Source organism: Phacochoerus africanus, chromosome 7 (assembly GCF_016906955.1).
Source record: "Phacochoerus africanus isolate WHEZ1 chromosome 7, ROS_Pafr_v1, whole genome shotgun sequence".
NCBI classification, from domain to species: domain Eukaryota; kingdom Metazoa; phylum Chordata; class Mammalia; order Artiodactyla; family Suidae; genus Phacochoerus; species Phacochoerus africanus.
Window position 1 is genome coordinate 24980444 of NC_062550.1, and position 136370 is coordinate 25116813.

Here is a 136370-nt window from a genome sequence, read left to right on the forward strand (position 1 = left end):
CCCAAAGGTTCTCCCTCCCCCTCTCTTTTCGGCAAATCTCGTTCCTTCTGGGCCAAGTCCTGCTGAACTCGTTTCCCCTGCAGCTTGGGAGGGGCCGTCTACAGGTTCCTCTCCTCAGGTGTCTGCCCTGCCCCCTTCTCCCCTCATGTTGCTTTTTCCTTATTCACTCGTTTATTTTCCTCCAAATCCCCCGCTTTGGTTTAGGTTGATATCCAACAGAAGGACTTACTGGCCACCTCTTACACCAGTCTGCATTTCCCACTTAAAGAACAACAACAGCAGTGGCTGACCAGGAACTTGCTACAGCTTTGAAATGAAACTTGAGAAGTTTTCTAGGGTCACGGCTTGCCTTCCCTCCCATACTTCACTTTTCCGAGTCCCACCAGAGATCCAATTCAGAAGATCTCAAAAAGACTCATTTAAAAACTGACTTGCATTCAATACAAAGTCATTGCAAGTGTTGTAACACTGCCATCTTTAACCCCTGCTCTTTCAACAAAGGTGCTTCAGCCCTGCTGGGTTTAGTATCCTGTCCGTAGCCTTGTTACTAATGATTAAAGGTAGGAGTAAGATGAAGCTTATAAAAACTAGTGGGATGCATTGGTCCTTACTGTACTGAGAAGTACTGAGAAGTTCTAGGACTAGTACTAGTGGGCTAATCTATGGACCTTTCTGCAAGAAGCAGTCCTAAAGTGGCTCCTGTTGACCACCCAATCCTAGGCCCCCTATATGCCCTCAGTCATCCTGCCTCAGTTCTGGGGTTGACAGGAAATGAAACTCAATTGTCTGCCTAGTAGACCTGCCTGGGACCCAACCCTGAACCCCGGATGTGCCCCCCCCCCCAACACACCACCCTGAGGAGGAAGAGGGGAACGAAGAGGCTGGGGAGAACAAGGCTGTTGTTTTTTCCTTTCCCTTTGTTCATTGTGGTTTCTTTCTTTCTGATTTTTATGATGTGGTTGATTAAAGAAATGAGCACCTGGAACTGTAGGCATTAGACGCCTCCTCCTTAGATGTTTCTTGGCCTTTCTTCCTCCCACCCCAACCAATAACTGGGGTATGATGGAGCCCAGACCCTAAAGAAGACACATGTCTAGAGTATGACTGATTCCAGCTTATTCCATACTAAATCACCTCATGACCCACTTTGAAGTCTAAAAAAATATCTTAAAAGGAGCATCTTTAAACTTCATGCAGGCACACAGCTGAGAATGATGGAGTAAGAAACACAAGTCATACATAGGGTGATAGCACTGCAAGTGTTATTTGCAAGGAAAGCTGAGTAACTTAAGGCTTAGTATCATTCCAGGATTTCTATGTGAGGGGCTCAGTGGCAGAAAACTGATTGGAAGAGGGGCTAGGGGATCTGTTCTTACTTCTACTGTATGTTTGTTTAGGATGGATTACAGTGGGAAGGCCTTACACGTACAGCCACACACAGCAAGCCACTCTTTGGTGCGGTCCCTAAGCTGGGCTATGTCTTTGGATGTCCTGCAGAACTAAGTACAGACCTGGTGCATAATAAGCCTTCAAAAGTACTTATGATTCTATGACTAAGGAGGTCATATAAGAAGGGGAGAGGAAGGATGGGGAGTGGCAGGATCCTGGTCCTTTTTAGAGGGAATGTCCTTGTCTTTTTAAGATTAGAGGGAAGACAGGAGCAGAGGCCCTCTCCAACCCCTGCCTCAGACTCCAGTTCAGATGCAACAACAATACTTCCAAACCCTATTACTCAGCAGCTGTATTTCTGATAAAAATGGAGGATTCTCTTCCAACAAGTCTATCTTGAAACAGTCAAGAACTGCTTAGATCCCTCTGTTTCCACTAGAGGGCCTCCTGTATTCATTCCTTCTCGCCATCCCCCACCAAAAGTATGTATATATTATATGTGTGTTTGTATGTGTGTACATACACACACAACAGGCAACAGGCAACAGTCACACACACCCTTCCAATCAGAGCTCTCCCCTCCCCCTCTCTTCCACTAACAGGAGTAAGAGGGAAGATTCCAGGAGCTCAAGCTTTTGTTACTTATGTTACTTCATTGAAGGGTAGGAGGGGGTTAGACAAGGTTGGGGCGGGGCCAGGGAACAGGATGCCTAGGTCCTCAGTTCCTACCAGTAAGTCCCTAGGCCTCTGTCTGTCTCCCTTGCTCTACCAGCCTTACCAGTATCCATGCTGTTCCAAGTGCTTTAACTCCAGAACAGATACCAGACGGGAGGAGCCGAAAGGATCTCTTCACCCCGACTTCTGGCCAGGGCTTTCTACACCACCTGCCAAGACTAGCAGGTAAAGTGGGTTGCCTGGAGGGTTGGGGCACTGGAGAAAGGGTCGACACAGACCAGCATGCTTTTAGCATTCTCGATCCCAGAATTAAGGGAAGAATCTGAGTCTTGAGAGAAGGAGGTGTCCTTGGCTTGGAAAACAAATATGACACATCTGAAGTTTGGGTTTAACGGAGGTGAGGAACCTGGAGGCAAAGGTGGGCAGATTCTCTCAAGTCGTGTCAAGCTCTGTGGAGCCCATGGTGGCAGGGAGGTGTTTGGTCTTAGAATGTGCAGTCTGGAACTCTGGCCTTGCTGCTGCCCGATCTCCTGAGTATGAATTCAATCCATGGTGGATGCAGAGGAAGTCCCCTGATGGCAGCAGTTAGGAAGAAGGTGAATCGTTGGGTGGGTGGGCAACTGCCAAGGTGTGTCATCAGCGGGCCCGCCCCCTATCTTGGCCTCCCAGGTTTGGGATGCGGGGAGAGGCTATGAATGACTGGGGGGGGGGGAAGGGGATCGGAAAGATACAAGCAGAGCTGCTACGGGGTCGGGAAGCTGAGTAGCGCAGGAATGTGGAGAAAGTGGCACAGACCAGAGCCCTGGAGATATTCGGGGAAGGGGGAATCGGGTCTAGTGAAATAGAAGTTCACGGAGTTGGGGGCGCCCGGCACCGGCGCGGGCGGGCGGGCGGGCCGGCCGGGATGGGGGGCGGGCGGCTGTGTCGTCAGGAGCGGGGCGGCCCCGCGGCGGCCGCGTCTGCCTGGCCCGTCCCCTCCAGCCCAGCTCGGGCTCCAGCTCCCGCGCCGGCGCTCCAGCTCCGACCGCGCGCCCTCCGCAGGCAAGGTAGAGACCCCCGCGAGCCCCCCGCTGCCTCCCGCCCTTCCGCACCGGAGCAGGCGGGGGCAGGGGCCGCGGGAGGGGACGCCCCACGGGTTGGGGTAGGGCTGCTGGGCCGAGAAGGAGGAAGCGTGACAGCTGGAGTAGGTAGCTAGAAGGGTTTGCGCCAGGAGCGGGGGGCAGCGGGAGGGCTGGCCCAGAACCCGGTAGGCAGCTTTCCCCCGCCCCAGACCTTCCCCTCCATCTCTCCCAGTCGAACGGACGGATGCTGAAGCTGGCTCCTAGGGACCCGAGTCGGAGGAAAGTCCGTTCTGGAACCTCCGCAGCGCTGCACGGGTGAAGAAGGGCTCTTGTTTGGCCTCCTGGTCCCCAACTTCCCACCCCTCTCCTTTCCACACCTGTCACGGGGAAGTTTCTGAAACTACCTGGGTCTCAATCCCACTTTTCACCTTTAAATGGAGGAAATGAGGTTTACTGAGGAAGAAATGCAAATATTGCTGGGCATCTCCTCAACCTCATAACGTTCGAGCCCACATCCCCCAACCATGCCAACATCGTAACTTCCTCCTGTACTGCACAATGACACCCCTACACACACACACAAACACCACCACCTTTATCAGGCAACACTACCATCTGCGATGCTTGTGGAGGCTTAACAGATTTTAAGGCTTCAAGCCAAATGATTCCTTCTCAGGGGCCAATGACTAGTAGCAGGGATGGGCAGGAAAAAAAGACCCTCCCCCAATCCTCAGGAAGAGGAGGATTGCAAACCCTGGGGTAGTGAAGGGATTCAGAAGTCCAGGTAATCAGGCCTGGACCCCCAAAGGGGAGGCCCTGCCCCTTGGGGTTCCTCGCTGGGTCAGTCTGAGTGTCTGGGGGTATAGCTGATTCTTAGAGTAATGTTAAACCTACATGACTAGGAATGTGAGCAATGAATCTTGAAGTGAAAGAAGAAACTTTAAATGCTAGCACTGGCTGTGGAAATCATATTTATCTCTTGGTTACCAGCAATTTTAGCATTTAATGTTTAAAATAAGATCTAGAAGACCAGAGGCACTGAGATATAATGGATTGGACTAAGGACAGAATATCTAGAGTTTGGGTGTGACCCTGAGAAAGAGGCTGTCTCTCTGGGCCTCAGTTTCCTCCTCTGCTAAAATAAGAGAGTTGGCGCCTCCCATCTCTGAGGATGTTCTAGGATTCTCTGCCTCCAAGTCAGCTTCTTACTGTCTCATCCCAAGTTGGTAGGGGCGGGCAGGGAGAGGAGGGAAGGGTGAGTCACAAATAGCTGGCGGGCGGGCCACAGACCTCACCCTCCCAGACCTAGCATTGCCTGGACTAGTCCAGGTTATCGCTACAGGGCTGGGATGGAGCAGGACAAAATTGGACTTGTTCCAGGTTTTTAAGGCCCTGGACTACTAAAAGAACCCCCAGGAGCCTTTATATCCAAAGTCCCAGCCCAGGGATGTCCTTGGACCCTGACAGTCTAGTTTCTGTAGCCGCCTTCTTACCCTCCTAGAGGCAAAGTACAGGATCCTGATATTACATGTCTTCGCCTGAGATATGACACAACGGGGGAGGCATGCAACTGGGCTTCACTGCTGCTGGGGGTCTCTAGAATTTATGCCTTCCTGGTCAAAGGCACCATTTTTCCTGGTCACCAGATGTGTTTCTCTGGGTATCACCCTTGTATAATAATAATAAGCTAATGTTTATAACTTTCTCTGTGCCATACAGTTTGCTAAGTATATTGCATCTATTACCTTATTTAATCCCCACATTGTGTCTGATTTCTCCAGTACCCATTTTACCGATGAGGAAACAGGTTCAGGGAGATGAAATAACTCATCTACGAAACAGAATTCTAATCCATGGCTATCTAATTCAAAAGTCCATTCTCTTAACCTCTACTGTATACTCCATTTAAGGGGGGCTAGGAAGGGTTATTGTGAAAAGAGAGGCAAGAGAGAAATATTGTGTCCTCTCTCTGGTTCGTCCCTTGTTTGCACTCTTCCTGGCACTTTCTCCCTCAGGTTCCACTTCCTAGAACTTTGGAGCCATCTAAGAATCCCCAGAGATAATCAGAGAGGCTAATTAAGCCATACAGGCCCCATTAGCCATAAGACTATTATGTATTCATTAGATCTGTTGGCAGTAGAAGCTGGATTATAGAAAAGGGCCAGATGGGTGGAGTCCTTCCTCCAGATATCAGTGTCCCAGAACCCCCTTCTAAGTGTTCCCAGGGAGTTCCCTTTGTGGCGCAGCAGAAACGAATCCGACCAGTATCCATGGGGATATGGGTTCAATCCCCGGGCTCGCTCAGTGGGTCGGGGATCTGGCGTTGCTCTGAGCTGTGGTGTAGATCGCTGATGTTGCTCAGATCCCGGGTAGCTGTGGCTATGGCTGTGGTGTAGGCTGGCAGCTGTAGCTCTGATTAAACCCCTAGCCTAGGAACTTCTATGTGCAGCACGTGCGGCCCTAAAAAGCAAAAAAATTAAAAAGTGTTCCTCAGAAAGCCTCCAGAACAGGAATGGTATACTGCACAGAGGTGAGCAGCAGAGATGGCCCAGGGGCAGAGGCTACACACGTTCTTGCACCATCAGAAAGGAAATTCTAGTAGGCCCCAACTGCCTCCTTAAGTCTGACCCAACAACCCTCAATAAGTGGGCGGATGGGCAGAGGGGAGAGAAAAGGTCAGAGCCTTGAATGGAGTACCACAATAAGTCCTTCTTAGAATAATTCATTCACTTAACAAATATTTATTTCGCACCTACTGTATGTGTTCCAAACTGTCTCACATTCCCCTGACTGTCAGGATGGATACTCTGGCATTCCATTTAACCATAGTTGGATTAATAGTCCCCAAATATGACTCCCTAATTTTACACAGTTGTAACTCTGTACAGTCAATATGGAGCACTTCCAACATGAAGGACTCTAGGTATTGGGGATACAGCGGTGAACAAAATTGACAAGCTCCTGCCCTGTGAAACGTAACATTTTGGTAGAAGACAAACAGTAAACAAAGAAGCAAATAAATTGGCAAGAAAATTTCCATTAGTGATCAGTCCCGATGCAGGAAACAAAGGAGGGTGCTGTGCAAAGGAGGGGGCTCCTTTAGGACAGAATAATCAGGGGAGGTCTCTTGGAGGACCTGACATTTCAGTTTAGGCAAGTCAGCTCTGCCAAGAGTAAGGAAGGGTGTTCCAGGCAGACAGAACAGTGAGTCTCACGGCCCTGAGCAGGGAAGAACTTGGCGTGCCTGAGGAACAGAAAGGAAGGCCAAGTGTGTGAAAGGGGGAGGCAGGTGTGGCCCCTGCCATGCAGTTCTTGGGTTGGAGCCTTAGCTCCTCTACTTACCACCCGCCTTGGGAAGCCCCAACCTCTTTAAGCTCCAGTTCCTTCATCTGTAGAATGGCTATACCAATGATTTCTTGTCTCATAGAATTTGATTTTACTTGTTAATACAATAATAACCACCATTCCTTGTCGGCCTCCTGTTTGCCAGGTGTTATACTAGGCACTTTATATATATCCTTTGACTTAATCCTTACAATTATGAAAGATAGGTATCATTCGCCTCATTGTATAACTGTAATTTGCCCAAGTCGGGCAGTGGTACCAGAGCTAAGAATGGAACCCAGCTATGACTAATCCCAGTTCTGTTTGACTCCAAATTGTTGCTGCACTTATGCTAATGTACGGTATTATTGTCATTGCTGTTCTTGAATCCTCAAGGCAAGTTGCCTTCTGCACCTTGGTCCCTGGGTTAGTGATCCACGTGATGGCTCCTCTTTGGTCCCTGTATCTCCTAACTGGAAGTTGAGGCTCCCTAAACACTGCTAACCTAGCAGGGTGGAAGAAAGGTCCCTGCACTCACACAACCCTCCTGGAACGGAGAAGCCAGGCAGATGCTCGGAGCCTTCTTCCCTACCTCCTCCCGCTCTCTCTCTGCCCGGTTCCCCGCCCTTCCCTAATGGAACTTTGCAGGACGCAGGCGAGGCGGGGCGGGGCTGGGGACCCGGCTAGAGCTGGTTCTGTGTCGCGCGCGGCAGAAGCGCTAGAGGTCGTTGCGGGGTGTGGGTGGCGCTGGGAGTGGGTGCCAGAGCGGGGGCCGGGGACCGCGGCTGGAGGCGGAGCAAGATGGGATCGTGCCCCTGGTGGCGTGCCGCCATCTCAGTGAGAACCACCGGAGGGCTGGGACTGCGGGATCCGAAGGGAGATGGGACAGAGCGCAGGCCCGGCAGAGACTGCAGAGATTGGGGTGGAGGGAGAAAAGGTGGAAGCAGACGAGAGGCAGCACTCACAGAGACACATATAGCCTGCGAAAGCGGGGGTGGGGGCGGAGGTGAGGGTGATCAGAGATGAATCAAGACAGACTGAGAGAGAAATCAGAGAGTTGGAGAAGGAACCAGAAATGTTGGAGAGAAAGTCAGAGATGAGTCAGAAAAACAAGAGACATAGGACAGACACTGGCAAGGAGAGAGAGAGAGAGAGACAGGGGAGAGGAACACTTGGAAAGGAAGAAACTTAGGGAGGGACTCAGAGAGGAAAGAACAGAAATAATGGTAGGAGTGGAAAATGAACAGTGTAAACAGAAGCAAAGAGGTAGAGGCACTGGCTAGTCCTGCCACATGCTCTTGTCATCTTCCTGCAGGCCCACCCCTGGAAGCAGAGGTCCCGGCAACGGCTCCGGGAGCGCTACTACCAGGCTGTCTTTCTGGTCATCCTTAAGAGAAAAAAAAAGATGTCCAAGGAGAGGGGGCTGATAAGCCCCAGTGATTTTGCCCAGCTGCAAAAATACATGGAATGTGAGTCTTCCACTCAGTTGTTCAGTTCTGGAGACGTTACACTTAGATAGTCCCTCCTCCTCCTCCTCAGCCCCCACAGCTCCTCCTATTTCCCCCAGTGGCCTTGAGGATCCTCCCAAGAGATGGCTGGCAGGGAATGAAACCCGAGGGAAATGAGGAGATGCTTGGGATCTTAGCTCTCTACCCATCTTTCTCTGAACCCTGACTGCATGCTCCAAATCTCAGAGAAGAGGAGTAAAAAGGGCAACGGCTTTGGAGGATATGAAATGTTTCTCTCTCTGTATTTCTGTGTTTCTTCTTGGAATTTCTCCTTTTTTCATCTCACCAGACTCTTCTTTCCTATTGGAGGTCTGGGTGGGACTCTCAGAGAGGGCAGGGAGAGCTGAACCCAACTAATGCTCTGCTTCCCCTCTCGTCTCACCCTAGACTCTACCAAAAAGGTCAGTGATGTCCTAAAGCTCTTTGAGGATGGTGAAATGGCTGAATATCTCCAAGGAGATGTGAGTGGCAGCTGGGAAATCCTTTCCTTCACCAACTCCTCCCATCTTTGTTTTTGCTACTCCATTGGGATGCCCAACTTCCAGGGATTATTCTTGGGCCCAACCCTTGCTATCCTCTCTCTGGATACCCCAGCATCCATTGTTACTGCAGCTACCGCTTTAGGACAAAACCAGAGATTCTGTTAACTCAGGACTCAGCCCAAGAAACCATACTCCTGCCTTGGATGCTTCTCAAGGCTGCACTTACTGTCACTGACCCCACCACTCCCAATTCTTCAGTCCCCAACTCTCTCATCCTTCAGACCCCCCCAGGGTAATGCCTGCTCTCATCATAGGCCATTGGGTACGAGGGATTCCAGCAATTCCTGAAAATCTATCTGGAAGTGGATAGTGTTCCTAGTCTCCTAAGCCTGGCACTGTTTCAATCCTTCCAGACTAGTTACTGCTTAGAAGAGACTGTAAAAAGAGGTATGGTCACATAGGTGGGACTGGGCTGGGCCTCTGGCAGAAAAGTCAAATGAAGTGTGGATTGGGGGGAGGAGTTGAATTGAGTCATATGTTGGGGAGCAGGGTCGGCAGGGAGTTGTAGAGGGTAGCCAGGCTGCTGTAGGAGCTGGAGGGAGGAAGCTTAAAGGGAAGAGTTAGAACAAACAAAGGACAAGAGAAGAGCCAGACTGGAGGGAGCACCAACTTCAGATCTGATACTTTTCTGTAACCAGATGTGGTGTGTCTCAGTGATGTCTCCTGCTACTTTTCCCTTCTGGAGGGCGGCCGGCCAGAAGACAAGCTAGAGTGTGAGTTGCCATTCTGGACTGGGAGAGGGGAGGAAAGATGAAAGGAGAGAGGGTATTCCCCCAGCCTTCCTTCCCTCATTTTTTCAGGATTCCTAAAGGCTGACAGGGCCAGACAAAGGTGGGGCCAGAGAATGGACCCATTTCCTCTGTTTCCCCAGGCTCCTTATACCTAATGCCATCTGCCTTAGTCACCCCTGTTCCCATGTCTTGTGTATTGTCATGTGGGTGGCCGGGGATGTTCTTGGGAGGTACGGATCGTCTGCCCTATCAGGTGCAGTGAGGGTGGAATCCAGGCTTGTTTCCCCTCCCTTTTTGTCTGCTGTCTCAGTCTCAGCCCCAAGTCCTGGGCTCTTCATCCAAAAGGTCTCTCCTTATCTCTTTGTTTCCCCTGTATTCTGTTATGAGTTCTCTGGATATCCCTCACAAACTGACCCTGGCCCCCTAAAACACCCCACAGTCACCTTCAAGCTGTACGACACGGACAGAAATGGGATCCTGGACAGCTCAGTGAGTTGGGGGACCTGTATGCTGGGCAAGGGAGTATGTGTCCATTTGTCTGTGCTCTCCTGTCCCAACTCTTCCAGGATCTTAAGAAAGAGAGGAAGCTAGAGGGAGAAGTTGAGTCTAGTAGGACTAAATTTGGGAGCAGGCCCCAAGCTCTTGACCCTTAGAAGAGGATGCTGGAGTCATGAATTGGGGGCTGCCTTGCAAACCTACGAACACACATAGACATTCATTTACTTGGCAGAGGCACCTGAGAATGAGAGGGGGTCTGCGGGTGGAATTCAGGGACCCTGATTTCTAGAGGAGAGTTTGGGTGATGGTAGTGAGGTGGGATATGGCTGTGGTTCTTATCCTCTTGGCCCCCAGGAAGTGGACAGAATCATCATACAGATGATGAGAATGGCTGAATACCTGGATTGGGATGTGTCTGAGCTGAGGCCGGTAAGGCGATTTTTCCTGCATGTTTCTTCTTATACCTTCTCCCTGGTGCATCCCTCATCAGCCTTACCCCATCTCTGACAGGCAGTCTGGTGCCCTTGTCTAGGCTGGCTAGGCTGGCTAGGCTGGCTGGAGAGGTGTCAGATCTGAAGGGCTACTCACACCCAAAGTCCACCCCCCCCCCATTCTCTGCTCAGATTCTACAGGAGATGATGAAAGAGATTGACTATGATGGAAGTGGCTCTGTCTCCCTAGCTGAGTGGCTCCGGGCTGGGGCCACCACCGTGCCATTGCTCGTGTTGCTGGGTCTGGAGATGGTGAGTAGGAGAGATGGTGAGGATGGGTAAAACAGTTGCCTTGGGTTGTGCTTGCCAGAGGTTGGCCCTCTAAGGGCTTAGACACTCCCCAGCATCTGCTGTGCCCTCCCAGACCTTGAAGGACAATGGGCAGCACATGTGGAGACCCAAGAGGTTCCCCCGACCAGTCTACTGCAACCTGTGCGAGTCGAGCATTGGTCTTGGCAAACAGGGGCTGAGCTGTAACCGTGAGTGATGGGGCCTGGGAGCGTGGGAGCAGAAGGGCAGCCGGGCTATCTGGGGGAACACGGCACTCAGAACTTAGAGACACCTGGGTTTGGATCCTGGGCTCTGCCACTGACTAGTTATGTGACCTTGAGGAAAGCCACATACCTTCTTTAAGTCATAGTTTGTTCAGTTGAAAATGAAGTAACTGTGAGCATTAAATAAGTTGATGCAAGAAAGGTGCTTCATGCAGTGCATGTATATATACTCTTAAGTCTGCAATAAAAGTTAGCTATTATTATTATCTTGTCGTCATCGTTCTTGTTATATCTGAACCTTCTTTACATCGTCCAGCTCAGTTCCTGTCATATGAATGGAGTGGGGTTGGGCGTTTGGTAGAGATTGCTCTTTTAGGGGGAAGAGTGAGCAAAAGGCACAAGTCTCCGAGGTGAGCTCCCACCCTAAATTTTAACTCTTTACCACACCCTCACAGCCAGGGGTTGGAGGTCTCATTTCAGTAAGTGATTCTGCCTTAGCCGCAGGTAAGGAGGAAATAGGGGGAGGGGCTGCACCTAAGGCTCTGACCTTCTTCCCTCTTGCCCAGTATGTAAATACACTGTTCATGACCAGTGTGCCATGAAGGCCCTGCCCTGTGAAGTCAGCACCTATGCCAAGTCTCGGAAGGACATTGGTGTGAGTGACCCCATGCCCATTCCATCACCACCCACATCCTGGCCTTGGCCCTTAGCCCACTGCTGCCCTCAGCCCTTCCCTAAGTCTCTGTTTAGACCCTCTCAGACAAGGGACTGCCATTCTCCCTAAGGTCCAAACACATGTGTGGGTCCGAGGAGGCTGTGAATCTGGGCGATGCGACCGCTGTCAGAAAAAGATCCGGATCTACCACAGTCTGGTTGGGCTGCATTGTGTGTGGTGCCACCTAGAGGTCAGCTCTGGAGCTATCCTTCCAGCCTTGCTTTGGGGACCTCCCTAAACTGCCCACTTTCCCCGGCCTCCTCCAGCACATCTCTCTTACATCACAGTTGCCCTGCTCCCGACACCGCTTTTGAGTACCAGACCCCAAGTTAAGAGGTGATGGGGTTCCCTCCATGATCCCTCCGTGCCTGCCTTGTCTTTCAGATCCACGATGACTGCCTACCAGCCATGGGCCATGAGTGTGACTGTGGGCTGCTCCGTGATCACATCCTGCCTCCATCTTCCATCTATCCCAGTGTCCTGGTGAGACCCTTGGGCAGCAGCTGGGGACAGGAGTGTTTCCTCAATTTACACATGCACCCACAATGTCATTTAGAGCCGAAAGCCTATATTTTTAGGATTCAAGTCTGAACTGTTTATAGAGTCACACAATGCAGTTTCCCTTCTCTCTGCTCTCCTCCCTTCCCAGGCCTCTGGACAGGAACGTAAAGTTAGCAAAACAAGCCAGAAGACCACAGACGATTTAAATTTGAGCACCTCTGAGGCTCTGCGGGTACAGGGCTAAGAGGCTCGGGCTTTGTGGTGGGGACCTCATGGGAGGGAATAAAGTGGGAAACTTGGGGAATGGGGCCTGCTCTCCAGAAGCCCCTCCCTGGTAGAGGAAGGGAGAACCTCATGGGGGGAATGCCAGCCCTCTGCCCCTGTCTTCAGGGCCCCTCTTCACTCTGGCAAAATCTTGCTTTCCTTATTTTCTTCCCTCAATGCAGATTGACCCCGTTTCTAACACGCACCCACTTCTGGTCTTTGTCAACCCCAAGAGTGGCGGGAAGCAAGGGGAGAGGTACGAAGCCATGTCCAGGGTCTTCAGAGTTTGGGAATCTGTGTGTAATGGAGGGGACATGCCCTGAGGAGGACGTCAAGAGAGTGGGGTACAGAATATCCATTCCCTGCCATGAGCTCTCCTTTGTCCCCACGTAGGGTGCTTTGGAAATTCCAGTATCTACTAAACCCTCGACAAGTGTTCAACCTCCTCAAGGATGGTCCTGAGCCAGGGTAAGTAGAGGTTAGGGACTCTATCTCAGTGTTTTTGTGCCCCTGCCTATCTGCATAAGGTGGAAGAGAGCAGGAGAGAGTGCATGTTTGGAGGGGAGGACTATGGCAGCCCAAGAAACGACTTTAGAGGGCTGCTTTTACTGCATATCCCCATCTCTGAATACTCTGGCTCATCTTTGTTCTGCTCTCAAAGGATGGAAAGATGAGTTTCTCCCTCCCCACTGAGTGGCTATAGCTTTCCCCATTGTATTTTTTTCTCTACCCTTAATAGAAACAAGCCTTTTGACAAAAGGAAAAGGGGTTTTAAGAGTTCCCTTCATGGCTCAGTGGTTAACAAACCCAACTAGGACCCATGAGGATTCGGGTTCAATCCCTGGCCTCACTCAGTGGGTTAAGGATCCGTGAGCTGTGGTGTAGATTGCAGACGCAGCTTGGATCCCATGTTGCTCTGGCCTTGGTGTAGGGGGGTGGCTGTATCTGATTGGACCCCTAGCCTGGAAACTTACATAAGCTGCAGGTTCGACCCTAAAAAACAAAAAGAAGCGGGTGTGGGGGGATAGGGGTTGTAAGAAATGAGAGACAGGAAGCACTCTGCCTGTGCAGGAGTTGGGCAGCCTCAGTCCTGTTATCCTTCCTCATCTTCTCTCTCACCTTTTGTCTCAGGCTCAGATTCTTCAGAGAGGTTCCTGATTACCGGATTTTGGTGTGTGGTGGAGATGGCACAGTAGGCTGGATCCTAGAGACCATCGGTCAGTGCAGGGAGAGGTTCTGGGCAGGGCACAGGGGCAGTGGCCTTCCAGAGCTAATTTCCTCCATCCATCTCATCACCTGCCTCCTCAGACAAAGCCAACTTGCCTTTTGTGCCTCCTGTTGCCGTGTTGCCCCTGGGCACTGGAAATGATCTAGCTCGTTGCCTAAGATGGGGAGGAGGTAAGTGTTTAGAAATTGTTTTCCTGGGGAATGGGGAAGTTGGGCAGGAAGGAACAGGCACATAGAGAAGACATCTAGGCATCTGGTGTAGAAAGAGGGTCAGTGGAGAAGAGAGACGAAGACACGTGGATTGTCCCAAAGGAAAAGAGCTTTGGAAAAAGCAAGGACCACCGTCTGAACCTGGAAGGGTCAAGGGTGACAGTCCTCTTCCCCATAAACCTAAAAATATCCTTCTGTTTCTTCCTGAGTCTTAAGGCTCGGAGAATCAAAGAATATAGGGGTGGAGAGGACAATGTGAGAATAAGGAAGGTTTTATAAGAGCGAAGCCAGATGCTGAGTGATGGAGCTAGCAGGGAGCTTGGCCATCATTCATTCATTTATTCAACCAATCACAGTTGATCCTTGAACAACATGGGCTTGAACTGAGCTAGTCTACTCATATGTGGGTATTTTTCAGTGGTAAATACCACAGGGCTACACGGTCCATGGTTGGCTGGGTCCGTGCATGCAGAGGAACAATGGCTACAGAGGGCCTACTCTAAGTTAAACATGAATTAACCCACTGCATTACTCAAGAGTCAACTGTAATCAAGGGTCATTCATTCATTCATCATAATTTTTCCCAAGTCTGTTGTGACAGACTCCTAACTGAGCTCCCATTTCTAGTCTCTTTCCTTTCAAAGAGGAAGGTCGAGGGATGGTATCATTAGATAAAGAAGTCATAAAAACAAACAAACAAACAAAAATAAAAACCCTTCTCTAAAAGCAAAAAAAAAAAAAAAGTCATTTTGTGGAGTTCTCATCGTGGCTCAGTGGTTAATGAATCCGACTAGGAACTCATGAGGTTGCAGGTTCGGTCCCTGGCTTTGCTCAGTGGGTTAAGGATCTGGCGTTGCCATGAGCTGTGGTGTAGGTCGCAGACACAGCTTGGATCCTGAGTTGCTGTAGCTGTGGCATAGGCCGGCAACTGCAGCTCCGATTCCACCCATACCCTGGGAACCTCCATATGCCGCGGGATCGGCCCAAGAAATGACAAAAAAAAAAAAAGAAGTCATTGTGGGGGAGATTGAAATGGTCTTAGAATTGAGGCTTTTGGTTCAGAGTTCAGCTCTGAGATCTTGCAGGAGATTGTGGAAGAGAGGTCTGCTAAGGAGCATGAAAGGTATTCCAGGTTGAAGAATTTTTGTGAGGCTACAGGAACCACCAAACAACATGTACACTAAGGAAAGTGTGTCATTCATTAGGGCTGGGACGCACAGCTGGATGCACCCTGGGCAATGGGAAGAAGGAGGACTGGGTTGCACAGGGTTCAGATTATGGAGGTTGTGAATGCTGTGCTGAGGAGCTTCCAAGTCTATCCTGCCAGAGGTCAAAAGCCGACAACCTACAGAAATAATTTGTGTGCTTCTGTATAGTTCGCCTTGCAGTGTTTTACATTTTTGTTTACCTTGGCGATTTCTAGGAAATGAGTCAAGTATTCTTCAATTTACCACAATCCCCTCAGCTTCCATTTACTCATTCAGGTTACCTTTCTAGCCACTGAGGCATTCGAATGTGTAATCATGAAGCACAGCAAACTGTTGAATTCATGAAAGATGTCACTAAAAGAAAAAAATTGGGGAGTTCCCATCATGGCGTGGTGGAAATGAATCTGACTAGTATCCATTAGGATGCAGGTTCGATGCTTGGCCTTGCTCAGTGGGTCAGAAATCCTGCATTGCCGGTGAGCTGTGGTATAGGCGGCAGATGCAGCTTGGATCTGGCATCGCTGTGGCTGTGGCAAAGGCCGGCAGGTGTAGCTCTGATTCAACCCCTAGCCTGGGAACCTCCATATGCTGAGGGTGCGGCCCTAAAAAGCAAAAGAAAAAAAAAAGAAAAAAAATTTATTGTACTTTGTATATAATATAAATTACTCTTTATTTAAAATATTATTTCAGGAGTTCCCGTCATGGCTCAGTGGTTAACGAATCCGACTAAGAACCATAAGGTTGCGGGTTTGATCCTGGCCTTGCTCCGTGGGTTAGGGATCCGGTGTTGCCGTGAGCTGTGGTGTAAGTCACAGACTTGGCTCAGATCAGAAGTTGCTGTGGCTGTGGCGTAGGCCAGGCGGCTACAGCTCTGATTCGACCTGTAGCCTGGGAACCTCCGTATGCCACGGGAACGGCCCTAAAAAAGACCAAAAAAAGAAAAAAATTTCAGAAAGTAGAAATATTTCTGCATGTTACAGTTTAAATCTTGCATGTAAACATATGATCCCTTTTTTGGCCTTTTTTTTTTAATTATTATTTTATTTTTTAAGATTTTTCTTTTCTTTCTTTTTTTTTGTCTTTTTTTTGCCATTTCTTGGGCTGATCCTGCAGCATATGGAGGTTCCCAGGCTAGGGTCAAATCAGAGCTGTAGCCACCGGCCTATGCCACAGCCACAGCAACACGGGATCCGAGCTGCATCTGCAACCTACACCACAGCTCTCGGCAATGCTGGATCCTTAACCCACTGAGCAAGGCCAGGGACTGAACTTGCAACCCCATGGTTCCTAGTCGGATTCGTTAACCACTGAGCCACGACGGGAACTCCAAGATTTTTATTTTCTATTATAGTTCATTTACAATGTTCTGTCAATTTCTGCTGTACAGCAAAGTGACCCAGTCATACACACACACACACACACACACACACATATATATATATATATATATATATATATATATATACATTCTTTTTTGGGTTTAATTTTTTAATTTTTTTTTTTTTGGTCATTTTGTCTTTTCTGGGGCCATACCTGCAGCATATGGAGGTTCCCAGGCTAGGGGTCTAATCAGAGCTGTAGCTGCCAGCCTGCACCAGAGCCATAGCAACTCAGGATCCGAGCCGCGTCTGCAACCTATACCACAGCTCATGGCAATGCCAGATCCTTAACCCACTGAGCAAGGCCAGGGATCACACCTGCATCCTCATGGATGCTGGTCAGATTCATTAACTGCTTAGCCATGACGAGAACTTCTATTTTTTTCTTATTTTTAAAATGATTTTTATTTTTTCCATTATAGCTGGTTTACAGTGTTCTGTCAGTTTTCTACCACACAGCAAGGTGACCCAGTCACACATACATATATGCATTCTTTTTCTCACATTATCATCCATCATGCTCCATCATAAGTGACTAGATACAGTTCCCAGTGCTATACAGCAGGCTGCCATTCCAAAGGCGCATCTATTAACCCAAATTCCCAGTCCATCCCACTCCCTTCCTCTCCCTCTTGGCAACCACAAGTCTGTTCTCCATGTCCATGATTTTCTTGTCTGTGGGAAGGTTCATTTGTGCCATAAATTAGTTTCCAAATATAAGTGATATCATATGGTATTTGTCTTTCTCCTTCTGATTTATTTCACTTAGTATGAGTCTCTAGTTCCATCTGTGTGGCTGCAAATGACATTATTTTGTTCTTTTTTATGGCTGAGTAGTATTCCATTGTGTATATATACCACATCTTCTTAATCCATTCATCTGTCAATGGACATTTAGGTTGTTTCCATGTCTTGGCTATTGTGAAGTGTGCTGCAATGAACATATGGGTGCATGTGTCTATTTCAAGGAGAGTTTTGTCTGGATGTATTTTGGCTGGTTTTTAAATTCTCAGTATCTGACTTTGTTTTAATTTAAAGTATTAGACTTTGAAATCATGAATTTTGAGTCCTGACTTTGTGTTTTGCAAATGAGACTCTCATATCTGTTTCTGCTAATTCTCTCTGAAACAAGAAAATAATGATATCAATATAGCACTAATGAAAATTTGTGTTGATATTGAAAAAAATCATAAGATTTGAAGAGGGGTCACTGAAAGGAATACTGCTGTGGAAGTTCTAGAAGGATGGATTGGAGGAAGGAGGCAGGACCTCGATTGTGGTAGCCTAGTAAAGAGATGATGAGCACATTGGGAGTTCCTGTCATGATTTAGCAGAAACAAATCTGACTAGTAACCATGAGGATGCAGGTTCCATCCCTGGCCTCGCTCAGTGGGTTAAGGATCCAGCAATGCCATGAGCTGTGGTATGGGTCACAGACATGACTTGGATCTGGCATTGCTGTGGTTGTGGTGTAGGCTGGAAGCTGCAGCTCTGATCCGACCCCTCGCCTGGGAACTTTATATGCTGGGGGTGTGGCCCTCAAAAGACAAAAAAAAAAAAAAAAAAAAGAGAGAGAGGGAGAGAGATGATGAGCACAAAAGCAAAGGCAGTACCAGTGGAGTCATGAGGTGGAAGCCACAATACTAGGTAACTAATGGACTGTGGAGGAGGAGGTAAAGACAAGTCTAGGATATTTTCTAGGTCTGTGGACTGAGCAGATGGGGGTGCTATGAATTAAAATAAGCAATACAGGAGGAGGACCGGTTTAAGGAAGAAAGGTAGATTCAGTTGTGGACATATTGAGTTGAGGTATTAGTGGAGCACCCAGATGGGGATGTGTGGTGGATAGTTAGAAATTGATGTTAGGAAGTGAGGAGAGAAATCAAAGCTGAAAATACGTGTTTGAAACTCATCTGCTCCTGGGAGGTAACTGACATCCTAAAGTAGATGAGTTCCCCAGGGAAAGAGGTAAGAAGAGGGAGTTCCTGTCTTGGTGCAGCAGAAATTAATCCGACTAGGAACCATGAGGTTTCAGGTTCCATCCCTGGCCTGGCTCAGTGGGTTGAGGCTCCGGCATAGCCATGAGCTGTGGTGTAGTTTGCAAATGCAGTTTGGATCCTACATTGATGTGGCTGTGGCATAGGCCGGCAGCTGTAGCTCTGATTGGACCCCTGGCCTGAGAACCTCCATATGCTGCAGATGCGGCCCTAAAAAAGCAAAAAAAAAAAAAAGAGAGAGAAGGTGGATAAAGACAGCCAGATCCTGGTAAACACTCTATTTAAGTATTGAACAGAAGATGATGAATTACTAAGGGGCTCTGTATTAGTGTCCTGTTGCTGCGGTAACAAGTCACCACAATTAAAACAGCATGAATTTTTTTCTCATACAGTTCTGGAGGGCACTACTGCAAAATAAGTTTCCACCGTGCTAAATCAAGGTGTTGGCAGGGCTGTATTTTTTCTAGAGGATCTAGAAGAGAGTCCTTTGCTTTTATTTTTTCCAATTACTAGAGGCTGCCTGGATTCCTTGGCTCATGGCCCCCCTTCCATTCCAAACTCTGTTTCCATTGTTACATCTCCTTCCATGGCTCTTCTCTCCTGCATCCTTCTTTCACCGATAAGGAGCCTTGTGATTACATAGAGCCAAGCCAGATAATCCAGGATGATCTCCCCATCTTAAACATCCTTAATTTAATAACATCTGCAAAATGTCTTTTGGCATTTAAGGTACCATATTTACAGACTGTGGATATTAGGATGTGGATCTTTATCCCTTTCTTGCTTTCTTGCTTGCTTTCTTTCTTCTTTAGGGCCGCAACTGCAGCATATGAAAGTTCCAGGCTAGGGGTCGAATCAGAGCTACAGCTGAGGGCCTACGCCATAGCCACAGCAAAGGGAGATCCAAGCCGCATCTGCAGCCTACACCACAGCCTGCAGCACACCAGATCCTTAACCCACTGAGTAAGGCCAGGGGTGGAACCCGAATTCTTACGGATACTAATCTGGTTTGTGTCTGCTGAGCCACAATGGGAACTCCCAATATGTGGACGTTTCTGAGGGGCCATTGTTCTGCTTCCCACAGAGACTAGGAAGAAACAGAGTGGGTCCTCTGTAACTTAGTGATATTTTAGAGGCCAAGCGAGAAACTTGAGTTAAAATGAAAAGCTAAAGATATACTACTGGTTTTGGCAGGAATTATCGACAGTCTTTGCCAAGAGAGTTTCAGCAGGGTGGTATGGAGAAAGGCAAATTACACTGATGGAATGTGAGGAAGTGAAGACTTTTTAAAAATCTTTTCTACCCCCGATTGCAAAAGTAATAATGCTTGTGTTAAAAAAATAATAATAACAATACTAATTCAATCATTCTAGACATACATGCCTAGTAAGTAAACATTCCCTGTAATCTACTCCCTAAAGTTTTGGAGTCTATTCCTCCATGTTTTTCTCTCTAGACACATACTGATATGTCTTTAAGCACTGAGAGCATCTCATTGATGTTTTTCTTCTTTATTTTAACTAAACAGTTCATCTTGGTTATCAGTATATTTCAGTACAATTAAGATTTGCCTCATTCTGGTTATTACTAAACAGCATTCCATTGTGTGACTATGTCATGATTTATTTAACTAGTCCCATATTGATAGACATTTGGGTAGCAGTTTTTGTTACAAACCATGGGGCAGTCTATCTCTACACACAGATGTGAGAATTTCTCTAGGAGAGGAGTTCCCTTCATGGCGCAGCAGAAACGAATCCAACTAGGAACCATGAGGTTGCAGGTTTGATCCCTGGCCTCGATTAGTGGCTTAAGGATCCAGCGTTGCCATGAGCTGTGGTGTAGGTTGCAGATGCGTTGTTGCAATGGCTATATCTCCGATTAGACCCCTAGCCTGGGAATTACCATATGCTGAGGGTGCAGGCCTAAAAAGCTTAAAAAAAAGAGAGAGAGAGAGAGAGAGAATTTCTCTAGGGGAGATTTCTAGAAGTGGAATTGCTGGCTCAGAGAGTATGTACATTTTACTAGTTATTTTATTTTTTAAAAAAAATCACACAAGTAGGGAGTTCCTGTTGTGGCTCAGCGGTATCCACAAGGATGCAGGTTTGATCCCTAGCCTTGATCAGTGGGTTAAGGATCTGCCGTTGCCCTGAACTGTGGTGTAGGTCGCAGATGCAGCTCGGATCCTGTGCTGCTGTGGCTCTGGTACGCTGCCAGCCCCACATCCAATTTGACCCCTAGCCTGGGAACTTACATATGCCTCGGGTGCAGTCCTAAAAAAAGAAAAAAAAAAGTCATAGGAATAGGACTTCACTGGTGGCTCAGCAGGTTAAGAATCTAGCATTGGAGTTCCCGTCGTGGCGCAGTGGTTAACGAATCCGACTAGGAACCATGAGGTTGCGGGTTTGGTCCCTGCCCTCGCTCAGTGGGTTAACGATCCGGCGTTGCGGTGAGCTGTGCTGTAGGCTGCAGACGCGGCTCGGATCCCGCGTTGCTGTGGCTCTGGCGTAGGCCGGTGGCTACAGCTCCGATTCAACCCCTAGCCTGGGAACCTCCATATGCCTCGGGAGCGGCCCAAGAAATAGCAACAACAACAACAACAACAACAAAGAATCTAGCATTGTCACTACTGCGGTGCATATTCACTTCCCGGCCCAGGAACAAGGGCATGTGCAAACAAAACAAAACAAGAAAAACACAAATAATGCATCAGTGCATTTTCACTTTGAAAGATTTTTTTTTTTTTGTCTTTTTGCTATTTCCAGGGCCACTCCCGTGTGGCATATGGAGGTTCCCAGGCCAGGGGTCCAATCGGAGCTGTAGCCGCCAGCCTACGCCAGAGCCACAGCAACGCGGGATCCGAGCCGCGTCTGCAACCTACACCACAGCTCACCGCAACGCCGGATCCTTAACCCACTGAGCAAGGGCAGGGACCGAACCCGCAACCTCACGGTTCCCAGTCGGACTCGCCAACCACTGCACCACAACGGGAACTCCCACTTTGAAAGATTTTAATAAGTAAAATGGGAGTTCCCCTCATGGCGCAGCAGAAATGAATCCAACTAGGAACCATGAGGTTTCAGGTTTGATCCCTGGCCTCACTCAGTGGGTTAAGGATCTGGCATTGCCATGAGCTATGGTGTAGGTTGCAGACACAGCTCAGATCTGGCATTGCTGTGGCACTGGTGTATGCCAGCAGCTGTAGTGCCAATTAGACCCCTAGCCTGGGAACCTCTATATGTTGCGGGTGCAGGCCTAAAAAGCAAAAAAAAAAAAAAAAAAAAAGTAGAATGTATAAATCTTCACATACAGGGCACATCTTCCCTATCCCCCCACCAAATTCCATGTTCCTCCTTAGAAATAACCATTGTTTCTTATTTGCACCCATTCTTCAGTTTTCAGATGCACACACCCCCCCTTCTAAACAAACATAAATAGAATCATACCACACACATTGTCCTGGGACCTCTGTTTTCATTGAACATGTCTTGGAGAAATTTCCATGTTAATACATAGAGATTTCATTCTGATTTCTATAGCTTCGTGGCATGGGTTTGGCATGATTCATGTAAACTCCCCCTCCTAATGGGAATTTCGATTGTTTCCAAATTTTCCAATTTTCCAATTTTAGTGTTTTAGTGAGTATCTCTGCAAATATCCTTGTTCGTCTATCTCTGTGCATGTATGTTTTTGTAGGAGAAATTCCTAAAAGTGGAATTGCTGCATCAAAGGATATGTTTTGATAAAATTTGATAACATTTTGATAAAAGTTGCCAAGTTGCCTTCTAAAAATGAAATACCAATTTATGCTCCAACTAACAGCAAATGAAAGTGCCAGTTTACTCGTAATCCTGTTAACACTTGGTTTTCTCTGTCTCTTTAGTTTGTCAATCTGATAGGCAACAAAAGTTAATTTACAGCTGTAATTTACAATTCTTGTAATTATTAGTAATATCGAGCATCTTTAATATGTATATTGGCCATTTATATTTCTTCTTCTGTGATTAGCTTATTTGCCCATTTTTCTATTGACTTTTTTTTTTTTTTTTTTTTTGCTGCACCTGAGGCTTACAAAAATTCCCAGGCCAGGGATCAAACTTGCACCATAGCTGCACCAGAGCCACATCAGTGACAATGCCAGATCCTTAACCTGCTGAGCCACTAGGGAACTTCTAATTCTGTTTGGGGAATTTTTTTTTTTTTTACACTTTTTAAATATAAGATTTGTAAGCATTTTTTTTCTTTTTTCTTTTTTTTTTAGGGGCACATTTGTAGCATATGGACGTTCCCAGGCTTGGGGTCAAATCGGAGCTGCAGCTGCCAGCCTACGCCATAGCCACAGCAATGCTAGATCCAAGTTGCATCTGTGACCTATACCACAGCTTGCGGTAACGCTGGATCCTTAACCCACTGAACAGGCCAGGGATTGAACCCACATCCTCATGGATACTAGTTGAGTTCTTAACCCGCTGAGTCACAACAGAAACTCATTCCCTGGCTATTTTCTTTACTCTTCTGTATGAACTTTAGCATTATTGTTAGAGGTGCACACATATTGGAAATATTCACCCTCCGTGATGGTTACAGTGTGGAGAAAAAGATCAGCAAGAGTCTGGCCTTAAGATTGGTCCATGGTGGAATTCCTGTTGTGGCTCAGTGGGTTAAGAACCCAACTAGTATCCATGAGAATGCAGGTTCAATACCTGGCCTCACTCAGTGTTTAAGGATCCGGTGTTGCAAAAGCTGTGGTATAAGTCTCAGATGTGCCTTGGATCTGGTGTTGCTGTGGCTGTAGAGTAGGCCAGCAGCTGCAGCTCTGATTTGACCCCTAGCCTGGGAACTTCCACTAAAAAAAAATAAAGAAAGATTGGTCCATAGGAGCCATGACTGAGCAGCCTGGCCTTTCACTACTTAGAGTTGGAAGGGTCTGCAGAACCAGGACAAAGGATTCCTGGGAATTTGTGAAACTGTTAGCTGAGAGGAAGTCCATCTGAGACCCGCGGCTCAGTGCTAACCTGTCTTCTCCCCCATCCTTAGGTTATGAGGGACAGAATTTGGGGAAGATCCTCAAGGATTTAGAGGCAAGTAAGGTGGTACACATGGATCGATGGTCCGTGGAGGTGATACCCCAACAAACTGAAGAAAAGAGCGACCCAGTCCCCTTTCAGATCATCAATAACTACTTTTCCATCGGTGTGGTCAGTGGCGTGGGACATGGGGGTGAAGGGAGGAAGTGGGAGTTAAGCAGGCGGAGGTCAGAAAGGAAGAGGAGAGGAGAAGGGGAGGGGAAGGGAGCTGTGACACAGGGAAATCAGGAGTGAGGTACAGTGGTGTGAGTTGCAAGAAAAGAATGTTGCTCCCAAACTGGAGAGTAAGAGAGAGGGTTCTGTGCTGAGAGACGAGGCAGCTTCTGATCTCACATGCCCTAAACTCCCCAGGATGCCTCTATCGCTCACCGATTCCACATCATGCGAGAGAAATATCCTGAGAAGTTCAACAGCAGGTGAGGGGCAGGGGGTGGGTGCCGGTGTACACCGTGGCAGGAAGCAGGTTGTGACCAAGTTTGACTCAGTGCTTAGATGGGCAGTGACACTTCTAGGAAGCCACTCAACCAAGCTTCCCATTCCCCATGGGACTGCGGTTGGGAGGTTGACACCCTTCCCTGTCACTTAGCCCACCTCTGCCAGCCCTGTGTAACTTGTCCCCTCCCTACTGGGCCTGGTGTTGGGGCCGACACAGAATGAAGAACAAGCTATGGTACTTCGAATTTGCCACTTCTGAATCCATCTTTTCAACATGCAAAAAACTGGAGGAATCTTTGACAGTTGAGGTGGGTATGATGAGACCCAATCCCATATCCTTTTTAACTTTTTTTTTTAGTTTATTTTTTGCTTTTTAGGGCTGTACATTCGGTGTATGGAGGTTCCCAGGCTAGGGGTCGAATCGGAGCTACAGCTGCTGGCCTACACCACAGCCACAGCAATGCCAAATCCAAGCTGAGTCTGCGGGCTACACCACAGCTCACGGCAACACCGGATCCTTAACCCACTGAGCGAGGCCAGGGATTGAACCCGCAACCTCATGGTTCCTAGTCAGATTCTTTTCCACCGAGCCATGATGGGAACTCCCCATTTTAACTTCTAATTTCTTAGTTTCTCCATCGACAGGTGCCCTCCAGAACTTCCCTTATTCATGAACCTATGCTTTGACCTCCCAGCTTCCCAATCCTGATTCCCAAGTTCTCAAGACTCACCAGTCCCTGTTTTTCTCCATCCCTTACAAACCTCCAAATCCTAGCTTACCCAGTTTCTTATCTGGTGGAGGGAGGGGTCATACCCTTAACGATGCTGTGGGGTAAGGGCCTGTGCTCTCATCCCCTCAGATCTGTGGGAAACCATTGGATCTGAGCAACCTGTCCCTAGAAGGTATCGCAGTGCTGAACATCCCAAGCACTCATGGTGGCTCCAATCTGTGGGGTGATACCAAGAGACCGCATGGCGATATCCACGGGATCAACCAGGCCTTAGGCGCCACGGCCAAAGTCATCACCGACCCCGATATCCTGAAAACCTGTGTACCAGGTAAGAGGAGCAGCCTTGGGAGCCGAGTGGGTGGGACTAAGGGGAAGGTACAAGTCTCTTTGGAGGCACCCTGCTTCTATGAAACCTGTCTCCTTCCTTCCCACCTCCAGACCTAAGTGACAAGCGCCTGGAAGTAGTAGGGCTGGAAGGTGCAATTGAGATGGGCCAGATCTATACCAAGCTCAAGAATGCTGGACATCGGCTGGCCAAGTGCTCTGAGATCACCTTCCAGTAAGGAAAACTCCAGCCAGGGGCTCTGAGGGAAGGAGTGGGGCCAGAAAAGCAGAGGGTCCTGAAAATGTGAGGAGGGACTCTACTAGGTCTTCCTCAGTCACAAAGGGTCTCAAAGCCAACCCGAGAAGAGAGTGTTGGTAGTCAGTTGGTAAGGAAATTGACACCCATCTGCCTTGACCTCACACAGCACCACAAAAACCCTCCCCATGCAAATCGATGGAGAACCGTGGATGCAGACCCCCTGTACGGTGAGTATTGCCGGTGCTTGCCAAAACCCAACCCTCAGGGTCCATGGATCCTAATTTCCATTCCACAGCTTCTTGACTTCCTCCTGAGGCCTGAAGTTCCCCTGTGTCCCCTTCCTCTCAAATCCTGGTTTCTCAGCCAGAGCCGTCCTACCATGGCCTCTCCAGGACCGTGGAAATCCACTCTGAACTCCACAGATTTCCTCCCAGATCCCTGCTTTGGGCCAGCGCAAAGCACCAGGCCCTGCCTCTGAATGTGCCCCCTTCCCTTCCAGATCAAGATCACCCACAGGAACCAGATGCCCATGCTCGTGGGCCCGCCCCCCCGCTCTTCCAATTTCTTTGGCTTCTTGTGCTGAGGGGGGACACCTCAGCCTCCAAGCTGGCCTTGAACCCACCTCATTGTCCCTGGACTCTACTCCCTAGGCTCTGTACATTGCTGCCACACCCTCCTGCCAGCTCAGGGGAGTGTAATACCCTCACAGTATTTATTATCCTGCACAACCTCCACTATTCCCCATGAACCCATGCACACACACACACACATACACACACACACCACAGAAAATATATTGAAGTGCCTCTCTGAATAAAATAACTTTTTTTTCCCACTGGGATAAATGTTAAGTAAGTGGTACACCTCCTTCCTTTATACCTCCACTCCTTAAATGACACAGATTCTCCCAGAAACAAGGAAAAAACAGCACAAGGTTCTGAGTATTTATTTCAGGCAATAGTAATCCCCATGGGAAGATGGGAGAAAAGATGGACATTGCTGTCCACCTGGGTAAAGCATGACAGCACATGAGCCTACTCAGACCTGCTGCGCACTGAGGAGGGGGCTGTTCTCACCAACGGGGCAAGAGCGGAAGCCCCAGGGCAGACGCAGCCAGGGTGATCTACCATGCGGCAGCTGGGGGAGGGGGAGGGCCGAGTCCTGCTTCATAAGTCTGCGCCTGATATTGGGAGCAGAAGGGGGATACTGGTTAGCAATGGTCAAGGGCAGCCTGTTTGTGCTTCTCCAAAGAGGATAAACCATATCCCAGGTTTACTTAGCCTAGATCCTGAGTTCCTCCCCTTCTTCTCACCAACAGGATTCACCCTCTCTTGTTTTTATGGGATCCTCTGTCCATTCCCCTCTTACCCTACACGCTTCCCTGCCTTGAGGACCTTGGCACGTCAGGCCTGGGGACCGGCCCTTTTTATAGGTAGAGAACTCAGTTCGCCCAACCACCTCTACTCTTAATATCCTTAATAACAACAGTCATCTAAATCATCATTTATTGCATCTTTGCTTCAGAACTGGGTGCTTTATTCACATTGTCTAGATTCCTGACAACAGGATTACACAGGGCAGGTATTAGTTTTCCTACTTTTCAGAGGCTCAGAAGGGTTAAGCTACTTTCCTGAGGTTTCACCAGCAAGACTGCAGCCCACACCTGTTTAACTTCCAAGACTAGGCTCTTTCCTGGACACTATGCTTTGAAGAGGGTGGTGGTCCTTCTTCCCTTAAGGAAAAGTGAGTGGTGGTAATAAGGAATAAGGGGGTTGAGTGGGATGGGGCTCTTACCTGTATATCAGAGATGCAAGTAGCAGAGCTATCAATACCAACAAGATGCCCACGAACAGGGGAGCCTGCCCAAGGCCTGATTCTTGACCTACATAAGCAGAATCCCAGGCACAGCTGGTGTCAGTATCTGCTTCCTGTCAAATAGCCTCTGCCACTCTGCTTCATCATCCTACCTCTTGTCGGATACCTACCAGGCATGACAAGCTGGGTGCTGACCATTGCCAAGCTGTTGGTGTCAGCCAGAGACACATTGAGGCAGTAGGTCCCTGAGCCGCCCTTCAGCACCTGGTGCAGAACCAGCTGACAGGTTGGGCTGGGTGACACGGGCTGACACAGCCGCTGGGCGGGGGGCTGGCACCCTGGTGATGAGATGTCCATACAGGCTTCCTTGGGTAGTCTGAGAGAGATGTCAGCTCATGTCAGGGAGTCTGGGAAGGAATATTGGACACCAGAGAGCAGGGCAACAGTCAACCCAAGAGGTCTCAGGGCAGCCAGTGGACACTCACCCGCCTTGGCAAGACACGGTCAGCTCGAATGCATCCCCTTCACTGGATGGCACAGCCTGCAGGATCTCAGCACTCTCAATACCCTCTGCAAAGTTGCAAGATTTAAGTCTGAGATTCCTCTCCATTTTCCCAAAGGCCCACAGACAGGAATGTCCTAGGGCTGCCTCCCCATCCTCATGCCATCAAATGAAAGCCCTGATATTTGGTATTCTTCTTGTCCAGGTGAGTAACTCCTTCCAAGGTGTGCTTCCACTGGGCAACCATAGGTAGCTCATGCCTCCCTCCACCAGCCCCTAAAGACAGCAAGACTCACGGACAATGTCCAGGGTGAGAGAAAAGGAGCCGTAGCGATACAGAACACAATCCAGGGGGGCTTGTCGCTTCACCAGGATTAAGGTGGCTGTGCCATCCAGCAGGGGGCTCTGGGAGCCTGGCAGGGTGGATAAAAGAGGCAAAGTCAAGTGACTCGCCTGGAAACAGAAGCAAGATGGCATTTTTCCAGGTAGAGCCAGAGCTACTGGATCCAGGCTTGGCATCAGATAAGACCTAGGATATCTTTTATAGATAAGGAAACGGAGGCTCCAAAGGAGAAATGACTGCCTCAGAGTCACACAGGGGGAGAGCTGGAGTTTTAAAAATACCTAATGTGGAGTTCCCATCGTGGCTCAGTGGTAAACAAATCTAACTAGGAGCCATGAGGTTGTGGGTTCCATCCCTCGCCTCACTCAGTGGGTTAAGGATCCAGCGTTGCCATGAGCTGTAGTGAGGTCGAAGACAGGGCTCAGATCTAGCGTTGCTGGGGCTGTGGCATGGGGCAGCTGCTACAGCTGTGATTCAACCCCTAGCCTAAGAACCTCCATATGCCATGGGTGCAGCCCTAAAAAAGAGCAAAAAAACAAACAAAAAAAAAACCCCACAACCCTAATGTTTAGCACACCCCACACTGTGCCAGGTCCTGGGCTACACACTTGACATATGTTAATTCATCATAGTGTTACTATCTCATTCCTCCCTTTTCAGTGTACCTACCACAATTGCAGGTAGACCTACTTTGGGATGGGAATCCAAGGGTGGGAAGTGGAGTGGTGTCAGAACCTGGGAAAGATTTCTATGCATTCACAATCAGAAAATGAGATATAAATATTATGCAAACTATCACAGACTGCTCCCTGACCTTCCTTTCAGGGAACAACTCTTCATGGGCAGTGAAGCAACAACCTCTTTCCTCATGGCCTAGGAGAAGACCCTGGGTTTCTGAACTCTAGATCTAGTCTGTGTCATTAAGAGGGACTTGAGGAGTTTTAAAGCCAGTGATGATTCTGAAGGGACCTGATTGCTAAGCTAAGGATTAGGTGACATCTGGGTCCTGAATAAGTCTTTCGGCTCTTTAGAGTGCTGACAAATGTCCCACCTCAATGGGCTTCATTCACACTGGCTCTCTTACCTGTCAGACCTTCTGTAGGCATGAATGGGCTGACATCTGGACTCTCAGGCTCAGGGGTTGGTACCTCTCCAGCTGTGGTCTCCACCAACTCTGTAGTTGTTACCTGTGCAACTGTGGTTCCAGAGGGCTCTACAGTTGGCATTACTGCAGGTGTGGTACCCCTGACTTCTGAGGTTGGTGCCTGATCAGGTGTAGTACCCATGCCCTCTGCAGTTGGCACTTGCACAGCTGTGGTTCCAGAGGGCTCTGCAGTTGGCCTCTGACCAGGTGTAGTACCTACAACTTCTGTGGTAGGCACTTGCTTGGCTGTGGTGCCAGGGGTCTCTACAGTTGGCGCAGGCCCATCTGTGGTGCCTGGAACTGGGGAGGAGCCACAGGAGGTGAGGGGAATGGCAGCCTGCAGCACCACTTGGGCAGTGACAGGGCCAGACTCTAGGTAAGTGTGAGTGACCACAAGTGCCCGAGAGATCAAGGTCCCAGTGTTGTCTCCAAAGTCCCAGGTGTAGGAGAGGTCAGCCCCAGCCAAATAGCCACTGGGGTCATGGAGCTGGAGGGCAAAGGTCAGAGGCTGCTTTCTCAGGAAGCGCTTGTTCCCTCGGTCCAAGGCCTGCAGCTGAGACACACTCACGGAGAAGGGCACCTGGTCTGGGATTGGAGCCAGAAAAGGTGAGAACAAGGCCTGGGCCGCAGCTTCTCCTTTCGTAGCCACACCCTCTAATCCCAAGCCGCCTGGCCCTTCAATGGCTTTGAAGCCCCACATTCCTCTGCCCAGGTCTTCCTGGCTTTGTCCCCAAAGCTTACACACCATTTCCTCTTTCCCTTTTTCTGTCCAATGAAGCCTCCCACCTTCTCCTGCCCTGCAACTGGCCTTGTCCCTTCCCAAATCCTTACCAGTAACGGTGAAGGCTGAGCGAGAGTGAGCCAGGGGCACGTAGCTCTGGGACCCCCGGCGGTGGTAGACAGTCACTTCCATGGTGTGTGTGCCCAGCACTGCCTTGCCTGTCCCAATGCTCAGTCCAGACACAGGGCCCCCCAGAACTTGCCAGTACTGGCCTGAGGTTTTTGGAGAGGAGAGTAAGGAAGGGGATTACTGGTCACAGGGGACCGGCACAAGATTAGAGACAGGACACCAGAGAAGGGAGGTTGGGAGTTGTATCGAGGATGGTTATTTCAGAGGGTGTTTGGAAGCTCACAGATCAGGGGACAGAAAGGCATTCTAATAAGGGGTTCTGTTGGCTGGGGACTATAATCAGAGAAAGGTTCCCAGAAGTATCATAGATTGGCTAAGTGCTGTGGAAGAGGAAGGAGCCGGGGAGAAGTGAAGATTGGGGAAACTCACGGAGTTAAGAGGTGGAACCAAAAGGAAGGGGATGAGGTGGGAAGAGGGGAATCCAGGTGTGGATGATATGGCAGAGGAGGTGTCTCTCACCCCAGGCCTTCCAGACGTAAACGAAGCTCCTCCTCTGAGACGAAGGGCCAGGTGGGCAGGCCGCCCCATCAGGGAAGATGCAGGTAGCATTGGGTTCCTGAGGATACACCGGCTGTCCTCCCCACACCTGGCTCCCTGAAAGGAAGATACTAAGTCACCCTCAAGCCCTAGCATTCCTTACCATACATTGAAACCTTTAACATGGCTCCCAGAGAGGGCTCTGGGAATATTGCCTAGCTACAAAATATATACCCCTTGGTATAACCCATGGGGAGTGGGAGTGGGGAAAATGGAAACTATAATTAAAGATTCCTGGGAGTTCCCATTGTGGTTTAGTGGAAATGAATCCGACCAGTATCCATGAGGATGCTAGTTCAATACAGGGCCTTGCTTAGTGGGTCCGGGATCTGGTGTTGCCATGAGCTGTGGTGGAGGTCACAGAGGCAGCTTGGATCTGGCGTTGCTGTGGCTGTGGTGTAGGCTGGCAGCTGTAGTTCCGATTCAACCCCTAGCCTGGGAACTCCCATATGCCGCATGTGTGGCCCTAAAAAGACAAAAAAGGAAAAGGAAAAAAAAAAACAACACAAAGATTCCCATGTGTATGCTTACATAGGAAAGAGATTGATTGGAAGGCCATGTAGCAAATGTTTAGAATGATTTGCTCTAGCTAGTGGGATAAAAATTAAAACAACAAGAGTTCTCTTGTGGCACAGCAGGTTAAGGGTCCTGCATTGTCACTGCAGTGGCTTGGGTCACTGCTGTGGCGTAAGTTTGATCTCTGGTCCAAGAACTTCCATATGCTGTGGGTATGGCCAAAAAAAATTGTAAAAAAAAGTGAAAATAACAGCACCAGCTTACATTTATTGAGCCTGTACTATAGGCTAGGGCAGGCATGATGCTAATTTTTTTTCTTTTTTATGGCCGCATCTATGGAATACAGAAATTTCTGGGCCAGGGATTGAATCTGAGCTGACACTGAAGCTGCAGCATCACCAGATCCTTTAACCCACTGCACCAGGCCTCCACCACCACCCGAGCAACTGCAGTTGGATTCTTAACCCACTGTGCCACAGCAGGAACTCCTAAATTCTTTATGTGTCATCACATTTTAATCCTTACACCAAGCTTTTAAAGTAGGTGTCATCTCCATTCTACAGATAAGGGAATAAAAGCACAAAGCTATAAAGTGACTCTCCCAGGGTCACATACTACTAACAAGTTTAAATCCAAGTCTGTCCAACTTCTATGTCCACTGGGTCTTCGGTCTCATTTAGGGGACTATTAATTTTTTTTTCTTTTTTCTTTACCTGTGTTTTCTAATTTTTCTGCAATGAATATATATTACATATATAATTTATTAAAAAAAAAAAAAGCAGAAGGGGCACTCCTTGAGCTCATTGGGGATACCAGGGATTCTGAGCCCTAGGAATGAAGCCTAGAGTCGAAAAGTACTCACCATTGATGATAGTGTTGTTGGCCCAGATGACCTGCCCATCTGGCAGCACCTTTTGGCTTTTAGGAAAGTGCAGGGCAATAGAGAAAGAGGCATTTGCCCCAATCAGTGTAGGCCCATCATTGCTGACCTTCAGCGATACCCGGCCACCTGGAAAGGGCAGCTGCATTAGCTGAGACTTCTTGGCTTCCCCTCTTCATATGCCTTTCCCCTCTCTATCCTCCCAAGCCACATTCAATCCATTCCTGCCCCTCTCCCCACCCCATTGCCATTGTACCCTCCTCAGAAATTGCCCAGTTCCCACCTCTCCAGCAGTCAGGTGCCCGGATTTCTGTCCACTCTGGATATAGCTGACTGTTCCATGCTTTAGTTCTGAGCTGCCTTGAGACACCAAGCCAGTCCCTGCCTCTGGGCCCTAAAGAGAAGGTACCATGAGGGTCTAAGGTCATCACTCACTCCCTTCTCAGGGGATAACACTGTCCCATGTCATACACTCACTCTCAGATTCAAAGTGCATTGTAATTTATGGAATACCCACCACATACCAGGCACTGTGCTAGGTGCAAAGAACTTCAGAAATGGAAAAACAAACAAACAAACAAACAAAAAAGTCCCAAAGGGATTCAAGTTAAAGAAGATGAAGCAGACATATATTGTAGTAAATACCCTATAAATTACCCAAATTCAAGGCACTGTTTAATATGAGCCATAACAGACATGCATGAAGTACAACAAAATGACAGACTAAAACAGATTAATTCCATTCTGGTGGATTTGGAAAGACTCAGCAGGGAGTTGGCCTGTGGGATAAAGCATTCCAGGCAGAAGGCCCAGCATGAGCAGATGCACGGAGGCATGGAAGCACATGGCATGATATGGGACCACTAGCAATGTGGTTGATGTACACTGATAGAGATAAGGCCAAGATAGGGTGGGGGCTTTGAGTAACAGGCAAAGAAGTTTGGCCTTTAGCCTGTAGACAAGGTTATCTCAGAAGATCTTGTTTCTTTGTTTTATTGAGATATAATTAAAATACCATAGGAGTTCCCGTTGAAGGTGCAGAGGAAACAAATCCGACTAGGAACCATGACGTTGCAAGTTCGATCCCTGGCCTCACTCAGTGGGTTAAGGATCCAGTGCTGCCGTGAGCTGTGGTGTAGGTCGCAGATGTGGCTCGGGTCTGACATTGCTATGGCTGTGGTGTAGGCCCACAGCTATAGCTCCAATTAGACCCCTAGCCTGGGATGTTCCATATGCCACGGGTGTGGCCCTAAAAATAAATAAATAAATAAATAAAAATACCATAAAATTCACCCTGCAAAAGCTTTTTGATCATGATCAGATTTGTAGATTTGTGTTTTAGAAGGATCACTATGGCAAACAGAAAGGTGGATCAGAGGGAGGTGGAAATTGGGGATGGGGGCAAATGAATTATTACAACTGATTGATTGATTGGTCTGAAAAAAAGGGATATGATGGATCTCCATATGCCTCACCCAGATCCAACAACAATCAGCATTTTGCCACATTTGCTTTATCAGTCCTTTGTTGTGTTTTGCTTTTGTTTGTTTGTTTTGGTTTTGTCTTTTTGTCTTTTCTAGGACCACACCTTCGGCATATGGAGAGTCCCAGGCTGGGGGTCTGATTGGAGCTGTAGCCACTGGCCTACCCCACAGCCACAGCAACGCGGGATCCGAGCCGTGTCTTCGACCTACACCACAGCTCATGGCAACGCCAGATCCTTAACCCACTGAGCGAGGCCAGGGATCGAACCCACAACCTCATGGTTCCTGGTTGGATTCATTAACCACTGAGCCAAGACAGAAACTCCCTGTTTTGTTTTGTTTTTTTGTTTCGGGCTAAAGTACTTAAAAGCAAATCCCACACATGATGTTATTTTTTCTTTCTTTCTAGGACTGCATCTGCAGCATATGCAAGTTCCCAGGCTAGGGGTCAAATGGGAGCTGCAGCTGCCTGCCTATGCCACAGCCACAGCAATCCGAGCTGCATCTGCAACTTACACCAGAGCTGAGTGAGGCCAGGGATAGAACCTGCATCCTCATGGTAACTAGTTGGGTTAGTTACCGCTGAGCCACAATGGGAACTCCCAACATCATGTTATTTTAAACCCTACAAATTCAGTATGTATCTGCAAAAAGATTTTTTTTTTTGCTTCTTAGGGCCACACCCACAGCATATGAAAGTTCCCAGGCTAGGGGTAGAATCAGAGTTGCAGTTGCCACAGCAACACTGGATCTGAGCTGCGTCTGACCTACACGAGAGCTCATGCCAATGCCGAATACTTAACCCACTGAGCAAGGCCAAGGATCAAACCCGAATTTTCATGGATACTGGTCCAGTTCATAACCGCTGAGCCACAATAGGAACACCTGAATGTTTTCTTGAGGAAACACAATGTTAATTCATAACAAAGTTACCAAACCCATCCATTTGAAATTTCATGAATATCTAGAAATGTCTTCTTATGACTTAAAAAAAAAATTAGGGGATCAGGTGTTGCTGTGAGCTGTGGTGTAGGTTGCAAATGTGGCTTGGATTCTGAATAGCTATGGCTGTGGTGTAGGCCAGCAGCTACAGCTCCGATTCAACCCATAGCCTGGGAACCTCCATATGCTGCTGACGCAGCCCTAAAGAGACACATACACACACACAAAAAAAAAGTTTCCAAAAAGCACAATATTTTTAAGAACCTCAGGTGGACATTTACAAACAGAATGTGTCTAGAGTACAATAAGGAACATAGTAAAAGAAAAGACTTGAAACTGCACCAGGAATGAAGTCAGATCAAGAAGAAGTTCCTAGAAGTCTATGAGACCAGGGGTCTAGAGAAAGTGGTAGACTAGGATTCGATGTAGATATTTCAGCATACCAGAAACTATCCTAACTCCATTTCTAACATGTACCAGAAATCTGGTCGATTCTGCTGGGGGAGACCTGGAATCATCCCACTGAGCATCCCACAACTAGAGCAAGAGAATCATAAGATGCCCCATTCTTTGTCCACTTCCAACCCTCCCTTCCTCAGAGCAGCACGGGACATTCCAGACCCTCTCACCACTCCCACCCCCACCCCTCGCTGCTGTCACGAGGCCACAATCCCCCAGAGCCCTTTCATGTGATGCTCAGCTGAGACCCCTCTGCCTGACTTCCAGCCCCAGAACAAAAGCCTGTGTTTGCCCATGCCCATCCCAAAGATGAAATGTGGTACCTCTTTACCCTCTATTCAATACCACATTCTCTTGTTACTCATTGGAAATACTCTATCCCAAGTGCCTGAGACATTGCCTAAAAGAGTCTCCCTCTCATTTTATCCCCTTGGATCCCCTCCTCCAGCTCACTGTCCACGGGTCTCAGAATTAGGGCCACAAAGACCCACTCTTCTCTTGCCCTTCCAAGCGGATGGGATTATTTTTAGGCTCAGTCCCAAATCTCCATGTGGAGAGAGAGTTCATGTGCCCATGTCCTCACTAAATCAAATGGGAGGGAGAAGTCTGAGGCATTGCTGGTATTTCCCATTAGGGAGGGGAAAAGCAGAGCAGGTGTGCAACCCCAAATTCACACTTGCTCATGTCCACACTCCCCATACTCACCTTCTGTGGCCCCCACAGCCAGAAAGACACCCATCACAGCCACATGGAGAAGGCATTTTCTGAGCACCAGATCCATGGTATTCTTCCTTCCAGCAACCAAAGGCACTGGGGCAAAGGACAAGCCCCTATATAAGAAAGGGGTGCTCATTTGCATAGCCCTTCCCCCTTTCCCTCCAGAGGAGGCCTGGGAGGAGGAGGAGGACCTGAGAAAGGCAGAACTGGGGAGGGATCCTGGTCCCTGGACATCTTGCTACGCAGTGACAGTTTCCGGCTTCACAGGGTCACTCTCAACACTCCCCCGCCCAAAGAATTGACTGAAGAGCAGCAACATAGCATAACACGTACCCTACACACACAATCCATCATGGGAGAGTGGATCAATCTATTGTGAGTCAAACCAGGAACCTGTCAAAAAGACTGTAGAAACAGCAACCCTGCATCCAAAAACAGAGATTGTGTAGGATAGGCTGACAGAGGCAATGACTCCTCCGAGGTCCAGGAAGCCCTTACAAGGAGCTTCCCAGCGTCCTGCTTTTCAGAGAAGGTTCCCTGGGCTAGGTGGAATTTAATCTTAGATCAGTGCACATTTTCCTAAGGGTGGTGAAAACCCGGTTTAGATATTAGGAAATCCCGGAGTTCCCATCGTGGCGCAGTGGTTAACGAATCCGACTAGGAACCATGAGGTTGAGGGTTCGATCCCTGCCCTTGCTCAGTGGGTTAACGATCCGGCGTTGCCGTGAGCTGTGGTGTAGGTTGCAGACGCGGCTCGGATCCTGCGTTGCTGTGGCTCTGGCGTAGGCTGGCAGCTACAGCTCCGATTAGACCCCTAGCCTGGGAACCTCCATATGCTGCGGGAGCGGCCCAAGAAATGGCAAAAAGACAAAAAAAAAAAAAGATATTAGGAAATCCCTACAGACTCAAAGTACAAGTAGAAAACTCGAGCCCAAATCAAATACTAGGAACACGATATTTCACCTTCCCACCTAGGTTAAAACTTGACTTAATACACCTCAGAAACTTGAGCTGGGAAGGGTCGTTTGGGGCGTGGCGGAGCGCAGGACGGGCCCTTCCCACTCTGACGTTAACCAATAGGAAGATCCGGGGGCGGAGCCAGGGAAACGCGGGAAGGAGGGGCGGGGCTTCTGGTGGCGGTAGGGAACTGGCGGGGGGAGGCGGCAACATTGTTTCAAGTTGGACAAATTGACAAGAGCGAGAGATACGCTGCGTTCCATCCCGACCTGGGGCCGCGGTGCAGGGCCCTGTTTCCCCCTCCTCGGCCCCCGAGAGCTGGGTGCCGCTTTCTGCTGGGTTCCCAGGCCCCCGCTCCAGGGCCGGGCTGATTCGACTCGCTAGCGCTTCATGGAGAACTTCCAAAAAGTGGAAAAGATCGGAGAGGGCACGTACGGAGTTGTGTACAAAGCCAAAAACAAGGTGACGGGAGAAGTGGTGGCGCTTAAAAAAATCCGCCTGGACACGTGAGTGGCCTCTGTACCTGGGACTCCTCTAACTCCGGAGCTCCTTGAGTGCCCCCCACCCCCACCCCAACAGGCGGGTAGCCATCCAGGGACCGGAAGGTAGTAGGGAGGGACTTCTTTTGAAGTGGAGAGGTAGGTTGAAGGACAGTACAGGGTTTCCTTGTGGAGAATATAGGGTAGTGTAGAGTCCATGGGAAATTTCCTTTCCAAAGGCGGGTGATGCCCGAAAATGTACAGTCAGAAAGACTCGGGAAGAGGAAGGAGGCCTCTGATTTGGGGTCCAGGACTCCCCGTGGAGTTGGGTTTTGTAGAAAGCGGTAAAGAGCAACTTTTTGAATACGAACTTTCCTCGCTGTCTCAACCCCACCCTCATCTTAGAATTCTCTCCCTCTTTCAAAAGAATGGCAGTTGAAACTCACTGGCCCCTCTCGGAGGCTGGGTGCTGCTACTCCCCCCACCCCCACCTTTTTTTTCCCCAGTTAACCTTCTTCACTTTCACCAGGAGGCTTTGCTAATCTACCCCTGGGAAAAGAAGAAATAATGACCTTAATGTGTCCAAAAGCCCTTCCTGTCCACCCATGAATTAATCCCTGACACCCCTTTTCTCTCATTTCCCTAGAGGATGCTGGGGTGGTGTCTCTGGGGGGTCATGACTGGGCTGGGGAAAAAGGAATATTTGTAACCACATTCCCATCTGCTTCCCCAACTTCTCCAAGTGAGACGGAGGGTGTACCCAGTACTGCCATTCGAGAGATCTCTCTGCTTAAGGAGCTTAACCACCCTAATATTGTCAAGTAAGTATGCATCCGGGAGGTGCTCTGACAGTAAAGGAAGATGTGTTCTGTTTGTGTTGTCTGGACATTTCTCTCCCTCACCTCTGTTCCTGGACACCCCCCTTCCCTAGGTTGCTGGATGTCATTCACACAGAAAACAAACTCTACCTGGTTTTTGAGTTTCTGCACCAGGATCTCAAGAAATTCATGGATGCCTCTGCTCTCACTGGCATTCCACTTCCCCTCATAAAGGTAATCCTTCTCATCAGTTCCTCCCCAACATGAGCATGTCTTGGGGGCACTTAAGACAGATAATTAAGACTGAGTGATGATTTGTGATCTTGGCTTCATTCCCAGCCGTCATCCCCCTATCACGCAAACACAATCACACACACCTTTTGTGTGTGTGTGTGTGTCTCTTTCACCGCTCATTATGCTTATTAACCCTAGGGCTGGGCAGAAGAATCAAAGTTGAAACTCTTGTGAGTCAATTTAGCAGCTCAGGTGGAAGGTGAGATGAAACTCAGATAAAAGGTGGAGTTCCCACCGTGGCTCAGTGGTTAACGAATCCAACTAGGAACCATGAGGTTTCGGGTTCGATCCCTGCCCTTGCTCAGTGGGTTAAGGATCCGGCATTGCCGTGAGCTGTGGTGTAGGCCGCAGACGAGGCTTGGATCCCATGTTGCTGTGGCTCTGGCATAGGCCCATGGCTACAGCTCTGATTAGACCCTTAGCCTGGGAACCTCCATGTGCCTCGGGAGCGGCCCTAGAAAAGGCAAAAAGACAAAACAAAAAACAACAAAACTCAGATAAATGGGACTGGAGAGCACTTGGTAAATTCTTCAAAAAAAAAAAAAAATTGGTGGGAGAAATAGCCAGTGAGTCTCTATTGTCTGTTTTGCTGGGTTCTTTACTCCTGGAGCTACTTTTAATCTATCAATAAACATTTATCCAACACATTTATTGAAGACCCTCAATGTGCTAGACACAGAATATGGAAAAGAGATGCAAAACTGAATAAGACAGGGAGTTTCCGTCATGGCTCAGCAGTTAATGAATCTGATAGCATCCATGAGGATGCAGGTTCAATCCCTGGCCTCGTTCAGTGGGTTAAGGATCTGGCGTTGTCGTGAGCTATGGTGTAAGTCGAAGATGTGGCTCGGATCCTGTGTTACTGTGCTATGGCATAGTCTGGGAGCTACAGCTCCAATTTGACCCCTAGCCTGAGAACCTCCATATGCCGAGGGTGCAGCCCTAAAAAGCAACAAAACAAAACAAAAAACTGAATAAGACCTGATCCTTATCCTCACTGGGCTGATAGTCCAATGGGAGAAAGCTTGTAAATGTTTAATTACAATCTAACATAATAAAGGCTTTAGTAGAAACTCTGGAGGCACAGAGCAGACCCTAATTTGCTCACTTTGGTGGAAAAACACAGTCCCTTCTCTCCCCTTGTCAGAGTTATCTGTTCCAGCTGCTTCAGGGGCTAGCTTTTTGCCATTCTCATCGGGTCTTGCACCGAGACCTTAAACCTCAGAATCTGCTTATCAACGCAGAAGGATCTATCAAGTTAGCAGACTTTGGACTGGCCAGAGCCTTTGGAGTCCCTGTTCGTACATACACCCATGAGGTGAGCTCCTCTCTGCATGTCTTCTCTGAATTTCTTGGGAGGTGTTAACAGGGACATTCACAAAGTTACTAAAAATATCTGGCTAGCAGTTTCTCTCTCACTAGATGGAAAGTTATCTCTGATGCCCCAAGAAGTCTTAGAGTATGCACAGACTTCATATTTTGATAGATAATAAGCTAGGAGAGCTGGATGGTACACCATCAAAATTATGACTGCTTGCCTCAAGTCTTCCAAGAAAGTTGCAAATTGAGGATTCAGAAAATTTGGGGTTCCAAGGACCATGGACTAGGCTACTATAGGATAAGAGGCTGTCCCAGGAGTTCCCGTCGTGGTGCTACAGAAACAAATCCTACTAGGAACAATGAAGTTGCGGGTTTGATCCCTGGCCTTGCACAGTGGGTTGAGGATTTGACATGACTGTGGCTGTGGTATAGGCCGGCAGCTGTAGCTCCGATTGGACCCCTAGCCTAGGAACCTCCATATGCCGAGGGTGTGGCCCTAAAAAGCAAAAACAAACAGACAAGAAGCTGTCCCGGTTATTAGAGGACATCAGAGGGAAGGAAAGGATGGAGGAAAAAAAGCTTCTTTTAAGAGGCTGAGAGTCAGCAGCATAGTGTCGAGGAGCTGAGATGTTGGAATCTCCATGCCCCATATACTATCCTTCCCCTCCCTACTCTTGTCCCCAGGTGGTGACTTTGTGGTACAGAGCACCTGAAATCCTTCTGGGCTGCAAATACTACTCTACAGCCGTGGACATCTGGAGCCTGGGCTGCATCTTTGCTGAGATGGTATGCAGGCATGCCCGAGTTCCACCTGGCCCACTCCTCCCCACATTCAGGAACGACAGAACTGTTTCTTGGCCCAGGCTCATGGTCCTTCTCTCATCACAGGATCCCTCCTCTAGAGTAGCACAAAGGAGGTTGGTAGGGAAAGAATAGGACTGTCATCCTCAATGTCTGCCACAATGTTAGGCTAGCCTCAATCAGCCCTAGCAGCCAGCATTCATGTCTTATCTCCAAACTGAGCTAAATCATTTCTGCAGCCATTTTAGCTTTAGCCTGCTTATATTTGGGAAAATGAGTTCCTTTTAGCATCTCCTTTATTTGGCCTGTAGACCTTACCGTAGGGCACTTGGAACACAGTGGTGAGGCCAACGGTGTTCGCTGTATTCACAACTCTTCTTTAAACTGCAGGCTTAGATCATACCCCCCCTCAACCTCTGGCTTTTCAGATTGAAGGATCCCTAAGGCCCAGTCTTGTAAGGGAGCTCTCATCCCGTTTAATGCAACAGTGGAGTGAGCTGAGTTTTCAAATCAAATCAGCCATATATTTTATGGTCCCTTATCTGGGTTGTAACTGGGGGCTTGGAGACCATTAGCCTATATATATATATATATATATATACATACATATAATGTGCATTTATCCCCCAGTACATTATCTTACAATTGCCCATATTCGTCTCTCAATTCATCAAAAAATATTTGTTAAGCACCTAGTATGTACCCAGCACCATGCTAGGTGCTGTGGGGAACACAGAAGAAATGGAAGACACAGTCTCTGCCCGCTGTGCTCCTATCTAGAAGTGGCTGCATCACAAGGAGGGGGGATGACCGCAGTGTCTACCCCACACCCCGTGAGTGGCTTGGGATCCCTTTGCTACATGTCAGTGGCACCCCAGACATTCACCCCCTCCCAGCCCCACCCAGCCTTGGGGATCTGCAAAGCCATGGTTGGGGGAAGGAAGGAGGGGGCAAGGAGACAGATGAAGGGACTTCATTGTCTCAGGCTCTGTGTGACTGACCCCATGAAAGACCCTGGGGAGGGAGTCATGGGGCCCTGCTGAACTTCCATTGCCTGTGGGAACCTCCATTATCCAATGGGCAGTTGTGACTGACGTCAATGTGGGTCTCGGCCTTTCCTCTCTCCCCATTTTCAGGTGACCCGCCGGGCTCTGTTCCCTGGAGATTCTGAGATCGACCAGCTCTTCCGGATCTTTCGGACTCTCGGGACCCCAGATGAGGTGGTTTGGCCAGGAGTTACTTCCATGCCTGATTATAAACCGAGTTTCCCTAAGTGGGCCAGGCAAGATTTTAGCAAAGTTGTGCCTCCCCTGGATGAAGATGGACGGAGCTTGTTATCGGTGAGAGTGGGGGGTGGGCACCCATTTCCTCTCATTTACTCCCCCAGGGCTGGGTTTTTCCAGGGTGAAGGAAGAATGAGGCCCTGGACTCCTGGTCTCAGCGTTTCCCTAGCTTGTGCTTCCCTATGGCTGTTGGCGCACCTGTTAGATATAGGGAGGGGGGAAATGGGAACTCTACCTTGGGTGAAAGGAATTGTTTTCCCAATTTCTCAAGATACCTGCTGCCCATTTAGTCCATTATCACGTTACTGAACTCAGCATACATCTCTCCCTCCAGCAAATGCTGCACTACGACCCCAACAAGCGGATTTCAGCAAAGGCAGCTCTGGCTCACCCTTTCTTCCAGGATGTGACCAAGCCAGTACCTCACCTTCGACTTTGATGGCCTTTGTGAACCCTACCCCTCGTCTCACCCTCTCCTCCAGTGGGGGCCTGATCTGGCTTGGCCCAGGGCTCTTAGCCCACTGTTCTTGTCTAGCTGCCTTAGCACTCACCTGCTCCTCTCAGCCAGCCAACTTTGGAGAAACAGGGGGTAGAGGGGAGCAATAGGTGAAATTGAAAGGAAGCTTCAGTATTAGATGCACTTAAGTCAGCCTCCACCACCCTCCCCCCCTCCTCTTAGTCGTTACTTATGAGAGCTGGTATTTAAAAAAAAAAAAAAAAAGACTGACTCTTTCTCCTCCCACCACACAGGGATTGCCATCCAGTCTCTGAAAGCCCAGAAATTATTTTCTGTGTTTGGGAGACCCCAAATCTCCTGCAGCCATTGCGTAAAGCTAACTGATAACAGCGGGGCTAAGTTGGAACTTTTGAAACCCAAGCAAAACAGAAACATAGGGAGGGGCCTGTTTTAAAGAATTAGGTTAAAAAAATAGATCCAACCAGTTTATGCCCTAGTTGTAGTGTTTCATCTCACCTAACAGTCTGGGAGATTCAAGACTCCCAGTCTCTGTGGTGCTAGTGAGGCGGCAGTAGAAATGATTGCTCCTAGTCTTCTTGCCTGTCCCTCCTACAGGCAAGAGGTGTCTGGGAGGCTCTGGGACAAAGACAATGCTTCACTGAGGCCTTAAGAGGCAAGTGAAAGATGTTTGAATTTTTCTCTTCCTTTTAAGAGTCTTAGTTCTTCAGGTGCTAAGTCCTATCTTCCTCTGAAGGCCACCCTCATAAGAGTGAAAGTTAAGGTTTAGACATCCTTTTGAGAATGCTGACACTTTTTTAGGGCTGTGACTGAGTGGGGGCATTGGGGAAAAAATATTTCTTTAAAAGAAGGATGAACAATTATATTTATATTTCAGGTTATAGTAGTTTTTTAAGTGAGAATGGGTGGATTTGTTGCCCTGTGCACCTTGGGGTTTATAATGCAAATGTTTTTAAGAAAAATTTTTTTTCTTTTTATGATTTTGTCTCTTTCCTCCAACCTTTTGTCCTTGAGTGTTCTTGCTGTTAACATTATTTGTAATTTAGTTTATAATTCATTAAAAAAAAAGTTCTTAGTTTTATAGCTCATCTCTTTGTGTTTTACTGAAAGAATGGTGTGTGAGAGAATATGAATGTATGTGATAATTGGTTTCAGACTCCTTTTCCTAATCTCTGTGCAGGGCTACCCACCCCATCCCCATTTTGATCTCTGTGATGCAACTGGGATAGTGCCCAGGGTGGGCAAGGTGGGAATTATTGCCCTGATTTTACAGCTGGGGAAACCGAAGCTTATGTATTTCCTACTTCTCTTTCCCCACAAACTTACATCTCTCCTTGCCCCCACAACACCTACACACACACATATATCCCATACACATACTTACGAGGTGCCAGTTCCAGAATTTCAAGGTTAGGGTTTAGGAGCAGCAGTATGTTTGGAACTGGGCTCCATGGGAATTTGCATTGACATTGCATTTCCCAGGAAGCTCCCCTTTTTTTTCCTTTTTGTTTCATATCACAAACGGTAAAGTTTTCCAAAGTAGTTTATTCATATTTACGTACAATTGAGAATATATCAATCGTCTTATGAAAAATTACTATAACGGGGTTAAAGCCTCCTCAAGTTACCACTTCTAGGAGTTGCCATTGTTTCATCTCACCAAAAAAAATCTCAGACTGCCCGTGGGCCACCCTTCGGAGCCCCACTGGAAGGAGGAAGCACCGATGTGAAGGGTACTTAAATTCCCAGGCTCCAGGTCCCGGAGAGAAGTATTTCCCTTCACGCCCGCGAATTTGTCATAGAGGGCGTGGCGCTGAAGGCAGGCCGGCCGAATACGGGGGAGGGGCGGAGGTCAGTAGCGGCCTTCCAAAGCCTTTCGACCCCGCCTTGCCTGCCATTCAAGTCTCGAATTTTCGAAGTACTGGTTAAAATTTCACTTTGACCCGCCTCCGTCGCTCACCTGATTAGATGTTTATGAGTCAAAAGGCGGGGTCATGAGGATGTCGAGAGTTTATTGGTTGAGGTACACGCCTGTTAGTGGCGTACCGCCCCCTATCTCGGGGAGCTCACTCTTTAGTGGCTCCTCACCTCGTCCATCTCCAAGGTTTCCCTCTCTGTATTGGTGCAGAGACCCGTCTGTCCAGTCCTTTTCTCGTACTCATTGGTGATTGCGCCGAAAGAGATCCGCCTTTCTCCAGAGGATTGGCGGATTAGGGCGCACAGAGCCCACCCTCTGTGGTAGGCGGGTAGTCGTGCAATTGGCTGGGGCCCCCGCCCCAGGGCGAGGAGGAGGAGGAGGGGCAGGAGGGTTTGGTTGAGCTGCAGCTGTTTGTCTGTTCGACACAGGCTTGGGCCCGACGGGGGAGACGGAGCCCCAGGTACCTGGGTGATGGAGCCCGCAAGGGCAGGGGCGGAGGCGCCCCGGAGAGGAGAGCGGCCTGGCCTGAGGGCAGAGGCGGGTCTAGGCCTCCGCGAGGGGTTGGAGTGGCCCACTGGAGAGGGGAGAAGGGGGCCGGGCCCCAGCAGGCCTAATGGGGGCGCTGAGGAGGGGGCCGGGCGGGCTGGGAGCCCGAAGTTGGTGAGTCGGGAAGGCGGCTGGGTAGTGTTGGCTGCCGGGCTGGGCGCCGGCGCGGGAGGCCCGCGGCTCGCGTGCGGGCAGGGGCAGGCCTCTTTGAGCCTCGCCGAAGAGGGAGGAGCTGGGGAGATGGGATGGGGCGGCGGGTGAGGTAAGCCCATTTGCCGGGAGGTGAGGAGGGGTCAAGCCCGACGCCCGGGCCCCGAGGGGAACCGGGGCTGAGGCTCTTTCGAGAGGTCTCAGTGGAAGGGCCAGAGAAGGGTTCTTAGCTGTGTAAGAGGCATTCTTTTCGAGCAAAGTGACTATTATAAAAATAACTAGGGTGCTCCAGAGTTGAGCCGACAGGGATTTGGGTTCAGTGAGGGAGAACCGAGACAAGCCAAGAGAGCTTTCTTAATCTAGAAGACTTGGAACTGGAGCAAAGGAAGCAGGGTCTCGCATCAGTTATGGGAGCTGCTGGGAATGCTAAAGGGTGAGCTAGAGGCTCAGGGTCTTGCGAGAACTCATGCTTTTGTTCCCATTAAGTGTGGAGATGTGGTAACTTGAAGTTTTTTGGTACTCCTAGGGTAGCCAATGAAGACAAAAGTAATTTTTTTTTTCTCTAACTGTTGGCCGTTCACACACTTTAGACTGCAGTCTCTGTTTCTTCTTACCTCCTGTTTCATGTCCTGTGAAAAAGCTAAGAGTCGGCTTTGGGGGTATTCATTCGTTTCTTTCCTACTTAATAATGTGGTCTTTATTGGATACCTTGTCTCTGACCCAGCAGTGGAGAATCAGTGATTTATTTTCTGCACTGGAAATGGACTTAGGGATCCCGCAGCCATCCAGAGACCTTCTGACCATAGTTGGGGAAACTTTTGTGGCACTTGGACTTGGGGTATTTCCCAGGCAGGTAATGGTTAGGTGGAACCAAGCCTGGAAATATGAGGTGATATCACTGAGGAAGGGATTTGGGGAAGAGTGAGAAATTCCATTCCAGAAGGTTGGCATCACCCCTGTTCTTTGTCTCCTTCTTCAGGAGCCCGGGTCTCTGAGCTATTAGAAAGTTGGGTCAGATGGAGAGGCACTTGGGGAAGGAGGTGAGTAGAGAAAAGGAAGATGGATTTAATAAGACGTGAGAGTCCCCTCCTCCCATATATTTTGAATGCTCTACTGACCTCATTAGTCCCCTCCATAGATTGGAGCTTATTGGATTTTCCCTTATTATACTTCCCTCTTTTTCCCTTTTATACCAGCATATTTTGTAACGACATTTCTTCTTAATTAGAAAAGTAATATGTACATATTTTTAAATATTCAAGTTTTACAGAAGTATAAAAAGTATAAATCCTCCCACATATACCTCCCTCCTTTCATCCAGAAAGGTCAGAGATAAGAGATAGCAGATCAGACTGATCTTACTTCCCTTTGGGGGATATGCCACACAAGGCAATTCTGTTTTCATGTTCCCACCAAACTCTGGTTTCTCATTCTTACAGTTTCCCTTCTGAGATGATACTCTGTTATTTATTGTGCTCCTTTCGCAGTTCATTTTGTCTTGCTTTTATCAAATTCAGACAAGCAGAGAGTTGTGCTCTGGGTTATCCCTCACATCCTTAAACACACACACACACACACACACACACACTTTGTGTAGTGGGTATTCTAGGAAATGCCCAAATAGATGGCCAAAACTTCTTTTTCTTTTATGGGCAGGAAAGATCAGTGAATCATTTCGTTTGAGTGAATTATTGGCATCTCTGCGGAAGTGAGGAATTTGAGACTTCTATCTTCTGGTTCATGGTCTCTGCGTGTTCAGAGTATGTGACTGTCCATTCATTATCCCAAAAGAAGAGGCTAGTTCTCCTAAGGGGCCCCTGTATCTGTCTTTCTATAGTGATAGAAGAAGCTTCCAAATTTCTCTGAATTTGAAATCAGTTTTCCTTTAAATCTCAGCACAGCTGGGACATTTACTATACCACCTTCTTAGTTGAATTTGCCCTTACTGGCTTTAGAAGCTCTATAATGTGCCCAGCCTTTGTACGGTGCCCTCAGAAACCTGGATTATTGCCCCCCACCCCACCCCTGGAGCTTTTATTTTCTCTCCTACAAAGCCAGTCCTAGAGAAAATTGTGTAGATGTGTATGTGTGTATTTGTATTCTAAATCCTCACTAGGCTTTGCCATTTCCTGCATCCTGATGATATCTTGTCACTTTCTTCTATATATCCTTTCTTGTCTTTTCCACTTTTTCCTTAATCAAAGTTTTCCTTCAAAAAATGATCTGGAGGAGTTCCCATTGTGGCTCAGTGGGTTAAGAGCCCAACTGGTATCCATAAGGATGTGCTGGCCTTGCTCAGTAGGTTAAGGGTCCACTGTTGCCACAAACTGTGGTGTAGGTGGCAAATGCAGCTTGAATCCGGCATGTCTGTGGTGTAGGCCAGCAGCTGCAGGTCCAATTCGACCCCCTAGCCTGGGAACTTCCTTAAGCCACAGGTTCAGCCCTAAAAAGCAAAAAAAAAAAAAAAGAAAGAAAAAAAGGAAATCTGGAATTGCTCCATATTCAGGTATAAATAACAATCACTTAAAGTATTAACCCTTCCAAGAGTATTTGCTTCTTAAGAGGAAGCTAAGGAGTGGAATTATCAATATAGAATTTCAATTGTATATCTGAAGTTAAAAAATATATTTGAAATATATTTGGAGAAGAGGACTTTCCCATTGCCATTGAAGTGTTACCTCATCTCTTCTACTATTAATTAACTTTGCCCAGAAGCAAGGATTGCTCTCCTATAGTTTGCTTGTTTGTGTGCATTGATATGAATTTGACTTATGAGGGGACTTAGGGTAGGAGAATCCAGTGTATACAACCTGCTCCCTTATCCTAAGGCATTTCAGATTGGAAAAGAACCAAAGTATAAGAGAATGAATTTAAAATAATGAAATGCAACAGCCTTCTAGGAGGAAGGATACCTTAAAACCCTGCACAAATACACTCCCACTTCCCAAGAATGTTTTAGGAAAGATTTAGTCATTTACTGATAGTAACTGAACTGAGTAAGGAGCCACCTAGGTGAGCAGTGTGTGCAGATTTTGGGGCCAGGTTGTAGTTTCTATTGAGGGGCAGTAGGTACCTTTTCAGAGTGTCCTCTAGCTCTGTGATGGTATGATTTAAAAAAACAAAACAAAACAAAAACAAAAACTTGTATTTCTCAAATTCGAGAGTTAATAGAGATATTGACCCAAAGCTTTTTTGAACACCTAACATCAGAGAACTTTGTTTTTAGCCACAGTTGCTTCAGTGTTAGAGTGGAAGGACTGCATACTTGGTGTGATTAGGCCATCTGAGGCATAGTAACGGGTGACAGGAAAAGCAGTTAGCCCATGTGAGTTGCAACAGTACCTTGTGGGCTGGGTCCCAAGAGGGCCCTCCATCCAAGGAAGATCACAAAGAGGCAAGAGATTCTCTGAGGCCGATTAAAAGCTTTCCTAAATGGAATTAATGTATCCAGATGGCACAGAAGGAGAGGAGTAGATGGAAGAAGGAAGCAGGATTGTTTTGGCCTAAATTAATTTATGGAGCATTTAATGAACACCTACTAGGGACCAGGCATTGTGCTCTGCTCTGGAGATTCAAGATGACATAAAAATTAGTCACACTTGGTGAGGAGTTCATAGTTTAGCAAAGCGGACAGACACAGTTAACTCATGTAGTATAATAATGTAATAAATGCTGTGATAGAAATACAACCTTAATACTATAGGATTCCAGGAAGCAGTGATGAATTCTGCTGGGGCTGGAGAGTAATTATGCACTTCACAGAGAAGGTGACATTTGAGCTTGGCCTTAAAAGATACATTAGGAGTTTGCTAGGCAGATAGAGTGGGGAAAGGCATTCTGACCTTTCCTAGGTCAATAATAGGGAGTTTGCAGTACCATGCTGATAAGAGCTAAGAATGTTTTTGCCTCTTGGGGAAATATAAGGGAGAGGGTGGGGGAAGTGGAAGGATCTCATTTAAGCCATTGACTCAGTGGTTAACTCTGGATCAACGCCATGAGCCAAGTAGTGGAACTCAGTTTAAGATTTTGGTAATTGGGGAGTTCCCGTCGTGGCGCAGTGGTTAACGAATCCGACTAGGAGCCATGAGGTTGCGGGTTCGGTCCCTGCCCTTGCTCAGTGGGTTAACGATCCGGCGTTGCCGTGAGCTGTGGTGTAGGTTGCAGACTCGGCTCGGATCCCGCGTTGCTGTGGCTCTGGCGTAGGCTGGTGGCTACAGCTCCGATTCGACCCCTAGCCTGGGAACCTCCATATGCCGCGGGAGCGGCCCAAGAAATAGCAACAACAACAACAAAAGACAAAAAAAAAAAAGATTTTGGTAATTGGGGTATAGACATAGTTGGAGAGTTATTTACTGGCTTCTGCTTTCTCTACCCAGTAAATCTCACATTAATCTCAAGGCCCATTGAATCGTGCAGAAATTACCACTACTTTCCTTAGCACCTTCCACTGAATTGTTTCTATTTCAGCTGTCCTGGCAGGGGTTGGTCAAGACCTTCTGGAGAGGCATAGTAATGAGTGAGTCTTCCTGTCAGAAGGATATGGGACTGGATTCCAGTTCCTAGGGAAGGCTTGGGTCATTCTAACTTATTTTTTTAGACCCATAGGAAGTATTTAGCCAAATTGAATAGAGGCAGAAACTCTATGGGATGTAAGCTCTTACTCCTCTGGTCTCTTCTTTGGATTTCAATTCAGAGTTCAGCATCCCCTGCTTCCTTAAGAGGTTTAGTAGTATAATAGAAGCAAGAGTACCTGACTGGGAGTACTTGCTAGAAGACTTGCTACTAAGCAGTTGTGTGATAGCCGGTTGAATGGTAACACCTGGCAGGTTGATTGATTTCTCTCTTTTTTTGCCTCAGTCTTCTCACCTTAAAATACAGAGACTGGACTAGGTGACCCATAGACTACCCCTTATTTGGCAAACTGAACCTACAGGGCTGGCATTTGGAAAGGGGCTTGTCTTCAGTGGCTCTATACCTGGAACTCAGCCTCTATTGATAGATGACAGACTTCTCTGTAGTTGGCAGGCTAAGAAACCTTTTCTTTTTTCTTTTTTGGTCTTTTGTCCTTTTAGGGCTGCACCCACAGCATATGGAGGTTCCCAGGCTAGGGGTCTAATTGGAGCTATAGCCGCTGGCCTACACTACAGCCACAGCAATGCCAGATCTGAGCCACGTGCCAGATCCTTAAACCACTGAGCCAGGTCAGGGATCAAACGCTCAACCTCATGGTTCCTAGTCGGAGTCGTTTCTGCTATGCCACACAGGAACTCCGTAAGAAACCTTTTCTATTTATGTTTTTCTTTGCTACTAGGAGAGCTACCCACACTAAATAACTTGACCCCCCTCATCCTCTACTTTCCCCTTCCCCAGTGAACTGATGCCATGGTCAAGCCTTAATCCTCCCTAGTTGTTTTTTTGCTTTTTATGGCCACACCTGCAGCATATCGAAGTTCCCAGGCCAAGGGTCAAATCAGAGTTGTTGCTGCTGGCCTATGCCACAGCAACGCAGAATCTGAGCCGCATCTGTGACCTTCACCATAGCTCATGACAATGCCAGATCGCCGACCTACTGAAAGAGGCCAGGGGTCAAACCTGCATCTTCATGGATATTAGTTGGATTCGTTTCCACTGCACCACAACAGAAACTCCAGTCTTCCCTAGTTAATGGTCATTTGATAAGCCATTCTTGTGGAGCTGAACTTCTAAGGGAAGTCTGATTTCTTCTCTTCTGGACTGAAAAGGTTGAAGGGAAGAAAAACTTCCTCCTTCCTTTTTTTTGCATCAGGTTTGAAGGTAATAATCACACCATCTGAGTGGTTGGCTGTGGTTTATTTTTTGCCTTTGGATGGATCAACTATTAGCAAAAATAATATCGCTGAAATAGGAGAAAATCAATTCCTATTTCTGTACCCCAAATCTTTTGAGAGTCTAGCTTTGCATAAGAAACATGGTACCCTTATTAATACGTTGGGATTAAAAGTCAAAGCACAGTCGGAGTTCTTGTCATGGCTCAGTGGTTAATGAACCCGACTAGTAACCATGAGGTTGTGGGTTCAATCCCTGGCCTCACTCAGTGGGTTAAGGATCCGGTGTTGCCATGAGCTGTGGTGTAGGTTGCAGACTCGGCTCGGATCCCGCGTTGCTGTGGCTCTGGCATAGTTCAGCGGCTGTAGCTCTGATTAGACCCGTAGCCTGGGAACCTCCATATGCCATGGCTTCGGCCCTAAAAAGACAAAAGACCAAAAGACCAAAAAAAAAAAAAATCAAAGCACAGAGATGGGCAGCCCATCAATTACTGTGAACTGAGAAGTTAAGACATATTCATGAGATAAAACATTAGGGTGGGAGATAGTCTTTTCTAACCCAGTAGTTACTAATCTCTGACAGTTCAAGCAAGTTTGCTGGTTGCTGATGGGCTCTGTTTTGATTTACCATCTGTGAGGATTAGTGACCATGGGCTTTGCAATTTGAATAATTGTGATGTTTCCTATCTTCACACTTCTCCAACTCCTACTGTTTTCCCAGGCCTGGAGTGATGTGTGCTCATGAGAATTCAGTCCATTCTAACTCCCATGTTTTCATATTGAAGAGTAGTAACATTGAGGCTTAGTGTTCTGCCCCTAGGATCACATGCTTTGAAATAGATAAAAATGTGAGGGAGTAAGTCCAAGAATCTAATAACTTTTCCTGTTGTTTTTTAAGAGTATAGTAATGTATGTCACCTAAAGGAAACTTGATCATCTCATCATCTGTAGGTTTTTTCCTATTATGTCATCTGTTTTCTGTTTTAAAGTGTAGCTATGATGGCCTAGCTTCTTTTGCTATGAACCAGTAGGTATGAAGACCTACATAAATGTGTTTTTAAAAATAATTCATCCTCACAGATGCTGAGAAGCCTTAAGAGAAACAAATTTCTTAAATGTACCCAAAACTTTGGAAATGAATTCAAATTCTGTCTTTTGCTACTTTCACTTATTATCCTCTCTACACCACCTCTGGATCCTCATAGATAAGGAAGCCGAGGGAGTGAGCGGCATAAGACCGCAGTGGGGTAATTGGCAAAACAGAGAGTAAAACTCAGGCTTGCCTGATTCCACGGCTTTTAACACTGCACGAGACTGCCTCAGTTGACTTTGGCTTTACATTTTCATAATTACTCCATAACTTTACTATCAGGGTTAGAGAACCTAGAGAGTTATATTCAGCTCTCATCTTAATTTCACCTGGAAGTGCTTTTATAGGCTGGACAGAAAGTAGATTTCCTAATAACCCATCTTTCAGTGTCAGATCTCTCCCAAGTATTGTTTTTTAAACTTTTGATCATGGCTTTTTCTTTTGTCTGTTACCCACAGCAAGTGGATGTTCTTGGGCCAGATATCGAACCCATGACATAGCCGTGACAATGGATTATGGCTCATTTAAAAAAATTTTTTTTTTCTTTTTAGGGCCACACTTGCAGCATATGGAATTTCCCAGGCTAGGGGTCAAATCAGAGCTACAGCTGCTGGCCTGAGCCACAGCCACAGCAATGCAGGATCGGAGCCACATCTGCAACCTACCACCACAGCTCACAGCAACGCCAGATCCTTAACCTATTGATCGAGGCCAGGGATCAAACCTGCTTCTTCATGGATACTAGTCAGGTTCATGACCACTGAGCCACAATGGGAACTCCTAAAAAAATTTTTTTTTATATCATAATTCAGTGTGTGTACATACACCCGCAAATAAAACAGTAAATCATTTTCTTATGATTCTTACATTCATTTGCAATCTATTTGATTTTTTTTTTTCTTTTTTGGCCATGCCTGTAGCATGCAGGACTTGTGGAAATTCCCAGGTCAGAAATCAAAACTGCGCCACAGTTGTAACCAGAGCCTCAGCAGTGACAATGCTGGGTCCTTAACCTGCTGAGTCACAGGGAACTCCTGATTTTTTTTTTCCTTTTTTTCTTCTTTTTTTAAAAAATATACTGATCGTGATCCACCAAGTGATTTCAAGGTCACTATTGGCTTACAGCCCACAGTTTGGGAAACACTGCTTTAAGTGTTCGAGGATGAAAAGAGCTAAAGAACTATGACTAGTGGTTAAGAAGCTAATTAAGGGAGTTCCCGTCGTGGCGCAGTGGTTAACGAATCCGACTAGGAACCATGAGGTTGCGGGTTCGGTCCCTGTCCTTGCTCAGTGGATTAACGATCCGGTGGCTACAGCTCCGATTCAACCCCTAGCCTGGGAATCTCCATATGCCGCAGGAGCGGCCCAAGAAATAGCAACAACAACAACAACAAAAAAGACAAAAGACAAAAAAAAAAAGAAGAAGCTAATTAATACTGATTCTTGCAGTACTGGTTCTAGAATTTTCTTTCTTTCTTTCTTGAAGGCTGCCCCTCAGCATATGGAGTTCCCAAACCAGTGATCAGATCTGAGCCTCAGTTACAACATACACTGCAGCTGCAGCAATGCCAGATCCTTAACCCACTGTGCCAGGCTGGGGATTGAACCTGCATCCCAGTGCTCCAGAGATGGCACCAATCCAGTTGCACCACAGTGGGAACTTTTGGTTCCTAGAATTTTGGACATGATGGACCAATTAATTTAAATTTGGAGGTTTTTTAATTTTTCCACCTAAGTATGTTTATAAAGCTTACTACTTCCTATCAACACCATTATTATTACTGTCATTATTATTATTTTGTCTTTTTTTTAGGGTTGCACTCGTGGCATATGGAAGTTCCCAGGCTAGGGATCAGATTGGAGCAGTAGCTGATGGCCTACGCTACAACACTAGATCCAAGCCATGTCTGCAACCTACATCACAGCTCATAGTAATGCCAGATCCTTAACCCACCGAGGGAGGCGAGGGATTGAACCTACATCCTCATGGATGCTAGTCAAATTCATGTTCGCTGAGCCATGACGGGAACTCCAACACTATTATTTCTTAATTTTTTTTTTGTCTTTTTTTGCCATTTCTTGGGCCGCTCCCGCGGCATATGGAGGTTCCCAGGCTAGGGGTCTAATTGGAACTGTAGCTGCCAGCCTACGCCAGAGCCACAGCAACGCAGGATCCGCAGGATCCGAGCCTCGTCTGCGACCTACACCACAGCTCACGGCAACACCGGATCCTTAACCCCCTGAGCAAGGGCAGGGACCGAACCCGCAACCTCATGGTTCCTAGTCGGATTTGTTAACCACTGCGCCACGACGGGAACTCCCCCAACACTATTATTTCTTAAGCATTTATACAGAAGGGGTGGGGGTGTTATGTAGGAAACTATTTTTCTTTTTGGCTGCACCAGCAACATGAGGAAGTTCCATGGCCAGGAATTGAACTTGCACCACAGTTGCAACCTGAGCCACAGCAGTGCTGGATCCTGCTCTACCACCATTAAACTTTAAAAATACATGTATTTCCCTGTTAGAAAAAGAAAGAATTATGTAGAATGAAAAACATCTGAGGGAGTTCTCATCATGGTTCAGTGGAAGCGAATCTGACCAGTATCCCTGAGGACACAGGTTCGATCCCTGGCCTTGCTCAGTGGGTTAAGGATCCGGCATTGCCATGAGCTGTGGTGTAAGTTGCCAGGTGTGGTTCAGATCTGGAGTTGCTGTGGCTGTAGTGTAGGCCAGCAGTTACAGCTCCGATTCACCCCCTACCCTGGGAACCTCTATATGCCATAGGTGCAGCCCTAAAAAGACAAAAAAAAAAAAATCTGAGTTCTTCATGTACCACTTTCTTCAGTCCCACTCTTTTCATTGTTAATAGATGAGTATGTATCTTTCCATATCTTTTTCTTTGCAGAATTTTGCTTTGTTTTATAGAAATAGGATCAACTGTGTGTTTTTGTTTGTGTGTTTGCTCTTTATTTTTAGGGCTGCACCTGCAGCATATGGAAGTTCCTAGGCTAGGGGTCGAATTAGAGCTGCAGCTACTATGACCTATGCCACAGCTCATGTCAACACCAGATCCACTGAGCAAAGCCAAGGATTGAACTCAATGTCCTCATGGATACTAGTCGAGTTTGTTACCACTGAGCCACAACAGGAACTCCCAACCATGTGTTTTTTTCCTCCAACTTTAGAAATTTTTTTTCTTTTTAGGGCCACCCTTGCAGCATATGGAAGTTCCCAGGCTAGGGTCAAATCCGAGCTACAGCTGCCATTCTGTGCCACAGCCACAATGTAGGATCCAAGTTGTGTCTTCGACCTACACCACAGCTAACAGCAATGCCAGGTCCTTAACACACTGAGCTAGGCCAGAGATTAAACCTGCATCCTCATGGATACCAGTCAGATTCATTTCCACTGAGCCACAATGGGAACTCTGTAAAAGGGTACTTTTAAGCTGAATAAATTAGCTTTCTGAAAAACTTGCTCTATCATTTTTTAAGAATTATTTCATCATAGACTATTGAAAACTTCATCACAAAGCAGCACGTGTATATCTGGAGTCTTAGGACTCACTGGCCTAGAGAACTGCAGAATACTCAGTAGGATCAGAGTAACTTCTTACATTCCTATTCCTTAATCTAGTCTACTTTGGGACTTTTCTGAGTTCTTATTTCTATTTCATTTCTGTTAACTTCCTCTTTACACTTTTTTTCCCTTTTTTTTCTCTGCCTCTTTTATATCATGGCTGCTCTTTAAAAATATATTGATAACAACTAATATTAAGATATTCTTTAATAATCTTTTCTGTGAATCAGGGCCACTAAATAACTATACCTGTCTGACTATTTATTAACATGCTAAACACATCTTTCACTTGATCCTCATGGTACTCTGTGAGGTAGGTGTTTTTTTCCATTTTATCAAAGTGGAAGGTAAGTCTCAGGGAAATTTTCTTGATGTCATATTAATAATGATTAGTAGCTTAATAGTCATTGATGAAGCACTTTTAAAATGTCAGATATTTAAGTTCTTTGATGTATTATCTCATTTAATCCTCACAACAACCTTATGAAGTAGGTGGCCATAGGCTATTATCCCATTTTACAGATGAGGAAACAAATGTACAGGTAGTAAGCAGAATCATAAGATAAATTCAGTGACTCGAATGCCACAGTCTTTGTTCCTCTGTACTTCCTCCTGTATGGTTTTCCTTTTCTTTTTTTTTTTTGGCTTTTTTGGCTTTTTGCCTTTTTGCCTTTTTACCTTTTCACCTTTTCTAGGGCTGCTACCATGGCATGTGGAGGTTCCCAGGCTAGGGGTCGAATCAGAGCTGTAGCCACTGGCCTACACCAGAGCCACAGCAACACGGGATCCAAGCCATGTCTGCAACCTACACCACAGCTCACGGCAATGCCAGATCCTTAACCCACTGAGCGAGGCTAGGGATTGAACCTGCAACCTCATGGTTCCTAATTGGATTCGTTAACCACTGCACCACGATGGGAACTCTGTTTTTCTTTTCTTTTTTTTTTTCTTTTCTTTTTACTGCCGAACCCATGGCATATGGAGGTTCCCAGGCTAGGAGTCTAATTGGAGCTACAGCTGCAGGCCTATACCACAGCCATAGCAATGCCAGATCTGAGCTGTGTCTGACCTGCACCATAGCTCACAGCAACGCTGGATCTTTAACCCACTGATTGAGGCCAGAGATGGAACCTGCATTTCATGGATGCTAGACAGATCTGTTTCCGCTGAGCCATGACAGTAACTCCTCTTTTTTCTGTCTTTATAGCATTGCAGAGATTCTTAATCCTGATTTGATCCCAAAGCAGTTTGCTATAGTGACAAAATGTTTCCCTCTGTGTTTCATAGAATATGATGTTTGTGGACTCTTTGGAATCAACTTTGGAGGAGGAAAAAATTACTTTGAACAAGCAAAGTACAACCTTAGCAATATTTACATTTGGGGGAAAGGTTTTACGTGCTTTGCTTATGCGAACACTTCTTTGAATCTCATAGTTGCTTTCCCCTCACAGGCAGGATGATGAAAAATATTCAGGTTTGGATGGTTGGACATTCAAAGCCCCAACTTCTCTCTCTTTTTCTTTCTCTGTCTTCTCCACTACCACCAGCTTTCTTAGCCAATTGGAAGGTAGAGAAGGTGGTTCAGTTTTATTCTTTCATCAAGTATTTATTGATTGAAGATTTTTCCCCTATACTCTCTTCTGAAGATTTCTGCATGTGTTTAGAAGGTACACCTTCTTTCTCTGCCTCTAATTTGGAGGGCTACAGCTGTTATTTAGTGTGGAGGGTATTCTAATCCCTAAGCACCAGGAGGACAGCTGCAAGTTGAATGTCAAGCCTACTGACTCAGACTTGATAGATGTTCAGACTTGGGTAGGTGGCAGAAGCAAAGTGAAAGAGTTAATTCTGAATGTGGTCTGTTTATCTATTTACCTTTGACAAAAAATGAAAAAAGATTTTCTGATAATTGTACCCTAGGTTAGACTTTCAGAAATAACTTTTTAGAAATGGTTGTGGGAGTTCCTGTTTCAGCTCAGCAGTAACGAACCATGAGGACCAGGGTTCGATCCCTGGCCTTGCTCAGTGGGTTAAGGATCTGGTGTTGCTGTGAGCTGTGATGTGGGCTGGTAGCTGCAGCTCCAATTTGACTCCTAGCCTGGGAATATATGCCGCAGATTCAGCTCTAAAAAGACCCAAAAAAAGAGAGAAAGAAATCGTTGTTTATGAAGGATGTTGAGCCAGAAGCTATCCTGCTACTCTTAAGAGAGGTGACTCTTATCCCACACCTCCAGAGTGAATTTCTGTAGAGGGGGTCGAAAAGGACAGCAGCGGGACACCAAGGAGATAGTAGGGATCTAGGGTACTTTTAAGTGGATCTGTGTGTTCTTCGGGCCAATGAAAAGTTGATCAATTTGTTATTCTTTGAAGACCTAGTGGGGATTGATTGGGAGATTAAAAATTTGGAGTTCCCTGGTGGCATAGTGGTTAAGGATCTGGCATTGTCACTATTGTGGCTTCCAGGTTACTGCTGTGGCATGGGTTCAGTCCCTGGCCTGGAAACTGCCACATGCCGTGAATGTGGCTGAAACAAAACTACTCTCATAGTTTTCAGTCTCTCCATTTCACCAAACCCTAGATGCAATTCTTATTTTATAGTTTCCTACTCTTAAAACTGAGTGTCAGCTGCCTGGGACTCTCAGTGGTGTAGCCTTTTAATGGTGGGTGGTTATAAAAGGTCCTCATAGGAGCAAGGAAATAGATTCTATCCTTTCTTTAAAAAGTGATTACAGGAGTGTCCGTCATGGCTCAGCAGAAACAAATCTGACTAGTATCCATGAGGACTCAGGTTCCATCCTTGGCCTTGCTCAGTGGGTTAAGGATCCGGTGTTGCCGTGAGCTATGGAGCTGTTGTATAGTTCTCAGATGCAGCTTGGATCCTGAGTTGCTGTGGTGGTTGTGTAGGCCAGCGGCTACAGCTCCAAATTCAACCCCTAGCCTGGGCTCTATATATGCCAAGGGTGCGGCCCTAAAAAGACAAAAAAAAAAGGTGATTACAGCTGGAGCTCCCACTGTGGCACACCAGGATTGGAGGCATCTTGAGAGGGCTGGGATGCAAGTTCCATCCCCAGCCTGGCACAGTGGGTTAAGGATCTGGCATTGCCACAGCTTCAGCTTAGGTTGAAGCTGTGGCTTAGATCTCATACCTGTCCCAGGAGCTCCATATGCTAAGGAGGGGTTGAAAATGGGGGGGGGGTGATTACAGCTGTAAATGACCCCATGTTTAATTTTATCCACTTTTTTTCTTGCAGGACTGTTGAAGCCTGGAAGTCCCCTCCCTCCCCCCTCCCCCCTTTGCCGCTTTGTGGCATCCCCCTCCCTCTACCCTTTCCCACTCTGATAATCTCGCCATGACTAGCAGAAGCACAGCCAGGCCCAATGGGCAGCCCCAGGCCAGCAAAATATGCCAGTTCAAGTTGGTCCTACTGGGTGAATCTGCAGTAGGGAAGTCTAGCCTGGTATTACGTTTTGTCAAAGGACAGTTCCACGAGTACCAGGAGAGCACCATTGGAGGTGAGTACTTCAGGGAGAGAAGAGGTTCAATGCTTAGAAGGGCTATTGCAGGGAGATGTAGGGACCTGATTGTGGAGCTGGCCCTCTTAGCTCCCTGGAATGGAAATCCTTTATGAAACAAAAATTGCTATTGTCAACAAGCAGGTCTGTGTTCATCCTTTTACTTCTAGAAGAAAGGTAGAAAGGTTGGCCTTTACATACCAAGGAAACTACTAATTTTTTATCTCAGTCTGTTTTTCTCCTCCCACTCTCATCTTAATGCCAGTGAGGTTCAGTTGAGTGTCATCTTGAGCAAGGTTGGTTTGGGGCAATTGTTCATAATCAAAAATGTACGTCAGAATCACCTAGGGAACATTTTCATCCTATGCATGCTTAGGCCTTACCCTAGATCTGCTGATTATGATTGGAGGTAGGGTGAGGTTGGTGGCAATATACACATGTATGTTTCAAAAAGCTTCATGATCCTGAGGCCCACATCTGGTAAAACAGGATCTTTTTTGAGAACTCCCATGTTACTTCTTCCCCACTTTTATTAGTCACCTTGGAAATGTGTTCTTGGGCCAGAAGAATATATGAAAAAGTAACATTCAAATAATATTGATAACGTTGGGACTTCACTTCAGACTTTAAAATCCTCTAATCAGTTCTTGATGTGACTTTTATCCGAGGCTTATTATCTCTGTCATTATTGCATACTCCTCTCCTTTGGTTAGAAGAGGGAGGACTCTTCTAGTTCTTTTTGTCCTCAGAGTTTATGACGTGCCCCATGCCTTAGCTAGGGAAACTTCTGGCAGGAGGGACTTAACTGAGAACAGTCTTAATTCTGGTTCCTGGATCTGGAGGAGAACACTAAACCTTTCTTTTATACAAGAAGAGAATGCTAAACTTTTCCTATAGCTGAATGGCCTGGGTGGTGACTGGTCCTAGACTGAGAGTGGAGATATTTTGAAGGGGGGGTGGAATGTTCCCATTCATCCTCCAACTTACAGCAACTTCTCCTCCATTCTCTCATTCATAGCGGCCTTCCTCACCCAGTCTGTTTGTCTAGATGACACAACAGTCAAGTTTGAGATCTGGGACACAGCTGGGCAAGAGCGATACCATAGCTTGGCCCCCATGTACTACAGAGGTGCCCAGGCTGCAATTGTGGTTTATGACATTACTAATCAGGTAAGTGGGCTGAGAAGATTGTCCTTGCTTTTATTTATAGGAATTAATTAGGTGGGGGAGAGAAAACCGGTTCTTGAAATAGCAAATAAGAATACAAAGTATGCTTCCAAGTGCTGAGAAGACAGAGGTAATGAGTTACCAGAGACAGGTGGTTTCAGTGAGTGAAGGCTGCTTAGAAGAGGTGAGTTGTGAGATTGGGTTTTGAAGGTGATGGGCCTAGACTGGCAGTCATTCCACCCTACCCATTCTTGTCTTTGTGTTTTCCTAGGAAACCTTTGCCCGAGCGAAGACATGGGTAAAGGAACTACAGCGACAGGCCAGTCCTAGCATTGTTATTGCCCTGGCAGGGAACAAAGCGGACCTGGCCAACAAGCGCATGGTGGAGTATGAAGTAAGATGGCCATAGAGTCCCTAACACACTCCCTCTGTGCTTGGGACCTCTTTTTTTTTTCCAAACCTGTCCTCTCTAAAAACCTCATCTGAGGACATTCATCATCTCATTCCCCAGTTCTGCACCAAGTTAAATACAGCAACTCTGTGACCCTAATGACAGCCAGGAGATTTTAGAGGAGTCAGAAGAAAATTCCAGAGCAGAGGGGTAGGGGAGTACCAGTACCAGCTGTGGGAGTACCAGCTGTGGGGGTACCAGTGTGAAAAGAGGAAGGAGGGAGCAATTGAATTTGAGGTAAGGGACTACTCAAGTGTCAGACCCCCAAAGCCCCCAACCAACTGACCTTCTCCCCTGTACTTAAGATTCCTAACATCTGTTTATAGGATTAAGTGGTCTAGACCATGGGTCATCCCTTGAGGGAGTTATCACCGAAATATGGTTCTGGGGCCAGTTGGCTCAGAGGGTCAATTAAGGGGAGGGAACCTAGGATATTGCCTACCCCTGGTGCTACATGGGAGTGGAAAGGCAGTACTTGTTGCTGCCCTACCGTCTGAGTACCAGTACACCCCACCCCTTGCAGGAGGCCCAGGCGTATGCAGATGACAACACCTTATTGTTTATGGAGACTTCAGCCAAGACAGCTATGAACGTGAACGATCTCTTCCTGGCAATAGGTAAGGTCAGAGCAGCCTGAGGTCTTCCTATCTTTTTCCCCTGACGTCTAGGCAGGATGGATAACCCAAGTCATAAGGATTAAATGGGAGTGTCTCCTCTTGTGAAAACTTTAGGTGTGAAAATACCTTGTAACTTTACATCATGACCTCCATGTTTTGGCTGCAGCTTGAGCCCCCTCATCTTCAATATAGTTTACAATGAACCCTCCCCCCTTTAGAACATTCCTTTAGTCTCTCCCATCTCCCCTTTCCCCCACTTCTCCCCACCCTGTAATCTTTTTGGGGATGAGTAAAATCTACCATACTTTGTTCCCTTCTGTTTTTATCTCTAGCTAAGAAGTTGCCAAAGAGTGAACCCCAGAATCTGGGGGGTGCAGCAGGCCGAAGCCGGGGTGTGGATCTCCATGAGCAGTCCCAGCAGAACAAGAGCCAGTGTTGTAGCAACTGAGGGGTGGCTAGCAGCAAACAAGTATGAAGCTAGCACGAGAGCTAAGAAATAACCTCCATCCCCACCCCTCAGCACACAGCCCCTACGGTAACAGCACACTGAGCCCTGGCTCCCAAGGGCTGCCTCCTGACAGCTCCGTCATGGCACTTTTTAACGCTTCAGCAACAACACCAGGCAGCTGTTGCCACTGGCCTCCTACCCCTACTCTGGGGCCTGGAGGTCAGATCCCCCAGGACTTACCTTCCAAAACAAACTTTCTCCACTTTGTATTATAGGTGCAAGACAGTGACCTACTTACCTTTCCTCCTTTTCTTCCCCATTTTTTCAAAAAACGTTGTCTCCTGCCCCTTTCCCTTCAGCTTTTGGTCAGTCTCTGTTCTTGATCCCCTTTTCCTCCTCTCCCCAGGGTGGAGAAGGTGGTGAACCCAGGAACTAAGAAGGAAGGAGGTTTTCAGTTCAGTCACATTAAAGGCCCTGGGGGAAAGTAAGGCTCAGAGCAGGAGGGAGTAAAGAAACATTGTCTTTTTGTTTTATTTGGTTGGAGTTTCTCATGTTTGAAAACACTGCAGTATCCATAAGTTGGCCTTGTGGAGGGTGTTTCTAGGTAGAGGTGAGAATGGAAGGCAAGCTCTTGGGCACCATGTGGGAGTCTTGTTAGCTAACTGGGCAGAGGTGGAAGAGGTGGAGATGCAGTGTCGTCTGTGGCTCTGGAACTCTTCCCAGGCCTACTTTCCCCTCACCCAGCCACTTAGGTAGCTTCTCTCCCATAGTGGGAGAGGTTCTGGACTCCAGAGTCCTCCAAAGAATCTTCACTGGTTGCCTGCATCTTTGGCTCTGCTGTGATCTAAATGGAGGAGGGACCAGTTTCTGACACCCATCCTCTGACTTATACATATGCATTTTTTTTTTTTCCTCTCTGGTCTTCAGATGGCCTCAGCCCCAGCCACTATATCCCCTGCAGTTTGCACTTTAATTGATGGTAGTTCAGTTGTGATACTTGTTTTATGGGGGTTTTGATTGATTTACCTGCCCTCTTTTTAATTAAATGGAATCCGAGGTGTGTATGAGGTTTGGGAAGGGGCTGTAGAGAACAGTACTGGTGGCAGCTACTCAAGCCCGGTCTCCACTGCTAGCTTCCTCCAACTCTGATTGTTACTTCACCTGTATTCTTGCCATCCTAACTCTTGGGTAGAGGTTTACCTTTCCTGGAGAATTAACTGAGTAACTGTAGAGCAGCTTCTCAGGATAGCATAGGTCATTGTAGGGGAGTGAAGAGGAATCCAGCAAGAGGGAGGAGTTTTCTGTCCTTTCCCAGGGTTCCCATTCAATTTGATCCACTCATTACCAGTCTTTTGTACTTCCCTGTAAATAGGTATGATCTTTATTCCTACTGTACAGTCTGTTCTGTCTCCCCCACCTCCCATCAGGCCCTATTTTGTCCTTTATTAGTATCTTTAGTTTGGTCCCTTCATGCTTATCCCCAAACCCACCCCATGCAACCAGTGGTTTAATCCACATACCACTAGCATGTAGTTCTACAGAAGCCTACTTGTGGCCCCCTCATATCATAACACCTGTTCCTGTGGACAGGGAATGACTGGCACTGAAGGTCCCTCACAGTTGTCCGGTATCACCAGAGGACATTGGTCCTTTCTTAATCTCTAGCCTCTCTTCATATCCCTCATCAGGTATTTTATGATGTCTTTGGGAAGCCATCAAGGCAAGAGACAACTCTAAACTCCTTCTTGTTCTAGCCCAGAATTTGGGAGAAATAAGATAGAAGAGGCCATAGTAACCTAGGATTGGAACCTTTCTGCCCTTTTGGCGTGCAGACTGCCTTCTGTCCCAGAGCAGCTCAGAAATCCATGAAGCTGAGATTCTGAAGGACCCAGCTTAGGTTCTTCCACTTAGGCCTCAATTCCCTTCCTTTTCCAGGGGCAGCCTTAGTTCCCGTGGCCCTGAAACACACATACATTTCCCCCTTCTTTTCCCAGCACCCACTAGCCCCCAGAAGTACCCGGTGCATCCTTACAAGTGGAAGAACTTAGGATGGCTCTTTTAAGTCTCTTAGAAATGAAGTCCTTTCTCTGTACAGCTTTCCCCATGGAGCAGTAGTGAAGATGTTTCATCGCCTTGGGGTTGGGAAACCATTTCTCCAGGCCTCTTCTCCCCTCCCCTGCCCCCCTTAGGAACAGGATTGGCCTTAGCTTCTGGGCCTATCTGCTGCCTTTCATCCACTTCCTCTCAACTCTTCTGCTTTCCTTTGAGCTCTTTGGGGCTTGGGGAACCTTAGTTTTTTTTATTTCCCAGCTCTTAATTTTTTTCTTCTGATCAGTTGGTTTTTTTAAAGGGGCGGGGTGGGGGGGAGGTTGGTGGTTTTTTTTCTGTTTGTTTTTTTTTTTGCTTCTAAAAAAAGCATTTGCCTTTTTTCCCTTTCTTCCTCTCCCAACATAACAATCGTGGTAACAATGCAACTGCTGATTTACCGATGTATTTAATGTAAGTAAAAAAGGAGAAAAAAAAAGTGTATTGGAGTGTTGCTTCTTTTTTTTTTTTTCTTTTGCTATTTCTCTGATACTAGAAATTTGGAGGAAAAGGAATATTTTATTGAATCAGAAACACACCCTCCCTTGCATCTTGGTACCTCCTTATTCCCATTAATTTTTTCTTGAATAGTGAGATAGCTCAATTTGGAAAATAGCCCCTTTATTGCTGTTTAATTAGTCCTGTTCCCAGGCCACTGGAGAGCTTATCATGTCTGACTCTAGCTTATTTCATTAGGCCATCATAACAGAATGGGTATTGTGGTGCAAAAGAAACAAATCCAACTAGGAACCATGAGGTTTCAGGTTTGGTCCCTGTCCTTGCTCAGTGGTTAAGGATCTGGTGTTGCCATGAGCTGTGGTGTAGGTCGAAGACTCTGCTCGGATCCTGTGTTGCTGTGGCCCCTAGCCTGGGAACTTCCATATGCTTTGATCATGACCCTAAAAAGCCAAAAAAAAAAAAGCCAGAATGGGTAGTGGTCTATGGACTTCTGGGCAGACAAGTGATGAGATTGGAGGGAGAGGCGGTACTTTTGAATTGACATTTTTGATTGATAATGTGGCTACTATCTCATTAGGAAATTCCGCTCTTGTTTCATACTAGAAGCCCTCAATCCATCAAAATCTAAGTGGAAGTGGATAGGGGGAGAATGACACAAAGAAATGATTAACGTCTGTAGGAGGAGTTTTCAATTCCAAAGGATCTGAAGGACAGACACCACGACAGCCTAGTATTCAGCCCTGTCTTTGACAGCTTACCAGCTGTGGCCTCAAGTTACTTAGCTGCTCTCTGCCTCAGTGTCTTCTGTAAAATGAAGAAAAGTTGAGATTTAAAAGATTAATTATATAAAGTATGTGTGTGGCTTTATGTAAGGTGACATTCTTAGGCAGAAGTCTCATTCCATGGCTTCAGATAGTCCATAACTGACTTCTCTGTATCTTTGGGCTGAGACTTTTTTTTTTTGTCTTTTTGTCTTTTTGCCTTTTCTGGGGCCGTTCCCACGGCATATGGAGATTCCCAGGCTAGGGGTCTAAATCAGAGCCGATGCTGCCGGCCTACTCCAGAGCCACAGCAACGTGGGATCGACCTACACCACAGCTCATGGCAACGCTGGATCCTTAACCCACTGAGCAAGGCCAGGGATCGAACCTGCAACCTCATGGTTCCTAGTTGGATTTGTTAACCACTGCACCACTACAGGAACTCCCTAAGACTATTTTTAAGACTGCTATAGTAGGTTGGGTGTCAGATCTCTGATGATTTAATTATACACAGTTCATTTGGGGATCTTTTTCCAGAAACTTTAACGCCAAAATCACCTTTGCATTGTCAATTCCTCTTTCGGTTTATCTCTTAGCACTCCTCCCACAGCTCCTTCATTCCTAGTGAAAGCTCTTAGGAGAGCAGAAAGGGAGGGGAACTGATTTTCCAAAATTAAAGATGAAGACCTTCGCTTAAGGCTGTAGCTCAACCTTCTAGTCTCCAGAGGGCAGTGTGGATACGTTTGCCCCAGGTTCACTGCTAGCCAATGACAAGATTTAACTTCGGGGCCAAATGATAAAAGGGTAATAGCAAACAATGTTCTATTATGCCCTTTACTCTGAGATTATGAGCACTTACAATGTTCCCCTATTTTGGGGTGTTAAAATGTCATTTCTCTTATTAAGTAACGATTTTTTAAAAATTGACCACTAAGCAAAAAAAAGAAAAAAGATGGCTATTCAGGGTTGGTTCTATAATCTGGGGAGAAATTAAACTAGTCTGAAGAATCTCTTTGAATTGTCATGTAGACCCCATTTCTGCTCTCGTTCCTGGATATAAGAGAATTGAGCACTTGCTCTTGTTTCCTCTAAAATACAAACAGGGCGGGAGTTCCCGTCGTGGCTCAGCGGGAACGTATCCTTGAGGGGGCAGGTTCAATCCCTGGCCTCGGCAGTGGGTTAAGGAGTCTACGTTGCGGTGAGCTGTGGTGTAGGCCAGCGGCTACAGCTCCGATTCCACCACTAGCCTGGGAACCTCCATAGGCCGCGGATGAGGCCCTAGAAAGACAAAAGACAAAAAAAAAAAAAAAAAAACACAGGGCTGTTGCAGTTGCAACACAGACGTTTGTCAAAAACAAGATAAGAGGCGGAGCTCACTACCCCCCCGGGAGGCGGAGCTCACTACCCCCCCCCCGGGAGAAAGCCGTCTGAATCCCGAGGCCTCTAATGAAAGCACTTGTGTCTCAGATAGCAGGGAGGGGTAGGGACATCCCTCAGCCCAACCTCTGGGCGTCCTCATCACTTTGCACTGCCCCGAATTCCGGATGTCATGACAGTCCCATTCCTTCTCCGGCGGGGTAGAAGCAAAAACTTACCGTTCTAGTTCCGAGCCCAGGTGGCACCCCCGCCTGCCTCGGCCTCCAGGAGGCGGGGCACAGCAGCAGGGAGGCGGTCTATGGCCCGCCAATGACTTGGGGACGAGCAGAGGGGCGAGAGTGGTCCTTTACTCCAGCCCAACGTCACGGCGCAAGCCCCGCCCCCTCGCCGACTGCGGCTGGGCGCTGAGCGGGTGAAAGAACCACGGTGCGGACGGCGAACCCGGTAAGGAACCTGGGGCCGGGAGGAGGCAGGACTAGTAACCTGGGCAGGGGCGGCGCGGGGTCGGGGGTGGTGTTGGTCCTCAGGGGTGCTCCGAATCCCAAGGACAACAAAACTGCTAGTCCCCGCCTCCACTACCGCTAGCCGAGTGCTCCTGGGGCCGCGGGGTGTTGCTACTAGACACTCCTGGGCCAGCTGTTGGGCGACATGGAACCGGGTGCTTGTGTCTTGGTGCTGAACACATCCATATTCTACCAAATTTTTCCTCTGGGGAGTGACTGGCGACTACCCGCACAAGGCGGTGCCATCTGTTTAGCGGCAGACTGCCTCTCCCAAACCTGGGATACTGGGCTGACCGAGTCTGCCTGCAAGTCAGTCCTACCTATGCAGCTCCAGTCTGCTTTTAGTAGGCTGCTGGGATTGAGGAAAGGTGGCAGGGAGAGTGAGGGTTCTAAGGCCCAGGAGTAAAATGCAGACTCCACTCCTATTTCTAGCTTCCTCCCAGTGTCTCTGCCAGCACCCCTCTTTAGCATCTCATCAGCAATTCTGACTCTTCTCACCCCTCCCCGCTTTGGCCCTCCTGGGGTCAGTGATCTGCTCAGTGCTTTAAGGAAGAAACTGCGCAAGCCAGCGCAGAAAAATTACCTTCTTCCGTCTCTAGCCCGTCCCCTGACACCCTGGACATTAACTCCTCGATTTGCTGAGCTCACTGGAATGGCCAGACCAGGTAGGGGTGGGAACCCCCGGTTGGGGCCCAGTTCCCAGCCAGGTTCAGTTTTTATTTTTTTAGGGTGGGTGGAGGGAGAGGAGGGAAAGGCCTTCAATGACAGTGTTATTACTTGTTGGCTCATCACAGCAGTTCTGCTAGGTAGATCTCATTTGACAGATGAGGACACAAGTTCAGAGAGGCTTGGTATCTTGCCCAGGAACAGGGCTGGTCAATGGCAGGGCTAGTTTCACAAACACAAAGCGTTTTGACTCCAAAATCCAAGCTCCTCACCCCATCAGGCTGCCACTATCTTTTTCACCTTTTTGTGTCTAAGTCAGTATACCCCTCAGTTGTCCTCTGCTGAATTTAGAAATAATGAACAGGCAAACTAAGCCTCTGCCTTTTAGGCCTTTGGCCCCCATTGTTCTCTGTAGTGGACAAAGTAGAGAGTGGAGGGCGGGAGATAGGTAATTCTAGGAGACCCCCTCCCACCCCCTTATTCCTTTCCATCCTGTCAGCATAGTCTGTCTCCAAAGTTCTCCAGGTTTTCTAAAGGACCCATTTGGACCTTCACTCCCATTCTTTGGTCTCAATACCACAGAAAAAGTTTCCCCATTTGTCCAGAGAGCTCCTGGCTGATTTCTGTCCTCCCACCCATTCCCACAAGCTGCCCTAATCTCATCACCTCCCAGGACTCCCTGTCTATCCTGGAATCTTCCTCCTATCCCAGGTGTGCTACAATGCTGCTGCTGCGCAAAGTTGTGCTTCCAGGAATCCAGCAGGCCTGCAGGTAGGCCTTCCAGTTTCATATCTTCTACCCACTGTACTTTTATGACTCTTATCTGCCAGATAAGATCATTGAGATAGTGACCTGGGAGGAAAGGGAAAGCCACATCCCACATGTCCCACCCATCCCTGAGAAACTAAGTCCTAACCAAAGGAACCAATGGCTAACCTGGGAGAGGTTCACCCCGGGCCTTCTCTGGCCCTTTTTTTTTTTTTTTTTTCATCTTTTTGCTATTTCTTGGGCCGCTCCCGTGGCATACGGAGGTTCCCAGGCTAGGGGTCGAATCGGAGCTGCAGCCACCAGCCTACGCCAGAGCCACAGCCACACGGGATCCGAGCTGCGTCTGCAACCTACACCACAGCTCATGGCAACGCCGGATCATTAACCCACTGAGCAAGGGCAGGGACCGAACCCGCAACCTCATGGTTCCTAGTCGGATTCATTAACCACTGCGCCACGACGGGAACTCCCTGGCCCTTTCTTATGATGAGAAGTGTGCTACTAAGAAGGCCTCTCTCTCTTCCAGACTCAAGTCCACCCCCTCGAGGCTCTGCATTCAGGCCTGCTCTACAAATGATTCATTTCAGCCCCAGCACCACATCCTCGCCTTCTCTGGTGATCACTCCAGCACCAAGGGATGGAGAGTCATGGGGACGCTGCTAGGCCTCGGTGCAGTGTTGGCCTATCATGACTACCAGTGCAAGGTAAGGGAAGGAAGGAACTTCACTGTCAGAACAAAGGGGCCCTAGTGAGCTCCCAGGCAACACAGCCTTTACCACAGAACCCATGGTGACCCTGCCTTCATGCACAGTAGAGATGGATTCTGTTGCCTCCATTCCCCAGTGACCCCAATTTTGTAGGTTAGGTCAAGGTGAGCTGGAGTGATGTCTTCTTAACATTTGGTTCCCTTTTGCCTCACCTCCACCCTGCCTGCAGGCTGCTCAGGAGCCACCACGCATATACACGAGGGAGGAAGTGAGATCCCACAGCAGCCCTGAGACTGGGATTTGGGTGACTTTGGGCTCTGAGGTCTTTGATGTCACAGAATTTGTGGACCTACACCCAGGGGGGCCATCAAAGCTGATGCTAGCAGCTGGGGGTCCTCTAGAGCCCTTCTGGGCCCTCTATGCTGTTCACGACCAGCCCCACGTGCGAGAGATACTGGCTCAGTACAAGATTGGGGAACTGAGCCCTGAAGACAAGGCACCCTCCACCTCGAAGACCTCTGACCCTTATGCTAATGATCCTATACGTCACCCAGCCCTGAAGGTTAACAGCCAGCGCCCTTTTAATGCAGAACCTCCCCCTGAGCTGCTGACAGAAAACTACATCACACCCAACCCGATCTTCTTCACTCGGAATCACTTGCCTGTGCCTAACCTGGACCCAGACACCTATCGCCTGCATGTAGTAGGGCCACCTGGGGGTCAGTCACTGTACCTATCCCTGGATGACTTGTACCAGTTCCCCAAGCATGAGATCACAGTCACTTTGCAGTGTGCTGGCAACCGGCGCTCTGAGATGACTCGGTTCAAAGAAGTAAGAGGTCTGGAGTGGAATACAGGGGCCATTAGCACTGCATGCTGGGCTGGGGCACGGCTCTGTGATGTGTTAGCCCAGGCTGGTCACCAACTCTCTGAAGCTGAGGCCCATGTCTGCTTTGAGGGATTGGACTCAGACCCCACAGGGACTGCTTATGGAGCATCCATCCCTCTGGCTCGGGCCATGGACCCTGAAGCTGAGGTCCTGCTGGCATATGAGATGAATGGACAGCCTCTGCCTCGTGACCATGGCTTCCCTGTGCGGGTGGTGGTTCCTGGCATAGTGGGTGCTCGCCATGTCAAATGGCTGGGCAAAGTCAGCGTGGAACCAGAGGAAAGTCACAGCCACTGGCAGCGGCGGGATTACAAAGGCTTCTCTCCATCTGTGGACTGGGACACTGTAGATTTTGACTCGGCTCCATCTATTCAGGAACTTCCTGTCCAGTCAGCCATCACACAGCCCAAAGACGGGGAGACAATAGAGTCAAGGGAGGTGACTATCAAGGGCTATGCATGGAGTGGTGGAGGAAGAGCTGTGGTCAGGGTGGATGTGTCTCTGGATGGGGGCCTAACCTGGCAGGCAGCTGAGCTGGATGGAGAAGAACAGCGTCCCCGAAAAGCCTGGGCCTGGCGGCTATGGCAGCTGCAAGCCCCTGTGCCAGCTGGGAAAAAGGAACTGAATATTATTTGTAAGGCTGTAGATGACAGCTACAATGTGCAGCCAGACACAGTGGCCCCAATCTGGAACCTCCGAGGCGTGCTCAGCAATGCTTGGCACCGCATCCACGTCCATGTCGCCCCATGAGAAAGTGAATTGGAATCATCTGCGCTCCAGAACCACCTTCTTAACATCCAGCCTTTGGCCTCATTACCACAGAAAAAGCTTTCCCTCCACCTCTCCATGTTTTGGATCACAACCCTGACGATGCCTTTGTAAGCCATAGGCAGGTAGACACATCACACATTTCCGCTCAAGCAACCAACCCTCTTTGATACTATGTCACATACCCCTTCTGGCCAGTGGCCCAGTACCGGGAGGTGAGAGCTACTGGAGAAAAGGGCTAGGAGTAGGAAAAGTAATTTTGGAAATAGCGCTAATTACTAACCCTATCTTCATTTCTAATGACTGTCACCACCGAGGCCTTGTTTTGCTTTTCTTCTTGGATTCTTCACTGCATATGTGAGGGTACGTGTAAGAAAAGTGTATGTGCAACTTTTTACTGCCTCCCTAGGTTCCCAGGGGTAATGACGGTTCCACTTTTCTAAATACATCAATAAAATACCTGTTTAAGACCACCAATCTGAAAAAGCAAAAAACTGACTTTGGGGACCTCTTGAGGCTGAGAAGTGAGCAAATTGCAGGAGGGAGGTACACTAGTGCTGGGATATCTAGTGAGATAACCCCAAACAAACAAAAGGTGGGGGGGGGAGGAAGCAGGTGCAGGGAAGTTAAGAAGCAGGGTTTCCTTCACTAAGGTCTGTCAGTATTGGCAGAGCTGCTAAGATGAATGACCTCAGCATACTGCCCAAGAAGAAATTTTTTAATATCTGACATGTTTAAGCCCCTCCTCCTACAATTCCTACATCTTTGGCAGGAAAAGGCAAAGAATGCTAAGAGGTTAAAAATCAATATTGTCTTAGGAGAGGCCAAGGCAAAACTTGGCACTAGCTGCAGATGTGCCAGGCAATCAGGGCGTCCAATGTGGCCTAGTTTGCAAAAGAGATGCAGATGAAGGGGCAGTGTTTCGAGTTACCCTCTGCCAACGACCGACCGCGCCTTCAGGACTTGAATCTTTCGGCGCTCGGCTACTCTCCCCTAGCTCTTCTCTCTCCAGCTGTCTCCCCAGCTTGGGGGCGCTCGGTGTTCGGCCACGACGCCTGTCGCCTGGTAGTGGGACCGGAAGTTGTTCGGGGGAGGGGGGACTGCTTGCTGGGGGGGGTTTATGGGGGGGGGGGCTCGTCCCTCCTCAGGTGAAGACGCTGATGGAGATGGAGCCGCCGCCGCCGCTGAGCGCCCGGGTCCAGCCTCCGGCCCGGTCGCGGCAGCCTCAGTGACCCCACTACCCCCGCACTGGGCCGACTGGGCCAGAGTGGGGGACCCCCGCCGCCCCGCCCCCCTCTCCCCCAATACCATCCCCTCTCCCTCACCCCCCCAGCCTGCGCGCGCGCGGAGCTGCCTCAGGTGAGTGAGGGGCGGGGTTTGGGCGAAGCGCGAGGGGCGGGGCCTCGGCCGCCGGGGGCGGGGCCTGAGGGGCTTGGGCGTGAAGGGAGGGGAGGCGGGGGCGGGGGCGAGGCGGGGAGTGGGTCTTAGGGTGAGCTGCGGCCCAGGGGAGGGTGCTGGCGCTGGGAGTTTCGTGCGGGGCCACAGGTTTGAGGGGGAGGAAGCAGGGACGTAGGCGTACTGAAAAGGCGGGAGATGGGTCAAGGCAGAGGACCGACGACAGACAGGAGTGCGCGAGGCTCTTTCGCAGGGTATGGCTGGATAGAACAGGATAGTTAGAGAAAGAATTAAACTGGTTACCTGGGCAAGGAAGCAAGAGGCGGCGGGGAGGGGGTTGTCATCGGTCAAAAGGTTAGAGAGAAAAACATAGGCCCTAAGTGGGAAGACTGGGAGGCAATGAGATATATATATGGTATAGAAGAAACTTAAGGTGGAGTGAAAAGTGCTGTTGGGGTACTGTGTAAGGTGAGGAGTCTAGGGAACCTGAGAAGCAAGGCTCGGAAGGAAGAGATTCACTGCATAGGAGCCCTAGGAAAGAACTATAACCCAGGAAGCCCTGGGGCAGACAACCCCAGGGAACAATAGACTTGGGAAACAGGTGTGAACTAAAACAGCACTCCCTGGAGTTCCTACCATGGCTCAGTGGTTAACGAACCTAAGAACCATGAGGTTACAGGTTCTTAACCTCACGCTCAGTGGGTTAAGAATCTGGGGACCCTGACCTGTGGTGTAGGTGGCAGACATAGCTTGGATCCCACACTGCTGTGGCTCTGGCGGTAGGCTGTCCGATTAGACCCCCAGTCTGGGAACCTCCCTATGCCATAGGTGTGGCCCTAGAAAAAGGCAAAAAAGATGAAAAAAGAAAACAGCCCTCCCTGCACCTCATACTGCACCATCCACAATATCCCCTTGTCTGCTGGAGTTGTAGATCCTCACTATGTTTGATTTTTGTGCCTTTTTCTTTTTTCTTCTTTTTTTTTTTTTAATGACTGGTTTTGTTTGGTGACAATGGGATGTTTAATGGGATAGACCTTTAGATATGAGATGTTTAGGAAGTAATAGTAGCCTGTTTACCCGTCCAATTTTCTGAATTTACTATCTCTGCTTCTGGGAGCATTTGAGGTATTACCAACCACATTGTGTCATACTTTGCACACTTTCTTTCACCTCAGTCCCTTCTCTTATAAACAAAACTCTCTGCAGTTATAACTCATCCACCCCTACTTACATGTTTGGTAACTCCAGCTATACCCTATTCCCCCACTCTGAGCCCTCAAAGCATCAGTGATGAACTTGGTATGGTCGTGACTTGCTCACAGGTCAGTCCTAGGCCTTCCAACATCGTGGCCAAGCAGAAGGCTATTGAGGCCTGGCTATTTCTCTTTACTGCTGCTTGTTCCACTTGCCTAGGTCAAGTACACAATTCATATCCTTAGGAAGCATTAAAAACAGGTGTCTGACTACCCAGAATGTTTCCACTTAAGATAACTCAGATTCTGGGAGTTCTCCTTGTGGCGCAGAAGAAATGAATCCGACTAGTAACCATGATGTTGTGGGTTTGATCCCTGGCCTCGCTCAGTGGGTTAAGGCTGTGGCTGTGGCCAGTGGCTACATCTCCAATTCAACTCCTAACCTGGAAAAATCTCCATATGCTGCAGGTATGGCCCTAAAAAGAAAAAAAAAAAAAAAAAAGGTAACTCAGATTCTGAGGACAAGACCAGGTAAAAGGCCAAATCAGACACTCTTTAAGTGTAGCATCTTATTTGGTAAGGATATATGAAATGCCCAGCTGGGAATTCCTCATCTTCTCGTGAGTCTGCCAGAAGGTCCGTGAATCTTGCTTTGTGGTGTGTGGGGAACCTCAGCCTTCCCCACCAGCAGCCTAATTCAGAGAATCCAGATAGCTCTGTAGGTCATGAGAATAGTCAAAAGTGGCTTCTGGGATAAGAAAATAAAGTTTTTTGTTTTTTTGTTTTTAATCCTTTTAGGGCCATAGATTCAGCATATGGAAGTTCCCAGGCTAAGGGTCAAATCGGAGCTGCAGCTGCCAGCCTACACCATGGCTACAGCAATGCCAGATCCAAGCCACATCTTTGACCTATACCACAGCTCACGGCAATACTGGATCCTTAACCTACTGAAGGGCCTGGGATCAAAGCCTTGTCCTCGTGGATACCAGTCAGGTTCATTACCACTGAGCCACAACAGGAACTCCAAGGAAAATAAAGTCTTTAAAAAAAGAAAAATTAAAAAAAAAAAAAAAGAAAAGAGCCTTACCATGAGAAGCAGGAGAGTTCTCATCGGTGCTTCTGGGGAGGGCCCCAGGATGGTGGGAGCGGCCCTCAGCCTGGCAACTTCAGAATTATATATCTTGTCCTACTCAATAGATGCTGACGTCTCAAGCAGAAAACATAATGTCTTTGCTGTCCATTGAGTACAGTTAGTTCAGTTGTAGCTTCTGGGCAATCCCTATACCCTCAGTAGGTTAAGGCTAAATCATGTTTCAGGGCTTGGCTCAGAGATAGGTGCTAAATTTTTTCCAGCATAAATGCAACTGAAAGTTTATTCTGTATTTCCTCTTAGTACATGCTTAGTACTTCCCAGCATGGAAGGAACATTATCCCAACTTTTATCCTATCTTCCCTCCAACATCCACACAGAAATTATTTTCTCCCAGATTGGCCATCTCTCTTCCCTCAACACATACACACAATAGTTAAGGAAAAATATGGAAAAGTTATTGTTGGGCAAGTGTTGCTAGCCTCGTTTTAGTCTATAGGAACAAATAAAAGTGTGTAACCCTGTGTGTGTAGTCAATGCCACAGGCAAAGGGACTCCCTTTCTTTGTTGGTCTCTTGACCCTGCTGAAGAAGGCTGTCATTTCCAGGCTCTTTGATTTGCCTCCTTTTCTCAGAAGAGTTGTGGACTTTGTGTTGGAAACAGAGACAGGTTCAAGGTTTTGTTTTGGGTTTTTGTGCGTGCGTGTGTGTCTTTTTAGGGTCATACCCACGTCATTTGGAAGTTCCCAGGCCAGGGGTTGAATTGGAACTGTAGCTGCCGGCCACAGCTACAGCAACACAGGATCTGAGCTGTGTCTGCAACCTACACCACACCTCACAGCAACACCGGATCCTTAACCCACTGAGCAAGGCCAAGGATCGAACCCGAATCCTCATGAATACTAGTCAGAATCATTACCACTGAGCCACAATGGGAACCCCAGTTTTGAGTTTTATCAGATGGAAGCACCTAAGGGTAGTACTGGTATAAATGGACTGGTCCCTTCCAGGGGTAGCTTCAACCTTGTAGATTTTGCTAGAATACCTATGCTGGTATAATCCTTGAACCCAGGAAACCCTGTTCCTATATTAAAGATATTTAGTAAGGAGTTCCTTTCATGGCTCAGGGGTTAACAAACCCAACTAGGATCCATGAGGATGTGGGTTCAATCCCTGGCCTCTCTCAGTGGACTAAGGATCTGGTACTGCCATGAGATGTGGTGTAGGTCGCAGATGTGGCTCAGATCTGGTATTGCTGTGACTGGTGTAGGCCAGCAGCTACAGCTCCCATTCGACCCCTAGCCTGGGAACTTCCCTATGCTGCAGGTGTCCCCCCCCCCCAAAAAAAGCCAAGAGGTTGGGGATCATCTCTCAACTCCATTCTAGCTCCAAGATTCCCCAGGTCCTAGAGCACCCCTGCTCCAGGCCCGCCAAAGGAAGGGAGGCTGGTTAAATTGGATTGTCAGAGCAAGATTCTTTGTTAGCAGAAGAGCCTGAAAAACATCTTTCTGGCCCAAACAATAGTGAGTTCCTTTGGTCAGCATGCTGTTAGGGACTTCTGGCCAGGACTGCCACCAAAGCAAGTATTCCTCTCTCTCCCACCTTTTTGCCACCCTACCCCAATTAGAATAGTTAATTGAGACTTCTGTGTCCTTTCAAACTTCACTTGAGAGAGTGAACCCTGTGTTGGGGCATCTGGCTCCAAAATTGATTATTATAAAACTCAAGTTGAATGGCCCTGCTCTACTCTAAGCCACCCCTGCCCACATATACAGCTGAACAGCAGTGACCTTGCAGGGCCTTTCTATAAACATAGGGCTTATATACTAAAGGGTATACCCCCCCAAACCCAGAAAGTGTTATGTCACCCAGAAACACCCAGAAAGTGTTAAATCACCTAGTGATTTAAAGTGCTAAGTTTGGCTCTTTCCTTAGTTCCTTAAGTTCTGAAATGAAACCCAGAAGGGGTGAGATTGTTTCTTCTCCGCCCCTAAACCTTAGTCCTCCCTCTCTTCCGCAGTCTGCATGGGGAGGCCAGGGAAGCCCAAAGAATAAGAGATGCATCCATCTGAGATCTAAAAGGAGACAATGAAATGATATTTTCCCACTGCCCAGGTATTGTGTTTCCAGCTCTTTCCCCTTTTTATTTTAGAGACTGGCCATTCCTAGGGTGACCTGGGCAGTCATCCCCTCCGCATTGCTCCCCAAGCACTTGGATAACGAAGCTGAGCTGTCTTCATCTGTGTTGCATGTAGACAGAAGCTCACTATCCACAACCTGGTGAGAAAATGAGTCAGATCTTCCTTCCTTCCTTCCTTCCTTCCTTCCTTCCTTCCTTTCCTTCCTTTCTTTCTCTCTCTCTCTCTTTCTTTCTTTCTTTCTTTCTTGCTCACCCTGCTGAATATGGAGTTTCCAGGCCAGGGATCAGATCTGAGCTGCAGTTGTGACATATACCACAGCTCTGGCAATACCAGAGCCTTTAACCCACTGTGCCAGGCCAAGGATCGAACCTGCATCCTGGCACTGCAGAGATGCTGCCAATCTTGTTGTGTCACTATGGGAATGTTGAGTCAGATCTTTCTGCTGTAAATACAGACACATAAGCAGAGAAAAGATTGGTGGGTTTCCTTCAAAGGGCACTACATGGACCCGAAAGATCATTTCAGAGCTGCCATTTGCCCGATGTCAAGGCCTGGTTCCTGGAAAGGGGCATATAGTCAGGTTGCAGACAAGGCCTGTTTTCACCTTTTCCCTCAAGCCTTTGCCCCTTACCCTTCTGCAGTTATGCATAGTCCTGATAAAGAGCAGAGCCGGCTATGTGGTTCCAACATATTTTTGCTCAGATTTCATTCAGTTCAGGAAGGCGCAGGCAGGAGAGGATGATGCTCTGGGTTTGGTCTACTTGTAGTACCTGAACCGCTCCATCCCAGGCAGGTGGGAAGTTCTGTCTTGTTAATAATCACTGGAAAAAAAAAATTACCGGGCTCCACCTCGGATCCCAGATCCTGAACCAGAGAAAAAACTGTTCCACTTCCCCCTGTTGCAACCAAAAGGATGCCATGGCTCCTTGCCCTTCTCTCCACTTCCACCCTCTTTCCCAACAATATCCTCCTCGCTACCTTTTTACCCACTAGGCCACATGGAGTATGTTCTAAATTCCAATTTTGGTGTGTCGCTGGATCAAACAGGGTTCTTTGGAGGATTGGAAGAGCTTTAATTACTTGTGATGCCCATCTCATTTCAGGCTTTCAGAGTCTCTACATAGATAAAACTTGACTTTCTGATATTTTTGTCACTAATAGACCTGTGGAAAGGTTTTTGTGGAGATGGGGAGATGGGGGTGATAGCTGATACCTGATCTACCCTCGGAAGTCAGATTTGTCTCAACTCACTGCTTGTCAGGAAGTATGGTGGGGAATCTTCTGTCTAGAAGGGATGTCCTAGAGTTCCCTGGTGGCTCAGGGGGTTAAGGATCCAGTGTTGTCACTGCTGTGGTTCGGGTCACTGATGTGGCACAGATTTGGTCTTTGGCCCAGGAACCTCTGAATGCTGTAGGTGCGGCCAAAGAAACAAACAAAAAATCTAGAAGGAATATCCATTCCTGCCCACGCCTGTTCAAATGTGATATCACATTGATGGGAGAAGGCCAGGGCCATGGAAGATTCTTGTTATGGTGCCAGGTGCATTCAAAAGAACAGGGAAGAAGACCTTTGTCTCCAAAGGTTACAGTGACCAACCTTCCTCCCTCCTCACAGAGATACTTCCTTTTGAATTGGGAGACTGGCCGTTTCTAGTTGTGTATTCAGCTCACTGAACTGAATTCGCAGTACATATGTGCCCACCTCCATCAGGGAATGATGTCTGTGTTGCTCTCAAGCCAGTTTCCTTTTGAGATCTCTGAGCTAAACAAGCTTCTCCCTCCTTATACCTCCTCCCCCTGCAGTGTGTCTCCAATTGGCACTGCCTAATTTGACCCAGATCCTCTAAGGAGACAGTAGGATCTGCCTGGATGGCCAGGCAGGGGAGGAGGTGCTTTGAGGGGCAGGGAGTGGGAAGGTTGAGAGGGATATGCTACCTGGAGACTTGAGCAAACAGTGAAGTACATCTCCTGATGCACTCCTGGCTCTCGGAATACCAGGATCTGGAACAGCAGAATCTCAATCCTGTCTCACTCCCAAGGCTACCAACTTGGCACTTAGACCAGTTGTAGGCAGCTAAAGGCTGATTTTGCCCAAGATGTGTCATGGAGCACCTGTTAAGAACAATTAAGAAACAGAAGAGCTCGGTTTACTTCTAGGAACAAAGTCCAACTCAGAAAACAGCTCCTTCAGACCCTTCTGGAAATTGTTTTGGGGCCATTTGGGCAGATGTCCAAGAATGAGATGCACTTCCTGAGCTAGTACTAGCTGAATGCTATGCTTCAACTGCTCTGCCCACCCAGTGCCTGTCTAGCTGCTGGTACACACACACACACACACACACACACACACACACACACACACTTGCATTAGCATATTTCTCTTCATAGGGCCTGCTCAACTTGTTCCTCCTTTTTTTTCTTTTCTTTTCTTTTCTTTTCTTTCTTTCTTTCTTCTTCTTTTTTTTTTTTTTTTTTTGGTGTGCTTTTTAGGCCCGCACCTGTGGCATGTGGAAGTTCCCAGGCCACGGGGTCAAATCAGAGCTGCAGCTGCCAGCCTACACCAAAACCACAGCAACGCAGGATCCGAGCCGTGTCAGTGACCTACACCACAGCTCATGGCAACGCCAGATCCCTGGCTCACTGAGCAAGGCCAGGGATCGAACCTGCGTCCTCATGGATACGAGTAGGATTCAATTCCGCTGCGCCACAACAGGAACTCCTGTTCCTCTTTTTAAGTAACAGACCCCACTCCCATAAGGATGGCACCAAAAGAGAAAATGTTGGAACCAGGGAAAAGCAAGGAGATCCACAAAGGCTATGAGTACCCTGGCCTTCGGAAGAAAGCAAAATTGTTTAATGGAAGGAGCACATCTTAGAGTGACAGATTTGTGTCTTTTTGTTGTTCCAGTCTCACTATGAGCCCTGAGACAAGTCACTTAGCTGCTCTGAACCTCAGTTTCTCCAAGCAGAAAATAGGGAAAATTCTGCTGACTCTTGCTTCTTCTGCATGGGAGGGTGTGTGTGTGTGTGAAGTCACGTGTGGCGTCTTCAGTTTTGCAAAATCCCAAAGGGCAATTATGGAGCTAATGATTCAGAAATGAAAGGGGCCCCATGAGTACCAGACCACCCTCCCTTGTATTTGCATCTCTGACCACCGCAAGTTCTGTGGCTAGTTCCAGAGAGTGTGAGTTCACTAACCACTGTGGACTGGGCTCTTCTCATCATTGCCCCTAAGGGAAGCTTCAGGGAACCACCTATTATTGTGGCTTGGTCTAGCAGTCTGGTCCCAACGCTCAGTCCATCCCAGGGAGGATGTCAAGAAAAGAGGAATTGAAAATAAACTTAGAGAATTTTTTCTTCCACACTCAGGCCTCTTAGGTGAGACTAGGAATCTCTAATGAAATTTGGAGAGAGCTACTTTGGGAGGCAATGGAAAGCCCATGTCTCGGGTGTTTTTGTGAGATCTTTTAGAAGAGTATGACATCTTCTTGGCACTAGAGAAGAATGACCCAGGATTGTGGGGGGAGACAGGGTCATAGATACTTTCCCCATGTCTGCTCTCCAGAATCCTGCATCCTGATTCTATCAATATAGTTTTACAAGCAAACCAAGTTTTCATCCATCTGCCTCAGTGAGATCCTTCAAAGAGACCAAAAATTCTGGAAGCTCAGGCTGCTCCCTTGCCCCACTCTAGCTCCCCCAAATCTGCCCTAGGGTATTTATTTTTCATTTGATTACCGGTGAAAGCATTTTGGGATGTATGTAAATCTCCACCAAATAGATTTTTTTTTCTCCTCCCACAGTCTTCTAAGGAGATAATTCAATGCAACAAATTATCACTTTTAATTGTTCTCAGTTCGTGATTGTTTAATACTCTCCTGCCACTTACTGTTTGCCTTTCCTCAAAGAGACTACCAGGGCCATGCCCACAGCACGTGGAAGTTCCCAGGCCAGGGATCAAACCCAAACCACAGTAGCGACCCTAGCCACTGCAGTGAAAACTCCAGATCCTTAACCCACTGTGCCACAAGGAAACTCCAGGCTACCTATGTTTTTATTTATTTTTCTTTCATGGCTGCCCCGTGGCACATGGAGATCCCAGGCCAGGGATCAGATGTGAGCCGCAGTCTTGACCTAAGCTGCCACTGCAGCAACGCCAGATCCTTAACCCAACTGTGCTGAGCTGGGGGTCAAACCAGTGCCCCAGCACTCCCAAGATGCTGCAGATTCACAGCAGGGACTTCTACTTGCTTTTTTTTTTTTTTTTTTTAGGGAGGCACTTTTTTTTGTTTTTGTTTTTGGTTTTGGTTTTTTTTGTCTTTTTGCCATTTCTTGAGCCGCTCCCGCGGCATATGGAGGTTCCCAGGCTAGGGGTCCAATCGGAGCTGTAGCCACCAGCCTACGCCAGAGCCACAGCAACGTGGGATCCGAGCCACGTCTGCAACCTACACCACAGCTCACGGCAACGCCGGATCGTTAACCCACTGAGCAAGGGCAGGGACCGAACCTGCAACTTCATGGTTCCTAGTCGGATTCGTTAACCACTGCGCCACGACGGGAACTCCCGCTTTTTTTTTTTTTTTAGGGCCACACCAATGGCATGTGGAGGTTCCCAGGCTGGGGGTCCCAGCAACACTGGATCCTTAACCCCCTGAGTGAGGCCAGGGATCGAACCCACATCCTCATGGATACTAGTCCTAGTCCAGTTCGTTTCTGCTGAGCCACAATGGGAGCTCCCCTACCTGCATTTTAAATTCAGACTCCTCCCCAACTCCCTTTAAAAAAAATAATAAACAGGAGTTCCCGTCGTGGCGCAGTGGTTAATGAATCTGACTAGGAACCACGAGGTTGCAGGTTTGATCCCTGCCCTTGCTCAGTGGGTTAAGGATCTGGCGTTGCTGTGAGCTGTGGTGTAGGTTGCAGACGCAGCTCGGATCCTGCATTGCTGTGGCTCTGACGTAGGCTGGCAGCTACAGCTCCGATTGGACCCCTAGCCTGGGAACCTCCATATGCCGCGGGAGCAGCTCAAGAAGCGGCAAAAAGACCAAAAAAATAATAATAATGATAAAATAAATAAATAAATAATAAACATAGCAAGGTAATTGACAAGAAATAAGGGGGAAACCAAAGGTTTAATTTGTCTATTACACCTTCAGTAGAGGACTCTTCACTGAACCTGAGGTGGGCAGCTCTCCTTCCTCCATCTTCTACTCCTCTCCCCACCCCCCTCCCCGCCACCCACAAAATTATATACCGAGTGACTCAACCTAGCTTCTTCCTCTTATTACTACCCCATCCTTGACAAGGTTTAGAACCTCCGTGGAGCTGTTCCTTTGCCCCCTGAGGACCAAGCTGTAACCTGTCTCCCATCCTATCCCATCAGCTCCATTTACAGGGAGAGGGTCTCCTCTCAAAACCTCACAATCAGAGACCAGTCTGGAATAAGATGGTGTTTCTACCCAAGAGACTGGGGAAACCTGCATAGGGTGGGGGTTGGAGGGGAATTGGGGTTTGAAAGTCAGGGTATGTTGTTTTTCTCACCAGAGCTTCTTTAGGATAGGGTCAGAGCACATGTAAGGGGACCTGTAGGGTTCTTTCTAACTCCAGAATGTTAGAGAGAAAGCGGCTTCCTTCCCAGATCTGGCTCCTAATAGCAGCTGTTTTCTCTTCCAGCAGAGTCTCTCTAAGATGGACATAGAAGACTCCAATGGCCGCTCTTATATGTCTGGTATGCCCTCTTGTGCATTCTGTTTGTCAGGGGCTGGGAGCAGACACTCTCCTGTGGAGCAGAGTGGAAAGCCTTCCATCCAGCATGGGACCTCTGAGTGCCCTGGTCACAGAGTGTGCACTTATGTTGGTCACTTTATATTCCCTAAACAGGGATTCTCTTCCCAGACTTCTTGGGAGGGAGGGAGAGGGGAAGAAACTAGGATCAGAATATGAGTGGAGACTCAGAGAGAGAAGTGATTTGAAATGAAGAGATGGAAGGGAGACATGATTCCTTCCCCCATGCTTTGAGGTCACCAGCCAAACATGTCTTTCTGTCCCAGCCAGGTGGAGAGTGGAACAGGGTTTCAAATCGCAAAGGCCTGTAGGGGCCAGACAGGTACGTCAGTGAGTGAACTGGGTTCAGGTACCGAGCAGAAAGAAGAGAAGAATGGTCACTGTCATGGACTGGGGTGTCCACCAGGCGTTGTCATGTGGGACTGTGTATCCAGCATGGCCAAAACTTCTGGTTTTTCAAAAAAGATCAGAAATTAGGATTTTGTAGGAAATGTCACCACTTAAAAATAATAACTCCGCATTTTAAAAAATGTTCCATAGGGCAGGCCAAATTTGTCTATGGTCTGAATTCAGCCAGTGGGCCACGAGCTTACAGCCTTTGACGTAGAGATAGCCTCAGTTCTCATTTCCCCAATCCTTTTCATGATCATGGCATTTTGTATCTTATTATACCTGCCAAAACACTCCCGTTGCCGCAGAAGAGGTCCCTGCTTGTAGTGTGAAAGTAATTAATCAGGGTCCTCTCAGAGTTTCATAAGATGAAAAGAAATGAGGAACTTCATCTGGCTCCCTCTCCGAGGGTGTAGAAAAGGGCCTAAGACAGACTTTGTCTCTAGGATGGAAAGAATCATTTTGGGGGCATTGGAATGTCAGGGCAGGAAATGGTTATAAGAGGTGAGGGAAGCCAAACTTGGGTTTTGACATGATGCATATCCCCACCAGTAAAAATAGCTTATTTTTTTTTACCTTAAAGTGGGACCAATAGAGGAATTATGGGCATGCGCTAAGGGAGATCTTGAGATGGGTCAGATACACATATGAGAGTCATTGGCAACACCTGTATAATCTAAGGTAGGACGTTGACTCTGTCCCCTTTCTCATTTAAGGAGGGAAGGAGTTGGAATGGGTACAGACATTTGACACCTGCTACATGCTGGACAGAGTGACAGTGATCAGGTGGATTGATTTAACTGCCAGAGACTTTATTGGAACTAAAGTCATGGCCCTTCTGAGGAACCAGCCAATCCTGTTACCTCCTGCTCACTTAAGCCTATTCAGAAGATCACTATTGAGCAACACCTCTTCTCAGGACCCTGCCTTGGTGTTGGGGAACCCTCAGATGGAGAAAAACCTTCTCAGGCAATGAGAAGACTAGGAAGGTGGCTGGGGAAATCGCCCATAGAGCTCTTTTCAGTCCAATCTCTGGAGCATGCTGGATATTAGAGGAAAAATTCCGAGGGCGTTGGCTTCACTGTCTATGAAACCAAGCTTTCACTGCTTTTAACAGGTTGGCATTTCCTAGATAGGAAGAGGCCTCTGCACAGGATGGTTTTTGCACAAAGGTGGAAGCCAGAAACCCCTCATCCGTGTTTTGAGAATTCTTGATGTCAGCAGCTCCTTTAGAGAGGGACAGGGGAAGATCAAGGGATGGCTGTCATTAGCTCTGAAGAGCAGCCCCTGCAGGCCCCTGCAGGTGGCTGAGAGAGTCCACCCAAGGTTGCTCCTAAGAGCTCCACTGAGCAGCCCCTTCGAGGTCATCACAGCTCTTCTGCTCCACTCCTGGTGGCCTTCCCTTGCCTGGCCACTTGACGACAGGTGGATCTCTCCTGTTCTTCAAAGAGATTTTCCCACCTCACAGAACCTAATTCCAAAAGTCTGCCTTTTCTCTCCACATCCCTTTCTAAAGCTACAGATCATTCTCTCCTGGGGAAGAGAGGGGGGAAAAGGAGGAATCCATTCATTTACCACATAGAGGCTCTCTCCCCCGCCCGCCCCCCACCACTGCCTGTCTTTCAAGGGAAACTGAGTTGCTCAAACCTGGCTCATGCAATTAATTGACCGAGTAGTGCTTGTCCCAAGTTTTCTGGGACTGTGAAATGTTTAAGGGAACCTTGGCAGAAGGGGACCCAGGGGTAGGCAACCCAAAGTTTCGCGGCCCCTCCCACCCCCAAATTCTTGGAATCAGAAAATCTAGTCTCCCAAAGTAGGTCAGCGCGTCAGTGAGCAGCTCCTCTGGAAGGGAAGGGAGCAGAGGCCTTGTCTTGATAGAGGGCGGATTCATCCAGGGCTGTCGGCTGCTGGGGCCCCAGGGGCACCGGAGGGGAGGGGCGGGGAGGTGGGGAGAGTATATCAGTACTTTGCCTGGGATCTGAAAGGGCTTGGGGCCACAGAGCAGCACTAGCCTGAGATCAGACCGTGCAGGGAAGGGGGAGGCTGTCAGATCTCGAGAGCGACCTCCCTCCTGGAGAGGGAAGGAAAGGAGGGAATACCAGGGCCTGAGTTTGGTGGAGGAGGGGCTTTCTGAGAGCCTTGAAGCTGCCCCGTGTCCTGGGCCCCATGACCTCTGAGGCCTTGGCTTCCCCAGCTGGCAGAGGATTGGGCCTTCCCTGGGGGCCCCCCTCTTCTCCCCCCCGACCCCGAGGGCCCATCCATCTCTCTCTCTCTCTCTCTTGCCTCTCTCAGGCATTTGTTGTGCAGTTCCTCTTTGTCTGCTGGGCACGAGGGCAACGGCATCTGTCTCCCCCTCCCTGTGCACACCCCCCACCCCCAGCCCTTCACTGGTTTGGGAAAGGGATGCTGTAGCCCAGCGCCCCCCACCAGACACGCTTACACATTCTCTCCAGCCCCCTCCCCAGGCACATCCAAGCGTGCGCTGCTCGTGCTCTCTCTCCCCCTCTCTCCCTCTCCCTCTCTCTCCCTCTCTCTCCCCCTCTCTCTCTCTCTTTCTCCCTCTTTCTCTTGCTCTCTCTCTCTCTCTCTCTCTGTCTCTCTCTCTCTCTCTGTCTCTCTCTCTCTCTCTCTCTCACACACACACACACACACACACACACACACACACACCCTGGGCTCAGCTCTTCTTGCTGGCTGCAGCCGTGGGCCCCTGCTCACCGTGCCGCTGCCGCTGCCTGCGAAATGACGGCGGTTCCCCTCACTTCCAGGAATCCACGCTTCCTGGAAGGTGAGTGGCTGGGCTCACCCCTGCCTGCCACCGAGACGCAGACATGCACACACCACCCGCGCTCCCTCGCCGTTTCCAAGGCGGCGGCCGCATTCGCACCCCAGGGTCTCACCGGCAAGGGAAGGATAATGTAAGTTCAGGCAGAAGGTGGCTAGTGGAGGGGGGGAAGGGGGGTGCTGGGGCAAGGGAGCCAATTCAGTAACAACTCCCAAGCCTGAGGAGAGGGAGAGGATGGGGGCTGTGGGTGTAGCGGGGGAGGGGGCGTTCCTCCTTACACTTGCGGAGGATGGGAAAGGGTGTTTGGTGTTGCTAAGCAAAGACTGCGACTTGGACAGTGGGAGCTTGTGGTGACATCTTGATTAGGCCTTGGGGACAGATGTAGAGCTGCCTGGGGTGAAATGCCGAGACAGGCCCGGGTGGGAGCGGGTAATAGAGAGAATTGAGGTAAAGAGGAGCCCCGGCAGCAGATGCCTCAGCCTAGAACTGAGATCCGAGGGGCTTCAGCCTCCTCCCCACAATAGAGCTGGGGATGGGCGTCTTTCTTCGCTCCTGTAGCCACTCTTCCCTGCTAGCAGGCTAGCATCCTGCCCCCTGGAGCCCATGGTCAAGAAGGGGAAAGCAGTTAGGATGAGGTCCCTTACAGAGAAGTGTGGAGGCTCTCAGACCTCATTCCTGGCTCTTCCCTTGAGGTGGCCACTCTGAAGGGATGGAGGAAGGGCGGCGGGAACAGAGGGCTAGGCTCCCTCAACATGGGAAACACGTTTAACCTGTGGGACGTCGCTCTGGCTCCTTTCTCCCTCCTGCATTTCTGCCCGTTGCCCGCGTCCTGGTCCCTCTGATGTGAACCTCATGATTTGGCTTTGCCCTCTAGGGTTCAGCCAGTCTCTGATGACTTTGACCAAGAAAATTTCTCTGAGACCTGAGAGCAGCCTTAATTCTTGGCTTTGACAATCTGGGATTTCTTGGGAGTCCCAGGCATTTGAAATTCCCTCACTGGGGTTTCTGGGGCTGAGAGAGGAACTGCTGAACTTCCTAAATCTGACTCTAGTTCTCGTCATCCTTTGGCTAAAACTCAAAATCCCTGGAGCCCTAAAAGGCTTTCTGACCCCTGAAGCAGATTCATTTTTATGTATTATAAGCCCCATAAGCGTCAACTTGAGCCTATTTTGCCTCCTCTTTATCCCAGGGAGGGCAGCAGCATCAAAGAGCCCCTTGAACTACTAGGGTGACTCTGGAGGTACCTGCTCCTCCTCTTGTTCCCAGGTCTTAATAGGGAGAGCCACAAAGGGTGTTTTCCCCTTAATGTCCTAAATATCCCGTTAAGGCTACTTTCCCCATATGTCAAGCCCCAGGCCCCAAGAGGTAGCCTTAGCCTAGCAGGCTGGGACCAGTGATGGATTTCCAGCAAGCTCACTCATCCTTTTAGGGTCAAGGACTCAGTGCCAAGGCCCAGAGCCCTGTTCTTCCCCAATTACTAACACCCAGTGCTTTAGGACAAGTCAGCACTAACATTGGGAAAAGAATGAGAAAATACAGGGTATCAGCCCTTTGCACCTCAGCAAACCCGACTCTTAGTTGAAAGGACATATCATGAAACTGGATCTGAGTCTACAAGTCTCAACTCACGGCTCTGAGATGCTCACTTCACGATATGTGTGTGGTCCTGATTTGGGGCCACTTTTCCTAGGCAACCATGGCTCAGCTAAAGAGCCCCGGCAGGGGAACCTCAGTTTTAAGCCTTAAGGCGTCTTCTATAGAGAGTGAACAAATTTGCTCAGGCTTTGATGGGATCGAATGGGGGAGATGGGACTGTTAGGAGAGGATATGCACGGGAAATGGTCCCAAAGTCCTGAGTGGTTGTTTTCTTCCCACTGACCAAAGCTGGAGAGGGATCCCTCAGGAGGGTGTGTTCCGGATTTCTTGCCTCAGGCCCAAGACTCCAACCATTTTATAATGGAATCTTTATTTTGTGAAAGTAAGTATGTGCGTAGCTGGGAAATTGGGTAAAGTACTAATAGGTGGACTTTAGGGATGAATTTTAGGGTTTGTCTCTCTCTCTCCCTCTCTCTCTCTGTCTTCCACACTTAGGCCTGTGTGTACACATCTATGCATGTTCATGTTAGCAGATAATGTAGAAGGCTATGGCTATGTTCATCCCCGTAGGTATGTTCTCTTTATGTGTATCTACATATGTGATATGTGTCTGTGTGTGTGTGTATCTACACCTATTTTATTTCACCTGTATGTTTGTGCAGAAGATTGTGGGGAGGAGGGATTTTTCTTAAAAAAAGACATGACTCGTATCTTCAGGTATGTTATCTGATTTATAAAAACTTATATGACACGCCTAAAAAGCATTTTAACACAGCAGTTCATTAAGTTCAAATGACTATATCGAGAATAAACTGATTCTTTCCCTGTCAAGGGAACATCAAGTAGTAAGTATAGGATTGGAACCATATCAGATGGAGGCTTTCTAGAGTAGCCCCATTTTTGCTGATTTTAGAAAACGTCCAGGGCCCAGCTCTCCCCTGTTGAAACAGTGGCTCCCAGCTGGCTGTACAGGTGATGGTTAAGGACATGGGTACTTAGTGTTTGCGGTCAGATCCGGGTTCCGCCACTACCAGCTCTGTGACTTTGGACAAGTGACATAGTCTTATTTTGTGCCTCACTTTCCTTATCTGCAAAATTGAGGTAATATTGATACCACCTTTACAGGGTTGCTGTGAAGATTACATGAGATAATTCATTTAAAGTGCACAGTCCCATCGTGGCGCAGCAGAAACGAATCCAACTAGGAACCATGAGGTTGTGGGTTCGATCCCTGGCCATGCTCACTGGGTTAAGGATCCAGCGTGGCCATGAGCTGTGGTGTAGGTCACAGACGCGGCTCGGATCTGGCATTGCTGTGGCTCTGGCGTAGGCCAGTGGCTACAGCTCCGATTCAACCCCTAACCTGGGAACCTCCATATGCCGCTGGTGCGGCCCTAAAAGGACAAAAGACAAAAAAATAAAATAAGTGCATTGAACGATGCCTGGCATATAGTAAGCACTCAATTAATGTTAGCTGCTATCACTGTGATTACTATTATTGTCATTAGATTCAGGGACAATTCCAGCTGCCCTTCCTGCAGATTCCGAACCTGGTGTCAGGGGCTCCAGAGAGGAACAGTAGGGAAGAACGTCTGTCCTGAACCGCCTCCCTCCTCAGGCCCCCATTTTCCTCTCCACCCCGGCCCGCCCAGCCCCAGCCCTGCTTCCTGTGGACGTCAGGCAGTGATGCTCTTCCCCTCAGGCCTAGATGAAGGTAGGGTGGGCAAGGCACAGCCACTGAGCTCCAGGGAGTCAGCACCGAGCACCCAGACCAGCGAGGGCACAAGGTACTGTGCCCAGTATACAGCACTGCCTTGCGCAAGGCTCCGGGATAAATGTTTGTGAATTTTGAAGCAAGCAGACCACGAACGGTGGATGGCTCGAGCTGCAGCTTCACCTTGCCTCTTGTTCTCTCCTCAAGGTAGCGGGGACTCATCTCTGGAGAAGGAGTTCCTCGGGGCCCCAGTGGGGCCCTCAGTGAGCACCCCCAACAGCCAGCACTCTTCTCCCAGCCGCTCTCTCAGTGGTAAGTGCAACCTCCTCCCCTCAGCTGGCACTGGGCGCCCCATTTGTGTTTGGCCCTTGATTCGCTTGCATGGCGGCCATTTCCCCCATCGCTGCCTCCCTCAGGTTTCCAGTTCAGTCTCTACAGCACTGGGGAGCTCAGTGTCTACGGGTCCCCTGACTTCTGAGAGGAGTGTCAACGGTGACTGCCCAGGGACCAGGGTGGGATTAGAAGAGGTGTGGGTGGGATTAAGGGAAATGCTCCAAAGAGAAATTCTGGAGTAGAGAGATGGTCACGAGCCAGAGTCAGATAGGAAAGACATAAGGAGGATCCTTCCTCATCACACACCCCTCAGTCTCCTGCCCAGACAGGGTCCCCATGACTGCCCCTCCTCAGCTGGCCCCGGATCTGTGACATTCTCTAGATGGTTGAAATCGCCAGGAATGTAGGTCAGAGCTAGAGCCAAAGCTTTCTCCTCCGTGACTCCTCCCTCCCTCCTCCGTCCCCCTCTCCAGATTTCTACGGAGGAGAGTAGAGGTGCTAGTGCTAGGGCTGAGAGGACAATGTGAGCCATGTCTCCCTTCCAGTTTTGCTCTCTCTTTCGCCCGCCGACTCTGGTCTTCCGAGGACCGTTTTCCCGCCACTGTTACTTGCTGGCTTCCTGCCCAGGGCCAAGCCAGACATCTTTCTTAATGACAAGAGAGAAAGTGGAGGAAAAGGCTCCCCTTAGCCTCCTCCTCTTCCCAGTGACTGAAGACATCCCATGTACCCTACTCTTTTCTCTCTCAAAACCCATTTGCCTGATCGCTGGGATAGGAGGAAAAGGTTGTTACAGGTCCCAGCGGGACCCCACCCAGGATACTTAGGGCATTGGCTTCTTTTAAAGCCTGAATGTCTGTCTCCAGGCTTGGAGACAGCCTTTTGGACTTCAGGAGTGCCATTCTGGCCCTTGGGCAGGTTCCCCCTCTTTGCCTGCCTCTGTCCTAAACACCCTTCCACCCTCCAGCCAACTCCATCAAGGTGGAGATGTACAGCGATGAGGAGTCGAGCAGACTGCTGGGGCCAGATGAGCGGCTCCTGGAAAAAGATGACAGTGTGATCGTGGAAGACTCCTTGTCGGAGCCCCTGGGCTACTGTGATGGAAGCGGGCCAGAGCCTCACTCCCCTGGTGGCATCCGGCTGCCCAATGGCAAGCTCAAATGTGACGTCTGCGGCATGGTCTGCATCGGACCTAACGTGCTCATGGTGCACAAGCGCAGCCACACGGGTGAGTCAGCCAGGCACTGGGGCGGGCGGCGGGGGGGGGTCCCTCTGACGGGCACTCGGGGGTGGGGGGGTTGGCGAGGCAGAGGCAGTGCTGGGAGGCTGTGCCATGGCGGGTGGTTGGGGGGGCTCGGAAAAGGAAGGTTCTCTCCCATCACAGTTTCTAGCTGATGATAAAAGGGGGTTGGAATTTGGACTCCCTCAACTCCTGTACTTCCTGCACTTTCCTCAGCTGTTGTGACAAAGAAAAGCTGATTTTTCTCTTAGGAGGTGATGGAGGAGAAGGTGTGGTAACCTCAAGAAAAGTTCTGGGGAGTTCCTGTCATGGCTCAGCGGAAGCGAATCCGACTAGCGTCCATGAGGATGCGGGTTCGACCCTGGCCTCGTTCAGTGGGTTAAGGATCCAGTGTTGCTGTGAGCTGTGGTGTAGGTCGCAGACATGGCTTGGATCCTGCACTGCTGTGGCTGTGGCGTAGGCTGGCAGCTTCTCCGATTGGACCCCTAGCCTGGGAACCACCATATGCCACCAGTGTGGCCCTAAAAAAAAAAGAGGAAAAACAGAAGCTTTTGCTTCTAGGACAGAGTGGGCCCTGTGGGGCTCAGTCTTTGGCCCAGTGTTCCAGGCCTGGTGCCCTTGTCCCTGCCACACACACCTCTCGTTCACACCTTCCCAGGGTGAGGCTGTTCCCAAGGGATCTTTATAAAGCAGAACTTGCATGTGTGACGCAGCCCTGCCTCTCAGAAATGCGTCCTGAGCACCTTCCATCCCCTGGGGCAGGAGGGGGCAAAGGGTGAGGGGACTAGTTTCAACCTTCAAAGTTCCTCACTCCCGGTCCTCTGGGATCTGTTCCCTTGCTTGCAGGGGAAAGGCCCTTCCACTGCAACCAGTGCGGTGCCTCCTTCACCCAGAAGGGCAACCTGCTCCGCCACATCAAGCTGCACTCTGGGGAGAAGCCCTTCAAGTGTCCCTTCTGCAACTACGCCTGCCGCCGGCGTGATGCTCTCACCGGCCACCTCCGCACACACTCGGGTCAGTGCGCTGTCGGGTACCCCCGTGAACAGAGCTCAACCCCTCCCCTTGCATGGGGGGAGCACCAGTGCCTGCCATCAGGGGGGCAGAGCACTCACAGAGCCTGGCCCCAGGGGGAATTCAGGGGACTCTTTGATGGGGTAATTACATTACATCTGCCACCTCTGTGACATGGAGCAAAAGAAACATGGGTGGTATTCTTGGCTCTCAACAAGTCACCCTCCCTGACTTTGTTTTTAAAGTTCATGCTGATGCCAGAACCATCTGGGCCCCATGACCTCCCTCCCCACCCCACAACTTCTGAGCACCAGGGAAACAGCTCCTTCCACTCCCTTGGGTTCCAGGCCCCACACCTGTCACCATCTTCACCTCCCCCCACAACACCAGAGGCCCGGGGCAGTCTCTGCCTGCCCTCCCCTCTACTTCCTGCTGGTTCCTGTAAATATCCATGGGCCTCCCAAACTGGAAGAAAGGAAGCCTAGGAAAAGAGTATCCCATTTCTGTTCCCCATCCCAAGAGGCTGTCACTGTCCTGGAGGCAAGAGCGAATCCACAGGGTGCCTGGAGGTCTGTGTTTGGAACAGTGCCAGGGAACTGGACTGACCAGGTTTCCTAGCCCCAGCCAAGACGGGTTGAGTCAACATGTTTCTGAATCAACTGGACAGATAGCACGTTTGAAGCATTTTACTAAGTTTTCAGCTTTTGGCTTGGACTTGGGAAGAGGCCAGGAGCTGAGCTGGCAGGAAGGAGGGAGCTCAAGACTGGGAGAAGGCAGGAAGAAGGGCAGAGGGGAAGGAATTAGTAGGGTCTGTCCTTGGAAACTTTCCTTGCTGTTTTTCCCTTCAACTCTCCTGGGCTGGGATTTAAAGGGACGGAGCAATCCACCTCACCACCCTCTGCCTTTCCCAGCCACCTGCCTTGCTCTGGATTCTCTCACTTTGGAGCCAGGACCTCTTTACGTCTATGTCTGTGGAGAACCAGGGAGAAAGATCATTCCCGCCCATATGCTTTATCATCTGCAAAGCATTTCACTTGTGTCTCCTCCCCGATGCGATCCTCATAACAATTCCAAGGTAGATGTTAGGATCCCAGAGCAGTTCTGCAGCTTTGCTGGAATCCCATTGTCAGGTGCCAGGGAGTCCGTGCTCCTTTTCTGAGGAAAAGGGGTGGCTCCCCCTGCTGGTTTGGAACAAGGATGGCCTGGCTCCTAGAATGCCTGCCAACAGCAGCGAGGCCAGCTGGGCGGATGTTGGACATTGCTGTGTAGGAGATTATTAGGCACAGAAGCAGGTACAGATATACTGTTAGGTCCCATCTCTGTGAGATGTTTTCTATCACAACCCACACTATAGGAAAAAGGGAGTTCCCCCCGCTGCTGTTAAGCCGCTTCCCCCAAGAGTCTTGGGTGAATGAGGACCATGACATTTGTCTCATCTTCCAAAAGCTCAGGTTTACAGAGCAAGAGCAAAATGGCAGTAGACTGACTGAGTCAAGACCAGTTTGGGTGTGGAGTGGGCGGGCGGTTATTTCTAGCCTCCTGGAGATACGTTCTCCGGTCTCTCTGCTCAGAAGTAGCAAGATATGTCCAACAATACCTGTTTCTGTCCTCTCACAAATATCATCTCTCAAGCAGTATTTAAAGGAAGTGTTTGGTTTTTTGTTTTTCGTTTTTTTTATTAGGGCCACACCTGCGGCATATAAAAGTTCCCAGCCTAGGGGTGGAATCTGAGCTACAGCTGCCGGCCTACACCACAGCCAGAGCAATGCCAGATCTACGCCAAGTCCTCGACCTACACCACAGCTCACGGCAACACTGGATCCTTAACCCACCGAGCAAGGCCAGGGATCGAATCTGCATCCTTGGGGATACTAGTCAGATTCGTTTCCGCTGAGCCACGACGGGAACTCCAAACCCGCTTCTTCATGGACACTAGTCAGGTTCGTTACTGCTAAGCCACAACGGGAACTCCCTAAAGGAAGTGTTGATCTCAGTTTTCCCAACCTTTTTTTCTTCAGTGGAAACAAAATCTTTATAAACTGTTTTTTATTTAAAAAAAAAAAAAAGGCCCCCCCAAGCTTAGTGTTCTCTTCCTTTTATTCTTCTCTTTACTTTCTTTGTATTCTTTTATTTTTATTTTTATTTTTGTCTTCTCAGAATTTCTCTGTCAGTGACAGTTTTTCTAGGGCTCTTTTGCTATCTCAGTATAGAGAGAGAGAATGAAAAATAAGCAGTAAAACCAGGCCGGGAATGGTGGTAAAAGTACACGTGCAGGTCAGTGAAAACTGCCCCTCCCCACCTTTGTAGATCTAAGGACTCCTGTGTCTGTCACCCCAGCCCACCAGTTTCCCCCAAACTGAAGCAGATAACTCGTAAGCAAAAAAATCCCCTTGTCTGATAAACAGCACTTACACCCGCCTGCCAAATGGAAAGGTTAAACCACAGTCTGGGCCCCAGACTCTTGAGATCCTGGGGTGGGGCCAGCCTGCCTGCCAGGGATGATCTCCCACGAAGCCCCTGAGTCTCCCCTTCCTCTGAACCTCAGTTTGACCATCTTGAAGCCCACCCGTGGCTCCCGGTCCCCCCACTCCTCCCATGGCTGCGCTTTGCCCCTCTACTCCAAGGTCTGGTCACCTGTCCGAGCTTGCGGTGGAAGCTGGGAAAAGGAAGACAAGCAGAAGAGCTCAACCAAGCCACAGCCCTCTCTCCTCACGTCCCGGAACGACTGCCCCTGGATGCCTCTAGAGCCAGGGCGCAGGGGCAAGTAAGCCGATGTGCCTCCCCTCCTCTGTCCTCCACAGTCTCGTCTCCCACGGTGGGCAAGCCCTACAAGTGTAACTACTGCGGCCGGAGCTACAAACAGCAGAGTACCCTGGAGGAGCACAAGGAGCGGTGCCACAACTACCTGCAGAGTCTCAGCACTGAAGCCCAAGCTCTGGCCGGCCAGTCAGGTGAGGCTGAGGGCGAGCCCAGCACCTCCCCCCACAAAGGCACGAGGTCCGGGAACAGAGCCAATTCCCCGGTAAACCTGCCGAGCACCCCATGTGGTGCACAACCCCGTGGGGGGGCTGTGACCCATGTCCTCAGTCTAACGGGAGCGAGAGAGCACAAGGAAGTATAAAATCAGGGGGAAGGAATTCCCATCATGGCACAGTGGTTAACGAATCTGACTAGGAACCATGAGATTGCAGGTTCGATCCCTGGCCTCGCTCAGTGGGTTGAGGATCCAGCGTTGCCATGAGCTGTGGTGTAGGTTGCAGACATGGCTCAGATCCCGTGTTGCTGTGGCTCTGGCGTAGGCTGATGGCTACAGCTCCAATTAGACCCCTAGCCTGGGAACCTCCATATGCTGCGGGAGCGGCCCTAGAAAAGGCAAAAAGCCAAAAAAAAAAAAAATTGGAGACAGATATATATCATTGTCCTAAAGTGTCAGAAATGTGCTGTGGTGAACTCTCGATGGGGAGAAGCGGGCAGAGCCCCATTTCCCAGGCACCGTCCTCCACTCCTGCCCTGCTGGTTTTCTCCAGGCAAAGGCTGCTGGGCCACTGCTACCCCTGCTCAGCGGCCACTACCTGTCCCCACCTCCTTCCCACTAGGTGATGAGATACGGGACCTGGAGATGGTGCCCGACTCCATGCTGCACTCATCCTCTGAGAGGCCAACTTTCATTGATCGTCTGGCCAACAGCCTCACCAAACGCAAGCGTTCCACCCCCCAGAAGTTTGTAGGTAAGAGTCCAGCTTTAAGCCACAGCTCAGTGCTGGTTGCCACTTGACCCGTTGGGTCTGGAGATTTGCTCAGGGGAAAGAAAGCGGGCTGGTGGTCTCTGGTGCTCAGGCAGGCTCTGTCCCCAGAACAGGAGGGCAGGAAAGGGGGAGAACATCCCTGGTGAGGGGGGAAGGGTCAGCGTTGAGGGCTCCCGGAGTGATTGTGAGAGGGGAGGGGAGGGGGGCTCAGGTGCTTCCAGTTTCTGGGAGTTTCTTCAGTCTATGGGGCTGTGAGAAGGGCCCCTAGAGAGGAGATGCCTTTGGGGTCTCCTGACCTGGCCCTGGTCATTAGCTCTCTAAGGCCCGGGGGCTTTATAGGGAGTAATGAAGGATTTAAGACCTGTGGGCTGGGACGGAGTCCTCTAAGATCATAGCCCAGGACAGGGACCTGAGCTCTAGAGAAGCAGGTGAGGGGTGGTAAGTAATGTGGTAAGTAATGTTACAGCCGTGCCTGGGGGAAAGAAAACAGAGGGCATCCTGAGGGAGCTTAGGAATTAGCCAGCCCAGGCCTGCTGATCCCCTCCTCTCCCGCAGGCGAAAAGCAGATGCGCTTCAGCCTCTCGGACCTCCCCTACGATGTGAACTCCGGCGGCTATGAGAAGGATGTGGAGTTGGTGGCGCACCACGGCCTGGAGCCTGGCTTTGGAGGTTCTCTGGCCTTTGTGGGGGCAGAACACCTGCGTCCCCTCCGCCTTCCACCCACCAACTGCATCTCAGAACTCACACCCGTCATCAGCTCAGTCTACACTCAGATGCAGCCCCTCCCCGGTCGACTGGAGCTGCCCGGGTCCCGAGAGGCAGGTGAGGGACCCGAGGATCTGGCCGATGGAGGTCCTCTCCTCTACCGGGCCCGGGGCCCCCTGACTGACCCCGGGGCATCCCCCAGCAATGGCTGCCAGGACTCCACAGATACAGAGAGCAACCACGAAGATCGGGTTGGGGGGGTGGTCTCCCTCCCTCAGGGTCCCCCACCCCAGCCCCCTCCCACCCTTGTGGTGGGCCGGCCCAGTCCTGCCTACGCCAAAGAGGACCCCAAGCCGCAGGAAGGGTTATTGCGGGGCACCCCAGGCCCCTCCAAGGAAGTGCTTCGGGTGGTAGGCGAGAGCGGTGAGCCGGTGAAGGCCTTCAAATGTGAGCACTGCCGCATCCTCTTCCTGGACCATGTCATGTTCACCATCCACATGGGTTGCCATGGCTTCAGAGACCCCTTTGAGTGCAACATCTGTGGTTACCACAGCCAGGACCGGTACGAATTCTCTTCCCACATTGTCCGGGGGGAGCACAAGGTAGGCTAGCGACCTACTGCCCTCGCCTACAGGAGTCTAGCCCTTCCCCACCACATCCCGAGGAGTTTGGTTGTGTGGCCCCCACCACTGGCTACCCGACTTCACACTTGACCCTGACCCCTCCTCCCCTTTGCTCCTCCTCGTCCCTGACTGATCCAAGCATTGTGATGAAACTCGTCTTTTGCTTCTGTTTCTCCTTTTTCTCTACTCCTCTTGCCCCACCATACTCACTGAGTTATTTATTAATGTAATTTGTTTTCTTTTCCTTTTCCTTTTATTTTATTTTTTTTTAACCTATATGAGTCACTTACCACACCCCCACTTTCCTGCTCACAGTCCCCTTCCACTTTAGGCCTAATTTTTCTCTTTGATCCGGCTTTCTCCAGCAGCCCCGGGGGTAGGAAGCTCCTCTTAGTGCTAAGAAACCATGAGCTTCTTGATTGAAGTCCTCGTCTTTGACATGATCTGACTCTTCAGTTTGGATGCTGACAGCTCCCTCTGGCCCTACCTTAGCTCTGCGGCATTATATCTCCTCTCCGGGCCCCTTCAGCCTGGTCCTCCATACCTCTTGTGCCCTCTCACTTTAGGCAGCTTGCACTAATCCTGAACGAATGAAGAAATCCCTCCTTTGGAAGTAGAAGAGGCTGAAGAAAATCCCCCCCAAGCCCCCACGGGACTGAGGGTCCTCCCGATGTCCCCCTAGGAATATGAATTCCCCAAAGCCCGCATTCAGGATCTGCCTCTAGGATGTGATCTCTCTCTCTCTCTCTCTTTCCTCAAATGACCCCACAGCACTGCTGTACTCTCTTCAACCTGCCAGTCTACTCAGTGGTGGTTTTTCTCTCCTTGGAGTGCCCCAGTTTTATATTCTCAGGGGCCAAGGCTAGGTCAGCAATCCTCTGTCTCTGACACGTTTGGAGCCACAGGTGCCTAACTGGGAACCAGGGAAGGGGATGGGTCAAAATTCTTCTCTTTCTCTCCCACCTCTCAGACTTCTTCACTCTAGTGACCTTCCTGGCTCTCGGGGGCTCCTCTGGTCCCAGTCCTATGAGAAACTGGTGGGCACCCTCAGCCCCCCAGCCATGCTGCCTTCTTCTCGCCCCTAGCAGGATTCGCCCTCTCATTCCCGGGCTTCTGGGCCCTGTTCTTCGGATCAGTGGCAGGGAGAAAAGGATGTCTCTTTTCTCCCTTCTAATTTTCAGTATAACCAAAAATTACCCCAGGATGAGCACGGGCAACTGCCCCCTCCCCATTCCACTCTTGTCCCAGCAAGAATGGGATGGACGCAACCGAACTGGGGGTCATCCTTTACTGCCCCCTCTCCCCTCAGCTCCCAGACGTCGGGCAGGAGGGGGGCACTCTCCTGACTACTGCAGAGACCCCCGGCTTTTTGGGTAGCCGAGTTAGCGAGAAGGGGGCAGGAGGAGATCCAGCTCCCCTGCAAGTGGAGGTCTCTTTCTACACGCGTTCCCTGGCCAAGGCCACAGCCATCCCATTCTCTGCTTCCTTGAGATTCAAACCAAAGCCTGTTTTTCTATATTTAAAGAAAAAAAAAAAGTAAAAACCAAACACAACACCTCACAAGTTGTAACACTTGGTCCTTTTTCTCTCTCTCTCTCTCCCCTTTTCTCTTCCTTCCATCTTTCTTTCCACACGTCCTTTCCTCATTGGCTCTTTTGCCTCCTACTTTTTCACTCCCTATCAGGGATAATTTAGGGGGATGGTAAAGGGTTGGCTAAGGAACAGACCCTGGGATTGGGGCTCTTAAGGGCTCTAACAGAGTCTGCCTTATCCTCTTACGGGAAGGGAGACCCTAAAAAATGTCTCTTCCTCCTCCTCTTCTCCCCCTTTATGTGATCTCCCCAAGAGAACCAGATTGTCGGGGAGGGGCATCGTGGGTTGACTGTTCCTCCCTGACGATGTAGCAATAAACAGATGCTGCCGAGGGCAGAGGATCGGGGAGTCAGCTGGGAGGAGAGTGGTCTCTGGAGAAGGGGAGAGGCTTCTTGAGAGCACCCCAGGGAATTGGCTCCTGTTTCAGAATGGCAGCAGAAATGAGATTAATAACCGGGGTTCCCCTCAGTGACTCTGGTTATTGAGCCCCTTCCTGTTAGACCTGCCCTCACCCCACCTCTTCTGCTGTGTTTTTGGTGACACCTCATAAGGACTAGTCCCTTCTGCGGTATCAGAGCCTTAGGGTGCCCCGTCCCCTCCCCCAGTCAGTTTTGGCACCTGTAACCTCCTGGAACATGAAGGACTATGCTCTGAGGCCAGACTCCGAGCCCATGAGAGCAGAGACTGGACGGGCAAGACCAGGTGCTAAGGAGGGGAGAGCAGGGCTCTCTGTCTCTCTCCAGACCATCACTGCACTTTAACCAGGGTCTTAGGTACAAAATCCTACTTTTCAGAGCCTTCCAGCTCTGGAACCTCAGACATCCTCATGCTCTCTCCTAGCTCCTTTTGCATAAAAAAAGTAAAGAAAAAGTAAAAAAAAAAAAAAATTGAAACCCACACGGAGAAAAGAGGTGTTTTCCTTTTATATTTAAAATCAACACCACACAAAAAATTTCTAAATAAACAATTTTCCAGACCTTTGTTTTTCGTGTCAGTGTCCAAGCTGCGGATGGGATTTTGTAATACTTCTGGCAGCTCCTTTCCTTGTGTACATAATATATATATTATATATATTTTTAATCAGAAGTTATGAAGAACAAAAAGAAAAAAATAAAACACAGAAGCAAGTGCAATACCACCTCTCTTCTCTCTCTCCCAGGGTTTCATTTGTAGCCTATGCTTCGTGTCTCCTTGGACTTTACCCCTTCACCTCCTCCTCTTCCTCTGGTCCCCCCCCCCTTTTTTTTTAAAAAGAGTTTTTCTCCTTTCTCAAGGGGAGTTAAACTAGCTTTTGAGACTTATTGCAAAGCATTTTGTATATGTAATATATTGTAAGTAAATATTTGTGTAACGGAGATATACTACTGTAAGTTTTGTACTGTACTGGCTGAAGGTCTGTTATAAATAAACATGAGTAATTTAACACCCCTGGTTGTTTTTGCAGACTTCCTTTGCCTTGCTTTTCTGCTGATAGGGAGGCAGACCTCCTTGCAGCATACTGTACTAACTACTGAGCATTTTGAAGGTGATGAGGTGTTTTTGTTTTTTTCTTTTTCTTTTTCTTTCTTTTTTTTTTTTTTTTTTTTTGGCTTTATAGGTCCATTCCTGCGGCATACAGAGGTTCCCAGGCTAGGGGTCTAATTGGAGCTGTAGCTGCCGGCCTACACCACAGCCACAGCAACACCAGATCCTTAACCCACTGAGCAAGGCCAGGGATTGAACCTGCAACTTCATGGTTCCTAGGTGGATTCATTAACCACTTAGCCTCGACGGGAACTCCTAAAGGTGATGAGGTTTTAGACTGAGAGGAAACTAAACAAGAATGCTCAAGCTGGAGTTTCTGCTGTGGCTCAGTGGTAGTGAACCCCCCAGTATCCATGAGGATGCAGATTCCATCCCTGGCCTCGCTCAGTGGGTTATGGATCCTGCATTGCTGTGAGCTGTGGTGTAGGTCTCAGACCCCTAGCAGGTGTGACCATTAAAAAAAAAAAAAAATGCTCAAGTTGTTGCTGCAGAATAGCAGAAGAATGTTAAACCTGGACTGGGAAGTGGAGATAGTCCCACCAGGAGTGCCTTCAGGATAGGAGAGAAAGCGCACCCTGCCTATCTGTCCAAAGCAGAGATTCATCATATATTTGCTGAGTACTTTCTAAGTGCCAAACACACTATATGCCCAGGGAAGAACAAGACATAGTGACAGGAATGATGGTGATCATAGGGTACACCACTTTCTGAGTATTTCATAAGTGCCAAGCACTGTGTCAAGTATAGAGACAGCTTATGAAAAAAATGTTCAGCGGTTCATGGCTCAGCAGTTAACAATCCTGAGTAGGATCCATGAGGATGTGGGTTTGATACCTGGCCTTGCTCAGTGGGTTAAGGATCTGGCGTTGCCGTGAGCTGTGGGGTAGGTTGAAGATGAGGCTCGGATTCTGTGTTGCTGTGGCTGTGGTGTAGGCCAGCAGTTACAGCTCCGATTAGACCCCTAGCCTGGAAACTCCATATGCGGCGGGTGCGGCCCTAAAAAGAAACAACAAAAAAAAGTTCACCACTACCAGAGAAGAAATAAAAGCCCAAGAGAGAATAAGTAACTTATCCAACACTTATCAGCCAGTAAGTGACAGAACGTGGATTTGAACCTAGAGTATGCTATGTTACTCCAAAGTCTGCGTCTATCTCTTAATGCCCAGTAATCCAGCCAGTAAAACCTCTGGGCTATGAAAATCCAAAGAAAAGCCAACATAGGAACATTAACTTTGTTCTGTCTTAAATATTAATTATTTTCTGTCCCCTTCACTGAACTTTTTTCTATTCTATCTACCTCATTGCCATTCCATACGATACTGTCTGCCTTGTATTTTCCATGATATCAAGGTGAAAATTAGAGATACTTCTATCTAGAGTCTATCATTTTCCATGCCCCATTGCAACTATCAAACAGAAACTCAAAATAGCCTATGAATATAGTGGTTTTAAAGCCAAAATAAAAGTTAGAAAATAAGGAGTTCCCGTAGTGGCGCAGTGGTTAATGAATCCGACTAGGAACCATGAGGTTGAGGGTTCGATCCCTGGCTTTGCTCAGTGGGTTAATAATCTGGCATTGCTGTGCGTGAGCTGTGGTGTGAGTTGCAGACGAGGCTCAGATGCGCGTTGCTGTGGCTCTGGCGTAGGCCGGTGGCTACAGCTCCAATTCAACCCCTAGCCTGGGAACCCCCATATGCCACAGGAGCAGCCCAAGAAATGGCAAAAAATGACCCAAAAAAAGTTAGAAAATAAATTTTAGGAGTTCCCACCATGGCTCAGTGATTAGCAACTGAGGAACCATGAGGTTGCAGGTTTGATCCCTGGCCTTGCTCAGAGGGTTAAGGATCCAGTGTTGCCCTGAGTTGTGGTGTAGGCTGCAGATGCAGCTCAGATCCTGCATTGCTGTGGTTGTGGCAAAGGCTGGGCAGCCGTATCTCCCAATTCGAACCCTAGCCTGGGAACCTCCATATGCTGCAGGTGTGGCCCTAAAAAGACCAAAGAATGAAAAGGGAAGGAAGGAAGGAAGAAGGAAAGAGAAAGAAAGAAAGAAAGAAAGAAAGAAAGAAAGAAAGAAAGAAAGAAAGAAAGAAAGAAAGAAAGAAAGAAAGAAAGAAAGAAAGAAAGAAAAGAAAGAAAATACATTTATTTTAACCCCAATAAAGGGGGTTAGAGATTAACAGAAACTATGATGTGTTGTTGGAGGCAAAGTGAACCTGGTGTAGTCAGACTCCAGAATGACTCATGAAGGAAGTATTGGTCTCAATCTATACCAGCTCGGGTCTAAATAGTGGGAGGTCCTTCTCACACCCAAGTTTCTTCAATTTTCGAGACAACTGAATGGTTGGCTACCCATGTATAGCGATTCCTGCTCAAGCTTAAGAGTTTCTGAAGGCTCTTCAGATGTAAATGGAGGAGTTCCCATTGCGGCTCAGCGGGTTAAGAATCCGACTAGTAACCATGAGGATGCAGGTTCCATCCCTGGTCCTCGTCAGTGGGTTTAATGATCCAGTATTGCCATGAGCTGCAGTGTAGGTTGCAGAGGAGTCTTGGATCTTGCGTTGCTGTGGCTGTGGTGTAGACCAGTAGCTGCAGCTCTGATTCAACCCCATCCTGGGAACTTCCATATGCCTTGGGTGCAGCCCTAAAAAGAAAAAAAAAGAAAGAAAAAAAAAAAGAGGTAAATGGAACTTAAACATAACAAATAACAAGGTACATTTCAATAGGAGGCCAGATTCATCAATGAGTGGTGAAATCACCTTAATGGGAATTGATGAACACTTATTAAAATAAAATAGAGGGAGTTCCCGTCGTGGCGCAGTGGTTAACGAACCCGACTAGGAACCATGAGGTTGCGGGTTCGGTCCCTGCCCTTGCTCAGTGGGTTAACGATCCGGCGTTGCCGGGAGCTGTGGTGTAGGTTGCAGACGCGGCTCGGATCCTGCGTTGCTGTGGCTCTGGTATAGGCCGGCGGCTACAGCTCCGATTCGACCCCTAGCCTGGGAACCTCCGTATGCCGCAGAAGCGACCCAAAGAAATAGCAAAATAAATAAATAAATAAATAAAATAGAAAATACCAGCGCACCTTATGTCATAAGGGCTTTGTTTCATGAAATTTTTGTTTCAGTTTTGTGTGTGTGTGTGTGTATTTGTATTTGTGTATGTATTGAGTACCAAAGTAAAATATATTTTTACTAGGAGTGTAAGTCAAATCGTTTAGGTCACCAGTCCAACTTATACCTCCATCCACTTATTTGTTTCTTAGGTAAGAGAAAGCATAGTACAGTGGAGCCAAGAAACCTCTTACTAGCTCCCTGTTAACTTTGGGCAACCTCAGTTTTAACCTCTCTACTCCTCAGTTTTTCAATCTGTCGCGGGATCCCTGAACCTCTAGGGAATTCCCATGTAATGTAAGGATAATATTAGAAGCTTCCTTGTAGACTTGTTGAGGGTTAACTGAGTTAATATTTATACAGTGCTTACTACAGTGCCTGACACTATGTTTGCAATGAGAAATAGCCCTAGCACCGATGCACTTGTCCATGACTCCTCCCTGTTGGGTTTTCTCAGTATTAGAAGGAGGAACTAATAGCATGTTTTATTCTTCCCCCAGCCTCCCGCCCCCAACATCTTCCTTTTCTGTCATGCACCAAAGAAACGGGCAGAGAGCGTCCCCCGGTGGCCGGTGGCGTGATGTCGCCTTCCGTTTAAGGGCTTGGGGCCTGGGGACTGCCAACTCCGCACTACAACTCCCACCATGCATCTCTTCCCCTCCGACCTCTAATAGGCAGTGTGACAGGCGGTCTTGCGCCAGGCAACTTCCCCGTCTTGCGTCGCAAAATACAGATAAATGCCCAGAATTACGTCCGGGGTAAGGTGTAGCAAAGGTTGCTGGGAAATATATAACCGTAATTTTCTTCCGCCAGCAGGTTAAATAGTCCCTTGGTCACTTTGTGCCACGGAAAAATAAACTCGAGAAACACCTTTCTACCATAGACTTCAGCAGAAACGCTGAACAATAAATAACGTTTGAATAAAGGTGATTGCCGTCCTTGGCGTGCGTCCAGGAGCCGTCTAAGAGGAATCCCTCGGCGTGAGCGGAGGGATCTCGCACTATATAAGAGAGCCGAGCCGGTGGCCACTTCCTCTCTCGCGTCTTCGCTTCCAAAATGGTGAGTTATGGCGCGTGGTGAACGATTGGGGCCGGGTGAAGGCTGAGAGTGAGCCAGATCTGAGATTGTGGAGGTTTTAAAACCTGTACTACGGTGGAGGAATGGAAAGAGTATATGTTTGTTCCAGGCTTGGGGGGGTTTGCTGAGGGCCTGGAGATCTGAGTGGCTCTTCTGGTGGTTGCCGGCGGGAAATGTGGCCGGAAGGGGGCTAAGGCTGGGTAAGTTGCGAGCCCTTCTTAATGGTGTTTTCATTCTGATGCAGACCAAGAAAAGACGGAATAATGGCCGTGCCAAAAAGGGCCGCGGCCACGTGCAGCCTATTCGCTGCACCAACTGTGCCCGATGCGTGCCCAAGGATAAGGCCATTAAGAAGTTCGTTATTCGGAACATTGTAGAGGCCGCGGCGGTCAGGGACATTTCCGAAGCGAGCGTTTTCGATGGTGAGTGAGCTCCCGGGGCTAATCGGTATCTTAATATTTAAGAAGTGTTAATTTCCTTGCGGCGCGTATTCGATCCCTGGCCCAGGAGCTTCCACATGCGGCCAAAAGCTGTACATACATACTTTAAGATCTAAAACCACCTCTCCCCGCCAACTCGTGCGATGCACAGGCTCTGTCGTAGAAGTGTCCGAGCAATTTCCTTGTGTTTTTAAGGTTGTCGGTAGAAGAGAATTAAATCTTTGCTGCGTTTGCCACTTTGAGCTGTGTCTGGGGAGGGAGCCTTTTTGTGGTAGTGCTCACTGAGTCATTTAAGGAAGGAAGTATGTCTACTTTGGTTCACGAGGGTGATCTTTGGAGCAATATGATGTTGTTTTGATCGTTTTTCTTTTTAGAGACAGTGAGCTTTCTTAGGAGGGGGCCCTGGACGGTGTTAGGGCTGATGTGATTGTTGAAGGAACTAGATTCTTGGTGGTATAACATCTGTGCTGTGAATTTGATTCCCATGATGACAGGATGGGTTAGTAAGGGGGTGTTTATTCGTGAAACTATGTTTTTAGGTGCCAGAAAGTGAATAGTAGCTCTTTGGAGTGAAATCTTGTAGATATGCCTAAATGAGTTTGTTTACTTTTTTGTTTTTTTGCCATTTCTTGGGCCGCTCCTGCGGTGTATGGAGGCTAGGGGTCGAATCGGAGCTGTAGCTGCCAGCCTACGCCAGAGCCACAGCAACACGGGACGCAAGCCGCGTCTGCAACCTACTCCACAGCTCAGGCAACGCCGGATGGATCCTTAACCCGCTGAGCGGGGGCAGGGATTGAACCCGCAACCTCATGGTTCCTAGTCGGATTTGTTAACCATTGCGCCACTACGGGAACTCCTGTTTTCTCCCCTTCCCCCCCCCCAAATGACTGAACTTGAGAACTTCCCAGGCCAGGGGTTGAACCTGCACCATAGCAGTGACAATTCCAGGTCCCTAACCTGGGGGGCCACCAGGGAACTCCTGGGTATGTTTATTTTTGCCTGATAGAATGAACAAGAAAGAACTGCGTGAGGTGGGTGTACAATACATGATATCATACCTCTAAATTTTCTGTCTCTTAGCCTATGTGCTTCCCAAGCTGTATGTGAAACTACATTATTGCGTGAGTTGTGCCATTCACAGCAAGGTAGTCAGGAATCGTTCTCGTGAAGCCCGGAAGGATAGAACACCTCCACCCCGATTTAGACCTGCGGTGAGTATGTAAAAGGTGTGGGAGCCAGAGGGGTGATGGGGGAAAGACACATACGACGACTCAAGGAATATCAAAAGTGGTTAGAATCTGGTTCAGATTGAGTAGCGTGATCTTTGATGTGTGTTGGTTTTCCATGCATTTATGGCCCAGATACATTGTTAGTGGTAGGAGGGCAGTAGTCTAGTTCTTTAAGGGAGACTCTTTAATTTACTGTTCCATTTTTTTTGTCTTTCAGGGTGCTGCCCCAAGACCTCCACCAAAGCCCATGTAAGGAACTGAGTTTTTAGAGACTGAAGAAATTCTAGCCTTTAAAAAGACAATAAAATGGAGACTGTACTTAATGTGGCATGTTGAGTGTGTGTTGCCAGATATAATGGGGGTTGTGTATGTTATAGGAACTGTAACTTCACCACGTATTGAACTCTGGAGTGTCACATAGTCTTTTTCATGGAGGCCGGGTGGTTATGTAAGTTAAACCTCAACTCCTGTGTTTCTCTTACATTTCTGTCTTTGACCTCCCCAATTTGCATAGCTATGGGGGAGAGGAGTTAAAGCATCTGTATTAGGTTAATTCAACCTGGCATGTTGGAGTAAACTGGTGCTCTAAGAACAGGATAAGGAGTTTTGTGAGGAACTCATCAGGAAGCAATTTAGGCTGGTCTAGGTGTGAGTATCTCTAGTGGGGGACACAAGGCTTTAATGGAAGTTTATGGCCTGAATAGCTTCATGGGATCTGATTCTAGATCCTTAACTTCGTTAATTCACCTATTTGCCTTGAATTGGTTTGCTGGTTAGCCAGTTCTCACCCAACCTGCATCTTTCTGCAGTGATTTTCTCTATCAAGTAAAAAAGCCCAGGACACCAGGTATTCTAGAAACTTGGTGGGGGGGGGTCCCACAAGAAGATATTTCCCCCACAATGTGAGGAAGGGCTGTACCTAATGTGATCTTTACAGCAATGGTTCATTTATCCCAGAATTCAGAAATTAGAAAGTCGCCAGCTAAGGATATGCAGTTGACCCTTGAACAGCGTGGGTTTAACAGTGGCATTGTTATGGTTTTCAACAGTTAGTTGAACTGTCAGATGTGAAAGCAGGGATGTAAACGGCCAACTCTAAAGTTAGTTACATAAGGATTTTTTTTGTTTGTTAAGGGCCAAACCCATGGCACATGGAAGTTCCCAGGCTAGGGGTCACATTGGAGCTGCAGCTACCGGCCTACGCCACAGCCACAGAAACACAGGATCCAGACCAAATCTGACCTACACCATAGCTCATAGCAGTGCTGGATCCCTGACCCACTGATTGAGGCCAGGGATCAAACCCACATCCTTGTGGATCCTGAGCCAAGACAGAAACTCCCATAGGAATTTTTGACTAGGTAGTGCCCCCTAACCCATACCTTGTTTGAGGAGCAACTGTATGTATGAAAAATTTTGGGGGGAATGGATTGAAATACACATTTGTCGGGGAACATGTTTTCGCATGTGTCTATATTCAAAGGAATATGATAGCAAAGAAGGGGTGGAGTATTTCAGCTCATGGGGTAGTCCTTTTAATTGGGGAACCTTTTATGAAATCCCAGTTGGAAACTGTTGAGCTCAACTTGCCTACGGTCTGTGTACCAACATATGTGCTGGAACAGCTGTGGCAAGTCCTGAATTTGTTAGAACACTGAGTGTAGGCAGGACAGTCTATCCTTTGGAGAGACCTATGATGTCAGCTCTTTCATTCCTCTGTAATGATCCCTTTACACCAGGAATAAAATACTGGATAGTAGAAAATCAGATGCAAAGTGAAAATGCTACCAAACCTCATGGTTCCAAATCCTACCTTGCGCAGTAAAACCAGATTCAGGTAAGTCCAGGACTGTGTAATTACTGTGAGAGTTCCCTTGATATTTATAGACACAGCTTATCCTTTTTTCAGGATAGGCCTTAACTGAGATGTAAATTCATGTGTTCTCCCATGAATTTAAAATTTGATTCATGCGTTTTTTTTTCTCTTTTGGCGATAGCTCCGGCAACACTATATCTTTAACCCACTGCAGGCCAGGGCTTAAACCCATGTCTCAGCAGTGATCCCAGCCAAAGAGGGCTTTCCATGTGCTTCAGGCTCTAAAATAGCCCCAGTCTACCACCAGGTGTAAGTCAGGTCTGGTGGGCAACCAGGATATCCAGTGTCCGCCTAGGTAGGAATCCATCACTTATCACAGAAAAGAAAGCCATATATGTAGTCAGACGTGGCCTGCAGTTTAGTTTGAGGTCTCAGTATATTTGGACCACAAGATCAACAGCTTGCTTTGCTTAAGTGTGGACTGAGGTTCTAGTAGTTGGTCACAAGACTGTAGACCTTTGAGCCTTTGCCTCCCTCCCACCCCCAGCTTGTTTTAATGGAGTATTGGGTAGGGGGGAGATAATTGCTGTCTCAGCACCTCCCTAATATATTCTCTAGACTTGATATATTTTCTAGGCTTGATGCGTGAGGAGTGTTTAAACCAGTTAGAAGCCTCTGGACTCTTCCACCTATTGATCCATGTTCACCTGCGAGGTTATTGGATTTCAAGTCAATTCCCCGTGGTAACTAGAATTTATTAAGAGTCCTGGACCACATTTTCCTTCAAACTGAATTCCTAAATTTTTTATTTTTCTTTGGCTACCTCTCCATACAAGGAAAAAGCTACTCATTATCATACTACTTTTAGGTTTACACATTTAGTGTGTTCCTTCAGTAACTATCAGATATAGTGTTGCTTTCATATGCACTAACTAGCTTGTCAGAAGAGACTGGAGTAGATGAAAAAATGGGCTGGAATCTATATTCAATTACTTGTTCAGTAAATAGAAATTATGTATGTACTTGGCACTTTATTTCTGACTACAAGTCCCCTATTAAAACATGTCTGTGGAGTTCCCTACCAACTCAGCAGGTTAAGGATCTGGCACTGCTGTGGTTCGGGTTGCTGATGTGGTGCAGGTTTGTTCCCTGCCCTGGGGACTTAAATGTGCTGCAGACAAGGCCAAAATAACATTGAGGTGATTTTGTTCCTTTTAATTGCTGAGTAACATTCCATTGTGTATATGTACCACATCTTCCTGATCCACTCCATGTCGATGAGACGCCAACATCAGATGCTTTCACTGACATATGGAGTTTGGGGGGTGTGGACACTGAACTTTGCAGAGCAGATGCTGACTCACAGACATTGAAAAGCTTATGGTCTCCAGAGGAGACAGTTTTGGGGTGGGGGAATGTGCTTGGGTTGTGGGATGGAAATCCTGTGAAATTGGATTTCAATGATCGTTATACAACTATAGATGTGATTAAAAAAAAAAACAAAAAACATTGAGGTGAACCTAAGAGTGTAAATCTCACTTTGAACTGAATATATAATCTTGGGTGACTTGCCTAACCTCTGTCTTCAGTTTTCTAATTTTTAGGACAGTATTAGATGTGGTTTAGGTGATGTGGAGTGATCATTTATTCAAAACTATTCAGCTTCCCAGTGGCACAGCAGGTTAAGGATCTAGCAGTGTCACTGCAGTGGTTCAAGTTTGATCTCTGGCTCCAGAACTGCATGCGGTGGAAAAGACTATTGAGTACTTGCTATGTGCCAGATTTTTTTTTTTTGTCTTTTTGTCTTTTTGCCTTTTCTAGGACCGCTCCCTCAGCATATGGAGGTTCCCAGGCTAGCGGTCAAATCAGAGCTGTAGCCACCAGCCTACGCCAGCCAGAGCCACAGCAACGCAGGATCCGAGCCGTGTCTGCAACTTACACCACAGCTCACAGCAATGCCGGGTCCTTAACCCACTGAGCAAGGGCAGGGATCGAACCCTCAAACTCATGGTTCCTAGACGGATTCGTTAACCATGACGCCATGACGGGAACTCCTCTTTTTTTTTTTTTTTTTTTGTCTTTTCTAGGGCTGCACCTGAGGCATATGGAGGGTCCCAGGCTAGGGGTCTATCAGAGCTGTTGGCTGCCGGCCTACACCACAGCTCACAGTATTATATGTTAGTGGGGGAGAAATGTTAGGAAGGGCTGCAGTTTGGAGGTTTTTTGAGGGGAAGGGTTTGGCATCACCTGCAGCATATAGAAGTTTCCAGACCAGGAGTTGAATCCAGCCACAGCTGCAGTAATGCCAGATCCTTAAGCCACTACACCACAGCAGGGGCACTGAGGCTTCAGTTTCATTTTTTGCTTTTTAGGGCCACATCCACAGCATATGGAGGTACCCAGGCTAGGGGTTGAATTGGAGCCTCAGCTGCCGGCCTACACCACAGCCACAGCAATCCAGGATCCGAGCCACATCTGTCACCTACACCACAGCTCGTGGCAATGCCGGATCCTTAACCCACCAAGGGAGGCGAGGGATCAAACCTGCAATCTCGTGGTTCCTAGTCGGATTCTTTTCCACAGCACTACAACAGGAACTCCATGGCTGCAGTTTTAAGTATAAGGTGGCTCAGCAGATGAAGAACCCGACATAGTGACCATGAGGATGCAGGTTTGATCCCTGGCTTCCTTCAGTGGATTAAGGATCTGGCACTGCCTGCAGTGTAGGTAACAGATGCAACTCGGGATCAGCCGTGGCTGTAGCTGCAGCTCCAGTTTGACCCCTAGTGTGGGAACTTCCATATGCTGCAGGTGCAGCTGTAAAAAGAAAAAGTTTCATACATTTAATTAGAAAATTAGGGGTTGGGATTAACATACACACTGCTATATATAAAATAGATACCCAACAAAGACCTACACTGTAGCACAGGGAACTAAGTACCTTGTGATAACCTATAATGGAAAAGATTTCTGAAAAAAGAATAGATGTAATGTGTGTGGGGGAGTTCCCTTTGTGACTCAGCACGTAACAAACCCAACTAGTATCCATATGGATCCAGCAGTTGCTGTGAGCTATGGTGTAGGTCACAGACAAGCTCAGATCTTGAATAGCTGTTGCTGTGGTGTAGGCCAGCAGCTACAGCTTAGATTTGACCCCTAGTCTGGAAAGTTCCAAATGCCACAGGTGTGGCCCTAAAAAAAGATAAAAATGTCTGCGTGTGACCGAATCACTGCTGTACACCTGAAACTAATACAGCATTGTAAGTCAACTACACCTCAATAATGTTTTTTGGAGTTCCCTGGCAGCCTAGGGGTTAAGGACTTGGTGTAGTCACTGCAGCAACTTGGGTCACTGCTGTGGTGCAGGTTTGATCCCTGGCATAATAAAACATTTTTAATGACTTGAAAGTATTGGCATTCCCATCATGGCTCAGCGGTTAACAAACCTGACTAGTATCCATGAGGACATGGGTTCAATCCCTGGCCTAGCTCACTGGGTTGACAGCATTACCGTGAGCTGTGGTGTAGGTCGCAGACAAGGCTTGGATCCCACATTGCTGTGGTTGTGGCATAGGCCAGCAGCTACAGCTCAGATTTGACCCCTAGCCTGGGAACTTCCTTATGCTGTGGGTACAGCCCTAAAAAGACAAAAAATTAAAAATTTTTTTAAATATTGGAGTTCCCATCGTGGCGCAGTGGTTAACGAATCCAACTAGGAACCATGAGGTTGCGGGTTTGATCCCTGGCCTTGCTCAGTGGGTTGGGGATCCGGCGTTGCCTTGAGCTGTGGTGTAGATTGCAGACGCGGCTCGGGTCCCGAGTTGCTGTGGCTCTGGCGTAGGCTGGCAGCTCCAGCTCCAATTCAGCCCCTAGCCTGGGAACCTCCATGTGCCGAGGGAGCAGCCCAAGAAATAGCAAAAAGACAAATAAATAAATATTTATTTATTAAGGGAGTTCTCATTGTGGCTCATCAGGTTAAGAATCCAATTAGTATCCATGAGGATTCGGGTTAGATGTCTGGCCTCACTCAGCAGGTTAAGGTTCATAGGTCACAGATGTCTGGATCCCATGCTGCTGTTCCCAGCAGCTGCTGTTCCCATTCAGCCACTAGCCTGGGAACTTCTGTGTGTCATATGACCGTAAAAAGAAAAAGCAAAAAAACAAAACAACAACAACAACAAAAAAAAATTTTAAAAGTTACAGTGAAGAGACAAGCTATTTGGATAAATGAGGAAAGCTTTCCAGCAGAAGGAATAGCAAGTGCTAGTGCCCTGAATATGGCTGGCATGTCAAAAAGAGCAAGGCAGCCAGTGGCTAAATTTAAGTCAGCTGGGGGAAAGTGGTTCAGGTCTACAATCCTTTATTTGAAATCCTTGGAAATTTATTTGCATTGGAATTACTTTTTGACTTTAGAACAGTAGAACAGAGTAATACGTAACTCTCTCAAAGTGATTTGGAACAGCACCCCAGGATCAAACACAGTATTTCTGCAAAGTATAATAGTCATGTTAAGTAGGAAAAAGAGAGACTTTAAATTACCTGAGTTTCATGTCAGGTTTTGCTGCCATATAAGTTCAAAAAAAATCTTTTTCTTTTTTGTCTTTTTGCCTTTTCTTGGGCCGCTCCCGCGGCATATGGAGGTTCCCAGGCTAGGGGTTGAATCGGAGCTGGAGCCACAGCAACGTGGGATCCGAGCCGCATCTGCAACCTACACCACAGCTCATGGCAACGCTGGATCCTTAACCCACTGAGCGAGGCCAGGGATTGAACTGGCAACCTCATGGTTCCTAGTCAGATTCATTAACCACTGCTCCATGACAGGAACTCCTGTTATGGTTTTTCAATTGCAGACAAGGGATTGTGTACCGATGGTACACAAAATTAGAGAAGACAGGTGTAGATCTCCTAAGCCCTTCTAGGCCCTGGCAAAGACCCCGGATTTCATTCAAAGTCTGATAGTAAACAGTGAGATACCACTTCACACCCACTACGATGGCTGTAATTTTTAAAAGATAATAACAAGTGCTGGTGATGTGAAGTTGGAACCTTTACACACACCTGCTGGGAATGTAAAATGGTGTAGCCACTGATAAATTTGTGGAAAAAGAATCTGAAAGAGGATGGATGTGTGTACACGTATAACTGAATCACTTTGTTGTACAGCAGAAATTATAAATCAACTATGCTTCAATAAAACTAAACAAAACCAAAAAATGGTGTAGCCACTTTGGAAAACAATCTGGCAATTGCTCAGAAAGTTAAACACAGGCGTTCCTATTGTGTGCTCAGTGGGTTAAGGACCCAGAATTGTCTCTGTGAGGATGCAGGTGGGATTCCTGGCCTCACTCAGAGGGTTAAGGATCTAATGGTATTGCAAGCTTTGGCGTAGGTCACAGATGTGGCTTGGATCTGTCATTGCCGTGGCTGTGGCCTTTGCCACAGCTGCAGCTCCGATACAACCCCTAGCCCAGGAACTTCCATGTGCCACAGGTGCAAACATGAAAAGAAAAAAAAAGTTACGTATGACCCACCCATTCCACCTCTAGAGAACTTAAAACATACATGTATCCACACAAAAACATGTGCATGAATGTTCATAGCAGCATGATTCATAATAGCCAAAAAATAGAAACAACCCAAGTATCCATCATCTGCGGAATAAATAAATAAAATGTGGTACATTATTACCACAATAAGTTTAGTAAATGTCTCCTCATAGAAACAAAATTAAAGAAATGAAAAACATTTTTTTCTTTGTGATGAGAGTTCTCAGGATTTACTCTTAACAACTTTCATATATACCATACAGAAGTGCTAATTATATTTATCATGTACATTACATCCCTAGTACTTATTTATTTTATCCCTAGAGTTTTATACCTTTTGACCACCTTCATCCAGTTCCCCCTCCCCTCACCCCCAGCTATTCTTTTTCTTACACCACAACTACATCTGAAGTCCTAGGTGAGTATTTCCCAAACTTAAGACATTTTGGGGAGTTCCCGTCGTGGCGCAGTGGTTAACGAATCCGACTAGGAACCATGAGGTTGCGGGTTCGGTCCCTGCCCTTGCTCAGTGGGTTAACGATCCGGCATTGCCGTGAGCTGTGGTGTAGGTTGCAGACGCAGCTCGGATCCCGCGTTGCTGTGACTCTGGCGTAGGCCGGTGGCTAAGCTCCGATTCAACCCCTAGCCTGGGAACCTCCATATGCCTCGGGAGCGGCCCAAGAAATAGCAACAACAACAAAAAGACAAAAAAAAAAAGACATTTTTGTATCTCTCTTGGTCTTTCTGCCATATTTATAGTCATTTTTGTTAAATGGACTCATTTTTACATATTTTTATTATTTTAAAAAATCAGTATTCCTAATGGAAAATCAATAACATCTATTTAGAAGGTCACTTTTTAAAACTATATAGTTTTTAAGTTTAAAAAAGGGCTTATCACTAATTTTTATCACCAAAATGATTTTTATCACCCAAAATGATACCTTCCAAAGTGATCCCAAAAATGTCCCTAGGAAATGTCTCACAAGATCAGAGCCAGTGTCTGAATGGTCAGTTATATTGCCTGACATACAGCAAGTGCTCAACATTTGTGGGTGAATAAATATGCTTGGCCTGTGGAAAAAGCAGAGGTTAATGAAATAATTTCCTTTGTGTGAAGGAGAATCACCTCTACCATTTGAATACAATGTGCAGTCCTAAACTGCACCTCCCGAAAGATGATTCAGAGTGCTTGGGATTGGAGTTTCCCAGCCATGGTATTATGGGATCGGTGGCATCTCTAGAACTCTGGGATGCAGGTTTGATTCCCAGCCTGGCACAGTGGGTTAAGGATCCAGCGATTCCTCAGCTGCAGTGTGGGTCGCAACTGTGGCCGTGATCTGATCCTTGGCTTGGGAACTCCATATGCCACAGGGCGACCAAAAAAGGGGGGGGGGAAAGTGCTGGGACTGGGTCTGGGAATTTGCACTTTAATAGCGTCCCAAGCAATTCTGATGCAATTGGGCTCCAGACTACACTTTGAAAAATATTAAGGAAGTATACTAGAAGAAGAATATGAATGATTCGTTTCCTATAGTTTGAGAATATAAACATGGAAATCATGGTACTATTTCAGTCGGGATTGACTGGTGGATGAACAAGTCCAATCAATTGGGAGAAAAGGGAAGCCAAAAAGAAACTGATTGGAAAAAATAAGGGTGGCTGAGAAACTGAGCGTCTTGAGCAAGAAGGTGAATTCAGAAGGTGTAGGGGAAGTGGCTGCGGTTCCCCTCCCCCAAATTGGTGGTAATGCAAAAGGTAAAAAATTCAGAAAGTGCAAAAGCATACATAGTGCAAAAAAGGAGACACAATTATAATTCGTTTCCTAAGTAAATATATATACTACAAGCAAATACATATATATGTAATACATGGTAGCACACGACATATATTCTGCAAGAGAAGAAAATGTTATGAGGAGCAGGTGATCAGCTATGCCAATTGTTGTTAATAAGTCAAATAAGAATTGAGAAATGACAACTGCCTTTAGCAACATGGAGTTATTAGTGATCTGGACAAGCAGTTTCAGTGGAGTAGTGGGGGTAAAAGCATGATCAGAGTGGGTTCAAAAGAGAATGAAGCCTTCCCCTTGTGGTGCAGCAGAAATGAATTTGACAAGATCCATGAGCATGCAGGTTCGATCCCTGTCCTCGCTCAGTGGGTTGGGGATCCAGCATTGCCATGAGCTGTGGTGTTGGACTCGGATGCGGCTCAGATCCCGAGTTGCCTACTGGTGTAGGCCAGTAGCTGTGGCTCTAATTTGACCTTAGCCTATGTGAGAATTAACACAGGTCTTTTCTATCAAAGCAAGCCTTGGTTACTCCATTTTGCTGCTGCTTTGTCTGAGACACCCTCCTCCGACCCCCTCTTTCCCTCTTCTCCCAGTAACAATTTGTTTCAAATTAGCCAACCAAAAAGAATGATGTGCGCCCTAACCTGACCAATGGGAAGGGGGCAGATATACCGCCTGCTTTAGGGATAAATAGGAGGAGTCTTCCTTCTCCAAGCGTGCGCTTTTTGAGCACTTGCGCCCTTCTGCAGAAGAGCCTTTTCGAGATCTCCCTGGGTTCATGTGTCTTTCTTTCCAACACTGACGATCGGAGCCAGAGTCACTTTAACCCAACACCTGGAAACTTCCATATGCCACAGATGTGGCCCTAAAAAGAAAAAAAAAAATTTAATTTAGAAAAGAGAATGGGACAGGAGTTCCCTTGTGACACAGCATGTTAAGTATCCAGCATTGTCACTGCCGTGGCTTTGATTGCTACTGTGACTCGGGTTTGATCCTGAACCCGGGAATTTCTACATGCCGCAGATGACCCCCCCAAAAAAGAGAATATGACAGAATGTCTCTAACATACGTTGTTAAATATGATACTGATTTTCAGAGTTCCCATCATGGCACAGTGGAAACAAATCCAACTAGGAACCATGAGGTTGCCGGTTTGATCCCTGGCCTCACTCAGTGGGTTAAGGATCCGGCATTGCTGTGGGCTGTGGTGTAGGCCAAAGCTATAGCTCCAATAGGACTCCTGGCCTAGGAAACTTCATATGCCATGGGTGTGGCCCTAAAAAAAAAAAAATTACCAATTTTAAAAAGAGAGAATGGGAAGAGAAGACTTTAGAGATTTATTTTATTTTATTCTATTTTATTTTATTTTATTTTATCTTATTTTTGGCCACAGCATGTGGAAGTTCTGGAGCCAGGGATTGAACCACAGCAATGACCCAAGCTGCTGGAGTGACATCAGATCCTTAACCTGCTGCACCATAAGAAATCTCCTAGAGACATTTTCTTTTTTTTAGGGCCACACCCATGGCATAAGGAGATTCCCAGGCTAGGGATCTAATCGGAGCTAAAGCTGCCAGCCTATGCCAGGATCTAAGCCATGTCTGCAACCTACACCACAGCTCACGTCAACACCGGATCCTTAACCCACTGAGCAAGACCAGCAATCGAACCCACATCCTCATGGGTCCTAGTCGGATTTGTTAACCACGGAGCCATGACGGAAACTCTTAAGGTCCCTGCTTCTACGTGGGTTCCATCCTTGGCCTAGAAACTTCTGCATGCCACAGATATGACCCAAAATTAATTAAAAGTACAATCTGATTTTTTTTTTGCTTTTTAGGGCCTCACCTGAGGCATATGGAAGTTCCCAGGCTAGGGGTCCAATTGGAGCTGTAGCTGCTGGCTTACACTACAGCCATAGCAACGTGGAATCCAAGCCATAACTTCTACCTACACGCCAGCTCAAGGCAACACCGTATCCTTAACCCAGTGAGTGAGGCCAGGGATCAAAACCTCATCCTCGGAGTTCCCGTCGTGGCACAGTGGTTAACGAATCCGACTAGGAACCATGAGGTTGCGGGTTCGATCCCTGGCCTTGCTCAGTGGGTTAACAATCCGGCGTTGCCATGAGCTGTGGTGAAGGTCGCAGACGCAGCTCGGATTCTGAGTTGCTGTGGCTCTGGCGTAGGTCGGTGGCTACAGCTCCAATTCAACCCCTAGCCTGGGAACCTCCATGTGCCATGGGATGTGGCCCTAGAAAAAGGCAAAAAGACAAAAAATATATATATATTTTAAAGTTTATTTTATTGAAGTATGCTTGATTTATATAATGTTGTGTTAATTTCTGCTGTGCGGCATCAAGACTCAGTTACATATATTTATGTGTGCATATATATATTCTTTTTCATATTCTTTTCCATTATGCTTTATCTCAGGATATTGAATACAGTTCCCTGGGCTATACAGTAGGACCTTGTTGTTAATCCAGTCTATATGTAATAGTTTGCATCTGCTAATCCCAAACTCCCAGTCCATCCCTCCCATACCCCACCTCCCCCTTGACAACCATAAGTCTGTTCTCTATGTCTGTGAGTCTATTTCTGTTTAATAGATATGTTTATTTGTGTCATATTTTAGATTCCACATAAAAGTGATATCATATGGTATTGGTTTTTCTCTTTCTGACTTACTGACTTAGTATGATAATCTCCAACTCCGTCCATGTTGCTCCAAATGGCATGATTTCACTCTTCTTTATGACTGAGTAGTATTCCAGTGTGTATATATAGGACATCTTCTTTATCCATTCATCTGTCTATGAACATTTAGGTTGTTTCCATGTCTTGGCTGTTGTGAGTAATGTTGTGATGAACATAGGGGTGCATGTATCTTTTTGAATTAGAGTTTTGTCTGGATATATGCCCAGGAGTGGGATTGCTGGATCATATGGTAGTTCTATATTTAGTTCTAACGAACATCTATACTGTTTTCCATTGTGGCTTTACCAACTTACATTTCTACCAACAGTATAGAGGGGTTCCCTTTTCACCACACTCTCTCTAGCATTTATTTGTAGACTTTTTAATGATGGCTCTTCTGACTGGTGTGAGGTGGTACCTCATTGTAGTTTTGATTTGCATTTCTCTAATAATTAGTGTTGTTGAGCATCTTTTTATGTGCCTATTATCTATCTGTATGTCCTCTTTGGAGAAATGTCTATCTAGGTCTTTTGCCCATTTTTCTTTCTTTTTTTAAATTTTTTTGCCCCAACTGTGCCATGTGGAAGCTCCTGGGCCAGGGATTAAACTCAAACCACAGCAGCAAACTGTTTCACTGCTGTGACAAGGCCAAATCCTTAACCCACTGTGCCACAAGGGACCCCCCATTTTTCTATTGGGTTGTTCTTAATTTTTTTTTTTTAGGGCCTTACTCACAGCATATGGAGGTTCCCAGGCTAGGGGTAAAATCTGAGCCATAAAAAGACAAAAAACAGAGTTCCCATCGTGGCTCAGTGCTTAACAAATCCGACTAGTAACCATGAGGTTTCAGGTTTGATCCCTGGCCTTGCTCAGTGGGTTAAGGATCTGACATTGCCATGAGCTGTGGTGTAGGTTGCAGACAAGGCTCAGATCCCAAGTTGCTGTGGCCGCGGTGTAGGCTGGCAGCTACAGCTCCTAGCCTGGGAATCTCCATATACAGCGGGAATGGCCCTAGAAAAGGCAAAAAGACAAAAAAAAAAGACAGAGAACAAAACAAAAAAATAACTGGAAGTTTGTACCTTTTGACCACCTATCTCCAATTTCCCCCAACCCTGCCTCTGGTAACCACAAATCTGATCTTTTTCCAAGTTTGTTTTTGAAGTATAATTGACCTAAAATACTAAGTTAGTTCCTGTTGCATAAGATAGTGATTTGATATTTCTATACATCACAAAATGATCATGTAAATCAACTGTAATAAAATAAAAATCTTTAAAAAATGATCACCAAAGAGTTTCCATTGTAGCTCAGTGGTAATGAACCACACTAGGATCCATGAGGCCGTGTATTCAATCCCTAGCCCTGTTCAGTGGTTTAAGGATCCGGCATTGCCGTGAGCTGTTGTGTAGGTCGCAGACGCAGGTAGGATCCCATGTTGTGGTGGCTGTGGTGTAGGCCAGCAGCTGCAGTTCTGATTCAGCCCCTAGCCTGGGAACTTCCATATTTGCAGGTGTAGGCCTAAAAAGATGAAAAACAAAACAAAACAAAATAAAAACAAAAAAATATGATCACTATAGGTTACTTGTTTTTTATTACGAATGCATATCATTTATCCAATATGTGATTTGCATGTATTTTCTTCCAGTTTGTAGCATACCCTTTCTTTTTTGGCTTTTTAGGGCTGCACCTGCGGCATACGGAAGTTTCCAGGCTAGCGGTCTAATCAGAGCTGCAGCCACCGGCCCACACCATAGCCACAGCTATACAGGAGCCAAGCCTCGTCTGCGACCTACACCACAGCTCGTGGCAATGCTGGATCCTTAACCCACTGAGCGAGGCCAAGGATGGAACCCCCATCCTCATGGATACTAGTTGGGTTTGTTACTGCTGAGCCACAACGGAACTCCCTTAACTTATCCTTTCATTCTCTTAACAGAGTTTTGTCTGGATATATGCCCAGGAGTAGGATTGCTGGATCATATGGTAGTTCTGTGTTTATTTTTCTTTTCTTCTTCTTCTTTTATTTATTTATTTATTTATTTGTCTTTTTGCCTTTTCTAGGGCCGCTCCTGCGGCATATGGAGGTTCCCAGGCTAGGGGTCGAATTGGAGCTGGAGCCACTGGCCTATGCCAGAGCCACAGCAATTCAGGATCCGAGCCGAGGCCGCGACCTACAGCACAACTCACGGCAACGCCGGATCCTTAACCTGCTGAGCAAGGCCAGGGATCGAACCCAAAACCTCATGGTTCCTAGTAGGATTTGTTAACCACTGCGCCACAACAGAAACTCCGTATATTTATTTTTCTGATGAACCTCTATACTGTTTTCCATAGTGGCTTCACCAACTTACACTCCCATCAATAGTGTGGGAGGGTTCCCTTTTCTCCACACTCTCTCTCCAGCATTTGTTATATGTAAACTTTTTAATGATGGCCATTCTGACCAGTGTGAGGTGGTTCCTCATTATAATTTCATTTGCATTTCTCTAATAGTGTTGCTGAGCATCTTTTCATGTGCCTATTGGCCATCTGTATTTCTTCTTCGAAGAAATGTCTATTTAGGTGGCCCATTTTTCGATTGGGTTGTTTGTTTTTTTGTTATTGAGTTGTATGAGCTGATTGTATATTTTGGAAATTAAGCCCTTGTCAGTCACTTTGTTTGCAAAAATTTTCTTATTTTCTCCCATTCTGTGGTTTGTCTTTTCATTTTGTTTATGGTTTCCTTTGCTGCGCGAAAGCTTCTAAGTTTGGTTAGAAGCTAGAACCTAGGAGTTCCCGTCATGGCGCAGTGGTTAACGAATCCGACTAGGAACCATGAGGAGATTGCGGGTTCAATCCCTGCCCTTGCTCAGTGGGTTAACAATCTGGTGTCGCCCTGAGCTGTGGTGTAGGTCGCAGACTCGGCTCGGATCCCGCATTGCTGTGGCTCTGGCGTAGGCCAGTGGCTCCAGCTCCGATTAGACCCCTAGCCTGGGAACCTCTATATGCTGCAGGAGCGGCCCAAGAAATAGCAAAAAAAAAAAAAAAAAAAAAAAGCTAGAACCTAAGTTAAGTCCCATTTGTTTATTTTTGGTTTTATTTCCAATGCCTTGGGAGTCTGACCTCAGAAAACATTGCTGCAGTTTATGTCAGAGAATATTTTTCCTGTGATCTCTTCTGGGAGTTTTATGGTGTGGTGTCTTATGTTTATGGACTTGAGCCTTTGATGCGTCTGGACAAACTTTTTGTTTTGCTACCAGACATACGTTTTTGTCTGTGGATGGCTTACCAGGAGTGCAAATTTGGAAGACCTTTTATATAAAGGTGTGAAGAGTTAGGTTGGCTACAAGGCATGGAGCAAGGAGTTTTAAGCAAAGCTGGCCTTCTCTGACCTTTAAGATTTCAAGGGCATCAATGACAGCAGCAGAGTAGCAGTCATGCAGTTTATCAGTTGGCAGGTAGCTGGATGGATGCTTATGGGATAGAAGATCAAACAACGTTCAATTTTAACAAATCTCTATACACCAAAAAAATCATAATCATGTTTTTTAAGAACATGGAAATAGAGAATTAAAATGTTTCATTATCACTCGTTTGCTTTACCCCACATTACACCTTAAAGAGTCTCAGAATAAGCTAGTAATACCTCCTCCACCAATTATGATTACTGAAAACAGATTTAAAAATTTTTGTAAATGCTATCCCCATTCTCTCCCCCCCCTTTTTGATGGCTACACCCACAGCATATGGAAGTTCCCAGGCCAGGGACTGAGTCTGAGCCACAGCTGCGACCTATGCTGCAGCTGCAGCAATGGCACCAGCAGCACGTGGAAATTCCCGGGCTGGGGGTCTAATTGGAGCTGCAGCTGCCTATACCACAGCTGCCTATACCAGACCCGAGCCCACTGATCAAGGCCAGGGATAGAACCAGCATCATCATGGATACTATGTTGGGTTCTTAACCTGCTGAACTACAACCCAAACTCCCTGATTCTCTTTTTTCTTATAGTAACTTGCTGTTGCTCATTTTCACCTGAATTTAATTTTTCTGAAGGACTTGCTCAGACAGTTTTCCCATTGTGACAGAACTCCCTCTTCTGCTGCTTTGGATAATATTCAAAAGCATAGCACATGAGAACCCTTGTGGCAAGCAGGTCAGGCGTTGTCCTTGCAGCGACTCGGGTTGCTGCTGTGGTGAGGGTCTGAGAGTTTGATCGCTGGCCCAGGAACTTTCACATGCCATAGATAGATAGACAGCGGCTTGCTCTGAGATTTTCTAGCTTTCTACCCCCACCCCACTTTTCTCCAAATCTTCTCTTCCTTTGTCTCTATTATTGCTGTCCTGCTCAATTTTGGTGGTTTTGTTTTGTTTTGTTTTGTTTTTTCTCTTCAGGGCTGTACCCGCATATGGAAATTCCCAGGCTAGGGAAAGCTACAGCTGTGGGAGCTATAGCTACTGGCCTACACCACAGCCACAGCAACATGGGATCAGAGCTGCGTCTGTGACCTACACCACGGCTCACTGCCAATGCCCATCCTTAACCCACTGAGTGAGGCCAGGGATTGAACCTGCATCCTCATGGATCCTAGTCGTGTTTGTTAAATGCTCAGCTACAAAGGGAATTCTTTCTTTTTTTAGGGCCACACCTGTGGCATATGGAAGTTTCCAGGCTAGGGGTCGAATCCGAGCTGTAGCCGCCAGCCTAATACACAGCCACAGCAACGTGGGAGCCAGACTGCATCTGCAAACTACACCACAGCTCAGGGCAATCCCGGATCCTTACCCCACTGAGCAAGGCCAGGGATGGAACCCGAGTTCTTATGGATACTAGTCGGGTTCATTACCCCTGAGCTATGGGAACTCTCTCTGCTCAATTTTGATTATTTTCTCAGCAATTTTTCTTCAGTGTGGGGAAAGGAAAAGGAGCCCTGGATGGTCAATTTGGAGAGTTCAAAGAGGTGACGTTACTCCAAATGCTTCAGTCCTTACTGGCGTGCACGGGCCCTTGCCTTCATCCGCCACTGGAGGGCGCAAAACTTCTCTCAATTGCACTCTGCTGCCTTTGTCAGATTGGCCTGCCAGGCTTTCTATTTGGAGTTTCTCTGGTTCTCCTATTTCTCTGACAACCATGGTTGCTTCCTCTGCTCTCTCTTGTATTGATGCCCATCAAAGCTGGTCCTGTGGCTTTGGGTGTTCATACCCACTGCTTATATTTTGGAGTTTGTGGGGATACCTTGTCATCTAATTTTGTAGAAGTTGCCCGTGGATTTTTGTTTTTGCCAACTAGTTGCTCTGTTTTTTCATATATATATATATATATATATATACTTTTTTTTTTGCCTTTTAGGTTCGTACCCGCAGCATATGGAAGTTCCCAGACTAGGAGTCGAATCGGAACTACAGCTGCCAGCCTACACCACCGCCACAGCAATGCTGGATCCAAGCCACCTCTGCGACCTACACCACAGCTCACTGGCAATGCCGGATCCTTAACCCACTAAGAGAGGCCAGGGATCGATCCCACAACCTCATGGTCACTAGTTGGGTTTGTTAACCACTGAGCCACGACAGGAACTCCTATTTTTTTTTCTTTATTTTTGTTTTGGTAGCATTTGAGAAATCCAAAACCTGGATGTGGCTGCCATCACCCCATCACACATCCCCTGCCCCTTACTCTTGTGTTGGACCCTGCTTGTGCTTTATTCTTTTTTCATGTTGCAGTGATACTTGCCTATTATCTTTTCTCCCTAGTCTGTAAGTGCCATGAAAACTCAGGAATAGCGTCTGGCAGTATAATTGGGACTCAATAAATATTTGTTGAAAGAAAAAATTTCCAGAAAAAGCAGCATATTTGGAGGTTGAGAGAAAAGAGTCAGTTTGTGGCAGATATACAAAGTGGGACAGAGAGAAAGATGGAGGACTTGGCCAGGTCAGTGTAGCTCTTGTAAGCCAGTTAAGGAGTTTGCCCTTTATCTTGAGGGCAATGAAAATCCTTTTAACATTTTTAAGCAAGGGGAGTGGTCTGATGAAATTTCTGGTTTGTGTGTTTGTTTTTAAATATCACAAACTGCTTTAAAGAGAATGGATTGTGGGAGGCTCAATGAAATGAATCTGATTAGTATCCATGAGGATGCAGGTTCGATCCCTGGCCTCACTCAGTGGGTTAAGGATCCGGCCTTGTGGTGGTAGGTGACAGACTCGGTTCAGATCCTGTGCTGCTGTAGCTGTGGTGTAGGCTGGCAGCTACACCTCTGATTTGACCCTTAGCCCGGGAACCTCCATATGCCGCAAGTGCAGCCCTGGAAAAAGACAAAAAGACAAATAAATAAATAAATAAATTGCTGTGGAAAGGCATGGCAACAACAACACTATATGAAGTGACACTGATGAAATTGACCAAAAATGTAATTTACTTTTTTTTCTTTTTTCTTTTTTTTTGTCTTGTTGTTGTTGTTGTTGTTGTTGCTATTTCTTGGGCTGCTCCCGCGGCATATGGAGGTTCCCAGGCTAGGGGTCTAATCGGAGCTGTAGCCACCAGCCTACGCCAGAGCCACAGCAACGCGGGATCCGAGCCGTGTCTGCAACCTACACCACAGCTCACGGCAACGCTGGATCGTTAACCCACTGAGCAAGGGCAGGGACCGAACCTGCAACCTCATGGCTCCTAGTCGGATTCGTTAACCACTGCGCCACGACGGGAACTCCGTAATTTACTTTTTAAAAAACATTTTGTTTTTAAAATTCACATTGAGTGGAGTTTCCATCGTGGCTCAGCAGAAACAAATCTGACTAGTAGTATCCATGAGGATGCAGATGTGATCCCTGGCCTCGCTCAGTGGCTTAAGGATCCAGTGTTGCCGTGAGCTGTGGTGTAGGTCACAGAAGCAGCTCAGATCTGCCAGTGCTGTGGCTGTGGTGTAGGCCAGCGGCTATAAGTCCGAATAGACCCTTAGCCTGGGAACCTCCATATGCCCCAGATGTGGCCCTTAAAAAAATAATAATAAAATAATAAAATAAAATTCACATTGAGGCGTTCCTGCGGTGGCACAACAGGATTGGCACTGACTCTGGAGTGCTGGGCCATGGGTTCAATTCTGGCTGGCATGGCTGGTTAAGGATCTGGCATCACCGCAGCTCTGGCCTGGGTCACAACTGTGGCTCAGATCTGATCCCCCGCCTAGGAAGGCCATAGACCTTGGGGCAGCCAAAAGAGGGGGAAAAAAATGAAACAAAATAAAATAAAATATTCACACTGAGATATGATTCACAGTGGGTTACAAGTTCTGGCATTGCAGCAATTACCCCTCAAATCTGATCTCTGGCCCGGTGCTGCAGGGTGGCAAAAAAAAAAAAAAAAAAGAATAAATATGTGGTGAAATGATAGGACAAAAAGTTTTAGGCTTCTAAGAGTGGCATACTATGGGAGGAAACTAATGGAGTGAGTTTTGTTTGGAAATTTCTCTGGTCCCTGAGCTAATAAGAGTCTAGAATGTCTCCAGTAAAGGAGAATTTATATCTGCTTTTAGGCAGAAAAATAGGAGAGTAGAGAGAGAGCTTTATTCGATTTTTCTCTGTTTACTGGTTTGGTTTGGTTTGGTTGTTTTTTGTTTTTTTGTTTGTATTGGTCCAGTCCAAGGCATGGAAGTTCGTGGGCCAGAGATTGAACCCATGCCACAGCGCAACCCTAGCCGCTGCAGTGACAACGCCGGATCCTCAACCTGCCGTAAGACAAAAGAACTCCCTGCATTTGCTGTTTTTAATTGCCTTCAGCTCAAAACAATTTTTGTGTCAAAGAAGCATGTTTTGAGGTGACCTCTTCTGGCTTCCTTCACCATCCTTTGGCTATTATGAATAGTGATGTAATAAACATTTGTGAACACGTTTTGGCGGGGACATATGTTTTCATTTCTCTTGGGTATAGAACCAGCAATGGAATTGCTGGGTCATTTAATTTAGTCTGTGGTTCCATTAATAGACAGAGCATTCAGGATGTGCTAAGTGTTAGCCCCACTTGTAATCTGATATTCAGTTTCAGGCTACACACGTTGACAAATGGGACCATGTACAGCCAAGAGAGACAGGGGCCGTAGAGAAAAGGCTGTTAAGCCAGTCTCTAGAAGAACCATGGGAGGACTTAGAGACCATTGGTTGGAGAAAAGAAAGCTAAAGAGGAAAAGAGACTGAGTTCCTGTTGTGGCTCAGCAGATTACGAACCCAACTAGCATCCAAGAAGATGCAGGTTCAAGCCCTGGCCTCACTCAGTGGGTTAGGGATCTGGCAGTAAGGCTCAGTCCTAAAAAAGTCAAAAAAAGGGTTTTTTTTTAATTTTTAATTTAAAAAAAAGGAAAAGAGAGACATCTTCAAACATCTGAAGGGCTGTTACATAGAAGAGGAATTAACAAGAGGGTAGAATGAGGACCACTGGTAGAAATTACAGAGAAACATAAATGATCTGAAAACTTTCCTTCCTTCCTCCCTTTCTTCTTTCCTTCTTCCCTCCTTCCTTCCTTTCCAATTATTCCACTTTTTGGCTACATAACACGTGAACAAAACGAAAAGTACAAAAGGATATGCAGTGATGTCTTATATTCAGTTCCCCTTCTTACAGGCAGTTTTCTTATGTGTCCTTTAAGATGTACTTTAAACAGGAGGAGTTCCTGTCCTGGCGCAGTGGTTAACGAATCCGACTAGGAACCATGAGGTTTCGGGTTCGATCCCTGGCCTTACTCAGTGGGTTAAGGATCTGGCGTTGCCATGAGCTGTGCTGTAGGTCACAGACTCGGCTTGGATCCCGAGTTTCTGTGGCTGTGGAGTAGGCCGGTGGCTACAGCTCCGATTGGACCCCTAGCCTGGGAACCTCCATATGCTGCAGGTGCAGCCCTAGAAAAGGCAAAAAGCCAAAAAAAAAAAGATGTACTTTAAACATATAAAAACGGATTTTTTTTTGGCCCTGGCCATGGCATTGTAGAAGTTCCCCAGCCAGGGATGGAACCGGTTGCCACAGAAACAACACAAGCTTCTTCAGTGACAATGCCAGATCCTTAACCCGCTGTGCCCAAGGAAACTCCTATAAACAGATTTTTGATTTTTTTCTTTTTGTCGTTTTAGGGCTGCACCAGCAGCATATGGAGGTTTCCAGGCTAGAGACTGAATCAGAGCTGCAGTTGCTGGCCTACACCACAGCCACAGCAACGCCAGATCCGAGCCAAGTCTGCAACCTACACCACAGCTCACGGTGGGATCCTTAACCCACTGAGCGTGGCTGCTAGTCAGATTCGTTTTCCGCTGACCCATGATGGGAACTCCAGAGTTTTGACTTTTTAAAAAGGAATTTAGTGTGTTTTTAGAGTAAAAAACGTTTCCAACTCTCATAGTGGTCCAACCCTACAGTGACTGAAGCATTCCCTATCCTGAGGGTATGCAGGGGAAATTGACAATCATCCATTAATCTTCTGCAGTATCTTTCTTTATTTCTTTTTTCTTTTCCCTTTTTTTTGTTTTTTTTTTTTGTTTTTTGTTTTTTAGGGCTGCACTTGTGGCATATGGAAGTTCCCAGGCTAGGGGTCAAATCAGAGCTACAGCTGCTGGCCACAGCCGCAGCCACAGCCACACCAGATCCAAGCTGCATCTGTGAACTACACCACAGCTCACAGCAATGCTGGATTGCTGACCCGCTGAGCAAGGCCAGGGATCGCACCTGTAGCCTCACAGATAATAGTCTGATTTGCTTCTGCTGCGCCACAACAGGAACTCTCTCCCTTTCTTTTTCTTTCTTCCTTTCTTCCTTTCTTCCTTTCTTTCTTTCTTTCTTTCTTTTCTTTCTTTCTTTCTTCTTCTTTCTTTATTCTTTCTTTCTATGTCTTTATTATCGATCGTAGTCTCTCGATTAGTGCTCTCTCTCTCTCTCTCTCTCTCTCTCTCTCTCTCTCTCTCTCTCTCTCTTTCTTTCTTTCCTTCTTTCTTTCTTCCTTCCTTCCTTCCTTCCTTCCTTTCTTGGCTGCACTTGAGTCATGTGGAAGTGTGGCAGTTCTCAGGGGCAGGGGATCCAACCTGAGCCACCAGAGTGACAACACTGAATCCTTAGCCCACTGAGCTGAAAGAGAACTCTGGATAGCCTTCTCTTGCAGTTTGTTGAAGAAACAGATTATTGTCCTATAAAATTTGCTGCATTCTGGATTTTGCTGACTGGGTGGTATCTTTCCTTGTCCTATGAATTTGCTGTAAATTGGTATTGGATTGAAAGGCTGATCAGATTCATATTTGATTTTTTTCTAAGACTCCCTAGATGATGATCTGTTCTTCCATCAGGAGCTGTATAATATCTGGTTATTGCTTTTTTGAGATGTTACAACTATTATTGCTTGAAGCTTAAATCCATACATCCATTAGGAGTTGCAAAATGGTGATATTCTAATTATTCTTATCCTGCCTTCCTTTATTAGTTGGCATATTCTTTTTTTTTTTCATGGATGAGAAAAATATTCCATCTCCAAAATTAGTCTAACGGAATCGAGGGTGCTGTATGTCTTCCCCCAAGGCTTTATAATATATTTAGAACAGTCTGGGGGCTGTGGGTGCACCCCCAACTCCCAGTGGTGGCGGGATATTTACACAGAGCTGGGTGGTGTTGGTTGTGCCAACCCTCTCCCTGCAGCTAAGGGACTGGGAGCACTGACAGGGAAGTGTGGCCCCACAGCCCCTAGGGGTGGGCGCCCGCCCTGTCCCTCAGCTGTCTGGAAGGTGACCCAGAGGCACTGACATGGGGTTGTGACCCCACACCCAAGAGGGAGCAGACTGTACAGCAGTGAGCAGGGGGCTGCCCACTCCCAGGGCAAGCAGGGGACTCAGGGCAAAAGAACCTGAGTGAGGAGGAGAGGAACCTCAGGGAAGGCCCCGCAGCCTCATTCACTTGGCAGGGAACCCCAAGTGACTGCAGAACGCCACCCCTCACCCACCCTACCCCCACCTGGATGCCCAGCTCCTTCAGGCCAGGGAGAAGCCCAAGGCACTTGTCAGAACAGCAGGTGGGGCACTTGGAGCTACTCCAGGTGGCTGGAGTAAAAAAGTGCCCTCCTGGAGGTATGGGTGAGGCCCTTGGAGCACAGGCACAGGCTGGCAGGCAGGAGCTCTCTCCAGGCCCTGGTCAGCTTTGACTGGCAGCAGGTGGGAAGAGAGGGGACCTGGCATATTCTTATCATGAGAAAACTCCCCTCAGTGGGTTACTCTGATGCATGGTTCATATACGAAAGGCAGAATAAAAAAATAAAAAAATAAAAAATAAAATAGGAGTTCCCGTCGTGGCGCAGTGGTTAACGAATCCGACTAGGAACCATGAGGTTGCGGGTTCGGTCCCTGCCCTTGCTCAGTGGGTTAACGATCCGGCGTTGCCGTGAGCTGTGGTGTAGGTTGCAGATTCGGCTCGGATCCCGCGTTGCTGTGGCTCTGGCGTAGGCCGGTGGCTACAGCTCCGATGCGACCCCTAGCCTGGGAATTTCCATATGCTGGGGGAGCGGCCCAAGAAATAGCAAAAAAGACCAAAATAAATAAATAAATAAATAAATAAAATAAAATAAATTAAATAAAATAAAGGAGTTCCCATTGTGGCTCAGTGGTTAATGAATCCGACTAGGAACCATGGGGTTGCGGGTTCAATCCCTGGCCTCGCTCAGTGGGTTGAGGACCCAGCATTTCCATGAGCTATGGTGTAGGTCGCAGATATGGCTTGGATCCGGCGTTGCTGTGGCCTTGGCATAGGCCAGCAGCTGTAGCTCTGATTGGACCCCTAGCCTGGGAACCTCCATAATGCCATGGGTGTGGCCCTAAAAAGACAAAAAAAAAAAAGCAAAGGCAAAATAAATGTTTGAAACTTTATCAAGTGTTTTCGAAATAATGGGTTTGTTCCCTATTATCTTCCAATGATGACTAATTTATATTTCTTGAAGGAACATTATGAACTCATGGATTTAATTCTGTTTAATGTGCTCCAATCCATGGTGGTTATTACCTTAATGACACAGGGATGGTTACCTTGGGATTCTATTCAGGTTGGCTCTTCAATTCTTCTCATAGAAATTTGGTAATCTTTGATAGTTTCTCCAGTTCTCTCTTCAATCCACCATAAATCAGGTTGAATTCCCATCACTTGAGAAAAATTTGTCTTGTTAAAGTCATCAAAAGAAACAAACAAACAAGGAAGTTCCCGTGGTGGCCCAGTGGAAACGAATCCAACTAGGAACCATGGGGCTGCGGGTTTGATCCCTGGCCTCACTCAGTGGGTTAAGGGTCTGGTGTTGCCGAGAACTGTGGTGTAGGTCGCAGAGTTGGCTTGGATCCTACATTGATGTGGCTCTGGCGTAGGCTGGTGGCTATAGCTCCGATTATATCCCTAGCCTGGGAACCTCCATTTGCCGTGGGTGCGGCCCTAAAAAGACAAAAAGACAAAAAAAAAAAATTAAGAGCCTCCATATGTGATCAAATTCCTGGCCGTTTTGTTTTGTTTTGTTTTTGCTTTTTAGGGCCACACTCTAGGGAGCTCCCAGGTTAGGGGTTGAATCAGAGCTGCAGCTGCTGGCCTATGCCCCAGCTCATAGCAACGCCAGATCCTTGACACGCTGAGGGAGGCCAGGGAGCAACCCACTTCCTCATGGATACTGGTTGGGCTTATTACTGCTGAGCCACAACAGGAATTTCCCCTGGCCAGTTCTTTTTTTTTTTTTTTTTTTTTTAATTGCCTTTTTAGGGCCACACCCGCAGCATATGGAGGTTTCCCAGGCTAGGGGTTGAATCAGAGCTGTAGCCACTAGGCTACACCACAGCCACAGTGACGTCAGATCTGAGCCGCTTCTGCAACCTGCACCACAGCTCACGGCAACATCGGATCCTTAATCCACTGAGCAAGGCCAGGGATCAAACCCACGTCCTCATGGATGTTAGTCAGATTCCTTGACCACTATGGGAACTCTGAAATCTACCAAACATTTAAAAAACTGACACAAGGCGTTCCCGTCTAGTGGCCTAGCAGTTAAGGATCTGGTGTTGTCACTGCTGTGGCTTGGGTTCTGTCCCTGGCTCAGGAACTTCTGTATGCCATAGGCACAGTCAAAAAGAAAAAAAAAAAAGCTGTTATCAGTCCTTCTCAAACTCTTAAGAAGAGAAGGAAGGAATAGGAGAGAGAAGAAATGCCTAACTCATTCTATGGGGCCAACATTACCCCAATACAAAAATCAGGGAGTTCTGTTGTGGCTCAGCAATAACAAACCTGACTAGTATCCATGAGGCTATGGGTTCAATCCCTGGCTTCGTTCAGTGGGTTAAGGTTCTGGAGTGGCTGTGGCATAGGCAGGTGGCTACAGCTCCAATCTGACCCCTAGCCTGGGAACTCCCATATCCCGCTGGTGTGGCCCTAAAAGACTAAATAGATAAATAAATAAAATTTTTAAAAAGTTTTAAAAAGCCAGGAAAAGAAATTCACAAGAAAAAAATCAATGATCAGTCATTCAGTGTATTAATAGTGCTGTGCAACCACCACCTCTAAAACATTTTAATCACCCTCAAATCAAATGCCATATCCATTAGGCAGTTACTCCCTGTACCCTCCTATCCCTCTCCCTGGCAACCCCAGTCCTTCTGTTTTTATGCATTTTCCTATTCTGGATAATTTATATAAATAGGATCAAACAGGAATTCCTGCTGTGGCACCGTGGGTTAATGATCTGGCTTGTCCCAGGCCCGGCGAGGTAGGTTAAGGATCCAGCATTGTTGCAGCTCTGGCATAGGTCACAGCCATTTGTATGACTGAAAGAGGAAAAAAAAGGTGTGTGGAGGAGAAATCAAACAATATGAGGGAGTTCCCGTCGTGCAGTGGAAATGAATCCGACTAAGGAACCATGAGGTGGCGGGTTCGATCCCTGGCCTCGCTCAGTGGGTTAAGGATCCGGCATTGCCATGAGCTGTGGTGTAGGTCGCAGACGCAGCTCAGATCTGGCATTGCTGTGGCTGTGGCATAGGCTGGCAGCAACAGCTCCGATTCAACCCCTAGCCTGGGAACCTCCACATGCTTCAGGTGTGGCCCTAAAAAAGACAAAAACCAAAAAAAAACCTTTGTGGGATTTTTCATGCCTGGCTTTCTTTCACTTACAGTAATATTTTCAAGGTTTATTTGCATAATAGCATGTATCAATATTTCATTTTCTGTAACAGGAAAACTGAATATTTTACCATTAGGAAGACCTCTGTTCAGTCCTGAGTTTTTTTTTCCCAGTGCAGGGCCTGTCTCTATACTTGTGTACAAAGGTATAGTTATACAACCCCTTAGATTTGGTTAGTATGTTATGCTATGTTCACGTTGCACCCTTAAATCTCTGTCTTTATTTCAAGAATCTGAGCATAAGGTGTGGCCAGCATTGTGAGTGAAATTTTAAGTGTTAATAAAATAGTATTATACTCCCCAAAAAACTTACCATTAGGTATAATATTTGCTATAGGATTTTGGTGGATACCCTCTATCAAATTTTTTAAAGTTCCTATTGGAGTTTTCATCATGGCTCAGCGAAATGAATCTGACTAGTATCCATGAGGACGCAGGTTTGATCCCTGGCCTCACTCAGTGGGTTAAGGATCTGGAGTTGCCGTGAGCTGTGGTGTAGGCCAAAGGCTACAGCTCTGATTCAAGCTCTAGCCTGGGAACCTCCATGTGCTCTGAGTGCGGCCCCAAAAAGACCAAAAAAAAAAAAAAATTCCTATCTGTTCCTAGTTAGTTAATATGCTTTTTTTCAATCATCAATAGGTGCTGAATCTAATCAAATAATTTTATTTTAATTTTGGGATAGGACTCCATGATTTTTTCCCTTTATACTGTTAATGTGGTAAATTATATTGTTTGATTGTCCAATATTAAACCACACTGGAATTACTGAAATAAACCCATCCTGACTACAATGTTTTATCCTTTTGGCATATTAATGAATTCTATTTGCTAATATTTTATGTAATTAATATTTTGCATCAAAGGTAATGAGAAATGAGTGTAATTTTCCTATTTTGTAATTTTTTTTCAGTTATAGTGTCTCATAAAATGAATTGGAAATTTTTTCCTCTTTGCTCTTTTTTTTTTTTTTGTCTTTTGTCTTTTTTGTTGTTGTTGTTGTTGCTATTTCTTGGGCCGCTCCCGCGGCATATGGAGGTTCCCAGGCTAGGGGTTGAATCGGAGCTATAGCCACCGGCCTACACCAGAGCCACAGCAACGCGGGATCCGAGCCGTGTCTGCAACCTACACCACAGCTCACGGCAATGCCGGATCGTTAACCCACTGAGCAAGGGCAGGGACCGAACCCGCAACCTCATGGTTCCTAGTCGGATTCGTTAACCACTGCGCCACGACGGGAACTCCTCCTCTTTGCTTTTATCTAGAAAAGTCTTTGTAAGAGCTTCCTTAAATGGAATGATTCACTCGTACATCTATTGAGATCTAGAGTTTTCCTGTGGGAAAGGTTTTGTATTAAATTTCTTGAATAGATATAGGAACTTTCAGAATTTTCAATCACTTCTATGCAAACTATTGCCTTTAGAATGGATAAGCAATGAGATCCTGCTGTGTAGTGCTGGGAACTATGTCTAGTCACTTGTGATGGAACATGATAATGTGAGAAAAAAGAATGTATGTATGTATGTGTGACTGGGTCACCATGCTGTACAGTAGAAAATTGACAGAACACGCTAAACCAGCTATATATGTATGTGTGTGTGTGTGTGTGTGTGTATATATATATATTTTTTTTTTGTCTTTTTGCCTTTTCTAGGGCAGCTCCCACAGCATATGGAGGTTCCCAGGCTAGGGGTCTAATCGGAGCTGTAGCCACCAGCCTATGCCAGAGCCACAGCAACACAGAAGCCATACCGCGTCTGTGACCTACACCATAGCTCATGGCAACACCAGATCCTTAACCCACTGAGCAAGGCCAGGGATTGAACCCACCACCTCATGGTTCCTAGTTGGATTCATTAACCTCTAAGCCATGACGGGAACTCCCTGTATCGTCATTTAATTCACCAGTCTGGTCCCTGCAAAAAGCAAACGGATACTGGAGTTACCTCTGTGGCACAGCAGGTTATGGATCCGGCATCGTCTCTAGGGCTTCCTGGGTTCAAGCCCGGGACCAGCACAGTGGGTTAAAGGATCCAGCATTGTCAGCAGCTACAGCTCGGATTCAGTGCTGTCCAGGAACTTAAAAAAAAAACCCAACCCTGGAGGATTATAGTGAACTACTGCAAACTCAACCAACTACTAGCCCTAATTGCAGCTTGCCAAATGTGGTATCATTGCTAGAGGAATAACAGGGCCTGGAGTATATGGTATGTAACTTCTGCTCTGCCAAACACACATTCTTTCCTATCAGAAAGGAGAACAGAAACAGTTCATATTCACTTGGAAAAGGCAAGAATATACATTTACAGTCTTGCCCCAAGGCTACGTTAAATCTCCCACCCTCTATCAGAAAATAGTCTAAAGAGACCTGGCCATCTGTACATCTCTCAGAAATTCATTGTATTGATCTAGCATATTGATAGCATGATGCAGATAGGACTGGTTGAGCAGGAAGTGGCAAATATGTCAGATGCCTTTTGGTAAGACGCTTGCTCCCCAGAGGGTGAGATATTAACCTTTTTTCAGAGTTCCCTGCAGAATTAGTTGAAACATTGTGACTAGTCAGCAGTCCAACTTGTCTTCCTGTCCAACCTTGTTTCCTTCTTTTTCTGCAAGTGTTGATCCCAAGAGCACTCACTTATAAATTGTTTGCACTCTCATCTTCACTTTAGAATTGACTTCCCTGGAAACTCATTCTGTGATCAAGGGAAAAGCTTTACCAAGCAAAAATTAACTAAAAGCAAATTTGGATTTTAGTGTGATAAAATTCAAGGCAAAAAAAAAAAATATATATATATATATATGGGACAGGAGTTCCGGTCGTGGTGCAGCGGAAATGAATCCGACTAAGGAACCATGAGGTGGCGGGTTCGATCTCTGGCCTCACTCAGTGGGTTAAGGATCTGGTGTTGCCATGAGCTGTGGCGTCATTTGCAGATGTGGCTTGGATCTGGCATTGCCGTGACTGTGGCATAGGCTGGCAGCTGTAGCTCCGATTCAACCCCTAGCCTGAGAACCTCCATATCCTGTGGGTGCAGCTCTAAAAAGGGTAAAAAAAAAAAAATGGGACAAAGGAGAGAGGGTTACGTAACAATAAAATAAACAAGAAAGCAAGAAAATATAACCATCATAAATGTGTTTGGCAAAGTAGACTCAAAATATATAAATTGTAATAGTTAACTTTATTGAGTACCTTCTATCTGTCAGGCATGCTCTATAGGCTTTACATGTATTAATTTTTTACTCTTCATTATAATCCTATAAGAAAGTACTATTATTCTCCCCACTTTACATCTATAAAATAGCAACTGACAAATTCAGGAAAGAAAAATTAAATCAGCTATTGGCTGTAAACCAACTCTAATGGAAAAAATAATAATCAGGAGTTCCCATCGTGGCTCAATGGTTAATGAATCCGACTAGGAACCATGAGGTTGCGAGTTCGACCCCTGGCCTTGCTCAGTGGGTTAAGCATCCGGCGTTGCCGTGAGCTATGGTGTAGGTTGCGGACGTGGCTCAGAACCCACATTGCTGTGGCTCTGGTGTAGACTGGCGGCTACAGCTCTGATTAGACCCCTAGCCTGGGAACCTCCATATGCCGTGGAAGGGGCCCAAGAAATGGCAAAAAAAAAAATCAACTACTGGAACTGGAATTATATACATAGCTGTCTTAGAAACAGATGAATCAAGCAGACAAACAATATGCAGAGGTATAGAAGATCTGAATAGTTCAATTAACAAGCTCAATATATTATATATGAAGAATTCCACATCTAAAAAACATATACTACAATTTTTCTTTTCTTTTCTCTTTTACGGCTGCACCTGCAGCATATGAAAGTTCCTAGGCTAGGGGTCAAATGAGAGCTGCAGCTGTGGGCCTACATCACAGTCACAGCAATACCCAGATCTGAGCTGCATCTATGACCTATGCTTGAGGCAACACCATATCCTTTAACCCACTAAGTGAGGCCAGGGATCAAACATGAATCCTCATGGATACTAGTCAAATTCTTAACCTGCTGAGCCACAGTGAGAATTCCAATATTACATTTTAAAGAAACATTTTTGGGAGTTCCCATCATGGCTCAGAGGAAACAAATCTGACTAGTATCCATGAGGACACAAGTTCGATCCCTGGCTTCACTCAATGGGTTAAAAATTCAGCATTGCCATGAACTGTGGTGTAGGTCGCAGATGTGGCTTGGATCTGGTATTATTGTGGCTGTGGTGTAGGCCAGCTGCTACAGCTCTGGATCTCTAGCCTGGGAACCTTCACATACTTCGGGTGCGGCCCTAAAAAAAAAAAAAAAAAAAGACGACCCCCCCCCCAAAAAAAACAAGGAATCATTGTTGGAGTTCCTGCTATGACCCAACGGGATTGGTGGCATCTTGAGAGTGTTGGATGCTGGTTTGATCCCCAACCCAGTCCAGTGGGTTAAGGATCCATTGTTGCCACAGGTTTGGCTTAGGTCACAACTGCAGCTCGGATCTGATCCCTGGCCCGGAACTCCACATGCCAGGGGGTGGCCAAAAAAAAAAAAAAAAAATCAGTATCACACAGTCTATGTTTTATTATTGTAATGCAATAAAATAAGTTACAAAAAAAGGATAACTTTTTATTTCAGTAGTTGACTTACAGTGTTAATTTCTGCTGTACAGAAGTGATTCAGGGAGCTCCCGTCGTGGCTCAGTGGTTAACGAATCCGACTAGGAACCATGAGGTTGCGGGTTCAATCCCTGCCCCCGCTCAGCGGGTTAACGATCGATGCGGCGTTGCCTGAGCTGTGGAGTAGGTTGCAGACGCGGCTTGCATCCCGTGTTGCTGTGGCTCTGGCGTAGGCTGGCGGCTACAGCTCTAATTAGACCCCTAGCCTGGGAACCTCCATATGCCTCGGGAGTGGCCCTAGAAAAGGCAAAAAGACAAAAAAAAAAAAAGAGTGATTCAGTTATACATATATACACACACACTCATATATATATATATATCCTTTTTTATATTCTCCATTGTGGTTTATCCCAGGATATTGAATATAATTCCTTGTGCTATACAGTAAGACTTTATTGTTCATTCATTCTAATATACAATAGTCTGGAGTTCTGTTGTGGTGAAGTGGATTAGGGATCTGGCATTTTCACTGCAACAGCTTGGATCAATACTGTGGTATGGGTTTGACTCCTGGCTCTGGAACTTCCAGTGCCACAGACGCATCCAAAAAAAAAAAAATCCAACCTAGGATTATATATAATAGTTTGCATCTGCTAATCCCAAACTCCCAATCCATCCCTCTCCCACCCCGGCTGCCCTTTGGCAACCATAAGTCTGGTTCTCTATATCTGAGTCTGTTTCTGTTCTGTAGATAAGTTCATTTGTGTCATATTTTACATTCCACATATAAGTGATATCATAAGGTATTTGTCCTCCTCTTTCTGACATACTTCACTCTTCACTTAGTATGATAATCTCTAGTTATGTCCATGTTGCTGCGAATGGCATTATCTCGTGGGTTTTTTTTTTTAATGGCCAAGTAGTAGTCCCTTGTATTATATGCAGCATATCTTCTTCTTTTTTTTTTTGTCTTTTTTGCTATTTCTTGGGCCGCTCCCGCGGCATATGGAGGTTCCCAGGCTAGGGGTCCAATCGGAGCTGTAGCCACCAGCCTACGCCAGAGCCACAGCAACGCAGGA

The 136370-nt window shown here is 47.5% G+C and overlaps 7 protein-coding genes and 1 long non-coding RNA gene across 26 annotated transcripts; 6 read left to right on the top strand and 2 right to left on the bottom strand.

Moving 5' to 3' along the window:
* The first annotated feature begins 2104 nt into the window (after positions 1 to 2104).
* Positions 2105 to 25901, top strand: DGKA (diacylglycerol kinase alpha). 6 transcript variants are annotated; one of them, XM_047786862.1, is made up of 24 exons: positions 2105 to 2289; positions 7765 to 7918; positions 8345 to 8418; positions 8754 to 8886; positions 9138 to 9212; positions 9670 to 9719; positions 10083 to 10157; positions 10352 to 10471; positions 10584 to 10698; positions 11280 to 11368; positions 11499 to 11618; positions 11813 to 11911; positions 12078 to 12161; positions 12376 to 12449; positions 12587 to 12661; positions 13325 to 13410; positions 13502 to 13591; positions 23252 to 23412; positions 23653 to 23717; positions 23954 to 24044; positions 24597 to 24795; positions 24906 to 25026; positions 25217 to 25277; positions 25550 to 25901. In XM_047786862.1, exons 2-24 carry the CDS (start codon positions 7855 to 7857, stop codon positions 25631 to 25633), a joined length of 2205 nt encoding a protein of 734 aa, XP_047642818.1. In that variant the 5' UTR covers positions 2105 to 2289; positions 7765 to 7854; the 3' UTR covers positions 25634 to 25901. The 6 variants fall into 6 exon arrangements, with proteins under 6 accessions (XP_047642818.1, XP_047642821.1, XP_047642820.1 ...); XM_047786865.1 differs by lacking the exon at positions 2105 to 2289 and adding an exon at positions 3019 to 3110; XM_047786861.1 differs by lacking the exon at positions 2105 to 2289 and adding an exon at positions 7159 to 7286.
* A 79-nt stretch (positions 25902 to 25980) lies between these two features.
* Positions 25981 to 35412, bottom strand: PMEL (premelanosome protein). Its single transcript, XM_047786868.1, has 11 exons — positions 35288 to 35412; positions 31981 to 32091; positions 31680 to 31826; positions 30224 to 30358; positions 29686 to 29847; positions 28795 to 29439; positions 27664 to 27780; positions 27351 to 27435; positions 27036 to 27241; positions 26845 to 26932; positions 25981 to 26230 (listed from the first exon to the last, which is right to left on the bottom strand). The coding sequence occupies exons 1-11, from the start codon at positions 35361 to 35363 to the stop codon at positions 26089 to 26091; spliced, it is 1914 nt and encodes a 637-aa protein (XP_047642824.1). The 5' UTR covers positions 35364 to 35412; the 3' UTR covers positions 25981 to 26088.
* A 1002-nt stretch (positions 35413 to 36414) lies between these two features.
* Positions 36415 to 42809, top strand: CDK2 (cyclin dependent kinase 2). 2 transcript variants are annotated; one of them, XM_047786872.1, is made up of 8 exons: positions 36426 to 36762; positions 37479 to 37556; positions 37667 to 37787; positions 38995 to 39165; positions 39852 to 39953; positions 40658 to 40801; positions 41105 to 41308; positions 41586 to 42809. In XM_047786872.1, the coding sequence occupies exons 1-8, from the start codon at positions 36647 to 36649 to the stop codon at positions 41688 to 41690; spliced, it is 1041 nt and encodes a 346-aa protein (XP_047642828.1). In that variant the 5' UTR covers positions 36426 to 36646; the 3' UTR covers positions 41691 to 42809. The 2 variants fall into 2 exon arrangements, with proteins under 2 accessions (XP_047642829.1, XP_047642828.1); XM_047786873.1 differs by lacking the exon at positions 40658 to 40801 and having other exon boundaries at positions 36415 to 36762.
* A 1179-nt stretch (positions 42810 to 43988) lies between these two features.
* On the top strand, positions 43989 to 62733 carry RAB5B (RAB5B, member RAS oncogene family). 2 transcript variants are annotated; one of them, XM_047786876.1, is made up of 7 exons: positions 44014 to 44104; positions 45320 to 45380; positions 58065 to 58326; positions 59345 to 59496; positions 59765 to 59887; positions 60468 to 60561; positions 60894 to 62733. In XM_047786876.1, exons 3-7 carry the CDS (start codon positions 58164 to 58166, stop codon positions 61007 to 61009), a joined length of 648 nt encoding a protein of 215 aa, XP_047642832.1. In that variant the 5' UTR covers positions 44014 to 44104; positions 45320 to 45380; positions 58065 to 58163; the 3' UTR covers positions 61010 to 62733. The 2 variants fall into 2 exon arrangements, with proteins under 2 accessions (XP_047642830.1, XP_047642832.1); XM_047786874.1 differs by lacking the exon at positions 45320 to 45380 and having other exon boundaries at positions 43989 to 44104.
* Positions 62734 to 65745: 3012 nt separating this feature from the next.
* SUOX (sulfite oxidase) lies at positions 65746 to 70469 on the top strand. 8 transcript variants are annotated; one of them, XM_047786879.1, is made up of 5 exons: positions 65746 to 66135; positions 66794 to 66859; positions 67509 to 67631; positions 68155 to 68332; positions 68565 to 70469. In XM_047786879.1, exons 3-5 carry the CDS (start codon positions 67582 to 67584, stop codon positions 69972 to 69974), a joined length of 1638 nt encoding a protein of 545 aa, XP_047642835.1. In that variant the 5' UTR covers positions 65746 to 66135; positions 66794 to 66859; positions 67509 to 67581; the 3' UTR covers positions 69975 to 70469. The 8 variants fall into 8 exon arrangements, with proteins under 8 accessions (XP_047642835.1, XP_047642837.1, XP_047642839.1 ...); XM_047786881.1 differs by having other exon boundaries at positions 67534 to 67631; XM_047786883.1 differs by having other exon boundaries at positions 67572 to 67631.
* A 662-nt stretch (positions 70470 to 71131) lies between these two features.
* IKZF4 (IKAROS family zinc finger 4) lies at positions 71132 to 98753 on the top strand. Of its 5 annotated transcripts, none has more exons than XM_047786887.1 (9): positions 71132 to 71351; positions 75822 to 75949; positions 81483 to 81537; positions 88286 to 88390; positions 89376 to 89636; positions 90495 to 90662; positions 93461 to 93610; positions 94256 to 94387; positions 94961 to 98753. In XM_047786887.1, exons 3-9 carry the CDS (start codon positions 81498 to 81500, stop codon positions 95719 to 95721), a joined length of 1617 nt encoding a protein of 538 aa, XP_047642843.1. In that variant the 5' UTR covers positions 71132 to 71351; positions 75822 to 75949; positions 81483 to 81497; the 3' UTR covers positions 95722 to 98753. The 5 variants fall into 5 exon arrangements, with proteins under 5 accessions (XP_047642843.1, XP_047642844.1, XP_047642845.1 ...); XM_047786888.1 differs by having other exon boundaries at positions 81486 to 81537; XM_047786889.1 differs by lacking the exon at positions 75822 to 75949 and having other exon boundaries at positions 81486 to 81537.
* LOC125130936 (uncharacterized) lies at positions 76171 to 84777 on the bottom strand. Its single transcript, XR_007135832.1, has 3 exons — positions 84702 to 84777; positions 77745 to 77921; positions 76171 to 76631 (listed from the first exon to the last, which is right to left on the bottom strand). It is a non-coding gene; the product is annotated as an uncharacterized LOC125130936 (long non-coding RNA).
* Positions 98754 to 102927: 4174 nt separating the features above from the next.
* Positions 102928 to 105029, top strand: RPS26 (ribosomal protein S26). The gene is made up of 4 exons (XM_047786891.1): positions 102928 to 103019; positions 103282 to 103459; positions 104558 to 104688; positions 104924 to 105029. Exons 1-4 carry the CDS (start codon positions 103017 to 103019, stop codon positions 104957 to 104959), a joined length of 348 nt encoding a protein of 115 aa, XP_047642847.1. The 5' UTR covers positions 102928 to 103016; the 3' UTR covers positions 104960 to 105029.
* Positions 105030 to 136370: the final 31341 nt, after the last annotated feature.

Bases quoted from the DNA above. Each gene is read 5' to 3' on its own strand.
- CDK2 (XM_047786872.1), top strand. From the start codon at position 36,647: ATGGAGAACTTCCAAAAAGTGGAAAAGATCGGAGAGGGCACGTACGGA. The intron at 39,166-39,851 runs GTGAGCTCCTCT...TCTTGTCCCCAG, and splicing joins TTCGTACATACACCCATGAG to GTGGTGACTTTGTGGTACAG. The intron at 40,802-41,104 runs GTGAGTGGCTTG...CCCCATTTTCAG, and splicing joins CAGTGTCTACCCCACACCCC to GTGACCCGCCGGGCTCTGTT.
- SUOX (XM_047786879.1), top strand. From the start codon at position 67,582: ATGCTGCTGCTGCGCAAAGTTGTGCTTCCAGGAATCCAGCAGGCCTGC. The intron at 67,632-68,154 runs GTAGGCCTTCCA...TCTCTCTTCCAG, and splicing joins GGAATCCAGCAGGCCTGCAG to ACTCAAGTCCACCCCCTCGA. The intron at 68,333-68,564 runs GTAAGGGAAGGA...CCCTGCCTGCAG, and splicing joins ATCATGACTACCAGTGCAAG to GCTGCTCAGGAGCCACCACG.
- RAB5B (XM_047786874.1), top strand. From the start codon at position 58,164: ATGACTAGCAGAAGCACAGCCAGGCCCAATGGGCAGCCCCAGGCCAGC. The intron at 58,327-59,344 runs GTGAGTACTTCA...TCTCATTCATAG, and splicing joins CCAGGAGAGCACCATTGGAG to CGGCCTTCCTCACCCAGTCT. The intron at 59,888-60,467 runs GTAAGATGGCCA...CACCCCTTGCAG, and splicing joins AGCGCATGGTGGAGTATGAA to GAGGCCCAGGCGTATGCAGA.
- IKZF4 (XM_047786886.1), top strand. From the start codon at position 84,815: ATGCACACACCACCCGCGCTCCCTCGCCGTTTCCAAGGCGGCGGCCGC. The intron at 84,902-86,652 runs GTAAGTTCAGGC...CACTGACCAAAG, and splicing joins ACCGGCAAGGGAAGGATAAT to CTGGAGAGGGATCCCTCAGG. The intron at 94,388-94,960 runs GTAAGAGTCCAG...CCTCTCCCGCAG, and splicing joins CACCCCCCAGAAGTTTGTAG to GCGAAAAGCAGATGCGCTTC.
- DGKA (XM_047786861.1), top strand. From the start codon at position 7,251: ATGGGATCGTGCCCCTGGTGGCGTGCCGCCATCTCA. The intron at 24,045-24,596 runs GTGGGTATGATG...TCATCCCCTCAG, and splicing joins AGGAATCTTTGACAGTTGAG to ATCTGTGGGAAACCATTGGA. The intron at 25,027-25,216 runs GTAAGGAAAACT...GACCTCACACAG, and splicing joins TGCTCTGAGATCACCTTCCA to CACCACAAAAACCCTCCCCA.
- RPS26 (XM_047786891.1), top strand. The intron at 103,460-104,557 runs GTGAGTGAGCTC...TCTGTCTCTTAG, and splicing joins CGAAGCGAGCGTTTTCGATG to CCTATGTGCTTCCCAAGCTG. The intron at 104,689-104,923 runs GTGAGTATGTAA...TTTGTCTTTCAG, and splicing joins CACCCCGATTTAGACCTGCG to GGTGCTGCCCCAAGACCTCC.
- PMEL (XM_047786868.1), bottom strand. From the start codon at position 35,363: ATGGATCTGGTGCTCAGAAAATGCCTTCTCCATGTGGCTGTGATGGGT. The intron at 30,359-31,679 runs GTGAGTACTTTT...TCTTCCTTTCAG, and splicing joins CAACAACACTATCATCAATG to GGAGCCAGGTGTGGGGAGGA. The intron at 27,781-28,794 runs GTAAGAGAGCCA...CCACCCTGCCAG, and splicing joins GCCTACAGAAGGTCTGACAG to GCTCCCAGAGCCCCCTGCTG.